Source organism: Mercenaria mercenaria, chromosome 18 (assembly GCF_021730395.1).
Source record: "Mercenaria mercenaria strain notata chromosome 18, MADL_Memer_1, whole genome shotgun sequence".
NCBI classification, from domain to species: Eukaryota; Metazoa; Mollusca; class Bivalvia; order Venerida; family Veneridae; genus Mercenaria; species Mercenaria mercenaria.
Genome location: NC_069378.1, coordinates 55,648,165 through 55,788,928, shown reverse-complemented (window position 1 = coordinate 55,788,928; position 140,764 = coordinate 55,648,165). Strand labels below are relative to the sequence as shown.

The window sequence follows — 140,764 nt, the reverse complement described above, 5'->3', positions numbered from 1 at the left end:
CATATATGCATGTTATCAAAATCAAAACAGTTATTTATGTTTTTAAAGATTTTTTTAAATTTATTTCTTGCTAGTTGCCGCATACCAGCTTGGCTTATACCTCTCCTGCATTGCCCTTTAATTCGATCTTTAGACGTCTGAACTTTTTCTGTCCCCATGTTGCAATTTATCTGCTTATACCACTCCTTATTTGTTTCTTATTTGCGGTGTTTTAACGAATCAGTGAAAAGTCTCTTTTCCAAATTGTAAGATAGCAAGGTTGAGAAAATCTCAAATGTTAAAATTAAAGCAATGCAATAACTCTTTTGTTCTTTAGGTTCTGGCCTATCTTGAATTTCTGACAAACATTGTTAAGTGTGCTCACTTCTCAAGGGGAATAACTACACGTGGACTGTCATTTGATTTAATAGATATTTGAATGCTTCCCTGTCAGACAAAGGTTATAAATTTGACTTTGATAAAGTATTACCGTGACATGTTCATTCCAAACATGGAATGGAATCGTAGTTTTCTCCATTAAGATTCGGTGTACGGCACATACATTATGTTTAATTTACATTTCTCTTGAAGGAATGATTTAGATTTGTGAAAAATGGCATATAGGTTTCACAGTTTTCTTTGTAAGTACTCGTTTTCTATAAATAATATTCTATATCTGATTGAATTTACATGTAAACATATATACATATTTTGTGCTTTTTCTGACAATTTGAATAGGCGTTGGCAGGCAATTTTTTTTTCAAAGGTAATCAAGCGTTTCAGCAGCCACCAACTTAGAATCACTGCAGAATAGCGCTACGGGCGGCCGCCAACTTAAAATCACGTGCACTGCAGAACATCGCTATGAGCGGTCACCAACTTGGAATCACTACGAAACATCACTACGGGCGGCCGCCAACTACGAATCACTGCGGAATGTCGCTACGGGCGGCCGCTCACTTAGAATCACTGCGGAACATCGCTTCGGGTGTAGAATCTATTCATTTAAAAAAGCATCAAGTTGGATTACGGAATATCATTGGTTCTACTCAGGTGCACTCCTGTGCCTAAAATAATATTATGGAGGACTCATTGGTCTTCCTGCAACATAAAACAAGCACAGTAACCATGTGACAAACACTTACCTTGGTGTGACTTTCAATAAAAAGCAAAGCAAAGCAAAGCAAAGAAAAATAAGTATTATTCTGTATCCAGCAAAACGGCGAAAGGGAAATATTACAATTGTAACAATAAAGTCTAGTATGTTTACAGAACAAGTCATAAAACATATGAGCCGTGCCATGAGAAAACCAACATAGTGGCTTTGCGACCAGCACGGATCCATGCTGTTCGCTAACAATTTCTCTAATTGCAATAGGCTTTGAAAGCGAACAGCATGGATCCTGACCAGTCTGCATGCTTGTTGCAAAGCCACTATGTTGGTTTTCTCTTGGCATGGCTCATATGGTAAATCAGACTAAAGAATGATTATTGGCAAATTACCTATAGTGGCAGACATGTTTAGAAATTGTTCTCAACAAGGCTCAATTTCAATAACATTATAAGTAGAAAACAGTAGCCAATGTAAAAATTAACTCAGATAATTATTTTGTCTTTAAGATACCTAAGGAATATATGAGCATCAAATGACGTCACTGCCCAGATTTTATAAATGCACAGTAGACATACAGTATCAGAAAATAAGTGAAGTAAAATTAAATACGCCTACAGCTGTAATTATATACATATTGAATTACTCACCGGTCAGTAGTAAAAACTTTCGGTCCGATGGATCGAAGGCCTATAGTTTTGACTATTGACCTCGAAGCCATTCAGAAAGTGTTTTATAACATGACATCAGAATTTTAATTTTGATAGTGTCAAGTTCAAAGTTTTGACTTATTAGGCCCAGGATACATGTGTTGTCTATGAACCGGTCATATAGCACTAAATATGGTTCTCCGATTTACATAAGAAGTCAAGTAATGATAGGAATTATTAAACAAATGTTTAAGTATGATTTCAGTGTGTTTGGTATGTGCATCAGTGCTGAGAAAGGAACATGTGTCTGCATTTCTCTGTAAGTAGCACAGTTTGTTTTCGTATCGCCTTAATTTTTTAATAAAAAAACGATTACCAGTCATCCAGCTTATGTCTTGGGATATATCTATGCTTAAGTTAAGACGCAAAAGTTAACTTAAGGAAAACCTTAATTACAAGAAGCATTTATTTGGAAAACCCGTTCCTAGTCAATAATATTGTTAAAGTTGTCTTTTTCTCAAACACAAGGAAACGGGATATAAACATTATAATGTTTAGAGCAAATGTGATGGAGGATATAGTATATATGTTTAGAGGAAACATGATAGAGAATATAGTAATATATTTGTAGGAAATGTAAAAGAGGCAACAGTATAATGTTTACAGAAAACAGAAGAGGAAATAGTATACTGAGTCATCTAGAAACGCAACACTTGGTCTACAGGCAATATTTTCTAACCTGATAATTGACAAGAAAACTTTTTTGTGGGAGATTGGGTTTTAGATAATGGTCAGGTTTCGATTTTACAATACTACGACACAAACTTCAAATATACATGTACAAGGAAAGTATAAAAAGATCGAGGGGAAAACCGTTGCGTTTCTAGATGTACAGAGCATATAATGTGTAGAGGAGTAGCAATATAAAATAATAACATGTTAAGAGGAATTGTGATAGGAAAAATAGTCTAATTTAATTTCAAGTACAGTGGATTATTTTTTCTCTAGGCTAAAACGTTTAAAGCCCTGCTCCCGTCCTACCTTTTAACCTTGAATTGTAACTGAAAAAGCATGAAAATCCTGACTATGAACAGTAAGAGTCTATTTTATATATAATTCTATATCTGTGGTTTTGCGTGCTACAGTGTGGCACGTGGCCGTTAACTGTTATCTATTGTAATCATGGGTTGCATACACACAAAAGAATTTGAATAGCTGCGGAGCAGGGCTTTAAATTTATGATTTATACCTAGTAAATAAATGTATATACATTTGTATCCATTTAGATGTTTTAAAGATTTAAAAGGTTTAAAGATAATTAAATTCGACATTTGTTTCACGTTACCATGCAGTCAATATAACAATTTATTTTAGTCAAAATGTTTTAACTTTCCAAACTTTCATAGAACAATTACGATATTGAAAATTAGTTTATAATATTTTACATAGAACGGTGATCAGTAAAGCACGCAATGTTAGCATGGTAACCGTTGCTGTTTTCTGGTGAATACCCATGCAGTTGTAATCGTACGCCTTAAACAAATACGGTGAAATCATTAATATTCATGGGGACTATTTTTCGTGGATTCTGTGGTTTAGTCAATCCACGAAATTTAATCTCAACGAACAAGTAAAATTCCCATTCATTTTATGTTCAAAAGTTTGAAATACACGAATTCATATCCCCACAAAAATACCATTTTGACCAAAACCACGAAATGTCACGCCAACGAAATTAAATGATTTCACAGTAGACGTTCGTTTTCTGGTGGATACGTTCGGACCATGAAATTACATGGAATAAATTCGACCTGCAAGTTATCGAGTGATAATATGACTTTCTAACCGTTACTTGTACTTACAAGTATCAGCCAACACTGCATTTTTAATGATTTTAAGAAAACCAACTACTTTGTTTATGTAATTTTTTTCCTGATGATAGAAAGATAGTCAATACTGTACCAAAATTAAGAATTACCTTACCAGTTTTAAATGTAGAACTTTATTTCTGTATTTTATGGGCAACAGTCATGTGACCAAATATACGAATACAAAGGTATGTATATTTAAAACAAATGATTTGTGATTTTTTTGTGTTTTCAAAATGACACATTCCATGTTCAGTGAATGATGTGGCATGCTCATTTACATCAATAAAGAGAAAAAATGATTAACGTAACTTGTTCATGTACATAAAATTCGTCCATTATAGTTAAATCCATAAACGGTACATTAAGTACTTGAATTTTATCTGTGCGATGGTTGGCAGTACATTTCGCTTAAGGGTTTATAGCTCCAAATTAATGAGACGAATCTTTATTATATATATATATATATATGATACAAATATCGATTATTTGAATAATTAATACACATATTTTGACAATAAATAACACTTTATGTATTTTAAACTTCATTTTGTCTGCTCCAAATAATAATAAAAATAATAATAATAATAATAATCTTTTTTTTTCAGCTCTGTTGACAAATCTCCGAAAATACCCATGTATCAGTGATACACAGAGTATCTATGTTTAAGTAGTGTTTTGTTTATTTTTTGTACTTATGAATAAAGTATTACGAGTACTCCCGCACGGTATTTGTAACGATAACATGTTTATGTTATTATTGAGAAAAGGGAATCGGGTAGTGAAACCATTATCCGTGACAAAATAGTTGTACTACTTTTGAATCGTTTTGACTATAAAAAATCTTGATTTAATACTCTCGCACGGTATTTGTAACAATAACATGTTAAATGTCACTACTGAGAAAAGAGGAATCGGGTAGTGAAACCATTATCCGTGACAAAATAGTTGTACTTCTTTTGAATCGTATTAACTATAAAACATACCCTGATTTAATACTCTCGCACGGTATTTGTAACAGTAACATGTTACATTTTTGTAAATGTCACTATTGAGAAAAGAGAAATCGGGTAGTGAAACCATTATCCGTGACAAAATAATTGTACTTCTTTTGAATCGTATTAACTATAAATAAAATCCTGATTTACCATGAAGTAAACCCTGAATTACCAATAAAGACATAATCGACTTTTCCGATAATGTTTTCGTTATCGTTCTTTAATTATACATTGAAGTAAACGCTAAATTACCAATTAAAACGTTATAGATTTTTCCGATAACGTTTTCGTTGTCATTTTCTATTTATATTGACACACGGTATTTTTTCTATCTATTCAAGGTGACATACGCAAATGGTTAGTCTTATTTGCTTTTTCTCATAGCATATCGATAAAAGATTAAAACAAAATAAAAGTAAAGGAAAGCTAAATATATCAAATATTACTATCGTTGAATCACTTTGAGGATGTTTCACATATGCAACTACTAAGGCAAATGTGCTTCGTGAATTTGGAAACTTAAACCCCAAGAAATACCCAGCCACTCAGATGACAATATGGCTGACTACAAACACTTCAAGATGACCTCACCTTTTAGAAAATTGATGTACATATTTCATGTAACAAAAAGGGGAAAAAAACGAAACAAAAGTTAATATAAAATAAAATTAATAAAAAAAAAAAAAAAAAAAAAAAAACATTGAGCTACGAAACAAGCTAATGATGTAGATAGTGACTCTTGATGTTATAATCGACATGGTATATCTCAAACATTTATTTTGACAGTTGATGTGCAACAGAGTATCGCTTAAGCTGATGCATTTTTCATCACCTCTCATGAACAGACTCAGTCAAACCGAATCCGCTATTATTCTGCTTGATTACATTCTTTGCTTTCAAAGGATCTTTGTACAGATTTTATTGGGAAAAAATCGTTGTTTTTCGTTCAGATGCGTATTACTATAGTATTTTTTCTTAGACAAAATCACATCACCATATTACCTCTAAAACAAACAAATTTCATTACATTATTCTTTATTTTATAGTTTGGAACATGTTACTACCCTTAACGTCTATAAGTGATACCTGTCTACGACAGCTGATTAGAAACTACGCTGGTAAGATTGATAAACTCCACTTTTATAATTTTATGTTATATTTAACAGCGTGTGGCGGCCGTATATTTTCTCCGTATATTGTTGTCATATTTTCTGGTCTTTTGGGATCATGCAGTTCCCTCAATGTTCATGGGTTATAGAGTTCCACTTAAGACGTTGCTAGGGGCATGAGGGATGTTGCTCTTTCCACTACAGTTCATGAACAGATTGAATTAAACCAAGTCTGCTATTATTTTTTCTGTGTTGCAACTATACTTCTAGGGTATCTTCTGATAGATTTTATCAAAATATTATAAATGCAGTATAACTTATAAAATGTCAGCTACAAGTTTGAAATTGCACTTTTGTATTGCTGAAACGACCTGTCTGCCACTGCGTGTAGTGGAAAGGGATGGGGTGATGGTGGGTGCGTAGGGGGTCGGGGTATAGGTTGTGGACTTTAACACAATAGCTTTAAACTTGATATGAGTTCAAAAATGTGAGTAAATACAATTATAAAAAATGATAAAATAACCAGCATAATCGTGAATTGATAGTATAATTGTTATATGGTGAACGTCGTATTTGCAACACTATTATAATAAATATAATAAACATGAATAAAGTTTTGTAGAGAATAACAGCATGGTAATGTTGTTATTTCTGCTTTTTTGTTCTTGTTACTGCTGTTGCTAATAATAATAATAATGATTATAATAATAACGATGAAAATAATAACGATTTATAATGATAAAAATAACAAGATTGGTCAAATGATAAGTAATATTAGTACATGGTATCTATATGTATATATCTGTTTGATTATATTGGTAGTGATAAAAGTAATACTGATAAAAAAAATAAGATTAGATTAAAGTTGAATAATTGAGAAGTGTTGCTGTTTTATTCCTATATTATAGCATACACGCAATCTCACAGGGACGCTGGAAAGAACTGTCGATGCACCCATGACTTTTCTCGTGAGGTGGCGCGTCCGTTAGGAAGTATAAGCATTTCATCAGTTTTAAAGGGATATATTTGTTTGTTTGTTTTGTGTTTAACGCCGTTTTTTCAACAGTATTTCAGCCAGGTAACGGTGTACAGTTAACCTAACCAGTGTTCATGGATTCTGTACCAGTACAAACTTGTTATCCGCAAGTAACTGTCAACTCCCCCGCATGAATTATCAGAGGTGGAGGACGAATGATTTCAGACACAATGTCCTTTATCAAATCGTCAAGGAAAACATACGCCCCACCTGGGGATCGAACTCGCGACCTCGCGATCCGTAGCTCTACCTTCTGAGCTAAGCGGGTGGACTTTGAATTAATACATAAACGACGCTCACCATTTGAAATTTCGTGATATTTCATTCCCCGTATTACAATTAAATTGTATAAATCTTTTTCTGGTCTCCTAGAACAAATATAAGCCTTTTCCGAGCGAATTGTCTGCACTTTGACACGTTGCAATCCAGATCTTTTGAAAATGTAACATGCCGTGGACGCTAATACGTTTTGCCTTGACGATTTGGCCAGTGACGAGAACACAACATTATACCAGGTTGACTGCATATTTTTTCTGTTTGATGATGCAGACATAGCAATAAGTTCTAATATAGTCTAGTTGTTTTCGGTCTTGACGAGCTGGCCAATGACCTGAACATGACATCACAACAAATTGACTGTATTTGTTTTACCGTTTGATGACGCTTACAAATCATGCTCTTAAATATAGAAGCTGTTTTCTGCCGTGACGAGATGGCTTATGACGAGAACACATCATAGTAACAGGTTTACAGTATTTGCTTTCTACTGTTTGAATACCTTGACAAACCAACATGTTTTAACATACTAGCTCATGTCTTCCTCGGCAAATTAGCAATTGACGAGTACACGACATGGTCACTGATCGAAAGTGTTTAGTTGTGCGTGGCTCAAGAAACAACTTTTTAATCGATTTGTCATGCTGAGGAACTGACTTGAACTAGGAACACAAAATATTAACAAATAGAAGGCATGTGAATAAAAGATTCGTATCCGCCAATACGAAAACTCAGTGATGGATCTGCCAGGTTAATGACCTTAATATGGCGTTTTGAATTGTCGACCTACCGGGCTTAACGTAAATGACTCACTAGCACACTAACATGTATACATTCAGTTTCGATGATAATATTGTGTAGGCCGATATTATCTATTTTTAATCATGTATGTATTAATTATTGAATACAATAATTTGTGGGCTTGATATCAAAACATATATATTTTTTAAAAATTAAAAGCAACAATGTATAGGTCATTATGTCTCTGCCCCCATACCTTTCTCTGGGGAAGACACATTGTTTTTGCCCTGTCCGTCCGTCCGTCCGTACGTCACACTTCATTTCCGATCAATAACTAGAGAACCATTTGATATAGAACCTTCAAACTTCAGAGGGTTGTAGGGCTGCTGAAGTAGACGACCTCTATTGTTTTTGGTGTCACTCCGTTAAAGGCCAAGGTCACAGGGGCCTGAAAATTGAAAACCATTTCCGATCAATAACTTGAGAACCACATGACCAAGAATATTGAAACTTAATAGGATGATTGTACATGCCAAGTAGATGACCCTTATTGATTTCGGGGTCATCCGTTAAAGGTAAAGGACACAGGAGCCTGAACATTAAAAACCATTTCCGGTCAGTAAGTATTAAACCACTTGACCAAAATGTTGAATATTAATTGGATGATTGGTCATGCAGAGTGGATGGCTCTATCAATTTTGGGGTCACTCTGTTAAAGGTCAAGGTCACAGGGGCCAGAACATGGAAAACCGTTTCCGATCAATAACTTGAGAACCTCTTGACCCAGAATGTTAAAACTTTATATGATAATTGGAAATGCAGAGTAAATGACCCAAATCAATTTTGGGGTCACACTATTAATGGTCAAGGTCACAGGGGCCTGAACATGGAAAACAGTTTTTGGTCAGTAACTTGAGGACCACTCGACCCAGAATGTTGAAACTTCATAAAGATGATTGGTCATGCAAAGTAAATAACCCTTATTGTTTTTGGGGTCACTCTGTTTAAGGTCAATATCACAGGGGCCTGAACATTGATAACCATTTCCGATCAATAACTTGAGAATTTTTTATCCAGACTGTTGAAACTTTATAGGATGATTGAACATGCAGAGTAGATGACCCTGTCGATTTTGGGGTCACTCTGTTAAAGGTCAAGGTCACAGGAGCCTGAACATTGAAAACAATTTCCAGTCAATAACTTGAGAACCACTTGACCAAGAATGTTGAAACTTCATAGAATGATTGAACATGCAAAGTACATGACCCCTATTGATTTTTGGGTCAGTTTATTAAAGGTCAAGGTCACAGGGACCTGGTCATGTAAAATCATTTCCGGAAAATAACTTGAGAACCACTTGACCTAAAATGTTTAAACTTTTGGACGATTGGACATGCAGTGTAGATGACCCCATTTATTCTGGGGTTACTTGATCAAAGGTCAAAGTCACAGGATCTTGAATAGTGACTTGAGAACCACTAGGCCAAGAGATGTGAAACTTAGCGGGATGACTGAACATGCCAAGTAGATGATCCCTACTGCAGCCAACCATCAGTGTCTCTTTGACTTAGCTCCTGACCCCTATTGACTTCTTGCCTTTACTACTTTGCATTAGGGGAGACATGCTGTTTTTTACAAAAGCATTTTCTAGTTATACTTTTATCATGTATACATTTATTATTGAATACTTTACGGTGTAACCTGATTTTGTCGCTTTTTAAATAATGTATATAATCATTATTGCATACTGATATTATCGATTTTAAATAACTTGTGCAATTTTCATTGCATACTTTAGTGTGTAGCCTGATATAATCGATTTAAAAATGTATGCAATAATTATTAAATACTACAATGTGTAACTTATTGTTGTAGGCTGTTTTGTCATATATACATTTATTATTGCATACTCTAGTGTGTAGCTTAACATTGTCAATTTTTCAGATAATCTTGACCATAAATGGGAATGTGTTACCTTAAATCCAAATTGTAAATGTAAGTTGAAAATATAAAAGCATTATAACTTCCCTCTTGTCTGAAACAGTTCGTAAGATTTTGTTTAGGTTTAATTTCTATGTAGTAATACACAATGCAAAAAAAGACAATAAATATTAATCATTGTTAAGAGTTACCATGGTAACAACAGGATATTTCTGGTTAGAAGTGTATTGACAATAGCAGTTGGAAAGAATAGTCATAGTAGCAACATTCTACCATTTTGCAACGATAGAAATCTATTTTTTTTTTCAGATTTGTTTAATTACTTCTATTTACGAGGAGGCCAAACACACGAGGTTTCAAGATGCCAGCCTCATTACCACGGTATTGAAAGTTTAGTTAAATGCTATCATACAGATGTTTTTTCCAAAAGTCCTTTCACAAGACCTTATCATTGTTAAAAATTAGAGATATATTATATACTGACGCCTTCTATGAACAAACACAACTTTGGCAATGCTTATTTAGTGGTTTCTTGAGTATCATATTTAAGGGGTTGCGTCTAGTATCGTTAGAGGCGCGACAATTACTTCGTTTGTTAATGACACCAACACCCCTTCAGCATTACTCGCGCCTTATATCATATAAGTCGCGAATAGGTTTTGTTTATTTATGACTGCAATCAGCAACATTCATTCGTATACAACACATCTTTAGCATTACTCGCGTCTTGTATTACAAGAGACGCGACTATAGTTGTGTTTATTAACTTATATTTTCCGGCATTTTTAATCACCAAAACAATAGAAAATGTGTTTACTGAGACATTCTATCATTACACCCAGGTCTACGTGCATTTATTAACACTTTACATGATATAATTTTCAGTTTGGACACATCTAAGGGACATTAAAAACCATCCCGGATCAGACCAACAATCGGAATTGATATTTCACCTCAGCCGTATGCATCTTATTATGCATAACTATTTATCTAACTTATAATCTCTGTTTTAGTCCGCAGAGCATTTCCCAAATAATGCTCACAATTTAAAAACGAGTAATTTCACAATATTTTATTGATGAAAAGGGACTTCATCTGGTAATTATGAAAAACCAAAATGTTTTATGACTTATTAGAATGCATTACAAAATACTGTCATAAATTAAAGCTAAATCTCGTAATGTATATAAGGCTAGTCCCTATTATTAGTAATCTGGGTAATTATGTTTTTGAAATTTAACACAATCTTTATCTTTATTAATATTGCTCTAAATAATGTTATATCTTATTTCAGAAACATATTCAAACGGACACGAAAATGTTTGTAAATGCCTCAGAGGTACGAATATAGTTATTTGCAATACATCTACATATCCTTGCTTACAGTGTTTTACATTATGTTATATAAGATACCTGTATGTGCATTTTTCATATAAAAAAACCTATAACATACGCAGTTCTTATGCATAAACGTATAGAAAAAATGGCTTTTACAGTTCATACGACTGTAGATGTTAAAACAACAACAACAACAGAACGTTCACTGGCCAAGATGAGTACAGATCCTCCAAAAGTAACAGAAAGACATCTAGTCACTACCAATCTCACAAATCCTTCAACAAGAGAACCTGTTGTCCAAACGTCATTACCAGTTGTCAAAACAGACAGATATAACGCCGATTCAAGTACAACCGTAACTCATGCTGACAAAAGTACAACTAAAACATCAATACCATTTAGAACAACTCCTACTGCGACACAAGGACCTGCAACTAATTCCTCCAAAGCGATTCAGTCCACTCAGTTGCCATTAAACGTCACGTCGAATTGTCAGAAGTACATGTCAGTGTCAAACATAGCTGTTGGAAAGATTTCATCACACCCGTTTGCGTATCTTTGCCCCTCTGGGAACCGAACTTCAAACGAGGCGTTTGTGTTAGCGAATTGCAACGTGGATTCACCTGCACACTGGATAGAAGGACCATACGTAAGCTTAAATCAGCTAAGAATTAAGACTACAGACTTTTATTTGCGATATACTGTAAAATCATTTAATTTCGTGGGCATGAAATTTCGTGGTTTTGGTCAAAACGGCAATTTCGTGGGGATAAAAATTCGTGGATTTCAACTTTAGAACATAAAATGAATGGGAATTTTACTTGTTCGTTGGGATTAAATTTCGTGGATTGACTCAACCACGAAATCCACGAAAATTAGCCCCCCACGAATATTAATGATTCCACAGTATTGATTGACTGCATGTCTAAGTAAGGATTTTTCAAAATTACGCCGCGCCCAAATCACGAGCGTGTGCCACAATTTGAAATAAACATAATCTATTTGATAAAACGAAATGTACTTACGTAATCAGTAAATCTATCTATACTGATTTTTTTTTCCAAAAATATAAAGAGATGTTATTTTAATTTGCAATTCACTGAGCAGTTAATCAACAAATCGGGATATTCTAAAAGTAAGGTTTCGTGTTGTTTCATTATGACTAGTTATCACCAAATACATTATACATGCATAAACTTTGTCTAGGAGTATGCTTTTTAGTACCGTTTATAAAACTGTCAGGGCGACATTATGTGACATTTCAAGGCAGGTGGCTGCATAAGCCTCGGTTCTGTTAAATACAGGTGGCCCCTACGGCATGTTTAATTGTATTATGAAAAACATGTAAATACCGCCTTTTGATCACTAATATTGTGTTTAAAAGGTGATGAAAAATTGTGACCGGATACCAACCTACACTCCATTAGCAACATTTGGAACAGAATACCTCGGCATTCAAGAACATGAGGGCCTATCAGGGATTTTTCCAGGATGTATACCAGGCGGTTTTAAGGTAAGTTTATTGTAAGTTTATTAAATTGATTTTTTGTACTTTTAACATGTGTTAGTGTTGAGTTCTGCTCAACCCGGGGTAAGAGGGCGTGGACAGTAGCATGCATTTCCACTACGATCCATGAACAAGCTCAATCAAACCGAGCCTGCAACATTTTCGTTTTTGTTGTGTTGAGCGACCTGTGGAGTTTCCAATTTTTCTATTTTAGTCCATTTAGGTACAATATGACAGGAACAAAAATAGTAAATATGGACATATTCCGTAAATTTTTGAAAGTATTTCCGTAAAGGAAAACCTTTAAAAGGTGAAATTTAATCAAATTCATACTAAACTCTGCATGACTGAGTTTCTTTATTGGAGATACGTACCTCACATCATTTCTCTGGTAAGGCATTTAATAAAACTATATCAATATGTGATGCATTATTACATACACGTTTCTATTCGCCGTTAAGTTACACTGGTACCGGAAACGTCAATATGTTTCCATACACTGACGCCTGAGTTTCATATCGGGTGCGTGACGTAATTCAGTGTTTGTTCTTGCACTATTTTTTCTATTTAGTTCAGTATTGTCAATCCTATTCAGGCTATTGAACACATTTATGATATCTACATTATATGTATGTATGTATGTATGTATGTAATGAAAGGTTATTATCTTTGCATCGGGAAATATGCACTCGTTTTTCAGCGGAAGAATATTGCGCTCCTAAAGTCGCGCTATATTTCTGCTGAGAACTCGTGCATATTTCCCGATACAAAGCTAATAACCTATAGATATCAGCTGATCTAACAGCTTAGCTCTTACATAATATAGAGTTGTATCGCATATGGTGTGCATTTGTCACCTAGGGAACTCATTAGATATATTCAAAAGGCACTAAACATTCCTTTAACGAAAGAAAATGTTACACGAAATAAAGCGACACTTCTATGTTTCATTCTAATACCGAAGTCAAATTACTGTCTTGTGAATATGTTTTGCATTACATTATATATTTTATGTAGCAACGGAACATGAAAAACTGTATGTTCTTTGTTTCAGATGGCATACCAAGACTGTGACACTAGCGCCACGATCAAACACATCGAGAACGGAAACGGGTCTGGAATTGATGATCCTAACAACTATTTTGTCATTGTTTAGACATCTCTGTCACAAATTGACATACGGGCCTTATTTTATCTGTAGTGTAAATGCAGGTATTGCATCATCTTTTTGTAAATTTTTGAGTTATTGAGGTAAATGTCAGATTTCACGCATGAAATACCTCTCATGTTTTTCTGTATTTCATAACTTAAATTTCCATGTAAATTTCATTAAATTCTGTTCAGTAATAAGAAAGTTGATATTTTATAAACTTCAGTAATTTATGTTTTTATCCCCAAAACCACTATAATGGGCCTCAAATTGTCAATTTAAATTCGCGCCAAAGTAGTTAGATTCCCCGGCTATATCGTGAATCCCGTGAAAATAGAAATAGTAAGAGTCCACGGCTTAGCCGTGAATCCCATGAAATTTAGTATTTGGCGGGACATTATCCTTTAAATAGACTGGACTAGATATGCCTTGCGCACACCACCTTACGACTTTATAGACGAATCTATGTCTGAATTATTTTCTTGCTAGAAATTTATGCTCGATCGAGGTAAGAAATTTATTTGTTAGATTTTTGTATGATTTTTGCATTACGATTTTTATTTGGTAAATTTTTGTTCATTCTACAGAATTTTGTAACATTTACTTTTCGGCATGTGATTTTGGCTAGTTTCGGTATATCAGGATAATTTATTAAATTTTTCAGACTTCTGTAAATTATTTAGAAAGAGGAGTCTAAATGTTTCATTTATATAAGATGTTAGATTTATACTGAAATTTGTAACATGATATTTATAAAGTACTTTGTTTCAAAACTTATGTCAAACATTTTTGTTAATTATGGAACGCCATTACTGCATTGTATGGTTATGTATAAATCTATATGGCAAGTCTAGTGCCATGTTTGTAATATATTATTGTAATTTGTAATTGTGTGCCAGTCTATAGCACATCTAATTAATGTCCGTTGTAGTGTATGGCATTAGATATTATATGGATGCCAACTATCATATAACGTTTGATTTATATTGAATTTTGTTAATTTGTAGTTGTAAATAATAGCTGCAGTTTATCATTTCCATTACTATAATGTTTCATCATATACTTTTCATATCTTTTTCATACTTTAACTTTAGTCTTTTAAGTAAGTAATCTTTGTAATAATGGAAGTAATAAGTGACGTATTTTAATCATGTGACGTATGAACTTAGTAGCACATATGTTTTGTATAAGTAGCACGTATTATTTATGGGAGCCTACGGAGGTATGGTGTACCCAAAGGAGCAGTTTTATGCCCTGACTTATTTGTTTTGCTATGGTGCTTACCATATGTTATATATTTTAGCTTCTTCCGCCAGACGATTTTTCCTGGTGATGTCCTAACCCGGAAGTACAATGCCCGAGGTTCACTTGTCTTCACTCGCCTGGATGTGATATTCCCAGCGCAGAGCTTTCGTCCCATGGTTGTGCCGTAAACCGCAAAGACGATGATTTTTGTTATCCTCTGAAGTCAGCTCAGGGATGCAATCACCTACCACCATAGGGAGCCAACACGGAATCAACGTATTCACGGTTTAAAGGGACTGTATTTTGAATTTAGAAGCTATGTTTTGTTTGTGCTACTTAAAGTTCACAATTACATTAAAGACCTGTGTCACGTCAGATTAGAATGGACTATAAGAACTTTTGTATCTAGAGATACTGAACTTTCTTTTTTTCTTTCTTATAATCAGTTTTTTTTTCTTTTCATATCTATTCATTGTTAATAATCATCTTATGTAAATAAATTTGTAAATATTGTAAAGGGTGTTGATTTGTTCTGATGGTTACTGTCGCCGGTACGGCCTTTCCTGTCACAATCTCATTGTTTAGTAAAAAATCAACGTCTCAAGAATAAAATTTAATCAGTAATATATTGATTTCTTATTTTGTCACATGCCTTTTTAGGAAGACATTAGACACTACAAGGCACAACGACTGTTTCTAGAAATAAAGAAATGCAGGTCAAAGAACAAGGAAACCGTTCAAGTGTTTAAAAGTTTAAACAGGGGACTTGGCCAATTGCAATTTGTCCTATTGTGGATAAACAATTGCATGCCTATTTACATGAATATTTCTGCCTAGTCAGTTAGTCAGTGAGTCAGTCAGTGGGTCCTCTTTAATATTTTTGGTAAAACCACCGTTTGAATTAATTATCTGTTTAATTTAACTATGGCAACAGAGATGTTAGAAATATCTTCGTCTGACAATTTTATGCAAAAAATAATTGTGATTGGAATTATTAATCTGGAATATATTAGATAGTGTTGAAATACAGACAGAGAGCTGAAGCCGTTATCCTTAAATGGACCAGTGACGACGCCTTTGAATTACCCATTTAGATACATAGGTTACAGGATTCGTTTCCATTATAACATTAGTTTAATTCATGAAATCACTTTTTTTTCTTCTGAAATGACATTTTTAGTAGATATCAAGTACCAAATTATGAATAGAAATAAAAAAAAAAGAAACTAAAGTCATATTGGCATTTTTTTATCTGAAACTGGCTGTAACCTTAAACCAAGCTATATTCCCAAATGACATCAGTTATCATCAGCCATTTTTATTACATTCCGATAACACTTTAATAGCCTATCAAACCAGAGTTGCGGTGTTCAAATTTCGGTCTAGGCAATTTAAATTTTAAAAAAGCTTTTGAGTGGCCGAACTGATAAACCAGTACTGGTTCTTTCCAGGAAAGACGACTTAGCATGATAATACACCGCGATCAGCAGTGTACACCGGACACGTCGAAAACCATACCGTCTATTCGCAAAAAGCTAGGCTAAGTTAGCAGGACAGACCTGTATCCTATTAAGTTTGTGCGGAAACTGACATGTATGACAATGATGTCATTTTAAAGCAACAATGTTTTGTAGCGTTTCAGCGATTATTAAATCATTATTTGATATTTTCAAACCATTCAACATCAGATCAGATACGTGTTAATGATTCTTTTCAAACGCTTGTCGTAAACATTGTCGTAAATCGTCATGTCAGCTTCCGGTTGGGCATGCGCACCTACATATATTAGGTAACTTACCTCATTAATGATTTTCAGGTAATTTCAAGTTCGAAGTGCGGTTGCTATGCCGCATCTTACATCAGTTGCAACATTTAGTCATGGACTTTACCCGCCCGTTGAAGGTTTGTCCGGAATCTTTCTTAGATGCACCAATAATACATTCGGAGTATACATAAATAAACAATGTTCTTTGAAGCGTTTGGGTAAATTAGACATTTGTGATACCATTGTATATCTATAGCAAATATGGAATAAAGTCAGTATCTGTCTTACTAATGCAGTCGGATTCATCGCCTGGTTTCGTGAAAGTCAGAGAAAGTAATGTATGCATGAATTAAATTATCTTAATTTTCAGAGAGTAACCCCTATCTTATTTTCCAGACAGTATCTTTGTAATTGTTGAAGAAACATTTTGACTATTAATTTTACAAATCTGGATATTCTGGATATCTGCATTAGGACAATCATTAGATTACAACATCTGATTGCCTCTTGAATAAATGCCACGTTGTTGTTCTTTCTAGATTGCTCTCAAGACATGTGGCCTCCCGCCACATATCGCTGAGTTGTAGCTTGGTGGTAACAACACACAGAATCCAAACGTGTATTACACTCTATCATGCACTGTAATGTATTACATGCAAACAGATAATAAAGAAAACCAAGATAGACTTCTATTATTTTTCGTTTCTTTTTCTTTTTTGTATTTTATACATTTTTATACACATCTATTTGATGTTATATATTACTTTTCAGGTACTTTACACTCAAAGCCACAAACTGCTGTACGTACTATTATATAGACTCCAGTTCAATCTTTAGTAAATGATTTAGATAAATTGATACAACTTTCCAGACTGCCTCAGTCGGCAGTAATAGTACTCCGTGAACACAATCATACCTGATGATAACACCTGCGGAAGGATACACACTTGCAGATGCTGAATCCTTATAAGATCAATAGGGACAGACTTTTATAAAGTAGTTTGCCTGTTTGGATCAACATTTTTGTTCTGCTATGTAGACTGTAAATGTGAAAAATTGTGCCCTGACTCGTTATTTTTTGTCGATTAATATAATGTAGATTTTAAGATTTTATTTACAATTTCATATCATCATATATATGCAGGGTCAAATACAATGTGTAGGTCCGTGTATCTTTTTCTGAATATTTGCCATTTAAGTGGATTTAAAGACATTAGTTGAAAATGATTCCTATGTTGACATGGTTGTTGTCTTTTTATCTTAGAAAATAAAGTGATGTTGCAATTTTTATACGTATGTACAAATGACCGACATTTATTAGCGGGTAGATTTTCCTTTCCATAGTTAGGGTACAGGCTTTTTTTTCTATAATATCGATATAAATGTCGTTATGACTTGACTTTGTCAATTTATCTATAGAAAACAAGGGCAAAATTCAAAGGTAAAAACCACATTTAAATGTTTTTGATTCCATTTTCTTAGTAATACAAAATGCATAGACACAAGTCAAAATAGAAGAGTCACATTCAAATGTCCCACAGTAAAAGCCACATTGGAAGGTTTCTTTGTCTTTTTACAGTCATAATAATAAGTTAAGGTAGTTCTGCACGTTTGATAAACCGGAAGTGATGGCATAACGTCATTCATCCGGAAAACGTAGAATAAAGCCTGGATTTGGCGTAAGGAAATTAAAATCATTTTATGAATAAATTGAAATTTGTGAGTAAAATTTATTACAATGGCACTGTTGCTGTATTTCTAAAGTCAAAATATGATACATTTGTATTAAAACATACGACCCGTTAAAATAATTAAAATGTTTTCTTAAAATTAGCATGAAATGTTTGATTCACTTTAATCATGCTCAAATATCTCAAAAATAAGCACACGGACCTATACATTTTATTTATCTAAATCATAGGCCATTTATTTATTACCAGCTGTGAGAAGTTTCATCAAAATCTACATTGTAGAAAAAATTCTATCCGCGAAAATGTTATGAAAGTAATGATTTCCCTATCTTTTTTATTTGCTGAATTTACTAGGTATATTCTGAAGTTTTGAAAAATCAAAGTTTAATCCAATTCTACACTGTAGAAAAAATTTCTATCCAAACGTGTAGAACTACTTTAAGGACAGACGTCCCACAGTAAAAGCAACATTCAACGGTTAGTTAGTCCATTTTTCTACAGAAACCAAGGACAAATGTTCCACATTAAATGCCGCATTCAAATGTCTCTTTGTCCATTAATCTAATAACAGTTTAATGAAAGAATTCCCACAATAAAAGTCCCATTCAAAGGTTACTTAGTCCATTTACCTACAAAAGTCAAGGGCAAATGTCCCAATGTAAATGTCTCATTCAAACGTTTCTTTTTCCATTTACCTTATAGTACTTGGAGGACATTAGTCCAATAGTTAGTCACATTCAAAGATTTTTTGTCCATCATGTATCTGCTAAAAGCAATGAAAAATAACCCACAAGAAGAGTCACATTAAAATGTTTCTTTGTCTATTAAAAGTACATTGGTAATAGCAACAGTTTAAAGTTATCGGGTACATTGACCTAAATTGAAGAACAGAAGTCTGTTTGTAAAAACCACATTCAAATTTTACCTATTGCCTTGTTTAAATAACATTGATTTGCAGTTTGTACTATCATATAATTTGTCCTTCAGCTAAGTGGCACACGCCTGAGATATTTCACGTTTTGAATGAATGGCGTATTCTTCGTTTGTAGAGGTATAAGGAAATTTGTATGACTTCACATATCAGTTACAAATACAAGTCTGGGTTCCAACAAACTTTCCGACATTCAGGGCATATGTAAGTTAAAAAAAACCCCATCAAAATGTGTTATTTTTTAAAAGAAGTTTTTAAAGTTTTTTTCTTGCTAGTTGTAGCTTACCCGCTCAATTTATACCTTTCTTACAGTGTCCTTTAACTCGGTCTTTGTTTTCTCGTAAAGGGCAGGACAAGCATTTTTGTAACTGGGGACCATACGCCGCTTTCCATGGAATTATCATTGAACGTTCCATGTCCTCCGCCGTATGAACACATCTGCGGATGTATCTGATTTTTTTGTAACTGTAGCTTCTGCCTTTCTTTCTTTATTCGTTTTGTCTTTGTGTACTTGTTTTGAATGTGTGTTGAGAGAGTGTGTGTTGGTCGTGTGCGCGTTCACATGCTTAGGGAAACTGTGTGTTTTAACGTGTTTTTTCCTGTTGGATATTTATCCTTAGTCTGTGAAAGAATCCGATGAAACACTCTTGTTCACATTGCAAGACAACATGGTTAAGAAAGATACTCGTCATTAGGTTTCTCCCACGCAACTTCCCTTATTATTCATTAGGTTCTGGCTTCTTGAATTTGTCACTCATTTTAACAAACATTACCTCAATTTATAAAAGGCAAAACATCTTTATTCTGGTTTTAGAAGAGAATATATAATGGATAGAATAACAGTGTATTTATCTGAAAATTCTGACAAATACAAAATAAATGTCTATAAATCTTATAAAAGGGAATAAGTACGCACCGACTTCACATAATATATCCCCCACCAAAGGTGAAGGGGATATTAGAAATGCTCTCCGTCCGTGCGTCCGTCCGTCCGTGCGTCCGTGCGTCCGCAACGATATTTGTCCGGAGCATAACTCCAAAAGTACTTGAGGGATTTTCTTCAAACTTCATACACTGATAGAACACATTAGGAGGAAGTGCAGCGTGCAAGAACAATAACTCTACCTTGCCTATTTTTTGAGTTATTCCCCTTTATCTTATTTTCTTAAAAAAATTTGTCCGGAGCATAACTCCAAAAGTACTGGAGGGATTTTCTTCAAACTTCATACACTGATAGAACACATTGGGAGGAAGTGCAGTGTGCAAGAACAATAACTCTACCTTGCCTATTTTTTGAGTTATTCCCCTTTATCATATTTTCTTAAAACATTTTGTCCGGAGCATAACCCCAAAAGTACTGGAGGGATTTTCTTCAAACTTCACACACTGATAGAACATATTGGGAGAAAGTGCAATGTGCAAGAACAATAACTCTACCTTGCCTATTTTTTGAGTTATTCCCCTTTATCATTTTTTCTTAAAGAAATTTGCCCGGAGCATATCTTCTTCATGCATGGAGGGATTTTGATATATCATGGCACAAATGTTTACCACCACGATGCGGAGTGTCATACGCAAGAACTAGGTCCCTAGGTCTAAGGTCAAGGTCACACTTAGAGGTCAAAGGATACAAGAATAAAAACCTTGTCCGGAGCATTTCTTCTTCATGCATTGAGAGATTTTGGCACAAATGTTTACCACCACGAGACGGAGTGTCATGCGCAAGATCCAGGTCACTAGGCCTAAGGTCAAGGTCACACTTAGAGGCCAAAGGTCAGATACAAGAATGACTTTGTCCGAAGCATTTCTTCTTCATGCATGGAGGGATTTTGATGTAACTTGGCACAATTATACACCATCATGAGACGAAGTGTCATGCGCAGTTCCCTTCTTTAGAATTACTTCCCTTTGTTGCTACTTTAAATAGCTTTTATTGTAACTTTTTCATTACTAGTCGTAGGGAAAAATCGAGACCACTTTTCTGTAGTACAACAAACATGCTAAATCCAATTTTGAGGTGTATTTTGACCAGTCTCTTCCTGATAAAGATTTTTGTGCGGACTTGCAATTTTTTTTTTTTTTTTTTTTTTTTTTTTAAAGATTAACTTCCCTTAGTTGTTACTATAAATAACTTATATTGTAACATTTTTATAATTGACCCTAGGGAAAAAACAAGACCACTTTTCTGTAGTACAGCATAGATGTTACTCTCCAGTTTTAGGTGTATTTTATTAATTTTATTATATATAAGGTATCTCTACCTAGTAAGGAGTTTTTTTGTGGACTTTAAAGAACAAAAGACTTACAATGATTACTAAACAACCACAAAATTAACATTCCATTTGCAAATACAGCTGCTAGAGTAAAGAAATTTGCTTTGACGGGCATATATTGTGACATTCTGGCACTCTTGTTCCCTGTTAGCTTTCCATTCCTTCTTTTTACAGTAGCCATATAGAAAAACATCATAGTTATACTCTTCATGAAAATTAATAAAATTTAGCAGTAAACCACCTCACTACTGACTTATTCTTTCTTCCACATCTTAAAACCCCTGATGCGGACCACATCCTTCAATTATGATATGCCCGGTGGGGGGATTAGCCGTGTCTGACATGGCTCTTGTTTAATATTATAGCTGTGCGCTCCCCTCCCTCTAAGATATAGGTTATAATTTCATTTTGATAAAGTATGACCGTGACATGTTCGTTCCAAATATAGAATCAAATCGCAGTGTGTCCTATCAAGATTCTACGTAGGGCGCATTCCTTATGTCTAATTTAGATTGAAGGGAACATTTATATTTGTGTACAATGGCATATACATTGTACAGGTTTCTCTGTAAGTACTCTATAATATAATATAAATATCTTTTAGAACATACATGTAAACATATCTAAGCGTATTGTGTTTTTAAGACAACTTAAATATTTTCGTTATCAGGCAATAACTATTTAAAATGGAAATCAAGAGTCCTCAGAATAACAAGAGTCCTCAGAATTACAAGAGTCCTCAGAATTACTGTAGAACATCGCTTGGGGTGTAGAATTCTTAGTTTTGAAGAAGCCATCCAGCTGGATTACGAAAGCTCGATAGTTCTACTCTTGTGCCTAAAATAATGTTGTGAGGGCATGTAGGCCTTTCCCCAACATAAAAAAGTCTCCATGTAAACTTCATATGTCTTAGTGTGACTTTTAATAATAGCAAAGCGAATCAAAGGAAAAAAAGATCGGCTTATCCAGTATTGTGCAATACGGCAGGTATATTTGAAAAATTACAATTAAGACAACATAGCCAGGGTCATGTAACGTGCAGTAAACCATGTCTAACTATTGGCGAATTACCCGTGGCAGGTATATTTAGTGATTGTTGTGAAAATTTTAAACGCAACTGTTTTTTTTAGAAAATCACAATTTCAATAACATTAAAAAGGAATATGATAAGCAATATAAAGTCAACTGAGCTAACTCTCTTTTTCTTAAACAATAAATAAAGTTAACTTATAATCACATACAGCTGTAATTATACACCTATTGGAGGCTTGCTAGTCAATAGTAAAAACTATTGCCCTGGATCCGAAAAATCAAGGGCAGATAGTTTCGACCATTGACCGGTAAGCCATTTAAAAAGTGTTTTATTACATGACATTCGCAGTTTCATGTTCAAATCTTTGTTTTATTAGCTCCGAAAACATGTGTTGATTATAGACCGGTCATATAGCATACACTATTTACACAAGGAATCAAGTAATATCATGAATTATTAAACAAATGTTAAAGTATGATTTCAGTGTGTTTGGTATGTGCATCAGTGCTGAGAAAGGAATATGTGTCTGCATTTCTCTGTAAGTAACACATTTTTTTGGACAATTTTTCACTTGGTTAAAAAGTTTAAAATATAATTTTAACCTGGTAAATAAATATGTATACATGTTATATGTATGTAAGATAATTAATTCCGACATTTGTTTTACGAAAACATGGGATTAGTATAACTATTCATTTTGGTCATTGACAAATGTTGTTTTTTTTTCAAACTTTTTGAAATTATTAATGATGTTGAAAGTAAGTTTATAACATTTCACAATGAACGATGGTATGCAAAACTACATTTTAGCAAGGTGGATACTCATGGTGTTGATAACAAATCGACGTTGGGATCATGTAATTTATGGTGGCATTTTTCTGCCACGAGATAGCAAAGTAGCTAGCGCGATACTTTAAAAGATATTGTGATAGAGATTTCTGAAAAGATTATCTAAATAGTTGAAGGTTTCATTGAAATATTATTTTGATAATTTACATTATTATCTCGATACATTTTGCGTAAGTGCCAACGGCTGCCATTTCTTAGCCAGATGATGGCTATCTAGATACTTTCAGAATTTATTTTAATATTTCTGAATTTTCTGATAAGTTTATCTCAATACCCAAACGTTTCCTGGAAATAAAAATTATATCAAGAAAACAACTTACTGCGATAACGTTTGAGAAAAGTGCATAACTTTACTGGAAAGTTTAAAATATTATTGTGGTAGCTACCCACCATCTCGTGGCAGTTCAAAAGCATTAACAAGAAATTTAGGCTAAAACGTTTTCAGGAAATAGAAACATATTATTATTCTTATGAAAATATTATTTATTGCTGAAATGATTTCAGGAAAATGCGGACATTTGTTGAAAAGATTACATTATTATCGTGTAATCTACCTAGCTATCTCGTGGCAGAAAAATTCCACTATAGTAATTACTGTGAATAATTTTCTTGTTTGGGGTAGAGAAGTCTCTCCAGTCATAATATGATTTTCTGAGCGTTATCTGTACATAGCAAGTATTAGCAACCAGTATAGATTCTATGTGTTAAGAATACCAGTTTATCAACTTTGTTTATATAATACTCATTTTTTTGTAGAAAGAAAGTCAATACGTACACATGATATATACAAAAAATATATAAATTGTCATTCCCAGTTTTGCATGTAGAACTTTATTTCTATACTTTAAGGGCACCATTCACACCAGTCATGTGACCAAATACACGAATACAATGGTATGTATATTTTCGACAAAATCGGATATGACAGTGGTTTTAAACAATACATATACGTTCAGTAGATGATGTTGAATATTCATTTGCATCAATAAAGAGAAAAATGGTTAACGTAAACAAATTTTGTTTCAGGTATATAAAACACGTCGGTAATTTTTAAATTCATTAATGTTACATCAAGTACTTGAATTTCAACAGTGCGATGATTGAAAATACAAAGGATTCATAGCTCTGAACTAAAATGATTAATTTTCACTAATGCCATTTTTTTAAAAGCAACACGCAGATTTGGACAATAAAAAGCGCTTTATATATCTTTTAATTTCATTTTGTCTACTCCGCTTGAATTGTAAATCATTATGTTTTTCAGTTCTATTGACAAAGCTCCAAAATCATCCATGTATCAGTGATACACAGAGTACGTATGCTCAAAGAAGTGCTTAATGTATCCAGTATAACTATCTTTGTATGAGGAAATTCACATTTTAGAATGTATCATATATGCAAGTACCAAAGCAAATATGCTTCATGATTTTGTAAATTTAAACCCCAAGAAATATCCAGCCAATTAAATAACAGTACAATACATAGATGACCCATACTTTGACTTTACCTTTTATAAAATGGATGCACAGTATATTTCTTATGAAAACAAAATGAATAAATAAATAAAGAAACTTTTGAAGAAAGAATAAAAAAAGCATTAAGATATGAAACAGATACATTGCAAGTTTTGAACGATGATTTAATTAAATATGACCATAGAAATGCATGTCACAGTATAGCATATTAAAATTAAAGAGAGTAAATTATGTCCCTCTGTCTATTATGTTGTGCAGCACTTGTGTTATACCCAATACAGTTTGTTTCCACATCACTGGAAATACTTGATCTCAATTCTACTCGACATGATTTCTTTTTCTGTTAAACAAAGAAGAATATTGTTTGTTCGTCACAGTTACTACGACATTACGTCAAACGGGCATGGAGCAGAATACACACAAAACAGAAAATAATTAATAGTAGTCGTCAAGGATATGGATAGGATAGTAATCTTTAGTAACGTGTTAGTATCGTAATGATATATCTCAGACATTGATTTTTTTTTCTGGAATTATCATTGTATGTCGTTCAGATGGGTATTATTACAGCATTTTTCCGAGGCAAAGTCACTGTATGGGACATATTTTTTTTCTAAAATAGACACATTTTATTATAATATTCTTGGTTTTATAGTATGGCACATGTTAGAACCTTTGCAGTCTAAAAGTCATACTTGTCTACGAGAACTGATAAACAATATGGCTGGTAAGTTGGATAAATTCACGTTTATAATTTTATGACACATTTATGGTTAAATATAAAGTTTAATTCCAAGGAGGTAGAACGTACAAAAATATCAGTAATCGGTTGGTAATAAACCTTTTGTATTACTGAAACGACATGTCGCAGCCTTTTCTAGTGGAGGGAGCTTTTTTTTTCTTTTCTGGATTTAACGTCGCACCCAAACATGATAGGTCATATGGCGACTTTCCAGCTTTTTAATGGTACAGGAAGACCCCAGGTGCCCCTCCGTGCATTATTTCATCACGAGCGGGCACCTGGGTAGAACCACCGACCTACTTTAAGCCAGCTGGAGGGCTTCCTCACATGAAGAATTCAACGCCCCGAGTGAGGCTCGAACCCACATCGACATGGGGCAAGTGATTTGAAGTCAGCGACCTTAATCACTCGGCCACGGAGGCTCCTCAGTGGAGGGAGCTGGAGGTGGGGGATTGAGTTGGGGCATTTGAAAGAAATAGTAAGAAAAAGAGAATTATACCAAAAAATATATATAATTATGTTTAGATACAATGATAACAAATAGTAAAAATACTGGTGATGATAATAAATTTATAATAAAACCGATAATAAAGCAGTGAAAAGCAGTGTTTTTCTTTTTTCTTTTTGTAGCATACATACAATCCCACAATTCCGCTGGAAAGGACTGCCGGTGCTCACATGACTTTGCTCGAGATGTGGTACATCCTTTAGGAAGTAAAAATATTTTATCCTTTTTTAATCACCCATAAAAAAAATACCATTTGAAATTTCTGAACATTGTCGATATTTAAACATGTTAACATCAATTTTTGAATTTTACCCTGTGTAGCCTGATATTATCGATTTTTAATCGGGTATATATTTATTATTACATACTAGACTGTTAAGTCTGATATTGTTGTTATTAAAACATTTATTAATTAATTATTGAGTATAAAACTGTGTAGCCTGATATTGTCGCTAATGAATACTGTATAAATTTATTATTGCATACTTAACTGTGCATGTAGCCTGATATTGTCGATTTTGAATAATACATACACTTATCATTAAATACTTAACTGTATAGCCTGCAACTGTCGATCGTGTATCATGCATACATTTATGATTTTATACTATACTCTTAACCATGATATTCTCTATTTTACAGATAACCATGACCATTACTTGGAATGTCTTGCCTATAATTCCAACTGCGAATGTAAGTTGAAAATACAAAAACTTTAACACTTCAATGGATTACCTTTAGATTGATACAAACCGCACAATTGTGTATTACGTTTACTTCTGTATAGAGATAAGACACTACCTTAAATATATAATACTTCAATTAAAAGTTACCAGGGTGGTAATAGGAAAGTTCTGATCTTTGCAATATTTAGAGATATTGAATTGGTCGACAATTACAGTTTTGATAGAATGGTCTTAATAGCAACATTTCACGTGTTTGCAATGATAGAGAATCTTATTTTTCAGATTTGTTTAATTACTTCTATCTACGACTACACCAAACACACGAGGTTTCCAGATGCCAACCTCATTACCACGGTATTGAAAGTTTAGTTAAATGTTATAGTACAGACCGTTTTCACTAAGCCTGATCATTGTTAATAATTAGAGACACAAGTATTACTGAAATCTTCTATAATAAACACAACTTTGGTTGTGTATATTTACTGATTCCTTGAGTAATATAATATTACTTTTTTTTGAGTCTAGTATTATAAGAGGTGCGACTACGGCTGTGATTAGTTATTACACCAACACAAGCTTCAGTATTATTTGTGTTTATAACATAGCAAGCGTGACTTCGGTTGTGTTCGTTATGTGTGTGTGTGTGTGTGTGTATTTACTGATTACTTGAGTAATATAATATTACTTTTTTTGAGTCTAGTATTATAAGAGGTGCGACTACGGCTGTGATTAGTTATTACACCAACACAAGCTTCAGTATTATTTGTGCTTATAACATAGCAAGCATGGCTTCGGTTGTGTTCGTATATGTGTGTGTGTGTGTGTGCGTGCGTGCGTGCGTGCGTGCGTGCGTGTGTGTGTGTGTGTGTGTTCATTATGACAACAATCAGCAACATTCATTATACAGCACAACTTCAGCATTACTCTCGCCTACTCTAATAAGATGCGTGACTACGTCTTTGTTTATTAATGACACAAGTCAGCAACATTCATTATACAGCACAGCTTAAGCATTACTTGCGCAGATTGCTCTATAAGTTATAAGAGACCATGGTTGTGTTTATTAACTTACATTTTCCGAAATCTTTAATAATTAAAACAATTAATTGTGTTTTCTAAGAACTCTCATTATAATACCAAGTTCTGCTTGCGATTACTAACGCTTTTCAATGTGTAATTTTCAGTTTGGACACATCTAAGAGACATCAGAAACCGTTTAGGATTAGACCAGCAATCGGAAATGATATTACACCTCATCCGTATGCATATGATTATGTGTTATTATTGTATCCGATTTTTGAATACTGTTATAGAATAGAAAAAAGTGGAAACTTCACAGGTCGCCCAATACGACAAAAACGAAAATGTTGCAGGCTCGGTTTGATTGAGCCTGTTCATAGACGGTAGTGGAAATGCATGCTACCGTCCACGCCCTCTAGCCCCGGGTTGAGCAGAACTCAACTTTTACACATGTTAAAAGTACAAAAAAGCAATTTTGAGACATCCGCAGATGTATTCAAACGGCGGTGAACATGGAACCTTCAATGATACACGTGTTGAGGCGTGTAATTCCATGAAGAGCGGCGTTTGGTCCCCAGATAAAGTATTTGCACCAAACGAGAAAACAATGGGCAGAACTAAACAAACTGGAATTTAGATAGGGGATCTGAGGTTATGGAGCTTGCGTATCACAGGAACTGTCAAAAGACAAAATTAAAAAGCAAGCACCATATCCAAGGGGTGATTATACAATACTCAAGGCTATGAAAGCGGGAGTATATAGTCCAATCCACAAGAGCCTTTCTCATTTAATTCTCACTACTAAAAAGGAAACCTTTAGATTCAGGCAGTTTATTGCATGTAAAACCAAAATATAATATATAGGAATGCATAACTTAAATACTGTTGTAAATGGCTGGGCGTAAATTAAAGCAGCATGCCTCTAGATTTGGCTAAAAATCATCTTTCTTTCAAATTGAAGTTTTGGTCATATTATGAACATTAGAATATGAATTTTTGTTTCTAAAATACTTTAAGAATTCGAAATAAATAAAGAAAAAAAGATGACCGCGTCGGAAATCGAACCCTGGATCGCCGCGGCAATAAAAACATTTTTCCGTCGTCGTAACCAATAACACTATAGCTGAAGTAGTGAATGATGACTTCAAAATATAGATATATTTAATCGAGACAGTTTACCTGGAGTAAAAGTTCGAGACAGTTTACCTGGAGTAAAAGTGTGACAAACGCTTTTCGATTTTCATCGTAAAAAGTAGTAAAAACAGCAAATTATCATATGTTTCCGTAACATACAGTTTGTCAGTAATTAAGTGTTTTTAAAGCCTTCTTAAGAAATATAGCATTTATTTCAAGATGTATCTAAATTAAATATTTTTTTGTTGTTGAATGATCTGGAGGCATGCCGCTTTAAAGCTTATTCAAATATAAGCTAGTTCCTATAAATGGTAATTTGAATGATTTTGATTTGAGATTTAACACAATTTGTATTGCTTTTAAATTAAATCTCACAGATATTATGTCTTGTTTTCAGAAACATATTCAAACGGTCACGAAAATGTTTGTAAATGTCACCAAGGTATGTATATATTAACAGACTCGTCTACCGTTAAGAGAAATCAGCATGATTTACATTGCCGTATTAAAGTAAGAACCACTGTCGTACTTAAATACAGTACCTAAATAACGGAACATTCCATTACTAAAAGTACGAAAACAAAACATCATTAATCTCGAAACCGAACTATATATAAACCTTCCTATTGATATTTCAATAATGAGACAGAAGAAAAGGTATCGCCTTCAGTATATTTCAACACCGCTATTATAGTATAATGTATAAGTTAAATAATGTATGCAACACCGACATCTTTTTAAGATTCCTGTTTACTGCTTGCTTACAATGTTTTCCATTATTTTATATACTGAGTTTCTATGCATAAGAGAATGAAAAATGGCTTTTACAATCCATATGACTGTAGATGCTAAAACAACAACAACAGAACGTTCACTTGTCAAAAGTACACTTCCTTTGAGGGTAACAGAAATACACCAAGTCACTACCAATCTAACAAATCCTACAACGATAGAACCTGTAGTCCAAACGATTCCGTCTACACAGTCCTCGGTAAAGATCACGTCGACTTGTCAGAAATACAGATCAGTGTCGAACATAGCTGTTGGAGAGATTTCATCTCATCCGTTGGCATATCTTTGCCCTTCTGGGAACCGAACTTCAAACGAGGCGTTTGTGTTAGTAAATTGCAACGTAGGTTCACCTGCTAACTGGATCAAAGGATTAAACGTAAGCTTAAATCAACAAACACGTAAGATAATAGAATAATTACTACATTATAAAACATGGATAGATTTATGAAATTGATGAGTACTAGTATGTGATGCCATCTAGACAATCGGTCTGTTTACCTAATGTATACTGTTAAGATTATTTAAGTAGATGATATTAAGATGATTAAAATGTGATGAGGAATTGACTGAGCAGTTTATCTTGAAATCGGGACATTCTTAGAGTCAGTTTCGCGTTGTTTCTTCCTGATTAGTCTAGAAGTAGGCTGATAGATATGAGCGATAACAAATTTTAATGAAAGTGAAAAAATATGTCATACCGTTTAAAAGTATCCCATTAAAATGACTAAATATGAAGACAACCATATATGTGACTGATTAAGTCAGGTGGGTGCTAAATTCGGATAGAAATTAGACCAAAACAATAAAGGAAGTTAAGTGGCTATTAAATACAGGTGACCCCTAAGACAAGTTTATTTGTACTTGAAATGCATGTATATATCGCCTTTCACTTATCTAGGTTTACGTTATATCTCACTTTAAAGGTGATGGAAAACTGTGACCGGATACCAACCTATACTCCAATAGCAACATTTGGAGCAGAGTACCTAGGCATTCATGAACATAAAGGCCTGTCAGGGATTTTTCTCGGATGTATACCAGGCGGCTTTAAGGTAAATTTTTTCCGTTTAAGTGCAATATGAGATTAACAAAAATAGTAAATACATGTACAGACATATCCCGTAACTGTTCGAAATTGTTCCCATGAAGGCAGAGCTCACAAAAGCATGGAACAAAAACAGTGCAATTTAAACAAACATCCCAGATAATCATTTTGAAGCATACTAAGCAGAAAAAAATCTAATTCTGTTTGACTGAATCTCTTTTTTTGAGGGAATGAAATGTACTACACCTCTTACGCCTATGCACCAGTCTTTAACGGATCTTTATTTTGCAAAAGTTTTAAGAACTATATGATTGTCAGGATATGCGTTATATTACCCAGGGAAGTGCCTACGCCTTTAGTTTCTTGAACAATGAAATGGGTCCAATCGTAAAGGTGACTATGCCTAAGACTAGCTAAAAACGATATAAAATGTCCTTTGTTAAAACGTACAGCTGGTGAGACCAAACATAACATACATGAACTTTCGTCTGGCTACCTTGCCTAAATGATGTGTGTACCAATGAGTAGTAAATGTTTTTTAAATTATGAGCTAGATAATTTCAGGAATCAGGCAAATCACTAAATGTTTCAAACTAGCAATCTTCAATTAATAATAATTAGCTCAAACCCCTGTAGGCAGGAGATTCTATAACTGTTTTTTGTTCAAGTTCCCGCCAGACAATGTCTTTAAATCAACACCATACGAGTCCTCTGTCCTCTTAATTGAAGTTGCAACTCTATATGATTGCCCTGACTCCTGAATGCTCAGCGCTTATATGCTATCATATGTAGCATTCAACTACCATATGGGTATAATCCGATACTTTGCCAATAACGCTGAACCGTCTACAAGCTGGAACTCTCCTAATCCTACTATCTCAGTAGATTACCAAACTCTGGGTCTCTGTCACAGCTTTCCGATGCTCAGCTTATATTTGCTTTTGTCTATAGCATTTAACTATCCTTAAGGTTAAACTTCTATGTGCTGGCCCTATAGCTCGAAACCTTGTTCAAATTCTGCAATTCATCTTTATTCTATGAACTTCAGTCGTCTTCTTTTTAATGCTTTAACCGCCCTGACAGTGTAGTTGCAATAACTTCCTTATCAAGGTACTGGGATAAATTATTAGTTGGAATCCTCGATGTGTCTTCTTCTATTGCTGGATACCGAATGATCTCTATGCCATCCGTCTACATATTTATACTTTAGCAGAGGTGAGCTTTGGTTGGTGCTATTTATAGAACTTGTTTCTGATTGGTCCAAAATCGAACATAGCATTTTACAAGGTGTACTTGCTCTAACAAATATCTGGTCCCTTTAACTATTGTATTTATCATAATTTGTGATGCTGGAATTCAGCTTTTAACATAATGAACCCAAATCAGCCACAAATGACCCAAATCGTATTATTAAAAGCAATTCAACAATAATTTTAGCAATGATAGCATGAACACGGAGTGATAATCTGTCTGTGCTTATGTGTAACGTAATCAATATATGATATACAAAAATTATTCTGACAAGGATATTGAGCAAAAGTTTTAAGGTACATATCTGATTCAATTTCAACTGATCTTACTTTTAGGGTTGGATTGCAAATAGTGTACATTTATCATCAAGGGAACTTATCCTATATTTTCAAAAGGCACTAAACATATCTTTAACACTTTCAAAAGAAATGATAAGCCAATGTTACACAAAATGAAGTTAGATTGCTAAGTTTTATCCCAATATCGTATTTCTTCATAATCGCCTACTGTATTTATAACAAAATAGCGTTTTATCACTATTTATACACGATGTGCGCTTATACGTCGGGCGTAATAATTTCACAAGGGCGCAGTATTACTTTATAAATTTCTATGCAAGGCTGATTCAGATCTAGTTGGTGGCAAATTTAGAATTTTCATATAAGAATGATGTTTGATCAGATGGTTAAGATCGTCTACGAAAATATAAATGTCTCGGCAGAGCCTCGACTTTTATATTCTCTTCGACTCACTTAACAAAATTATATTTATAAGACAGTAACCTAATATTCTCTGTTTATTTCAGAACACCGCATGACAAACTGTATGTTCTTTGTTTCAGATGGCATATCAAGACTGTGACACAAGCGCCACTATTAAACATATCGAGAACGGAAACGGATCTGGAATTGATGATCCTAATACTTATTTTGTTATTGTTTAGTCATCTCTTCAACTGATTAAAATTCAACGTGTCGAGAATAAAATCTAATCAAGACTTAATAAACTTTTCGTTTTCTCTATATTTGAGTATCTCACAATCCTTTGTACGGGCAGACATTTGACTCTTCAAGGCACAACGACTGTCAGTAGAAATTAGAGAGGTTCAGGTGAAGAAAAAGGAAAATAAAAAGTTTAGTGTTTGAAAGGTCAGACAATGGGGTTACACAATTGCAAGTTTTGCCCTTATGGATCGTTGTCATTCAATATCCCTACTATTACAGAAGTAAATTAGCGACAGTCTTTACAAAAACATTAATTAAAACTACTAATATTAGTTCTAGTGAAAAAATGATAGTACGAACAGTCTATCACTATCTCATTTGTTATACTAAATAAAAAAATAATTACATTTGTTTCATACGACATATATCTTATTGATCTAGAATAAACATCTATTTGAATTCATTTGAACGATTTCATTTGCTTACTCATTATGCTTCTTTGATACTATTGACTACTGCATTTGATCTGCATTTGACATACTTGCAATGACATACTGTATTTTGACATACTGCATTTTGACATCCTGCATTTTGACATACTGCATTGACATACTGAATCGACATACTGCATTTTGACATCCTGCTTTTGACAAACTGCATTTTGACATCCTGCATTTTGACATACTGCATTTTGACATACTGCTGTTTGACATACTGCATTTTGACATACTGCATTGACATACTGCATTTTGACATACTGCATTGACATACTGCATTTTGACATCCTGCATTTTGACATACTGCATTGACATCATATCCTGCATTTTGACATCCTGCATTGACATACTGCATTTTGACAAACTGCATTGACATACTGGTCGGCATTAATTCTCCCGCATTAAGTGTACGCATGCATTGAATTGTACACTATGTTAAACCTAACTATAACCTTTAGTCATATATTGTACACTCAAACGTGTAACATCTAATAGGCGATGCAGTGTTGATTGACATACTGATTTTGACATATGCATTATTCGATTTCTGATCACAGGTCACTTTATTTTGATACCTGTTACAAAGTCTATATATAGGCTGATGAATAAACATACTCTTGACATAACTGGCATTATAAAAATTTGAGTATGCATTTGTTATATCCTATCATTTCAGTGGATTTGATTTACAAATGTTTCGGAAGGATTACGTATGCATTTATAATATTTAATATAATTATTTCTTGGTATCCTTTTTGTTTAGACACTCGGTCTATTGGCCTAAATACCATAAGGTCACAGTTTCAGATAATATTCCTATTTATGCATGCCGTCTCGATATCCTGGTGTAACTGCTTGACATCTGATGATCCCTGTATAAAATACCTGCATGTACATACTATTTGCATGCGCGCAGTTAGATGCTCTACTGCATTTGCATCCTAATGATGACCAGATGATTGTATGATTTGATATACATCGCAATGGAATACGTAATATTCATGCATTAATACGGGCTTTTATTACTCATTTGACAGATACGCAGTGAGTCCAAATGTTGTATAAGTAGAAACTTGCATTTTACAATGCATTAGAATATAATAATATTTATGAATCTACTTAATTGTTTATGTAAATACTAATTAAATACTGCGTTCCAAGTTTAATGGAATGATTATTATCTCACCGCATTGAGTGTAATTGATCAATACATTGCATGTACTATTCTAAAAATGTATAACTTAAATAAAATATTGCTTTAAGAGCTATATTGGTAGTTATTGTTATCCAACCCAGGTTTTGTGTAACGGTTGAATGCATACCTGCATTACATTTTCTAAAGAATGTTTCACTTACAAAGACCCAGATTTCGCTTATCACAGACAATTCATCATCATTGGTATATTATAGTCTTGTTTTCTTTTTTCAGTAGTTATTGGAGTTTTGTCCAGTCTGCAGACGTCATTGGCATTTTTTCTCTGGCGTAAGATAACATTAATATTCTACAGAAATTACCAACAACAAGTACGAAGACAATAAACTGAATATATGTCCTCTAATTTTCAATTTATTGTCAATTAACGAGTTCAAGCCAGCAGATGATTTAACTTTCTTTTTATCAGAGTCATGAATTAATTCGAGCAAACGTATTGATTTGCTCGCTGTTAGCCTAAAAAGCGCAAAAGGAAAATCATATAAAACAAAGCTCTTGGCGATGTGAATAATTTATAGCAAATATGCTTGTTTTTATAATGTTTAAAGACGATACTGCATTATATCAGATCAGATATTGATAGAATTTCTTTCGCCATTAGATTTGTAATATTATTATGTGCGACCATTGGCAGTTTCATTCGATAACTACAGTAATATACTGCATAAAACATAATTCGCTTATAACAATTAACTAACACTGGAAATAAAATGTTACCACACATTTCGTTGATTTTGTGCTCACTGTTTTCATCAAGTTGAAAACTGAATCATGCGGTTTATAAACGGAAATGTTTATGTATACGATCCATAACGTTTACTGTTATCATATTTTTCTGTTATACTTTAAGATAAGATAATACATGTTTTTGTTGTTTTTTTTTTGTTTTTGTTTTTTGCATAATTATAATGATTTTAATATTTCAGGACAATCACCACGCCATGCAATAAATCATACCTGCGTTCCTAATAAAACAAAACCACGTCAAATAATCTCACATACAGGTCCATCGCTAGATATAAGGCTCTTCATACATTATATGCTATATAACAAGACAGCGTGTTACACCTTCATACAAAATAACAAGTTATACGTTTATGATGTACGATATAAAATAAGATGTAATGTTACAAATTGTTGCTATATTGCAAGACAAGAGGTTAAAAATTTAAGCTATAACTATAATACCTTTCAGCCGATCCTACCAGACCTCCAACCGTTTTTCAACCACCATGTGACCTGATAAAAGAGTATTTAGGTGAGCTAATTACTGAAGTACAAATATACGATATCCGAATTAAATATTACATTGATCCAACTTTGTGTTATGTATGTTTGTGAACAGAGGCTGTCATGCGTTGGCATTCTGTTATAAAAGTTATCAAAGACTGCTGTTGTGCTAGTTAATAAAATTTGTAAGTAAGAAAACTAATGTTTATAGTGTTTATGTAGTACATGTATTTTCATGTGTTTGTGTTTATTTTTTTTATTTTTCAGTGTTGAGACAAGCAATCAGCAGCCAACCTTGCATAAGCAACACACAAAGTAAAACTTTCTGAAACATCTAAACACACTTTCCCATAGGAAATAATAATATAATCTGTGTAGCAGTTTGTTTTAACAATGCCATTTGAAATAGTGGGAGACATTTCTAGCAAAAGGAAATCGTACATTTGTGGATATTGTTGTCACTTCCACAGCCCGCTAATGTAGTATCTAAAAACTTTGCTTATCTGGTTATCGATTTCATACGATAAAATTTCAGGATGGAACATGTTCGAACAGGGCCACATGACAAATTATATCACTTAATAACGATGCATTTGATTCCAAAAATATATATACACGCATGATCTTTTTCGTGTTTTATTAACTTAAAGACTTATTTTAGGTTACTTTTACAGTTTGGTCTTTGCTGGAGCCGGTAGCCATTCACCAACGTGCATGCTTAGGGAGAGCTATTTTAGAAATAACAGGTATTGTAGCCTACTACATTGTATTCAGTTGCAAAAGAGAACAAAATGTGCAGAAGATATACCGTAGGTTGATCACGTATCTAATCTACAATAAAATTCCTTTGTTGTAAACAAAATCAGATAGACTAAGAGGAGACCACCGATTTTCAAGTAATACATACGAAAAAGTATGTTCTGACATCTTCCCAAATTTTAGTGCATCTTCTGGGACAAAATGAGTCATTACATTATTTTTTAAAACATGTGTTAAAAGATATATATATATATATATATATATATATATATATATATATATATATATATATATTTTTTTTTTGCTTAATAAGTTTATTTTTAGACGTAACCAGTATCCCATTTTGGCGACTCCTCCAGACGATTGTTTGTAATATTAATTTGAAGATAGTGCAAGCAGACACACCAATTCCAGCCTGGTGGCTTAGCGTGTCCTGTGTAAATGTACCCATAATTCAGATTACTGTATCACTGTCTTTTTTGTGAATTCATTTTTTGCAGCTTATCTCACTGCCGCCGTGGATCACGGTGAAAACTGTCAATGTAATGGTGAATTTTATAAGAACCCGATGAACCCAGTTGGTGGTAAGAGAATTTACTTGACTGACATATGAAAAAAGTCATGCATGATGCTAGAAAAGAAAAAGATAATTTAGAAAGGTATTTACTAAATTACATAGATTGCCTACGTTCCTAGCACTTGTCAGAAATATTAAACTTGTGCTTAAAAATCCTCTGCATGGATACATTCAAACATGGCCGAATTTGATTTTCTATTGAACAAAGAGGACTGAAATGCGTGACGTTTTTTGGCAATAAAATCCCAGTTTGTACGTCATTATTATAACGTTATAGAGTCAAACGTCACAGCGGCGAGTTGAAAGTCAAAAGAATACAAAATGTTTCTAAACAACAAAATGAAATTATCAAAATAGTGATGTAAACAAGTGGTCGTTATTATGAGGTGGTATATAACTGTAGTTTGATTGTTTGTGTTTCATATTTTTGAAATTGATTATACATGATTATTTTACACTTCAGGCGGACACGACCATTACGGAGAGTGTCTGTTCGGCAATTCCAACTGTCAGTGTAAGAGTTTTTATGTATGTTTTTGCACGCGCTTGTGTACGTTCGCGCCGCGCATGCGTGCGTTGCGACATCTTTGATCTGGTAGGCATCGAAAGCTTAAAGAGATACAATATGACTCTTTCGATAACCACATTTATAGCACATCATTACTGTGACTTACATGTTTAAAAGACTAAAAAAATAGTTTTCATCCATTTATATCTGGTGGCATATTTCTTGTTCTGGGTTATATTCATTATCTAATAAATGATATTGAATTACGACCTGATGATTACATTTAGCAGCAGACCTCTAGTAAAAACATGAAAATGAAATATTGTATGTTACGAACACAGCGTAATAGACACGTGGCTATTTTGAAAAAGCATAAAATTATGCATTAAAGAACTATAATTTATGGAAAAGTATATATATAATAGCTTTATTGTGTTAAAATATTCTGAAACAATAATCATATAAATGCTATTTTCAGACCTGTGGGACTATTTTTACCTGCGTTATGGACATTATAATGAAAAGTCACAGTGTCAAACGCATCACCATGGTAACTTATCGTTTATTTTTTAAGTTGCATTATACACAACAAATTTTCCAACACCACTTTCAATATTTTTACGTGTTATAAATTACTAACAGTACATTTTATTATATTTCTCGAACGTTTAGGACAATAGAGTTGTAACTCGATACATCGATTTTGCTTACCTCAAAATTCCGGCTGTCTCGAAGACATTTTATTCCGTCCCAAAACATAATAGATAACTGACAAATTTTATTCTTAAAAGTGACTTACAGGCCCATGGGGCCGGGTGCAATATGTATTTACTAATTGTAAAACGCATAAAGGACAGCCAAGCAGTCTAAGGAGGTTCGTATCGAGATCATCTCTATTGCAATACACTCTGCACTAGTTTTAATATGAAAGTTATTGCGAAAAATTATCTGAGCTTTTTAAGTATACTGTATCATTTTTGTACTTCTTTTGATAAATTGTATAACAGAATTCCAGCTGATAAAATATGCATTATTTACTACCCTTTTGTTATTATACTTAGTCATACGGTCAAACAACGGCTTGTATTTTACAAGTAAATACGGACAGGCAGAAAATATATTTCGTAATGTACCTTTTGTATCGTATGTTGACGGACTACTTTCATTAAATATGCAAAACCCTAAACAGTTCTATAAATAGCGCACACAAAAACTACACTCAGTTTGGTTTAAACATCGGTACACTGTTAAAACATTGAAGATTTCGTTCGATAATAGAATGGCAAACAAAAAAGCGGAGGTTTGTAATAAAAAGATCATCATAATAATTACTGGATCTGGGACTATGTATTCGTATCTCGTGGAATTAGCCAGGGTGGATCACACTCGACGTTCAAGCCGAATGCAGGATCCCTGATCAAGCTACTATCATCATAACCTTATTGTATTACTGTGTATGGAGACAATCAATAAATTACCATTTTAGACACACAATTGTGGCTGTTTTGTTCCCCACATGAAAATACACATTTATTAAGACTGAATGTAAGACCTTGCTTCTTTTTTTCTATTTCAGTTTGGAAACATCTCAGGGATATTCACAACGTTGGTGGTGATCTTCAAGGCGACATGGTTCTACATTTAAGCCGTGCGTATTAATACGCTGTGTATTCTATTTTTGTTGCAAATGGCATTGGTCTAAACCACTACTTTCCAAAATACAATAATAACCAAAACGCAAACAGCATTAGCTTCGTACTCTTTTTTAACAAACAACTACAACTAAACATGTTATTAGATTAAAGTCTTAATCTATAGATATTAGAATTTTAATACACTTTTGTAGAAGTTCTTAACATGTTAAGAAAAACCAAATAATTCTCTAGCGTTAGAATAATTCATGCATCGTGATATTTTCCTTGATATTACACTACTTTTTCATTTGTTAATTTTATTCCTTATATATGTTGATTCTAAAGAACGCACTATAGAATGTTTCTAACGTTTCTGTCTTCAGTTACTTGATTTGTTTTGTCTATTTTTTCTACAGTAACGTATTCATATGGACTAAAGGATACATGTGTTTGCAAAGTATGTGAGTAAACACAGAACTTAGTAATAATATTTGCATATTTTGCTAAACTGTATTTGTAACGATTTACACCCTTATAAGCTTACCATAGAAAAACTTAACTTAGGTTAATACTTGCCAACGTTGATACATTCAGAATTTTAACAAACATTACTGCTTGCAAAAATGTATATATAAGCCATGCCATGGGAAACCAACATAGTGGCTTTGCGACCAGCATGGATCCAGACAAGCCTGCGCATCCGCGCAGTCTGGTCAGCATCCATGCTGTTCGCTTTCAAAGCCTATTGCATTTTAGAGAAACCATTAGCCAACAGCATGGATCCTGACCAGACTGCGTGGATGCACAGGCTGGTCTGGTTCCATGCTGGTCACAGAGCTACTATGTTGGTTTTTCCATGGCATGGCTCATATAACGTTTAACAGTATAGTAACATATCCTTTTCCATTTATTTTGCCTTCTGTGTAAAGTTTCTAACTAAATGATCTAACTGTTAATTCAGTAATTACCTGTACGTAATAACAGAATAAAGATACATACTTTTATATAAGCTGAACCAGCCATCGACACCAGAGTCAACCATCTCTTCAGCAACGACTACCATCAACGCAAATTTCCCATCTAAAACTACTCTACAGAGTAGACCAACAGCTGTAATCACGCAGCCAAGCACAACAATGTCCACTGTATCACTGGGTAAGAGCCTCCTTACAGCGGTTAAGTGTTGGCACTTAGCTTTGACTGTCACTTTTATATCAATCATGTAAAACAAATTACTCAGTGATTATACATTGGGTAATGGGAGTTATGACATCAAAGTTACTACGTACGGCGTAATATGTCAAGCAATACTGATTTCGTTATCAATACTAGGTAAGAAGTTAGAAGAAGAGTATTGCTTGGGTAGGTTCGTTTCTGGATATTCGTCAATGCTGTTTTAGCACGGTCAAAAATCCTGGATAAACAAGTTTTCTGCTATTCTAAATTGTAGGTTTTCCAACATGCAAGAAGTATGACATTGTTTCTGACATTGCAAAAGGTAAATTTGAATCTCATCCCGCGGCTAGACAATGTACTTCTGGGAACAAAACTTCTCACGAGGCCTTCATATTGGTGAATTGTGATGCTGTATCTCCACAACTTTGGAAGAAAGGAGCAAGTGTAAATATTATTTTTAAAATTGTTCAAATACCAAAAAAGAAAATACAAAAAGAAAAAAGAAAACACACACACACACACACATACAGAACAATCAAGTACATATATTACAGCTGTTGAATTTTTTTGTCTTTCGGGATCATGGAGTTAATTTATTATTATGTATAAAAGAGTTTTGACAAAAATTACGACAGTTCCTTCTTTTTATATAACTAAACGTTTTTGATAGAAGAGGTTATGACTGTACTGTTCTGAAACATACCTCAAGTTTAAATGCTCAGCACTTTTTAATTTTTGCTTTGCTTTCTTCTTAAATTTTAAACATTAAAAAAAAAGAACAAAAAAAAAAAAAAAAAAAAACACAAACAAACGGGACATGTTAGGGCCTGTGCTCACCCCACAGTGCACGTGTCTACATCTACACGTATACGCTCTTTCCAGGAGTGCTTCAAGGGCGGCTGCGTTTTTTGAATGTGGGCTTTCTTGTTGGCATTTGGTGCCTTCGCTTGGGAAACTATTGCATGTGTTATAATCGCTTACGGACAGATTCAGCCAAACCAAACCAACTACCATTTTACTTTGATGCATACAACGTCTGTCTTCATTATTCCTTCTCTTGAGAAGGAATATCTTAATTCAATAAGTCACACTTGACTGAGCTACTGATGTCGAAAGCTGTTGTAATTACAAGTTGGCCAATTAAACTCCGTGACCTTAGAAATAACCTCTGACGTTAAACAATTCTTTCTCAATTGAGGCGACTCATTGATTACTTAATACTTAACCCGAAGATGATTAATTGATACTTTTATTTCCTCCTGAACATATCATATGTACATTCACCAGATAGACATATATCAGCAAATTTAAATGTAAACAACCAAATATTATCGTTACCTTCAAATGCATGGTTAATACATGAAAACAACCCCCATTGTGACCCTCTAATTATTATGTGCAATTAATTCACACATCGAATCAGGTCAATGTCTTATTGCCGTATTTACTCTACTGAAAGAGGTAACAGATTTAATTAGTTGTTGGATTTAACAATTTATGTTAAATAACTAGTGTAAATACTTACCTGATAATTTTTTGGCAGTATCAAACAGACATTGCAACCAAAATTTTACAAGATGGTCATTTTGTATTTATATAGATGTGCCCTATAAGGAACTTTTGGTTGCTTTAACTTGTATCGTAAATAAACATTTAAAGAATGCATCTATTAAAAATCCTCAATTATCTAATTAATGTTTTCTCGATATGCCAATGCTATGCGTCTTTCGCTCATTGCATAGCGTTTGTACATGTTTTAAAAACTTGTGTAAATATACTCATACTTTATGTTGTGCTATTCATTTTGTTCATTTTTAGAAACATCAAAATATTCCAAAGCATTGGAAGTTGTTCTAACAAGGCAGCGGTCTCAACCACGCGTGAACACAATTGTATTGTCATTTTAATAATACTTTCACAGGTGATGTCTAGTTGTGATACACTACCATCTTACACTCCTATAGCTGCAATCAAAAACGTCAGTACAGAAGCGCAGAGAGAATGGGAATTGTCTGGAATTTTCATAGGCTGTGTCAGTGGTGGTTTTAAGGTAGTGCGTCATATTTGATTTTAAATACAGTCGAATTTCGTTTTCTCGAACTCGACGGGAACGGCAAAATGTATTCGAATTATATGAAGTTCAAAATATTGATAATTATACATTATGTATGGATTTTGTCGACACATGTCGATGAATTCAAGTGAAGGGTAGCGTTTGAATTATCCGAGTTCATACGAACGACGAACAAAGTATGTAGTATGTGAAATTCTTGGTGTGATCTTTATTTCAGAAAAAAAACTATAAATCTACATGTACAGTTATTCATGCATTTAACAATAATTTAAAAAAAAAAAATTCGTACACTCTTATCTTGAAGGCATACTTCAGCACTTTTCCGAAAACACGTGGACTGCATAAAATATCATTATAAGTCGAATTTCGGTTATCTCGCAGTAAAACGCTCGATTCCTTGTCATCGAAACTCCGATATTTAAGTATAATACTTACATAGATATCAAATATGTCTGTATGTTTTTTTTTAGATGTCGTACCAAGACTGTGACACTAAACCGACAATTGTTCACATAGAAAGCGGAAATGGCACCGGCATACATGATCCTTACAATTACTTTGTCATCGTCAATTCGATATAATAATGCGAAAGATATAATAAATCTTTGACTTATTGTTCACATTTCTTGTAATGTAGCTTCTCAAACATTTTTCATCGCTCTAGATTTCATGTACATTTTCTTTAGAGTATGAACTGCCTTGAAATATAATGAAATATAATGAACAATGAGCATTTTTGCTTTCGCAGACAGTGACCGCTATCATTTTTCAACATGGGATTATAAGAAGAGTAGACTAGTTACAAACTACATGTATATACCTGTTTGTATCATGAAAATATGAATTTGGCGGGTCATTTTTGATGAAAAAAATATCAGTCAAACAAACACACTGAAAAAACGGCTAAAATGTTATTCCGGATTGTAATGATGATTTTATGACAAATTCTTTAACGCTATTATTTCATTATGAAAATGATAGCTCAATGTCCAGCTAAGGTCTACCAGGTGATTTCAGCGAAATATTCAATGAAAAGTGGGAAAAAGTCTATTCAGTGCAAAACAAATGAATGAATAAATAAAAAATAGATAACACTAAAAATAAAGTTATAAATGTAGGAGATCTGTTTGAATCCGCCATTTTGCGTCTACCCTTTCCTATTTAGTGTATATGTCCATACACAGTAAATGATTACATGTACTTAAAAACCCTCTGAGCTGGATACCTCTTTTATAGTTTGCAAAGGTTACTGGCGCAAATGAACAAATTTTGTTAAGTCAGATTCTACTGCTATTTCTCTATTTAGTTTTCCGCTCAATTCAAGGTAATAAAATGTCAATATCGAGTATAAGCTTTAATGTTTGTACAGATTTTAAAGTAGTAAATACAGATCTTAAAAAAAAACTTCCGCTTGTTTAAAACTAAAGTATCCCCTTCAGTTGCGGCTTTGATTCCAAGCGAAACCAATCGTCTTTTGTGATTGCTTAAATTTTAATATGCCTAAATGCTAAAAAAACCGAAACAAAACAAAAAAAAACAAACAAACAAAAAAAAAAAAAAAAAAAAAAAAAAAAAACGCCACGAACTGGTTCTGCCTTTGCGACCAGTGTAGATCAATATTAAGATCACTATCTTCGTGGTAAGCACCCTTTTAAACAATTAACCGTACTGTCCAAATTGAAAGATTAACAAGGCCATTACAGAAATGTAGCAATTTTTCATGATACGGTAATTTTAAGACATGGTAATGTTTTTAGTCACTTTATATAGTAAAGTTTTGTTTACATTTAATTTGGTATCCAAACTATAATTCTAAATTAAAGCAAAGTTTGTACATTTTTGACAGCACTATTAATTCAAGGCTTTTGAGAGGTGTTGCACATTTCATTACCTCTCATGAACAGACTCAATCAAACCGAGTCTGCTATTGTTTTTCTTGGTTGCTTTCTTTGCTTCCAAAGGATCTTTTTACAAATTTTATTAACTATCACAACAGCAATCTTTAAGTGCCGTGTGGCGGCTGTAAAAAGTCTCCCCGTACTTGGATTCAGTGTTGTTATATTTTCTGGTCCTTTGGGATCATGGAGTCCATTTAACATATGTGTAATAGGGTTCCGCTTAAGCCGGTGCTAGGATGCGTGAGAGGTGTTGCACATTTCATTACCTCTCATGAACAGACTCAATCAAATCGAGTCTACTATTATTCTTCTTGGTTGCATTCTTTGCTTCCAAAGGATCTTTTTACAGATTTTATTAACTATCACAACAGCAATCTTTAAGTGCCGTGTGGCGGCTGTAAAAAGTCTCCCCGTACTTGGATTCAGTGTTGTTATATTTTCTGGTTCTTTGGGATCATGGAGTCCATTCAACATATGTGTAATAGAGTTCCGCTTAAGCCGGTGCTAGGGGGCGTGAGAGGTGTTGCACATTTCATTACCTCTCATGAACAGACTCAATCAAACCGAGTCTGCTATTATTCTTCTTGGTTTCATTCTTTGCTTCCAAAGGATCTTTTTACAGATTTTATTATTTATTTCAAACAATAATCAGTTTTATTCAATCATATGAGTCTTATAAATACATCTACGGATATCTCTGAATTATTTTCATGTACGAATATCATGTGTAAATGTTGAGTTCTGCTTAACCCGCGGCTAGAAATTATTAATAGGCTCAGTCAAACAGAACCTGCAACATTTACGTTCATGTTGTGCTGGGCGACCTGTGGTATTCGACTTTTTATTAATTTTTTATATACTTCATCAACTATGTAATGTTTTTCTGTTCTGATTGTCCAGTCAAACATTGGTTATTATGGAGGCAATTTTACAGTCTTTTGCTTAATAATTTAACAATGCGCAGATCCTGATCAGGTCAGTAATTCAAATCCTTTGTTTTATACAAAAACATGACAACTTCATATCGTATTTACGTATCTTGATTGAACATTACTTTTTTCTACAACTATTTTTTATGAAAGTTCTACCATAAAGTAACGACAAATTTAAAAAGAAAATAGCGAGTTGACTTGTTATTGAAATGCCAGTCAGTTGTGGTCTGCTACCTAAATGGCGCATATTTGCTCTTGGCCACACAATCAACCCCTACTTTTGATGCAAAACATGTCATATGGAGTGTATAGATGTAAAACCTGTCTCATTTTACGCAGAATGTATTCTGGCAGTGGATAAGTGTTATTAAAGCGCTCGTTCTACATGAATTCGAGCTACAATAGAGAAAACTTGGATCTTTTTACATTGGATTTCTCACGAAAGCACTTTTTCTGCCTAATAACTGACCCTTCCTTAATAAATAGTTTAAAAGGTAAATGTTTGGATTTGATAAAACTCTTTATTTCAGTAAGCGTCTGGTATTGCATTTCAACACGTTACATTTACTTGTAAATACTTAATTTGAAGTTAATGTTTAGGATTACATTAGGCAAGCAAATAGATTATATATATTCCGCAAAAAATCGGCTGACCAGATATTATCTTTGCACTAATAGAATTTTAGTACATGGAACACTTATGCGTACTGACTTCCCGAACTCCTTAATATCACATTGTGTCAGACAGGACTGGTGCAGGACTCCGTAATAGACCGTTCTTAACTGTTTCTCTGAATGTCCAGCACTTATCTTTACAATATAGTCAGTTGGGGACATAATGCTACCCAAGCAATGTGACGTCATAAAATATTGGTCATATTAAGTAAATTACTTTCAATGGCATATCGAAAAGGTCTTACATCTACTCTTTTGTCTTCACCGGTTTTAAGACAACCGTTCAACTAAATGACAAAAGTTTAACAATAGGTGCATTTTGGTACATGCAATATTAAAAAAAAAGAATTGTATTTTATGATATAATGTATTTGTTATAAATCCAGATAAAATATTCCTGTACGAATATATGAAGAATTAGAAAGAATGAGCTGACTCCTTGAAAACATTGAGAAAAGCAAACACAGTAAAACCTGAAGGAACGCTTATAATGAAATGCCAGCAATAACATTTCAAACGTACACACAAATTCAGAGTATTTAAATCAAAGTATTTAGGTTGGCATTTAAAATTTCTGCGCATCAATATTGAAATTTTATTTTTGATCTGTTTCATTAAAACTTCTTTCCATATTTATTTTGCTTCTAATGTTGAACTGTTGATTCGCGACTTAACATAAAACTTAAAATTACTTCTAATAGTTTTGATCTTGATAACTTGTCCCCCAAGACTAAACGCTTTTTACACCATTGACTCCCCAAATGGCTTAGTATAATGGTATATTTGTGTCACGTTGAAGACTTTTGCTGTAACTGAGCATTTTGTTTGTCATTATCATCTGGTAGCTCAATTAGTTTTAATTCTAACAGGTGCACACAATACGATGCAGTAACACAAGCCGTCCGTTATGGATTTGGATAAACTTGTGCGAGACATGCATACCTTGACTATTTCATTCTGAATACTGAATACATTTACGCCACGCTATGAGAAACCAACATCTGCGTCAGCGACCAGCAAACATCAAGACTAGACTGCGCGGATGGATGCACAATCTGGGCAGGATCTATATTGTTCGCTAACGGTTTCTCTAGTTGCAATAGGCTTTGAAAGCGAAAGAATGGATCCTGACCAGACTGCGCGGATGCGCGGGCTGGTCTGGATCCATGCTGGTCGCAAATGCACTTTGTTAGTTTTCTCATGGCGCGGCTCATTTGAACTAAAATCGCTAACATATAGATGGGTGAATTTGCACAGGCGTTGTTTTTTTTAAAATAAATAATGATTTAGGATGCTGACACTGACATACATTCTTCTGAGGTACAGCGCACTCATCATCGTTCCATTTATAGTTCCAGTTTGATAATACTATTAGACAATGCTCGCCCACGTAGGTGTTGACAATTGTCCCGGAAATCCTGTAAGTTTTTATTTATTTGAACAATTTTGTTGCATGTGCATCTTTGTTCAAAAAAATAATGTTGATACTGGATACTGGCAAACACTCCCCATACGACTATTGCAAGGAACATCGTTCCATTTAAAGTTATGGATAAGCACCATAACGCAATCTTCTTCATTGTTAGAATTGTCAGGTTGTCTAACGTTCCAGTTGATATAACCGTCGGATAAAAGGGTGTCATCAGTCCAAAGGAAAGTACCTTCAGTTTCAGTGTCACGGGATCCAATCCAGACTATCAATAGATATTAAGATATTAAGTATTTGAAAATAAACGTTGTATACACCACTCTACCTTTCTCATACCTTTTTCAGGGTGGGGGGTGGGGGGTTAACGCCGTTTTTTTTCAACAGCATTTCGGTCATGTAACGGCGGACAGTTAGCTTAACTAGTGTTCCTAGAATTTATACCTGTGCTAGCCTGTTCTCCGCAAGTAACAGACAATTTCTCAAGATGAATTATCAGAGATGGGAAACGAATGATTCCAGACACAACGTCTTTTATCAACTCGTCACTGAGAACATACGCCCCGTCCGAGAATCGAACCTGCGACCCTGTGATTTGTCGATCAACGCTCTCGCTACAAAGCTAAGCTTGTCTAAAGCAGATCTCCAGAATATGTAAAATATTATCACAATACTTACTTTAACATAGAAATGTTCCTGCAGTAATAATATTTATGTAGCTGAGAGATAACTAATAACGATACAAATAATCCCAAAATTATTTGCTATAAAATTTAGGGACACTAAAATGGGATGTTTAATTTTTATTTCGTTTCGAATGGTTGGGAAGAAGTTTAAAAACAAATGAGAATTCAGTACGTCAAACTACAGACGCACTCCTTATCTGTATTTGCTTGCATATAACAAAATATTTATTTTGGTTACAGTGATATAGAATAGTTGATACAACAGAAATGCCATGGAAACGCCTGAGATGAAGATTTCAGCAATATGAATGTTTATTACAAGTGGGAAATATTAAGATACGTACCATAGTCTGCAATTACAGTACTCAAGAGCATCTGGTCACTCTCAGTTTTAATATGAGCAAGATGTCCACCAGCATGTTGTGCTTTACAATAATCCTGAAAGATATTTGAGCCGCGCCATGAGAAAACCAAAATAGCATCCGCGCAGTCTGCTCAGGATCCATGCAGTTCGCTTTCAAAGCCTATAGGAATTATAAAAACTGTTAGCGAACAGCATGGATCCTGACCAGACTGCGCAGATGCACAGGCTGGTCTTGATCCATGCTGGTCGCAAACGCACTATGTATATTTTCTCATGGCGCGGCACATTTAAAGGTATTGGACGCGTAATTATAATTGGCGATTTCCGGCTGATTATGCAGTTTCTGGTTGCATTCCGGCATTATTCGGCCATAACAGAAACAGTTTTTTTCCTAACAGCAGGAGCACACCAAAATCTGTCTCGGGGAATACTTAAACTAACGGAAAATGCCGATATTTGGTACGGGTTTACAACTGAAGTAGAAACTCCATTATGCTGCTTTTTAAAATAAACCACCAACGTCAGGAATATCATTCGATTACAAGTACGAAACCTCAAAGCTTCTACAATTTTGAATGGTTCACTTACATTAGCTTCATTCCATGTCAGTTTTGCAGTATTCAGTTCAAAGCATGAACCCGGTCTGCATATCGGTAAATCTGAAAAATAATAACTGCTTTTCTTTGGTGTTGAAACGAAAAATAAAGAGAGAAAACAGAAGAAAAAAAAATGAAAAAAGAAGTTCATAACATATATATATATATATATATATATATATATATATATATATATATATATATATATCGTAAAATTATACAATGACTTCACACGCTCGCTTAGTTTTTCTTAAATTTTAATATAAAAGTCACAAACTAGTTTCGCCGTGAAGGTCTTGTTGTTATATGTTTGGACACACTGATGAGCCATTCACGGCGAAACTAGTTTGTGACTTTTATATTAAAATTTAAGAAAAACTAAGCGAGCGTGTGAAGTCATTGTATAATTTTACGATATTTTGTTCCCGTTCCGGGTTCTTTTTTATTTGTGTTATATATATATATATATATATATATATATTGGCTGTGTTAAACATTTTATTCATTTGGTTAGCGTACAAAAATGCTGCCAAAGATGTAGCAAGTGTGCATGGATAAACTAAATGATTTTCAAACCGATCTAAATGTAGCTTATGCATCAAGATGTAAATGTAAGTTTTCATTTTTGAATGTTAATGCTTTCAAACAATCATGATCTATATATTTTACTTTCCTGTTTGGATATATAGATATCTAATAAGGACCTCGTCATAATTGTTTCTGGTTTGTAAGTAAAATATTTACGTACATATCCTGTACAGGAGCTCCCACTCTGGGCTGGCAACTATCGATTCAGTATCAATCCATGCAGATCCCAGCTCGCATTTATTATGTTCCCAATTAAAGCTTACAGAAGAGCAGTATGGCGTAATCGAACAGAAATGAACGCATTGCGCTTCGAACGTGACTTGTAACGTACCAAGCTCTGACGTATAACGTGATCCTGATATACGTTGAAATGAAACGAATGAACTTTGAATCTTTGTCCATGTTAATGTTATCAGACAAAACAGGAAAACTGAAGCTAAAAAATTCTTTTGTCGATGACACCTCATGTCTGTTTCTTTTCCGATCAACTTATGGTACAAAAATATTCTTAAATCCTTTTATTATAATGAAGCTATTACATAAACTAGTTATAGCATAAATGCATTATATCTATTTAACAGTCCAGCGATGTAATACACGTTAAGGTATAAAAGGTTTATAACGTACATTTGAAAACAAAGGTAAGCACTAGAGACAGATAACCCTGTTTAGAAGTCGTAGAGTTTCCTTTCTAAATGACCGCATCTCAGTATTAAAAGCTTTATATTTACTTACTTAAAATTGGTAATTTTTACTTGACAATGTCCTTTATTTAACCAGGCATTAAATTTGATAGCAGTTTTACACGAAGTTAATTGAAGCCGCTTGGAACGGTGATTACACTAGAAAAAAAATGGCCCAGTTTAGTTTCATGTTGTTTAGATATCACAGCGTTTTAGTTAATGGATATAATTATGCTAGTATCGGATAGTACTGTGAATGGGTATTTCCGCCTTTTAAGTGCTTCTTTCAGCGGAGTACGTAGATGATACTACAAAGCCTCGCATTTTATAATTTTATTCCACTCGTTTAATAAAATCAATATCAAAAGGCACAAATGTAACATTTTTTGCTTTTTCTGCCGAAACATTGGTAATTCTTCTTTCTTTAGTTATCATAAACAAGTCAACTTAACCAACGTCTCTTATACCTAAATCGACGCCGGCTCAATGGTTACTTACACAAGCGTATTATCATTTTTATGTAATGGCTTCATTACACTCCCGCGACGTCAAACATGTGATAAATGTATAAAAACAATTCGCTTTTGCCACTCGAGACTTATAATTGCTTTTCTTTCAGAAATATTCCTTCCGTCCTTCGAGATGTGTGAGGTGTATGGTTGAAGTTTCTTTCAAGTTCAGAGAACAGCTTCTTGGCGATCTCCGACCCTTGACACAATAATTAACAAACGGATTGGCAGGGATTGGAATTGCATTCTTAAAAATATGTACTGCTTAATAATGATTCGTATTTATATTTCCGTCTTGTAAAGTGTAGAAGCTACACTTGGTAAAATAGGGATAGACTTTCAATGAGAGTAAGTGTACTTTAATATAGCTATTATTCAATGCTTTTAACCAGTCCCTTATGTATATAATAATTACAAATGAACATTATTTTTGAACACAGTGTTATAGATACGCTGGTTATTTTGAAAATGAATAAAATTATGTATTAAAGAACTATAATTTAAGGAAAAGTTTTAAAGATTATAGCTTTATCGTTTGAAAAGTATTCCAATACAATAATCATATAAATGTTATTTTCAGACTTGTGGGGTTATTTCTTCCAGCGTTTTGGACATTATAATGAAAGGTCACAGTGCCAAACGCATCACCATTGTAACTTAACGTTAAACGTTTCAGTTGCATTATACACAACAAAGTGGGGGTCCCAGTTAGGCGTCTGCGCAAAATGTTTTTTGATTTTATTTATACTTTGTGGTAATATACCTACATGTATTAAGTTTCATTAACAAGTATTGTTGTTACTAGTTTTGACTTACTTTTATAGATATTCACATTTAAAGTGGGCGGGGTAATTTGACATGTGACCAGCCAGGAACACAATTTTTGTTATTTTTTTTTAAAATGGTTCTAACTTTTTACCTGAAACTTTCATGATAAAATAACTATGCAATGGACATTCACACAACATGTTGCATTTTAAATTGTACTGAATACTTTTTTCATTACAGAGCTACAAAGTGGTCTAATCAAATTTACTGATTTTCAATGGACGAACTTTACCAAAAAGCTAAAACATTTTTCATTAGTTGAGATATTAAGGTGTTATTTTCAGCAGATATTGTAAACTAAATAAACATTGAAATGACAGTATATCAGTATACTCTGATTAATATTGGAAGAGTGGTACACTCTCAAACTGGGAAAAAGTGGGTGGGGTAAATAAATATTCGAAGCAACACTACAAAATTGTGCAGTTGTTAAGAAATGGCCTCAGATTGTCTATTACTATCTTAATTTTATTAAATACAGCATTGATTGATAAATTTTAACAAAAAAATCCCATTTTATACATGTGTGTCATGGAAAAAGCATGGACCTTGAACATGGCATGTAGACAAACCAAATTAACCCTGAAAGCTCAAAGTATTTAACAAAATGTTTTGCCTGAGGCAGTATAATCTGAGGAAAGCTACTGTTTAAATTAACAGTAAATTTTCTGCATTGATTTTTCCATGGCACACATGTATAAAGTCTTATTAAAGTGAAAAAAAAATTGTTAAAATTTATCAACCAAGTCTGTATTAAATAAAACTAGAATGTGTCTGTAGGACACAGGGCGTGTCCCCCTCCCCACCCCCCTACCCCTCGCATGGTACATTTGTCACAAATAAGGGGAAATAATTCAAATGTTTGCAGTCTTAATGGGGTATAGCCTCAAAAAACTATGAAAAGGATTCATTATTCTATACCATATACTTTATGAGCATCACAAACAAAAAATCCACTATTTTAGCTATTTCAAGGGCCATAACTCTGTAATAAATGCTAAAATTCTCAAGAAGTGCCATGTGTGCAAAGGTCATATTATGATAAAGACTCAAGCAAGGTTTCATGAATTTACATTTAAATACTTCTGAGTAAGGCACCGAGAATACTTCTGAGTAAGGCACATAATTAGGTAAAAATGTGCATTTATCAGTTACTATTTCAGGGGCCATAACTCTGGAAATAGGGGGCAAACCCAGATAAAAATAGTATATGCGCAAGTTCATATCATGATAAACACTCATCAAATTATATCAAATACTTTTTGAGCTAGGCATGTCACAAGGTGAAAATGTGCATTTTTGACTATTTCAGGGACCATAACTCTAGAAATAGGGCGCGGACCCAGATTAAAAATAGGAGATGCGCAAGTTCATATCATGATTAAGACTAATGCAAGGTTTTATGAATCTGTATCAAATACTTTTTGAGCTAGGCGTGTCACTAGGTGAAAATGTGCAATTTTTACTATTTCAGGGGCCATAACTCTAGAAATAGTGGCGGGGCCAGACGAAAAATAGAAAATATGCAAGTTCATATCATTATAAAGACTCATGCAAGATTTCATCAATTTATATCAAATACTTTTGAAGCCAGGCGTGTCACAAGGTGAAAATGTGCATTTTTTACTATTCCAGGGGCAGTAACTCTAAAATTAGGGGGCGGAACCAGACGAAAAATAGAAGGTGTGCAAGTTCATATCATGATAAAGACTCTTGCAAGGTTTCATCAATTTATATCAAATGCTTTTTTATCTAAGCGCGTCACAAACTTCGGACGGACGCACAGACGGATTGACGGACGGACGTACGGACAAATGCAAATCTATATGCCCCCACCACTCATGATGGCACAATTAAGATAGTAATAGACAATATGAGGCCATTTCGTAACAACTGCACAATTTTTGTAGTGTTGCTTCGAATATTTATTTACCCCACCCACTTTTTCCCAGTTTGAGAGTGTACCACTCTTCCAATATTAATCAGAATATACTGATATACTGTCATTTTAATGTTTATTTAGTTTACAATATCTGCTGAAAATAACACCTTAATATCTCAACTAATGAAAAATGTTTTAGCTTTTTGGTAAAGTTCGTCCATTGAAAATCAGTAAATTTGATTAGACCACTTTGTAGCTCTGTGATTAGAAAAGTATTCAGTACAATTTAAAATGCAACATGTTGTGTGAATGTCCATTGCATAGTTATTTTATCATGAAAGTTTCAGGTAAAAAGTTAGAACTATTTTTAAAAGAATAACAGAAATTGTGTTCCTGGCTGGTCACATGTCAGATTACCCCACCCACTTTAAATGTGAATATCTATAGAAGTAAGTAAAAACTGGTAACAATAACACTTGTTAATGAAACTTAATACATGTAGGTATATTACCACAAAATATTAATAAAATCAAAAAACATTTTGCGCAGACACCTAACTGGGACCCCCCCACCCCCCCCCCCCTTTTCTAACGCTCCTTTGAATAATTTTGAAACGTTTATCAAATTACTAAGGGTAGATTTTATTATATTTCTCGAACGTTTAGAACAATACACATGTAACTTGATATCTCGATTTCGCTTACCTCAAAATTCCGGCTATCTCGAAGACATTTTTATTCCGTCCCAAAACATAAAACAACTTAGGTAGTTATAAATTGACACCCGGCCGGATGGGCCTAAAAGTCACTTTTAAGAATTAAATATGTTTGTTATCTATACGTTATAAATTAGATACTGATATTATCTAAATAATTGGTCAAAGTACATGATTGACGAAGAATTAAGCAAATGTGATACACGTGAAGGCCAAGCAGCCTAGGGAGGTTCGTATCGAGATCGTCTCCAATGCAATATTGCGAAAAATTATCTAAGCTTTCTAAGTATCCTGTCTCATTTTTGTACTTCTTTTGATAAATTGTACAGAAGGATTCCAGCTGACAGAATATCCATCATTTATTACCGTTTTTCACTGTACTTTATTACACTGTCAAAGAACGGCTCGTAAGTAAATACCGACAGGTAGGAAAAATAATCCGTATTGTACCTTTTGTATCGTATGTTGCCGGACAACTTTTATTTAATATGCACAACCTGACACAGTTCTATGAATAGCGCACACAAAAACTACACTGAGTTTGATTTAAACATCGGTACTCTGTTAAAGCATTGAAGATTTCGTTCGATAATAGAATGGCAAACAAAAATGCGGAGGTACGTAATAAAAAGATCCTAATAATAATAACTGGATCTGGGACTACGATGTATTCGGCTCTCGTAGAATTTGCCAGGGCGGATCACACTCGGCACTCAAGCCGAATACAGGAACCCTGATCAAGCTACTATCACCATAACCCTATTGTATTACTGTGTATGGAGACAATTAATAAATTACCATTTTAGTCACGCAATTGTGGCTGTGTTTTTTTCAACGTTTCAAACAATGATGAAAAGAAAAATTAATTAAGACTAAATGTAAGACCTTGCTTCTTCTTTTTCGATTTAAGTTTGGAAACATCTGAGAGATATTCACAACGTTGGTGGTGACCTTCAAGGCGACATGGTTTATTAGGTCGTGCGTATTAATATGCTGTGTATTCTATTTTTGTTGCAAATGGCATTGGTCTAAACCACTACTTTTCAAAGTATAATAACAATCAAAACACAAACAACATTAGTTTCGTACTCTTTATTACTTTATTAACAAATAACTACAACTAAACATGTTATTATAATAGATTAAAGTCAGCTGTAGATATAAGGATTTTAACACCGTTTTGTAGAAGTTCTTAACATGTGAAGAGAAAGCTAACAATCCTCTAGCGTGAGAATAATTCATGCATCGTGATATTTTCCTTGATATTACACTATTTCTTAATGTGTTAATTTATTCCTTATATATGTTGATTCTAAAGAACGCACTGTAGAATGCTTCTAACGTTTTTGTCTTCAGTTACTTAATATTGATTTGTTTTGTTTAATTTTTTCCACAGTAACGTATTCATATGGACTAAAGGATACATGTGTTTGCAAAGTATGTGAGTAAACAGAGAACTAAAAGTATTAATGTTTGCATTTTTGCTATACTGTATTTGTAACGATTCACAACCTTATTTAATAATAAGCTTACCAAAGAAAAACTTAACATAGGTTAATACTTGTTAATGTTGATACATTCAGAAATTTAACAAACTGTACTGCTCGCAAAAATGTACATATAACGTTTAATAGTATAGTAATATATCATTTTACATTTATTTTGCCTTCCGTGTAAAGTTTCTTACTAAATGATCTAACTCTTAATTAAATATTCACCTGTACGTAATAACAGAATAAATACACATATTTTTATGTAAGCTGAACCAGCCATCGACACCAGAGCCAACGATCTCTTCAGCAACGACTACCATCAGCTCAAATTTCCCATCTAAATCCACGCTACGGAGTAGACCAACCACTGTAATCACGCAGCCAAGCACAATAATGCCCGCTGTATCTCTGTGTAAGAAGACTTAGCTTTAACTGTCACTTTAATGTCAATCGTGTAATACAAATTACTCAGTGATTATACATTGGGTAATGGGAGTTATGACATTAAAATAACTACATATTGCGTATATTTCAAGCAATATTGATTTCTTTATCAATACTAGGTAATACATAACATATACACGAGAAGTTAGAAGTAGAGTATTGCTTGGGTAGGTTCGTTTCTGGATATTCGTCAATGCTGTTTTAGCACAGTCAAAAATCTTGGATAAACATGTTTTCTGCTATTCTAAGTTACAGGTTTTCCAACATGCAAGAAGTACGAAATTGTTTCTGACATTGCGAAAGGTCAATTTGAATCTCATCCAGAGGCCAGACAATGTACTTCTGGGAACAAAACTTCTCACGAGGCCTTCATATTGGTGAATTGTGATGCTGGATCCCCACAATTTTGGAAAAAAGGAGCAAGTGTAAATATTATTTTGAAATTGTTCAAATAAAAAAAAAACAAAAAAAAAAAAAAAAAAAAAAACGAAAAAAAAAAGCACACACACAAAAAAAACAGGACATATATCACAGCTGTTGTATTTTCTGGTCTTTCGGGATCATGGAGTTAATTTATTATAATGTATAATAGAATTCTGACAAAAAATACGACAGTTCCTTTTTTTATATTACCAAACGTTTTTGATAGATGAGGTTATGACTGTACTGTTCTGAAACATACCTCAAGATTAAATGTTCAGCACTTTTACATTTTTGCTTTCTTTTTAAATTTTAAACATTGCAATGACGGGACATGTTCAACCCTCAGTGCACGTGTCTACATCTACACGTATACGCTCTTTCCATGAGTGCTTCATGGGCGGCTGCGAATTTTGAATGCGGGCTTTCTTGTTGGTATTTGGTGCCTTCGCTTGGGAAAATATTGCATATGTTATAACCGCTTACGGACAGATTCAGTCAAACCAAACCAACTACCATTTTACTTTGATGCGTACAATGTCTGTCTTCATATCGTAAATAAACATTCAAAGAATGCATCTATTAAAAATCCTCAATTATCTAATTAATTAATGTTTTCTCGATATGCCAATGCTATGCATCTTTCGCTCATAGCATAGCTTTTGTGCATGTTTTAAAAACTTGTGTAGATATACTCATACTTTATGTTGTGCTATTTATTTTGTTAATTTTTAGGAACATCAAAATATTCCAAAGCATTGAAGTTATTCTAACAAGGCAGCGGTCTCAACCACGCGTAAACACAATTGTATTGTCATTTTAATAATACTTTCACAGGTGATGTCTAGTTGTGATACATTACCATCTTACACTCCAATAGCTGCAATCAAAAACGGCAGTACAGAAGCGCAGACAGAATGGGAATTGTCTGGAATTTTCATAGGATGTGTCAGTGGTGGTTTTAAGGTAGTGCATCATATTTTAAATACAGTCGAATTTCGTCCTCTCGAACTCGACGGGAACGGCAAAATGTATTCGAATTATTTGAAGTTCAAACTATTGATAATCATACATTATGTATGGATTTTGCCGACACCTGACGATGAATTCAAGTGAAGGGTAGCGTTTGAATTATTTGAGTTCATACGAACGACGAACGAAGTATGTAGAAAGTGAAAATTCTTGGCGTGATCTTTTTTTCAGAACAAATAAATCTACATGTACAATTATTCATGCATTTAACAATAAATTAAAAAAAATATCTCGAACACTCTTATCTCGAAGACATACTTCAGCTCTTTTCCGAAAACACGTGGACTGCATAAAATATCATTATAAGTCGAATTTCGGTTATCTCGCAGTGAAACGCTCGATTCCTTGTCATCGAAATTCCGAGATTTAAGTATAATACTTACATATATATCAAATATGTCTGTATGTTTTATTGTAGATGTCGTACCAAAACTGTGACACTAAACCGACAATTGTTCACATAGAAAGCGGAAATGGCACCGGCATACATGATCCTTACAATTACTTTGTCATCGTGAGTTGGATATTATACATAAGATATAATAAATCACTCAAAACAGATTTTTGACTTATTGTTCATTTATTGTAGCTTCTCCAACATTTTTCATCAATAAAAAATTCTCTGACATGTTCTTCAGAGTATCAGCTTCCTTGAAAAATTAATATAATTAACAACGTAACTTTTATATCAGCATGTTTGCTTACGTAGACAACGACCGCTATTCTTTTTCAACATGTGATTAAAAGAAGAGTAAAATAGTTACAAACTATATACCTGTTTCTATCATGAAAATATGAATTTGGAGGTCATGTTTGATGCAAGAAAAATATTTTCATTTAAACAAACACACTGTAAAATCAGCTAAAAATGAAAATTCCTAATTGTAGTGGTGGTGTTTTTGCCTAAATTATCATGATAAATATATCATTACGAAGATGGTAGCTAAATGTCTAGCATAGAACTGTCATGTAATTTTAGCAAAGTTTCCAAGTTTATTATTAAATTCTCAGTATGTACAAAGCATAAACATGAGATTCACATTCTAATAAATAACAATAATAATAAAGACACATGGTCAATAGAGGACAACTCTTATTCAAAAAAATTGAAGGAATCATAATTAAGGTTGTATTCAAAATCAATACAGTAATTTATTACATCTTATCAAATTTAGTAATTAAGATGCAACATCTGGTTCTAATTTTAGTGCCTCGTTACCTATTCTATAATTAGAAATTTTAATTACCTCATCATCAATGTTAAAATGCAATGAAAATAAGGAAAAGGTCCCCACAGAGCGAAACATGTGAATGAATAAACGAAAATCTAAAAAATCTAAAACCAAAAATGTAAAAGTAGGGGTCTGTTTGAATCCGCCATTTTGTGTCTAGATTTTCTTCGTGCCATTTTCCTATTTAGTGTATATGTTCATATACAGTTGAATGTTTATTTATAAAAGCTTTGAGCTGGACACCTCTTTGAAAGTTTACAAAGGTTACTGGCGCACATGAAAGAATTCTGTTAAATTCAGATTTAGCTTCTATTTATCTATTTAGTTTTCTGTTCCATTTAATGTACTACAAATGACAATAGCGTGTATAAGCTTTAATGTTTGTACAGATTTTAAGTACTAAGTAAATAAAAACCTTAAAAAAACTTCCGCTTGTTTAAAACTAAACTCTCCATTATTGGCGGCTTAGATTCCAAAAATAATCCTCCGTCTTTTGTGTTTGCTTAAAATTTAATATGCAAAAAAAGGAAAAATAAGCAACAGTAAAAGCTCAAACAACAACTTGAAATACAATTGGTAATACAACCACTCACATAATTCCATGAATGGCTAATAAATTCAGTTAAAAACATATTATGCATTCACAAAATGGTAGAAAAAGTGTGCTGATACAAAAAAAAAAAAAAGAAATAAAGTCACTGGAAAAGGTAACTAAGTATTGATAAATTGATTGTTTGAAACAAAATAACGATTTGATAGACATAAGTTTTTTTTTCCGTTTGATTATTAACATTGACAAAGAGTCAAAGTAGGTACCTCTCAATCAACGGATATCGGAGGTCCAGTATACGTCAAAATGTGTGTTGATACAAGTAAACAACGAAGCGTAGTGCGTTCGTTCCTTTTTCATAAAGTCAGACTGTTCTTTTGCGAACTTGAAATAAAAATTGAAAAATCAAACAGGGATTTGCGTAGGCAGAACAGTCAGTTGCTAATTCGTATTCGAAAATCTCTTATATCATATTGTGGTCTTGCTAATGATTTTCGACACTGTCTCCGAGCGCAGAAAAAAAAAACTAATACACATGATATCTTTCATGTTACGGTAACTTTAGAACATGGCACTTATTTCTAGTCACTTGTAGCTGATGTTTTATTTACATTTCATTTGGTATCCCAACTATAGTTGTACATTATTTGTAAATGCACCTTATGCAAATGTTCGACAGCACTAATTTTATATCAAACAATAATCAGTTTTATATCATCATGTAAGTCTTATGAATACATGTGCGGATGTCTTTTAGTTATATTTGAGTACTTATAACATGTATTAACGTCCAAGAAAAGGTTCAGTCAAACCGAGCCTGCAACATTTTTGTTTATGTCGTGTTGAGCGACCTGTGTTTTTCTCCAGTTTTTATTTATTTTGATATACTTCGTCAATTCCTTAATTTTTTTTATCTAATTGTCCTACGAAACCATGGTAATTACGGTTATAAGTTTACAGTCTTTACAATACATGATCCTGATCAAATATAGTTATGAAAACAAATATGTTACTAGTCTTGGTAAGAAATGATACTATTTCTTTTAATAAAATGCTTATATGCACTCGTATGATATCTTAGAAAGCACGTTCATATTCACTACATGTACAATTCATATTCTCTCCTATGACAGGCACAATTTGACCGTGAAGAGAAAATTACATTATAATATCGTCAAAATCCGTTTTAAAGCAGCTTGAAAATAAATACTATTCACATTCGTATAACAAAACAAAATTTCAACATCCCTATTTTTGAATGGTACATTCACGTTGGCATCCTTACACGTCATTCGAGTAGTATTCATTTTGAAGCCCGATATCTACATGTCGAAAAATCTTAAAATAAAAAGTGACAAATGATAACTTTAACTGGAAAAGAAACAAGAAATTTAAAAACTTTTAAGGCATGAGCCGATAATTAATATGAAGATATACATAATTACGTTAATATGTATACTTTGACTAGAATATAATAGCGTTATTGTAACAGAAGCTAGATTTTGGATCCTGTATCCGGCTCGATTGTACTTTTGCGAAATCGAATCTCACGAGGCGCGCAAGCGCGGTGTGTGATCCGACCTTGCAAAATCCACAAGAGCTAACTACTAAAGCCCTCATCTAGCTACTGTTATAATGACCCTTTTATTACATACATCTACCTTTGTGTTTGTTATTTTGTTATTGAACGAAATCTTCAATGATAATCAATATTAAAATGGAACTAAGTAAAACTTTTATTGAGCTATATGCACATTAATAAAAGTAGTCCGGCAGCTTACAATACGGAAGGTACAAAACGGAATGTTAAAGGTACAAAAGGGATTTTTTCTGCCTGTTTATATTTGATTGTGAAATACAAGCCGACTTTTACAGAATGTATATAGGTACATAATAAATATTTTTATTGTTTGACACCAAAATTAAATAATTAAATCAACACGTCACAAATTTGTACGAAGGAACATTGACAAACGTGATGATAGATTTGTATGTAACAAACATGATTGGAAGAAGAATTTGTCATTTTCAAATTACGAAACTTTTAATATACGCGCTTAGTTTTCAGTTTTCCAGTATGACAGATAGTAGGTGTGGTAGATGATACACATAAACCTCTCATAATCAAGTTGATCAAACCGAATCTTCCTATATTTTGTCAGTTGTGTTCTTAGCATATGAAGCATTCTATTATAAATTTGATTACTTAGTTTTGCTTGTAAAACAGTTTATTATAGATTCGATTAATATATAGCTTTGCTAGTGAAGCATCTTATTATAGGTTTAATAATATAGCTTTTCTTGTGAAGCATCTTGTGAAATATATATATAGGTAAAGCTAAATAGAAATTTCTTATTTCCTACCATAATGTCTTAATGTGTTATTATTATAAAGTTCACTATAAAGCGAAGAGGACTTGCTCCCAGCACATATAAAACAATATGGAAAAAGGTCAGTTCATTTTGGAGCGGTCAGCAACCAATTTAAAATTAAAAAAGGTCACTGAAAAGCCAAAATAAACATACCTTTCCTGAATATGACTGCCCAGTCTAGACTGACAACTGTTTGCTCAGTATCTATCCATGCAGATCCTAGATGATACTATTCATTTTTTCCAATTATAACTCACAGAAGAGCAGTTAAGTGTACCTGAGCAAGAATGGAAACATTGCTATTCGTACTTTACCTGTCACGCATCCAGCTCTGACGTTAAAATTGCTCTTGATATTCGTTGAAATAAGATAAATGTACTTTGAACCACTGTCCGTGTTATTTATTACATTCAGAAAAAAATCGGAAAAGTGAAGCAGAAAACTTAATCTGCCAATTACATACCATCGTTATTTTATTTTTAATGGTAAGATAATTATAACCTAGTTTTAAATCTTTTAAATTTTATTTCATTTCAAAAAGTGTACTCTTTTTATCTAGTAAAAGTACCTTTTTTAAGTCGCGTGCCTTTCCTTAAGATTCTGATAGTTGCCCGTACAGATTGTCATATTTAAACGACGTGGTCTAAATATTTATATTTATTTGTTCGTAAAAGCAAATACGAGAGAAAAATGATTGCGTCACAAAATGATTACGTAATCGGTAATGAACACTTTTACTTTCAAAATTACAGGAAATGTAAGTTGACGAGTATTTATTGTCTACCACACAGTAGAAACACAAGTCCAATTATACTCCTTTAATGAACAGATACAGGTGGGCATATAAATGTTCTCTTGAAAGAGAAAAATAAGACCTCATGTTGCCAAACTAGATTTAATTTGGTTTTCATAAAGTATGATTGACAACATTCCAATATATGATTGTCGAGAAGTATACATGCTCAACACTAAGATAGAATGGTATCAACGTGCCCTAAATATTTCATTTTCTTATTCGTGTCATAACTTTGCTAACGTTATTCCGACTTTAATTAAGAACTCGGTACTAAGTATTACCACGTTTTTCACTCCTGCAAATTGCAATTTTTTCCGTTTTTTTTATAGTAGGTCTTACCAGGTTTCTCGTACATGCAAGGTTTCCCAGTCGCCCGATCTGACACGCGACCGGTCGGTTCAAGCGAATCAATAACGCTTTTATACCACAGTCACACATACGGCGCGGATAGCTACGTTTAGCTACGGATAGAAACGTAGTAATTCGTATCGGTCCGTACCTGAGCCGTATGGACCGGTACGGATTGATACGGGTTACTACTTTAAGGTACGACTCAGGTACGGGCTGTTCAAAAGTTCGAACAAGTAAGTCCAAACTGCAAAAGTAACTTGAATTCATCTTTTGTCTATGACTCAAGGCCTGGGATTCAAGTCATGCTATCTGCCCTGCCAAATTTGACATGGAATATATTCTGGGGACATTGCTGGCAGGTCTGGAATTAGTTTATGATCTTTTTTAAAGTAAATCCACTATTTTGTATTGAAGGAATAATAAAAGCTTGTCAAATAAAATCTGAAAATTGTTTCCAATTAGAAAAAAAGTGGGTGGGGTACCTTCGTTAATGTTCGCTTTAAAGCATATTTTGCAAACAGCTCTAGCAATATCAAGGTTTTCCTTAAAATGAGCCAACCCCCTGCATTCAGGCTTTATGCAGAACCCAAAATATTTCAAGGCGTCTGATTTTTTACTGCCAGGGCAACAAAATTTTTATTATTGTTACTGACAGCGTTCTCCATTTTAAAGAGCAGATATTTTGTAATACTAACCCAAAGATTATAAAAGAGCAAAAGTATTTAAGCTAAACAGCGAGAACTATCTGAAAAAGTCCGGAAAGCGGGATTTTAATGTTTTAACAAAATCAGCGACTAGAATCGATTCTTTTTGGTCAGAATCGATGTCGGCGACTTTGAAACTTTGGCGATGATTAATCGAACATCGGCGACAATCGGAACATCACTAGAAACTGAAATAAAGCGATACTGACCAAAACCGCATAGAACCTAGTTTAAGACATTTAAAAGCTAAGAAAACATGTAGAAGTACATAGTTGGCTAACAGGTCGTTTGGTTAAATACTTAATGGTAATTATTTTAAATGTTTCTACTGACTTGTAGTACATTTAAATACGTTTTTGTCGCGCCCAGTTTGCGGTGAACTCAACTTGTCGTCAGTTATGATGGGTCGGTGTATGTGCCTGTATCCGTGCGTGCGTGCATCCGTGCGTCCGTGCGTGTGTCTGTTCGATTTTGATCGGATCATAAATAAATTTAACATACATTGACCAATCTTGTTTATACTTAGCATGAATGCTTACTCAGTGAGACGGAGTGTCATAAACCCAATATGTTCCTATCTCAAAGGTCAAGGTCACAGCTGGAGGTCAAAGGTCAAACTGAAGTTTGTCCGGAGCATTTCTTCTTCTTGCAAGGTTCGGATTTTGATGTAACGTGGCATGAATGTTCAACATTATAAGACGCAGTGTCATGCGCAAGAACCAGGTACCTAGGTCTAAGGTCAAGGTCACACTTTATAGCTGTCGGACTCGCCATTCTGCCCGTAGGCATACTTGTACTAAATCTGTAGGTACTTGCTACGAAAGCCCACGTTTATTTAGAAAATATCGAAAGCAAAGCGTTCTGGAGCAATTATCATGCAAATAGCTGTGTGTTTTTCTATATATACTACCGTTTAACTAGGTTTTAATAAAGCAGTAATACGTAGCTTTTTAAACCCGATTATATGACTAGGGCTGAATGTAACTGAATATTCTTTACACCAAATCAGTCAGTGGTACCTTTATTCGTTAAGTATATTAGTATGAGATGTAAATATTACTGAAATGATGTGAATGTTACGATAAGTGTTATCAGTCGTATATTGTATTTTATTTTGACATCTTACATTTGTATATGAAAAGGATACTTGTTGGAAACAAATAGCCCTTTTACTGTTACATGCATTACAAACGGAAATATTTTGTTAAAAATATCTTTTCCACATGCCTATACCGTAAGGTTTTGATTGTCTATTTGAAGGTCCGGGTTCGAATACAAGTTAAAGCACTGGAAATATCTGAAATGCTTAGGTGTGTCTACCACTTAAGAAGGCCTGTACTAGTTCTTTTAAGGTAAGATGGCTTCGTGTGCTTCACATCGGACACGTTAATCAGTCATTCTATCACGAGATACGCTACGTTATCCGGACAAGCCTTATTCAATTGAATTTTCTTCTATATCTCTCCCTTTCTTCTTCTTTTCTAAGGACATCTTTCTTGCTGTAACCCTCTGTCAGCCGTGTCTGTCCAGGTGATGAATTTTGGGCATTGAATAAATGCCTATGTTTGTTAATGGACTTTGAGCATGTTTAGCATAAAAATAACGCTATACTAATCTGGTATCATTCGAAAAAAACATAAATTGAATTGCCTTAATAATTTATTGTCAGATGATATTAAAGTTTACATAAAATAATAACTCTTATCGATACGTTTAATTGTTATTTCACAGTCAGATCCTGTCGATCCATATACTTGCTGCTTTTTATAAATTCTGATGCTACGTATAATCATAGTGTTTATTCTTGTCTAAACAAATCTGTTGAGCGCATTATATTATTTTTAAATCCTGTTTATTTAAAACCGCACAGAATTCAGTAAATCAAGTTGTGTTGTATGTGCAATCTTTCTTCGAACAAATCATGTTAATACTGGATACTGGCAAACACTCCTCAAACGATTACTGCAAGAAGCATCGTTCCATTTAAAGTTATGGATAAGGACCATAACGCAATCTTCATTGTTGGCGTTGTCAGGTTGTCTAACATCTCATGTAACGATGCGCAGGTAACCTAACCAGTGTTCCTGAATTTTATACCAGTACTAACCTGTTCTCCGCAAGTAACTGGCAACTTCTCCACATGAATAATCAGAGGTGTAGGACGAATGAGTTCTGACACAATGTCATTTATCATATCGTCTAGGAGAACATACACCCCACCCGGGGATCGAACTCGTGATCCTGTGATCTGTAGAACAACACTCTCCCTACTGAACTAAGCTTGCCCATAGCAACTCGCCAGAATATGTTGAATATTTTCACAAAAATTTACTTTAACATAGAAATTTTCCTGCAGCAATAATATCTATGTAGTTGAGAGATTATTTCTAACGATTAACATAAATCCGAAATTATTTGCTATAAAATTCGGGGACACTTAAAAGAGATGTTTAATTTCTATGTCGCTTCGAATAGTTGGGAAGAAATTTAAAAACAAATGTGAATTCAGTAATTCAAAGTACAGACGCACCCCTTTTTTATTTGCTTGGATATAACAAAATACACAACATGTATGTATTTGGGTTGCAGTGAAAAGTTGATATCACAGAAGTGCTACGAAAACGCATTATGTGAAGATTTCAACAATATGATTGTTTATCAAAAGAGGCAAATATTAAGATACGTACCATAGTCTGAAATTACACTATTCAAAAGTATCTGGTCACTCTCAGTTTTAATATGCGCAAGATGTCCACCAGCATATTGTGCTTTACAATAATTCTGAAAGATATTTGATCCGCGCCATGAGAAAACCAACATAGTGCGTTTGTGACTATTGGATCCAGACCAGCCAGCGTATCCGTGCAGACTGGTCAGCTTCCATGTAGTTCGCTTTCAAAACCTATAGAAATTAGAGAAACTGTTGCACAGGCTGGTCTGGATACATGCTGGTCGCAAAAGCACATTGTCGGTTTTCTCACAGCGCGGCACATTTAAAGGTACTGGACCTGTAATTACAACCGGCGATTTCCGGTTGATTACGTAGTTTCCGTTTGCAAATTAGACATTATTCGACCATAACATAAGTATCTTCTTTTCCTAATAACAGAAGAATACCGAAATCTGAAACGGGGAGTTCTAAAACTTTCAGAAAATACCGATTTTCATTATGGGTTAACAATTTAAGTAGAAACTCATATTTTTTTAGTTTTTGAAAAGAACCATCAACGATTAAAGTATGGAATAACATTTCTAAAAAATATAAAATGACAAAATTGTTTTCAGTTATAGGGTATCAATTTGTTAAGAATAATGTGTCTAAACAAGTTTCTGAATACACGTACATGTAAGCGAAACAAAAATGCTTGTAAAGTAAGCAAAACTACATGTACTAAAGTTATCTTATAACATCTAAACAGCAGAACGGTTTGGGTTTATAAGTACACTGTGATTGTTAAAACTGCAATGGTTTTTGACTCATCGGCTTATTTAAATTTAAAGATGAAAAATAAAATTTCTTCGTTTTGTACAAGTATGAAATCTCAAAATATCTACATTTCAGAATGGTTCACTTACATTAGCTTCATTCCATGTCAGTTTTTCAGTATTCAGTTCAAAGCATGGACCCGGTCTGCATATCGATAAATCTGAAAAATGATAACTGCTTTTCTTTTGTGGTGAAACGAAAAAAAAAAAAGAAAAAAGAAAAAAAGAAAAAAGAAAATTGAAATTTCCTAACCAATATTAGATTGATAGACAAAAATATAGTTTGGCCATTTTAAATAAGTATTCAATTTGTTAGCTTACAAAAATGCTACCAAAGATGTATCAAATGTACATGGATAAATTAAATGAATCTCAAACCAATCCAAATGTATCTTACGCACCAAGTTGTAAATATAGGTTTTCATTTTTGAAGGTTAATGTTTTTAAACAATCTATGTATTTTACTTTCATGTTTGGATATACACGTATCAAATAAGGACCTCGCCATATATGATACTTTGGGTTTAAAACACGTTTCTGGTTGGTAAGTAAAATATTTACATACCTTTCCTGTAGAAGAGATCCCAATCTGGGCTGGCAACTATCAATTCAGTGTCAATCCATGCAGATCCCAGCTCGCATTTATTATGTTCCCAATTAAAGCTTACAGAAGAGCAGTTTGGCGTAATGGAACAGAATTGAACGCATTGCGCTTCGAACGTGACTTGTAACGTACCAAGCTCTGACGTATAACGTGATCCTGATATACGTTGAAATGAAACAAATGAACTTTGCATCTTTGTCCATGTTAATGTCATCAGATACAACAGCAAAACTGAAGTTAAAAAATTCTTTTTTCGGTGACACCTCATGCCTGTTTCTTTTCCGATCAACTTGTGGTACAAAAATATTCTTAAATCCTTTTATTCAGATGAAGAAGATATTTCATACACTTGTTATACCATAAATGCATTACATCGTTTTTACGGTCCAGCCATAAGGTATAAAATGTATATTACGTACATTTGGAAACAAAAGAAGCACAAGAGACAAACAATCCTGTTGTTTAAAAGCCGGATATTATTAGAGTTTCAAAATGGCCGAATGGTAGAGTTAAAAGCTTTATATTTACTTACTTAAAACTGGTCGTTTTTTATAATACTCGTCTTTTATTTAACCAGGAATTAGTGTTGAGAGCAGGTCCACACAAAGTAAATTAAAGTCATTTGAAACGGTATTTACACTAGAAAAAAAGTGTGGCCAAATTTAAGAGATTCATGTTGCTTACATATCACAGCGTTTTAGTTACTGGACATAATTATTTTAGTATCGGATAGCAATGTGAATAGGTATTTCCTCCTTTTAAGTACTTATTTTAATGGAGTACATTTATATAATCAATTTTCGTTTCCAACCCCCACCCCCCTCCCCCACCCACGAGACTTGTGATTGTTGTTTTGTTAGAAATATTCCTTCCGTTGTCCACCGAGATGTGTCCACCGTTTTACGCATTGGCATCAGAGCGGTTGAATGGTTTTTTTTCAAGTTCAGGGATCAGTTTCTTGGTGATCTCCAGTCTTTGACACAATTATTAACAAACAGATAACAAACAAACAGAATTGCATTCTGAAAAATTCGTATTTCTGTATTGATAGGATTTGCTACAGTAAGTAAGATAAGAGCTTTTATTCAATGTTTTGACATTTCCTTTCAGTTTACCTAGCAAGTTTGAGAAAGTTTATCCACTCCGAGACTCTGCCGAAACCTGGAAGAAATTCTTGGAGACGAGCTGGATAAATTTAAGCCTGCAACATTTTCGTTTTTGTTGTGTTGAGCGACCTGTGGAGTTTCCACTTTTTCTATTTATTATCACAGCAGCGTTGTTTGTGCCGTATGGCGGCCGTAAAAAGTCTCCCCGTACATTCAATCAGGGCTGTTATATTTCGATCTTCTCAGATCGTTCAGCACGACTTTTATGTCATGTTATTGGTACTGTTTAGTTTCTGAACATGAGCATTTCGGCCTGGGTGGTTCCAATACTCCCGCTTTTATAGCTTTGGGTATAGTATAATCACCCCTTGGATATGGCGCCTGCTTTTTAATTTTGTCTTTTGGCATTTCCTGTGATATGCAGGCTCCATAACCTCAGATCCCCTTTCTAAATTCCAGTTTGTTTAGTTCTGCTCATTGTTTTCTCGTTTAGGGCAAACCCAATATTTTAACTGGGGACCATACGCCGCTTTTCATGGAATTACACACTAGTGTAGCATTGAAGGTTCCATGTGCACCGCCGTATGAACACATCTGCGGATGTCTCTAAATTGTTTTTTGTACTTTTAACATGTGTAAATGTTGAGTTCTGCTCAACCCGGGGCTAGAGGGCGTGGGCGGTAGCATACATTTCCACTACCGTCCATGAACAGGCTCAATCAAACCGAGCCTGCAACATTTTCGTTTTTGTTGTGTTGAGCGACCTGTAGAGTTTCCACTTTTTCTATTTATTATCACAGCAGCGTTGTTTGTGCCGTGTGGCGGCCGTAAAAAGTCTCCCCGTACATTCAATCAGGGCTGTTATATTTCGATCTTCTCAGATCGTTCAGCACGACTTTTATGTCGTGTTATTGGTACCGTTTAGTTTCTGAACATGAGCATTTCGGCCTGGGTGGTTCCAATACTCCCACTTTTATAGCTTTGGGTATTGTATAATCACCCCTTGGATATGGCGCCTGCTTTTTAATTTTGTCTTTTGGCAGTTCCTGTGATATACAGGCTCCATAACCTCAGATCCCCTTTCTAAATTCCAGTTTGTTTAGTTCTGCTCATTGTTTACTCGTTTAGGGCAAACCCAATATTTTAACTGGGGACCATACGCCGCTTTTCATGGAATTACACACTAGTGTAGCATTGAAGGTTCCATGTGCACCACCGTATGAACACATCTGCGGATGTCTCTAAATTGTATTTTGTACTTTTAACATGTGTAAATGTTGAGTTCTGCTCAACCCGGGGCTAGAGGGCGTGGACGGTAGCATGCATTTCCACTACCGTCCATGAACAGGCTCAATCAAACCGAGCCTGCAACATTTTCGTTTTTGTTGTGTTGAGCGACCTGTGGAGTTTCCACTTTTTCTATTTAAGTTCAGAAAAATCAGTACCCTGATATTATCTTTATCCTGCAATAAAATTAACCTGCTTAGAGTAAACTATTCTTATTAACATTGATTTTTGGTAAAAATAAATCCATTTGCATATTTACTCCACTGTCTGAACTGTATTTATTTTGTCCTCTGCGTACAAATATTTAACTAAATGATCTTATTGTTAGTTAAGTAACTATTTACCGGTTTGTAATAACAGAGGGCCTCCTAAGCCGAGTGGTTAAGATCGCTGACATCAAATGACTTGCCCCTGTTCAATCTGGGTTCGAGCCTCACCGGGAGCGTTGAATTCTCCATGTGGGGAAGCCATTTAGCTGGTTTGTATAAGGTAGATGGTTCTACCAAGGTACCTGCTCGTGAAGAAATAATGCACAAAGGGAAATCTTCATACCATCGTCACTCTCAGTTTTAACATGCGCACAAGTTGAGCTTTACAATAATCCTGAAAGATATAAGAGCCGCGCCATGAGAAAACCAACATAGTGCGTTTGCGACAAGTATGAATCCAGGCCAGCCTGCGTATCCTCACAGTCTAGTCAGGATTAATGCTGTATTCTTTCAAAGCCTATTTAATTAGAGAAACTGTTAATGAACAGCATGGGTCCTGACAAGTCTCCGCGGATGCGCAGGCTTGTCTTGACCATGCTGGTCGCAAAAGAGCTATGTTAGTTTTCTCACGGCGCGGCACATTTAGAGGTACTGGACGTCTAACTACAATCAGCGATTTCCGGGTGATTATATATTTTCCGTTCGCAAATTCGGCATCATTCGGTCATAACAGAAATATCTACTTTTCCTAACTATCGGAGATTACCGAAATCTGTGTCGGCGGGTACTTGAACTAACGGAAAATTCCGATTTTTAGTACGGGTTTACAACTGAAGCAGAAACTCCATCTTGTTTGGTTTTAGAGTAAACCACCAACGTCAAGAATATCAATTCTAAATAGTTCTTAAGAACAAAATTGATGTCAATCGTTAGATATCAATTTTTACGAATAATGTTTTTCACAAAATGTTTCATATTTGACTAAATTGTTTTTTTGTTCTCAAACGCTTTATATTAACAAACTTGAGATAAATTAGGTAAAATGTGTATTTACTTACTTTCATTTTCGCTGATTTCCGCCATTTTCTTTTAACTTACCTTTTCTCTCTCCTTTAAAATTTTAACGAGCCCAAAAAGGTCCGTTCTCCTGACATTACTATCTTTTATTAACAGCAAAGTTTGGGTTTATAAGTACACTGTGGTTATTTTAACTGCAATTTTTTCTGCCAGGACGGCTTTTTTTTTTAAATGAAGAATAAAATGTATTCGTTTTGTACAAATACGAAACCTCAAAGCATCTACATTTTTAGAATGGTTAACGAACATTAGCTTTATTCCATGTCAGTTCTGCAGTATTCAGTTCAAAGCATGAACCCGATCTGCATATCGGTAAATCTGAAATGATAACATGGTAACTGCTTTTGTTAGATGATGAAACAAAGCATAACAATCTTAAAAATGACGTCCCCAACCTGTTACAGTATAAGATTGAAATAATAGAAATATAAGTAGAAATATATATATCTATGTTGGCTATTTTAAACATTTTTTCAATTGGTTAGCGTACAATAATGCTGCCAAAGGTGAATTAATTGTAAATGGAGAAAGTAAACGAATTTCAAAACAATCTACATTTAGCTTACACATCAAACTGTAAATGTAGGTTTTAAGCATCTTATTATAGATTTGATTTTTCCCCATTGTGTTAAATTCTTTTACATCTAGAGCACACCAATGTGCATATACAACATTCAAATATACTACATTCATAGCAAAATCAATGGAATTTCACTACGTTTCGCATACAAATGTATGCATATACTATATTTCTAGATCAAATCTATGGGCATAAACTACATTTCTAGATCGATTGTTTTCACTTGTATCAGCTTTTTATTTATCCTTACCTAAAAACCGAAATAGAAATATTTTATTCCCTACCATACTTAATGTCTTATCATATAAAGTGTAGTGCAAACGAAAGATGATTTGCTCCAAGAATATACAAGACAATAGGGAAAAACTCAGTTCAAAGTAGGTAACCATGTTTGAGCGGTCAGCAACCGACTATAACTGAAAAAGATGATTGGCTATAGCCAAAAATAACATACCTTTCCCAGTCTGGACTGGCAAATGTTTGCTCGATTCATTTTTCCAATTATCTCACAGAAACAGTAAAGTGTGTAACTGAGCAGGAATGGATTTATTTCTCTTCGTACTGTACCTGAACAGTACCCAGCTCTGACGTATAGCTTGCTCCTGATATTCGTTGAAATTAGATAAATGTACTTTGAACCTTTGTATAGTTATAACAGTCAGAAAAAATCGGAATATTGAAGTAGAAAATGTAATATGTCTACTATACGCCGTCGTTATTCTATTTTCAACTGTGAGATATTATAACCTAGTTAAGTTATCAATCCTTTAGATTTCATTTCATTTCAAACAGTTTACAATTTTGGCCAGATAAAGTATCTTTGTTAAGTCGCGTGCCATTCCTAAAAATCCTGATATTCGCCCGTACAAATTGTCATAATTAAACAACCTTGTCTAAATATTGACATTTATTTGCACGAAAGACAAGTAATTGCCTCACCTTTAATCGCGTCACAAAATGATTGCGTCACCTGTAATCAAAATAACAGGAAATGTTATTTGACGAGTATCCATTTTCTACCAGAAAATAGGCAAACTTGTCCCATTTATACTCCTTTAATGTACAGGTATGGGTGGCATATAAATGTTCTTTTGAAAGAGAAAAATAAAGATAAAACCTCATGTTGACAAACTAGATTTGATTAAGTTTTCATACCTGTATGGATGTCAACATTCCAATGTATAATTGTTGAGCAGTATGCATGTTCAAGGTCAAAGTAAAGGTTACAATGCGTGCGTAGAATATTTCATTTTCTTATTCCTGTCATTACTTTGCTATCTTCATCCCGACTTTAATGATTGCAGACATTTGCTTGCCTCAAATTGTGGAAAGGAGGTCTTAACAGGTTTCTAGTGCACGTTAATTTCCACTATCGCCCGATCTGATAGGTCGGTTATCAAACTATCAGATCGGTTCAGTATCACACTTTTACTACATTTGACATGGTACATTCTACATACGTTTCACCAGTTGTCTGTTACGTTTCACTACACCACGAATTACTTACACCCAAGTCAAAGTGTCATGTTTTATCTCCACGTATAGCTATGTTGATAAACGTAGCTATAACTTGAGCCATATAGAACAATGTGACTGAAACGTTGTGACTGAAACGTGATGAAACGCTAGAAAGCGTGATTTTTGGTGCCGTTTCCCAACAATTTATTATTATTATTATTATATCAGATTTATATAGCGCCCTTTTCATGTTAAACACGTTCAAAGGCGCTTTACATTATAGCAAACGCAGCCACACAGGGCGCGAAATTCATCCACTGCTAGTACAGACACAGAGCCATCTGACCAAAGAACCAGAGAAAGCCCACAGAACAGACAGAGAAAACTTTTTAGATACCGACGTGTCCGGCTCACTTAGCCTAGCTCTTTGCGAATAGACAGTCTGTTTTTTTAACGTGCCCGGTTGATAGCACCGATACACATGAAGCGGTCTTTCCTGGGAAGAACAATTACAGGCCTCTTGTTAGGTGCGAGACACTCCAGAGCATCTCAGAAATTTCCAGTGCCTGGACCGGGATTCGAACCCCGGACCTCTGGATTGACAGTCAAGCATGTTACCACTAGACCACCGGCCCGCCTAATTTTGGACTTTGAGTGAACGCCTTTGTTTATTATTTGCCTTTGAACGAGTTGAACTTACTACAACATATCATGAAAACTACGTAGCCAGAACGTAGTACAAAGCTGTATATTGCAGAAAAAATGTAACAGAACGTGAACATTGCGCATCCGGGCGATTGATATTGGTAAAGTAAAAATTTCACGTTTTGGCCGCCGCATATAGTTATGTTGGTAATACTGGCCAGCCAGCCTGCCAATGCGTGACGAGTTTTAGCTGCACATACTTGCAATGTGGCAGCAGAGAGGTATAACGAAGCACAGCGTAAAAACATTGTGGTGACTAAGGGCAACAGACGGCGCGGCAGCACGGTGGAAAAGCCGACTTCTGCATTCTCAATCTTGTCACAACGTGACTTTAAAGAGAAAACAACGTGGCTAGCACGTAGCGACAACTTGGCACATTGTGGCTACCGACTGAAGTTCAACTGTTGTGACACAAGATTGGGATATAAAACCAGAAACATAGTCAAACGTAGGCAGTCGAAGAAAAACGTACTAATACAATAAGATCACTAGCAATACTGACCAAAACCTAATAGAACTTAGAGTTAGACTTTATTGGACTTTAATAGCCCATTTAACTGTTACATGTACATGTTACATGCATTAAAAACGGATATATTTTGTTACAATAACTTTAACACATGTCTATAGCGAGAAAAGTGACTGTTCATCTAGAGGTCTGAAATGCTCTAAGCTTAGTGTTTCCTACTTAAGTAAGAGGCCATACTAGTATTTTTTCTTGAATGTCGGTTCGGCGAGCATTGGTGCTACATGTCCGACACCTTCTCAAGACTGACTATCTACAAAAAGCCAAACCGGACAAACTGCATCACATTGACATATCTCTCTCTTTCTTTCTCGCTCGCGCTCTCTCGGGGCTTTCTGTATCCCTATGGTCAGATCGCCATGTCTATACATATATTGAATAAATTTTGGACTTTGAGTAAATGCCTTTGTTTATAATTTGCCTTTGAATGCGTTGAACATGAGGAAGACGCCATACAAATCAGGTATGATAATGTTAAGCCAGAAAACCATAAATGAATTGAAACCACCTGCCCTAAATGACATTTATTGTCAGATAAAATTAAAGTTTACTTATAATAGTAACTCTTTTGATGCGCATGATATTTATTTTATAATCACTTCCTGTTAATGATTGTATGTTTTCTGTGAATACTTGTTGCTTTATTTAAATCCACATGATACATATAATCGTAGTTAAAACAAATCACGATGATTTTTACCTGAAAAAAAAGAACCTTTTAAGCGTTTTATATTAAAAAAAATCAAATTCTGTTCGTTTTTGAAGAAATTTTGTTGATGTGTTAAGCCTTTATTGAAGCAAATCATGTTGATACTGGATACTGGCAAACACTCATCAATAAACCACCGCAAAATTCATCGTTCCATTTAAGGTCTCGGAACGCCCAGACCATAACGCAATCTTCGACACCGTTGTAATTGTCGGGCTGTCCCGCATCCCAATTGTTATAACCTTCAGATATAAGGGTGCCATCAGTCCAAAGGAAGACACCTTCAGTCTCAATATCTCGGGATCCAATCCAAACTAAAAATAAACATTTCGTTATAAAGTAGAAAAAATAAATAATACAGTCTGTAAAACATAATGTTTGATTTGTTTTTGGTGGGAAGAATTTACAAACCAATTCAAATTAAGTGAATTTGCTAGGATATTACAAAATATTTATTTTAGTTCCAGCAAAATTGCAAAATGGCAACGGAAATGATATGGAAACACCTGAGGTGAAGATTTAAGCACTATGAATGTTTATCAAAAGCGGTAAATATTAAGATACGTACCATCGCCTGCAATTACAGTATTCAGGAGTATCTGGTCACTCTCAGTTTTAATATGCGCAAGATGTCCACCAGCATGTTGTGCTTTACAATAATCCTGAAAGATATTTATAGATATAGATCAACGTTATGCATCGAGGTGTGTCTGCAGTTTTAGCTCATAAGAATACTGCGGTAAACGCAGAGAATAACGGATATGTCACGCCTCACTTATTATCGTTGAATTATATTGGGCGCGTAATTACAATCGGCAATTTCAGGGTGATTCTATATTATCGTTTGCAAATATGGCATTATCCTGCCATAACAGAAATATTTTTTTCTCCTTACAACCAGAGAATACCGAAATCTGTCTCAACAAGTAATTACACTAACAGAAAATGCCGATTTCTAGTACGGGTTCACAACTGAAGTAGAAACTCCATTTTTTTTAAATAAACCACCAACGTCAGGAATATCAATTCTAGATAATTCTTAAGGACATAATTATTATCAGTTATAGGGTATTATTTTTTTACGAATAATGCATTTTACAACATGTTTCGTATTTAACTAAATTGTGTTTTCTCAGACGCTTTATAATAGCAGGGGGCCTCCGTGGCCGAGTGGTTACGGTCGCTGACTTCAAATCACTTGCCCCTCATCGATGTGGGTTCGAGCCTCACTCGGGGCGTTGAATTCTTCATGTGAGGAAGCCATCCAGCTGGCTTACGGAAGGTCGGTGGTTCTACCCTGGGGTCTTCCTCCACCATTAAAGCTGGAAAGGCGCCATATGACCTATCATGTGTCGGTGCGACGTTAAATCCAAAAAAAAAAAAAAAAGAAAAAAAAATTATAATAGCAGACTTGAGATAAGTTAGTAAAATGTGTACTTCCGCTAATTTCCGCTATTTTATTTTAATTTAACTAACCTTTTGCTCTCGCTTAATATTTTAACGAGCCCAAAACATCCGTTCTCCTGACATTACAATCTTTTCTTAACAGCAAAGTTTGGGTTATGAGTATACTGTGGTTATTTAAACTGTAATGTTTTGTGCCTTTACGGCTTTTGTAAATGAAGAATGAAATCTATTCGTTTTGTACAAGTACGAAACTTCAAAGCATCTACATATTTAGAATGGTTAACATACATTAGCTTCGTTCCATGTCAGTTTTGCAGTATTCAGTTCAAAGCATGAACCCGATCTGCATACCGGTAAATCTGAAATGATAACACGGTAACTGCTTTCGTTAGATGGTGAAACAAAAACAAATACCTTAAAATTAAAGTTCCAAAATTGTTATAGTATTAGATTGAAGTAATATAAATAATGATAGAAATATGTATATTTATTTTGGCTATTTTAGACAATTTTTCAATCGGTTACCGTACACAAATGCTGCCCAAGGTGTTTCAAGTGTAAATGGAAAACGTAAATGAGTAAATGGAAAAAGTAAATGAATTTCAAATCAATCTACACTTTTTTATTTTCTAAGGTAAATGTTTTGAAGCAATCATGATTTATATATTTTCCTTTCATATTTGCAAATAAAGAACGCATCATATATGATACTTTGGGTTTATAACACATTTGTGGCTAGTAAAATGCTTACATACTTTCCCTGTAGAGCAGCTCCCAATCTTGGCTTGCAACTATCAATTCAATAACCATCCATGCAGATCCCAGCTCGCATTTATTATGTTCCCAATTAAAGCTTACAGAAGAGCAGTGTGGCGTTATGGAACAGAAATGAACGCACTGTGCTTCGAACATGACTTGTAACGTACCAAGCTCTGACGTAAAACGTGATCCTGATATACGTTGAAATGAAACAAATGAACTTTGAATCATTGTCCATGTTAATGTTGACAGATAAAACAGGAAAACTGAAGCTAAAAAATTCTTTTGTCGTTGACACCTCATGCTTGTTTCTTTTCCGATCCACTTGTGGTACAAAAATATTCTTAAATCCTTTTATTCAGATAAAGAAGCTATTTCAAAAACTAGTTGTACTATAAATGCAGTGTATCTTTTAAACGGTTCAGCGGTGTATTACACGTTAAGGTATAAAAGTTTAAAGCTTTCATCACAATCAAACTAAAACAAATTAGTATAAACTAAGGTATAAAAGGTTTATTACGTATATTTGAAAACAAAGGTAAGCACAAGAGACAAATAATCTTGTTAAGAAGCCGTACTGTATATCTTTATTTATTCTGAAAGTTTCCTTTCAAAATTGCCGGATGGAAGAGTTAAAACGTTAATATTTGCTCAATTAAAATTGTTGATTTCTACTCGTCCTTTATTTAAACAGGCATTAATGTTAAAAGCAGGTATATACAAAGTCAATGGCAGTCGTTTGGAACGCTGATTACACTAGAAACAAAATGGCGCAATTTAAGATATTCATGTTGTTTACATAAATATCACAGCGTTTTAGTTATTGGGCATAATATGATAGTATCGGATAGCAATGTAAATGGGTATTTCCGCCTTTTAAGTACTTATTTAAGCGGAGTATATGTATATTATCAATTCTCGTTTGCCACTTGAGTCTTATGATTGTTGTCTTGTTAGAAATACTCTTTCCAGAAATATTCCTTCCGTCCGCCGAGATGTGTCCACCGTTTTACGTATTGGCATCAGTGCGGTTTAACCCTTTTTTTAAGTTCATGGATCGGTTTCTTGGTGATCTCCAGTACTTGACACAATTATTAACAAACAGATTGACTGGAATTGCATTCTTAAAAATGTACTGCTAAATTATGGTTTTTATTCATATTTCTGTATTGTATAGGTTTTGTTACAGTAGGTAAGATAAGAGCTTTTATTCAATGTTTTGACATATCTTTTCAGTTTATCTAGCAAATCGGAGAAAGTTTATCCACCCCGAGGCTCTGTCGAGACCTGGAAGAACTTCTCGGAGACGAGCTGGATAAACTAAAGTTATAGAAGTCAGAAACCTAATATTATCTTTATCCTGCCACAAAAAAACCTGCTAAGAGCAAACTATTTTTATTAACATTGATTTTTGGTTTTAAAAAATCCATTTGCATATTTTGTCTACCTGTCTGAAATGTATAAACCTCAGCCCACTGCTCGCAACAAAAGATAATAGGTAAAGATAGATTTCTCTACATATTACAATTAAATGAATTATCATAGTATGTAGTATTTTGTTTGGATATTCTATGCCTATAATTTTTTACACGTTTTTAAGAGGTTGGTTAGTTTGTATACCACACTCCGATCAGTGAAAAAGAAAACGTCAAGTAAAAGGTAAATAGCTATTCAAGATAGAAGAAATTAGATGATGAAAATTGCTTCGTGAATGTAAAAACAAAAAAAAACAATAAAAAAAAACAAAAAAACCTTTACTTCATTCTACCACTTTTGAGCAATATAGTAGTGTTGAAATTCAGAAAAGCATTGATTTTGATTGTTTTCAGACATAAAATGAAAACAATTACTGTACTTAAAATAGTTTGTTTTAAAGGCACTGGCCTCCTGACTTTGGCTAAAAGTGATCTATGAAAATTAGAATATGAGTGTTTGTTTCTCAGCTATCTTTAAAACTAATACTCCTGTGTTTCCATATATTCTGTCAGTAATTAAGTTTAAAACGTTTCTTAAGAAATGGGGAATTATTTTCCCGCTACCTTAACTATTCTCTTTTTGTCTTCGTACGATCTAGAGGCCAGTGTCTTTATCACGATTTTAGTTGACAGATGCACACAAAAGAAAAGTATAATCGACACTGTCGAAAGAACGGCTCCAAATACGGTCTAAAGAACGCATCTTAACAACTGTTCTTTATTTGAAACAAATATTTTGAAGCAGTGATCTTACACACCCTACTATTTTGAGCACTTGCAAATTATTCTCTGACCACTAGGCTACGTGAGATAGAAAGTCTTATTGTTTGACAAAGACGTCAGTTCTTTCCCTTCCCTTCCTCTTAAATTCATGTAGATAAGAGATGGCCTATTTATTACTTTCTTAATGATAAGGCACATTGATCAAACTAAGCGCTTTGGAAGCGTTATTTGGTGTTTGCCTGTTGACAAAAGATGAAAGCTACAATACTCTGCGTGGTTCTTGTAATATTTGTTGGTAAGTAAAAATGCATTCCTTTCATTTATTTAGTTTAATTAAGAATAAAGTCACTGCTTAGAGTAAATGTACGAAGGATTTATATCACGAGGGCACAGCCCTAGAGATGTGATAATACGCATCTAAACGACAAACAATAATTTTATTCACTGTTTAAATCACTGTTTGAGATATGTTATTTCGTTTCTAACACGTTTTCAATGATTATTATTAGTGATGTTCCGATTGTCGCCGATGTTCGATTAATCATCGCCAAAGTTTCAAAGTCGACGACATCGATTCTGACCAAAAAGAATCGATTCTTGTCGCTGATTTTGTTACAAAATTAAAATCCCGCTTTCAGGTCTTTTTCAGATACTTCTCGCTGTTAAGCTTAAATACTTTTGCTCTTTTATAATATCTGGGTTAGTATTTCAAAATAGCTGCTCTTTAAATTGGAGAACGCTGTCAGGCCAGCTGTCATGATCGTAACAATAATAAACAATTTGTTGCCCTGGCAGTAAAAAATCAGACGCCTTGAAATATTTTGGGTTCTGCATAAAGCCTGAATGCCGGGTGTTGGCTCCTTTTAAGGAAAACCTTGATACTACTAGAGCTGTTTGCAATATATGCTTTAAAGCGTACATTAACGAAGGTACCCCACCCACTTTTTTCTAATTGGAAACAATTTTCAGATTTTATTTGACAAGCTTTTTTATTCATTCAATACAAAATAGTGGATTTACTTTAAAAAAAGATGATAAACTAATTCCAGACCTGCCAGCAATGTCCCCAGCATATATTCCATGTCAAATTTGGCAGTGCATCTAGCATGACTTGAATCCCAGGCCTTGAGTCATAGAGAAAAGATGAATTCTAGTTACTTTTGCATTTGGTCCAATAGTTCCTCCCAGATCGCAGTTTGGACTTATTTGTTCGAACCTTTGAACAGCCGGTTAAGCTATCGGTTGGTTAACTTTTAAGGCTATATGTCGACATTTTAGAAGAATTTGTAAAACAAATCTTTTAGTTAAGGACTGCCTTTATAGTGAAATAAAAAAATCCCATCAACACAAATATTTTGAATCAAGATCTAACCAGCAGCACCCAATTGTATAAAGCTTGGTTAAATTTAACCAGTGGGTTAACTGCTGGTTAAATTATCATTTTGGTAAAAGTTCCGGTTATCCTATTGTACAAAACTTTGGTTAAATTTAACCAAAGCAAGTTTCTGGTTAAATTTAACCAACCTCTCTGATACTGGTTAAAAGTTAACCAATATACAAAATGGCTGCCTTTATACCAAACGCCAGACGACCTAGACAGTTTAGACGAGTAAACAGACAAACTGACGACTTGGACAACGAGGAACTTCGACGACGCTACAGATTTGGATCTGAAAATTTGGACAGACTAGAGGACCTCATTGGGGATCGACTTCGACATGGGACGAACCGTAATTTTTCTTTGACTGCACGACAGCAAATACTGATAGCACTCAGATTTTTTGCATCTGGGTGCTTTCTTCAGTTAATCGGGGACACATTTGGTGTCGACATTGCCACTGTGTCCCGGACTATTACCAGGGTGACGGACGTTTTATTTTCACTGAAGGACGAATACATACGATTTCCAACGACGGATGACGAAAGACGGACTGTTCAACAGGGATTTTATAAAATAAGACAATTTCCCGGCGTTGTTGGTTGTATAGATGGCACACATGTTAGAATAATTTCTCCGCCGAAAGATCAAGAGGCAGCTTATGTAAACAGAAAACGGTATCACTCCATAAATGTCCAGGCCACTTGTAATCATCGCGGTATGTATACTGTTGTATCTCACAATGGTTGCCTCCCTTCCTACCAGGGGTTCCCTATGGGGTTTTAAGTGTTGACAGAAATATTTTATTAATACAACTTCATTTCATTTATGACTGTGTGCAAATGTTGTTGCTGAGTGATATTGTTTGTAGTGTAATTATTTTTAAAACAATTGTTGTCAAATGGGAAAATTCACATCTATCTATGATGCAGTTATTAAAATGGGCCGCGCCAACAAAGTGGTTTTGCGACCAGCATGGTCTTTGCTGTTCGATAACGTTTTCTCTAAGGCTTAAAAAAATGTTTGTTTCCGGTATCCCGATCTACCTGAAATTTTTGGCCCGACCCTAAATGTTTTTATGGCCTTGGAAAATTTTTTTTCAACTTTTTTAACAAGTAGTTGCAAAACTGCACTTAAATGTATGCTTTAAACATGGCCCTTTTTATGCTTTAAACATGGCCAGTGATGTTAGAAATCATCTAACCGATGCTCTAAAGGCATAACCCCCTTATGTGTGTCCATTTTTTTGACATAAAAATAATTTCCGAACAGTCTGCCTTAAAAGCATGTTACCGGAAACAATTTTTTAGGCCTAATTGAAATCACCTTTGAAGAACCGCAATACTGAATTGTGATAACTGTAGCCTTTTATTTTTTATTCATGATGGTAACTGATTTACACAAAAAAGTACTAGTAAACAGTTTCAAATTCACAGTGACATAATATATATAAGGTCAGGACACATTGTGTTGAATGTCTTTAAATGCATTATAATTGAAATAATATCCGCCGCACCATGAGTAAACCAACGTAGGCCTACTAGAAATGCGACTGCGTCCAACATGCGCGCAGTCTGGTCAGCATTCATGTTGTTCGCTAACGGTTTCTCTGATTGCAATAGGCTTTGAAAGGGAACAACTGGGATCCTGACCAGACTGCACGGAGGCTGGTCTGGATCCATGCTGTCGCAAATGCATTATGGTGGTTTTCTCATGGTGCGGCTCAAACTGAAAGCAATAAATACAGGGCTGAGTTTAGACCGCATTTCGTTTCTACGCTATTTAGCTACGCTTTAATAGCCTATGGCGCTATACTGAAAAAAATTGACTGAAGAAGTTTGCAGATTAATTCATGCAGTGCCTTACTTTTCTACATATCATCTTAAAAAAAAACAACAGTATTATACCAATCATGATTATCAGAATGATTTTCACGCAGTTCATGTGGGACAGAAAAGTACGTCACTAGGTTGTGTTGGGTCTTAATGAACATATGTATATGTCCAAAATATTTTTAATTGTCTGGACTTGAAATCAAACTTTTTTATTGTTGTGGAACAATTTGGAGCACTTAAGAATACGATAGCCACAAATATGCTGATCGTCCCCAATTTAAAAAAGAAAAAGAAACATCAGTGACAGTGTTAAAAATGATAGTTTTCATTAAAATAACCATTTAGCTACCAACCAAGTCGTTTTCAATATTAACACATTCTCACACAATACTAATGAGTTCAAAGTATCAACGGTACAGGCATTTCTTTCTGAAAATGCTGAATTCGGCCATTTCAGACTGAAAATTTGCTGACTAGCAACCCTTACTTTGATTTGCAGTTCTCCGCGGTACGTATTATAGCGGAGAACATATGTCTTAACACGGCGTAGCACAAAATCACTGAACCATTTTGTGCACGGGATTTTTCGCGGGTATTTGGTAGCGAAGAAATCAGTTCTACGCAAGTTTCTGTACTAGTTACATCTACTTTATGCTATTCAAATTCACACATTGTTGTATTTGTGTATAAATAAGGCCGAAAAAGATGTAAATACGCTCATTATATCAAGTAAAAATGAAACAATAATCTTAAGGTATGAACATGCTTCTGAACATATACCGTCGTTTCAGTATTTAGAGAAATAATCTGAGGAGTTGAAAAACTCCGCGCATGTTACGGATCCACGTTTCCTCAATAGAGGGTTGTTCCTGTATGGCCAGTATTTCTTTGACGAATGAAGCTTTAACTCTGGTAAAGCATGTTGTGATGGGAGACTGATATTGTAGAATAACAAATATGTACTACGGTTAGTTTCCGATATATACATGTATCTTACGTCCTCCGTGTATTATACACTTTAAAGCTGTTTGTAAGGTACATGAAATTATATAAATAATTTATTTATATAACCATTATGCATCAAATACAATTGCATTTGTTTATATTGTGAGATCAATATACATGTTTGAAATTGTTATGTGTTGTCTCCCCTCTTACTTGTCGCACAATAAAGTGTACATCTTGCCATTGCAATAGGTGTTTGTTATTTTGTGGGTAGTCTAGTTAAGTCTAACAATTTACAACACCTACTATAAATAATATTTTCCGAACAAGATATCAATGTAAGAGTTGCTAAAAAATAAGTTTCTGAAAAAAAAAAATACTTTTTCGACTCGTAAATATTCGGCCAACCACTTTAAAGCTCTTTTTTTCCGAGCCAGATGCTTGAAAATGCATCTGTGTCATCACAAGCACTTGCGTTAGCAACAAAGACGGCAAAAAAAATACAACAACAAAAAACAAGTTGAGGTAGAAAAAAAGTTGCCATAAAGTTGTGTACTCTTAACAGCAAATATTTCATATGTCTGGCGGGTCGCGTGACGTCAACGCACGTGCTCGTTTATGCTGAGACCCGGCTAGGGTTAATTCAAATCTAAACTTTATGACACGAAAAGAACGTGCGCTAATTAGCATAAAACGCGTTAAACCAAGTAAATGAATGCATTATCCCTCAACACAATTGCATTTCTATGTCTACGTTGTTTTTTTCACGTTGACGTCATTTCCCTTTGCATTATCCATTTTGGGACCGTATTACGTTTATACTTTGCCATGGAACGCGCATATATAAAAATATCTTCTAACAGCACGTGAGCGCGAGAATCTCTGTTAACACACGTTTACTCTCCTGTTAAAACACCCCCGAAAAGTGACAATAAAAGCAGCTTTATGCTAGAATGTGTAGTAAACACTGACGTAAAATTTAAATACGTCATACCGGTGTGAGAAGAATGACGGGCGCTTTGTCTTTCTTACGTGTAGCTGGTGGTGTGGATGTGAAAACAAACGCGGAATTATTACAATAGTTTAACATTCTACGTGGAATTTATTTATAAGGTATGTAGATTTTTAAAAATGTCATTTGTTCTATTATATAAGATAGGAGTCTCTTTTCAATGGAAATCGAGCAGAATCATTGACGCACAACGGTAATATGTGACAGCGACACAGTATGTCAGTAGGGGGATAGATGTATTCACACAATTTCTGTATTTTTCAGCACTTGTCTAGTAAATTTAATGTAAGTGGAGTTTCAGAGGACGATGTTTTAAGAAGTCAACAACCCCTCAAAACGCACTGAAAATAAAGCATTGAACGCACATAAATCAGGCCCAGTCAAGGGCCAGGCTGAAGGGAACCGTGTCCCGCCCCTAAATGAGATGAGAAGTGACCTGATATTTCTTTATTGTTGTCTGAGATTATTTTCTAAATGTAACTTAACTAATGTCTGAAGTACGTCTGAATAATTCTGAATTCATGTCTGAACATTTAACCATGTCTGAACATTTCTGAATTGATCTAAATGTTTCTGAATAATGTCTGAATATTACTGAATTTATGTCTGAACATGTCTGAATTTCCGAAATTAGCACAGAGCGGATTTTCAGCCAAATTCAGAAATGTTCAGCAATGACTCAGATAAAAATTCAGAAATATTCAGATATTTTTTCATGTGGGTTAAACAGTGTTTGTTTTATATTACTGCATATTTTAGGTTATGGTACAAATTGAGATGGTTAGTTACCTGAAAGTGACCAATGGCCAGTAAGGTATGTCTTTTTGATAATTGTAAACTTTTCCTTACACACTTTAAAAAAAAAAATAATTACATATTAGAATTTTATTTAGTTGCTGAATGTATTACAGTACAGGTCAGAGTATATACAGCCTCCCTAAATGTTTAGTCATGCAGGATTGAATATTTCATTTAAATTAGTGATAACATTTTTTCAGTAGTTTGCATCTACTTTTCAACAAGTTTACATTTGAAAGCAAAATAGAGATTTATCTCTTTTAATTTAACACTTCACATTTTTACATGGAAAGCAAAGATATAATTTTATTTTTTATTCTAGGTACATGTACACTAACTAGGTTGAAGACAGCCAAGGACAATGAATGATACAGTAACAAAAGTGCATGCTGGAGCATCAGAAATTACAGACTTGGGAATAAATATTTGCATAATACACATTTAGTGAAAGCATATATTGAAATTGTTAAAATACATTACCAGTGTTGTGTTTGGATATAAGTTACAAAATGGGTATTGATTCTAAATTATTTTTTTTATTTCATAACTTATGGATAATAAGTCATCAGACTGTTTAATTTATCACTATTCTACATCATTATTTTATGTAAAATGGTTTTGGTTGTATCATATGTGTATATAATATTATAGCAATAAAAGTTTATTTTTGTGTAAATATCTTGTTTCTTTTTCTTTCTTAAATGGAACATTTTGTGACCACAATCTGTCAACAAGTTAATATAAATGCATCAAAACCACTGAAAAGTTATGAAGTTACTTTTCACATGTTCCTTGAATAGCAGAACCCACGTTTAGTGTTTCTAACTTGTATCTGAGGCCATTTTATATCAATTACTAGCATAATGGTAAATTTTCTTCACAAGGGGTAGGCAAAAATGTATGTTATTTTTATTTCAAAGGCAGATATTTTACTTTATCTTTATTAGAAGGTGCCAACTTAAGGTTTAAAGAGAAAAAAATGACATGTGCTAGATAATTTTGTCAAATTATTTATTTTTAAACAATAAGAATTGAAAGAAAATGATTTATTACATTGTTTATAGAAATATCCCATAGATGATCTTAGAAAATGGGGCTGGTAATATAAGGCTTAAAAATAGTGACTGGGAGTTAATTGATAATCAAGCAATTACTGTAGTATGGCCTAACATACACTTCAATACATATTTACTGGCAATGAGATGCAGCTATATGATAAATATACCATAGCCAAACCTGTGCTAAAGACCACCTCTGAACAGAGACCACCTGGCTCTAAAGACCACATGTTTTGTTTCCCATTTTAACATTTACAATGTATTTTAACCTGTGAATAAAGACCACCTCTCAATAGAGACCACATTTTGGCTCTTCCAAGGGTGGTCTATCTAGACATGTTTGACTGTATACAGTTTTTGTAAATGGTGATTTGTTATGAGAAAAAAAAACTGTAAATATATATACAGTGTAGTGTCTTCCAGGCAGCTGCAAATGTTTATGGAATCAGCTCCATATTTCATTTCTGTTGAAGTCATAACTTTATTTCACACAAAGTAGCTAATATATTGCAATTATATGAATTCTAATGTTTATTGTGTATGCATTGCATTCATTTTCTAAATTAATAATTAACATTTGGTTATTAATCATATTTTCAAAATTCATAACAGATAGTAGATGATCTCTTTCTTTAAGGTGACAGTATGTTAAATGTCAAAAGCACATGTCTATGTACATTAGGTGATTAAACTGGGTCAGGAGGTCAATATTTTATGTCAAAGTTTAAATTCAAACCATACTGAAAAAATGTAAGTTACATCCCCAGTCACCACTGTAATGGATGTTATCACAATATAACATAATTCTATGATTATGATACTACTTAAACATTATGTATTTTTCTGTTGTATTTTGATCAGGGCTATTCACCAGTATAAATGCTTCATGGCCTGGCAGTTCCCATGACAGCCATATATTTAGAATTTCCAATGTGTGCAGATACCTAGAGGCTAGGCACCAAGGTATTTTTACTACCAAAACCAATTATAATCTTACAAAAAATCAAACATTCAGTATAGTTATGAACACAGATAAATGTTTGCAAATTTAAAGCAGTGCCTTTTTTGCTGGAAAGCAAACTTAATAGGTGTAAATACTCTACAACAAGCACCTGTCTGTTTTGATTAGATTTAATGTAGCAGAACAGTAAATTTAGTTTGTTTTCATTTAGTTGCTCAGTACAATACTGTTAAATACACTGAAATATTTTTCATCATAGACCATCATTCACACTGAAATGATTATGATTACAAATACATGTTTTCTATAGGTTTTGAAAAAGGTGTTCTGCTAGGGGATAGTGGATATCCATGTAGGCCATTTCTGCTGACACCCTATCTCAACCCAACCAGTGAGAGAGAAGAGAGGTATTTTGTTTTCCTTTTTTGTATTTTCATTTCAGTAAAGACAGACACATAACTTCTGTTAAATATCTGCCATTTTTACAAATGTGTCTTTGTATACTGTAGCCACAATATTGTATTTAATCAAGTATTTTGTGAACTCACAGGTACAACAGGGCACACACATCTACAAGAAATGCTATAGAGAGGACTTTTGGAGTGTGGAAAAGGAAATTTCATGTTTTGCATTCTGAGGTATTTTATATCAAGCATCCTTGATTCTATTGTTTTATTGCAAATGCTAACCTTATGTCAGCATGTATGATATTAAGGTGCATTTTAGCATACATTTTTACTGAAAGAAATGAATAATTAACATTTCTATAAAGGTAATGTGAAAATGAGTCCTCAGTCTACTCAATGTTCGAGTCATGACTTTTTTTTCAGGAGAAATGCTAAACAACATTATCATTATTTTGTGGTTTAGAATATTTTCTTTAAAAAAATGTATTTATCTTTGAACTACTTGTTAGGGTTAAACTTTCAGAACTTTCTGCCTGCCTGCTTATAACGCAATACTATAGATTTGTGTTTTAAGATCAGAATAATGATAAATGAACAATTGAAACTGTACATTTAGGTTCGAATGAAAGCAGCAAAGGTCAGTAAAGTGATTGTGGCCTGTGCAGTCCTCCATAACCTGGCCATACTTTGGAATGAACCTGAGCCACAGGAGCCTCAAGATGATGATGAGCAGCCTCAGCCAGACCAATACCAGGGACCTCAGGATGGCCGTGGAGTCAGAAATTATGTGACCAACACCTTTTTTTAACATGTTCTGGAGTGACTGTGATTTCTGCTGTGCATACAGCATATTGCATTACAAGGAAATAAAATTTGAAAATTGTTTCATTGCTTGTTTCTTTCTCTTATTCAATTCTAAACTAACTCACTGAATAGTTTTGACAAACACAAAAGTATCTGATTACAGCAGATTTTTATTTATGTTGAGCACTTCAGCTTATACTGAAACAAGTACAGATAAAATTTAAATTGTCAAACAAGTAAACAATGTATTCAAGTCAATATAAAAGTCACTCTTCATCTTTTTTTGTACACAATGCATCCAAGACTAAGGACAACTTCGGAATGTTCTCTCTAAGTTCTCTGCATAAGGCTGTCTGTTCTTGTATGAGTTTGAACTTTTCCCTCTCATTTTGTATAGAGACTGTGTAGAACTCCATTTGTAGCTCTTTAAGACTTTTCTGTGGCCTGTTACAATAAATGAATATACATGTATTTATGCAGTGTTCATGTTAAGATTGTGTTTTCTACACTTGAATGGCACATAACAATCATGCATGACCCTCAGAATTGAAATGAATTGAAGGTTTCCTTCACTCCTTCCTTCAAAGTAAGCTGTCTATCTCCAGATATGAATGACACCTGATATTTAGAGGCTGGCAGAATCACTCAGTTTTGTGACTTTAAAATGGAGTTACATACATTATTCACTTGGTGAAATTTCTGCTAAGAAAATATTTAAATAAAACCATACTAAAGTTTAATCTAGGGGACTTCTGTTTTACCTAAATTCCACATTCTTGGGTATTCTAAATTCCACATTCTTGGGTATTATTCATGGATTATCAATGTGATTTAGGAGAACTTACAAAACAGTAAGAAATTTGAAGAATTATATATACAATTGCAAATCTGCAAATATTTGAATGTGTTACCTACATTTTTGTGAAATGGTTGACTAGTTCATTTTGAGGTTTTGAAGACTTGTCACAAACAAGGGGCTCTGAAATAAGGAAGAAGACATATTATAGGCTGTTTAAAATACATACATTTTACTTGACATAGTAAAAACTGTCAGCTGGAATCAAACCTTTTTTTTCCATTGATTTGATTAATTAGCTACCAAATTGTATACACCCAGAATATAGATTTGTACTGGTCAACATCTATTAAAGAGTATTGACAGTTATATTATGCTTACCATATCACATAGGTTACATATATATGGACTACATATACACACATTCCAGATATAAATTTATGCAATATGAAAATTGAAATTTGGAAACTCATTTCTGATTATCAAATAGGCAAAATAATTTTTGTTTCAAGATATCATATTTAAAATTAATGAGAAGCAATGTTCCTTACAGCCTGATTCATTAATGGACTTGCCTTTAAACTGAAATTCTTACAGGAAACCACAAGGAGAGTGGTTTCAAAGATGTATACACTATATATAATGGATGCAAGACTGGAAATAAATACTTTGTATTCTTAAAATAAGCTTTATTTTGTACATAATTATGTAAAATATATTTTCATCATCAAGTTTCAGTACATGTGTTGCATATAAAATTCAATATCTGCTTTTATAAGTTCTCATCATGGCATCTGAAGGTGCAAAAAAAATGAATTGCAATTGAAGTTCAAAATTTTTTTATTAAAATTACCTCTATCTGAAGTACTGCTGCTTGGACATGGTGCTGCTGAAGCCCTGCTGCCTTGAATTGGTGCTGCTGATGATACTGAAATATTCAATGGTTGATTCAAAACAAACATCATTATTCAAAGGATTGCTCAAGAAAAATGAAAACCTTATATATTGAACATACTAACTTTTGTAAATGATATTAAAACAGGAAAATATATTTTGCTCTTTGATCCATTGCAAATACTTTGAAGGGAAACAAAGGTTATTAAAGTTTCTCACTCAGAATATAGATTTGTACTGGTCAACATGTATTAAAGAGTATTGGCAGTTTTGTTATGCTTACCATATCACATAGGTCACATATATATGGACTACATATACACACATTCCAGATTGTAAATTTATGCAATATGAAAATTGAAATTTGGAAACTGATTATGATTATCAAATAGGCAAATTAACTTTTGTTTCAAGATATCATATTGAAATTAATGAGAAGAAATATTCCTTACAGCCTCAATCATTAATGGACTTGCCTTTAAACTGAAATTCTTACAGGAAACCACAAGGAGAGTGGTTTCAAAGATGTATACACTATATATAATGGATGCAAGACTGAAAATAAATACTTTGTATTCTTAAAATAAGCTTTATTTTGTACATAATTATGTAAAATATATTTTCATCATCAAGTTTCAGTACATGTGTCGCTCATAAAATTCAAAATCTGCTTTTATAAGTTCTCATCATGGCATCTGAAGGTGCAAAAAAATGAATTGCAATTGAAGTTCAAATTTTTTTTATTAAAATTACCTCTTTCTGAAGTACTGCTGCTTGGACATGGTGCTGCTGAAGCCCTGCTGCCTTGAATTGGTGCTGCTGAATTTGCTGCTGATGATACTGAAAGATTCAATGGTTGATTCAAAACAAACATCAGTATTCAAAGGATTGCTCAAGAAAAATGAAAACCTTATATATTGAACTTACTAACTTTTGTAAATGATATTAAAACAGGAAAATATATTTTGCTCTTTGATCCATTGCAAATATTTTGAAGGGAAACAAAGGTTATTAAAGTTTCAAGTTTCAAGTTGTTTAACTGTAATGTATAGTCTAGATATATTGATACCAACATTGTAATGAAAGTTTAATTACATTTAAGAAATTGATCTAGATTCTACAGGTACTTACTTTCATCTACTTTCTGCAACTCTCCAGCATTAATAACCATACTAGGAATTTCATCTGCATATGCATCCTCTTCATCTAGACCTGGTATTAAGATGTAAAAGTAATTAAGGAACTTAACAGTTTAGAAAAATATCATTACTGCAGCATACAGTATAGAAAATATTATGGTGACAAGGATGTCCCGTGATAATTTTTTGTATTAATATATAAATAATTTCGGTTCATTTAGATTTCTTTCTCATCATTCATGGTAGCAATAATGCTTTAATTTAATTAGCAAGATCAGCTGTTTTAAAAACCCCACTGGTAGCCTCAAGTACAAGGGAGATAACCTTGCCATGTTCAATTTGATTGGCTGTTGCTATAGTGCGTGTAAATAATATTTGTTTATAGATGATGGTGCCAGCATCAGTTAACATTTGACACTATTAAAGTTTAAATTGTTAAATAACATTAGATTCTATACCTGTTTACATTTACACATCGATTTTCTTTAGAATTGTAGACGGAAATCTACATAATTTGAACATATACATAGCCTTTTGTCAATACTCACGTAAACTTATCGTGACAGTTTCACAGTCAGTAGCTCCAGGTATCCCGTGAAAGGAGGCTGAAGAACAGAACAATCCAGCAATATCATCCAGGAGTGGATCAGGCAATGGTGCTGGTGGTCCACCCCCGGTTTTCTGCATGGACACTTTCTGCATGGTGGTCTCAGTTTTTGCCTTTTTAGTGAGGTTACGCCACTTTTCCTTCACTTCAGCGACGGACCGCTTCGCATTTCCGACACTGTTTACCTTTTCACAGATGGTCGCCCAGGCCTGAAATTTTAAGATACAAATCTTTATATTACGTCGAATAAATTTTAACAAAAAACATTTGCTCATGAGCTATTTTCCGACAAACAAAGAATACAGAAAATAACAAAAATAAAGCGGCTAAAAAGTAAGATATTAAAGCGAAAGTTAGGCATATTATAGGGTATAAAACAACATGCATACACTTTCATGAGATTAGAAATCTATTAAAACTAATAAACTAAGTAAAATAACATTGGTCTACATTTTGAAAAAGAATTAAAGGACATTTCGTATGCTAGATTACGGAGATGAACCTGTGTAAATATACAGTACATCTCGGGATCATGGGGTATTAAATTGGTCAATTGCATTTTGAAACTTACTTTGTCTTGAATTTTCTTTGTGATTCCACCTGTTCCATTGCAGTGTTTTGCTGAAATTGTACTGAAGTTATCTGTAACTGCGGTCTTTAACACCTCCACCTCCGACATAGAAAAGTTTTTGGCCCTGACTCTAGGTTTCTTGGAGGCTGGAGGTTCAATGTTTTTGTTTTGTCTTCTGCTTTGACAAATTCCGCGAAAATAACGTCACCGGAACCACCAAAATACCGCATGACGGGACGGATTGGTTAAAATTAACCAGTGGTTAATTTTAACCAATTTGGTTAACTAACCATTTGGTTATCTTGGTTTATACAATTGGTTAACCAAACTGGTTAGCTAACCAGATTTGGTTAAAGATAACCAAAGGTTAGAGTTTAACCCAGGGTTAATTTAACCAAGCTTTATACAATTGGGTGCAGATAGGTTAACAGCCGGTTAAAGATTCGAACAACTGGGCCATAATTGCCCAGCAGTTGCTATAGGCTGTACAGTACAGCAGCTGTGTCATAGAATTCTTCATAAAAAGTAATAAAAGTAGTCATACAATAATCTGAAAGTCTTGAGAAAGGTTTGCTGTTACTACCATATTGCCACATTACAAAAGTCTGTATTGATCTTTCGGTTCCGATTCTTTCGATTAATCGAATCGGAGAGAGATCAGAATCGGACCGATTAATCGATTCTGCTTCAGCTGTCCGATTCTCATCACTAATTATTATCTAACGTCCTTGACGATATTCATCAAATATTTGCCTGATTTCTGTTAATTTCTTTTCTAGCGCTCCGCTATTCCGTCTAACTCTATGACGTAATAGCTGTGACGTCAGAAAATGAATTGTAGAATAATATCACACAGTTTTTATCTTTTTTTGTTCAATAGGAAACGAAACAAATCGGGTCGTGTTAGAATGCCAGTTTTTAAACGGTAATTACCCAGTGATGGCCGATAAACAACTAACATATTATAATGTTAAACCGTAATTATTTTTGTCTAAATTTTGACTGATCTGATCAGATTAAAAACTAAGGTGAAACATTCATGTAGATTTGACATGATTATTTCTGTGTTAAGGTAGTTGACTTGTAATACAAACCTTGGCCATTTCCGTGTGTTTAAATGTTTTCTTTTAGCAATAAGACATCCATCGGGCGTAAATATAGTCTGGCTTTCCGTACAAAACTGGCAAATGCTGAAATTGCGTACAGAAAATACATAGATTGTTGATTTTTGTAACGGATCTACTAATTAATTACGTCCTTAAGTAGTTCTTTTTGTAGAAGATAGAAAATATCAAATAATGAAAGTTGTCCATTTTATGCCTTAGGCTATAAAAAGGATACATGTTGTTTGAACTACTTTACAATTAGCCATTTGATTCATTTGAATAAGTCTCTTCATTTGTTTTTCAGGATGTGAGGGTTTGTTCCTGGACTGCAATCCAGCTCTCATAGATTGTTTCAGGGATCCCTGTACAGGAGCAATATGCCCGTCTGATACTTCAGCTACCTGCAGGTAATGTTAGCTACTCAAAAATGTAGTCAAAGTACTTATAACTGTAGGGTAGATGTTATTTCCGTAGTTTGTAATGTCTGCACCTAAAATGAATATTTTCAGTATATATAATAGGACTTTTTCAGATTATTTAGAAACAATACCATAGCAACATATTTTACAACTAGGTATTGCACTCATCATCTCCTCCATTTGAGATAACCATTCGATGTAAAGGTATTGGAATGAGTGTTTTCGTCTGGCACGATAAAAGAACCAAGCTTGGACGTCTCAGCTTATTGTATTTTTCTTCAACGTTCTTCACTCGGAGTCGCCCAGAACTGGGAAACCAGTGACAACTTAAATGAAGTTTTGAACTCATTTTTAACAGCTTGAATTTTTCAAGAGACTTTGCCAGTCGTTGTAATTTGAATGTTTAGATGTTTAGAAAAGTTAAGTTAAATACAATAATCGCTAATGTTATTCGATTTATAGATTCGTTTACACTCGGGAAATGGCTCGTCGGTCAATAGATGATAATTTTTCCCGATATCCGGACAATACTACAAACTGCTTTGAATGGCCTTCCATAAGAAGGGAATGTTAAATCAAGAATACATAAACACCTCTTTACTAATAATTTGTTTTTCAGCTTGAAAAGAAATTTCTGCACTTAATTTCCATATGAATCTTTTACTGATATTCCTTGTTTACATGTTGTATTGTATAAATATAAGTATTGTATATTATCACTAGATAACTAAAAAGACTGTTTTGTATAAGAAGTAATGATAAGACATATTTTCATTTGTATAGCTGTCATAGTTTTTCATTAAGAAGTAAACTGTTAATTTATGTTACATTTCACAGGACAGGTTGCCAATGTCAGGCAGAATGGTATGATATCAGTGGTCAGAAAATTACAGGATGTTTTAACAAAGGCTAGCCAACAACCATCTTAATATGTATAAAATTAGTGGAAAAATAAAGTCATAACACCATATCATTCATTTCATTTCGTTTATTACAGTTAGCACCTGAATTTGATATTTCAACAATGTTCTTGATTTATAAAACAAATATTTACAATCGCCCCATTCTTTCCTAATTATGACGTTCATCTTGTATGAACAGCAAAGTTACGTTAACGCTGCTTAGTGATAACGGGCTGCTGTTTTGAGGCCGTCCGCGTATAAGTATAGATGACGTCGCTGTAGCTCCGTCTGGTGGACAGAGTGGCTGGGAAGCTGATTTTAATGTTAAATGCAATGTATGATATAATCTTATTTTCTAATGGAAATGAAATATAATAGAAGTATAAGAAATGAATTATTATTTAGAGTTCATGCGAAATGAACGACAGAATGTGTTCGCCAAATTAAACATGAACCGCGCGCTTATCAATCCTATTATGTCGCTCACTCTGTTCCTATATACGCTGTGATAATATTTAACTTTGAAAACAATGTGAGTGTTTCTTATATTATTTTCTTGTCACCGAATATTCCAGTTTAAAGTCCCACTCCTTTAATTGATATTGTTTATTTCCTATCTAAATGTTTGTTTTGCTTGTGTACCTTTGTGCAAATTCTAATAATTTATATATTCATACTGCTGAAGGGTTTCTTAGCATTTCTGGCACGTGGCAATTCACATTGGCTCTTTGTCCTTATTTTACTTCAATAAGCACGCAGGGTGAGGCTGCATCTGTACCTTTTATACTGAAGCATTTAAATTTTGAATTTTTTTATAAGAAAAACTGAAATCCTGCCCTGCTTGAATTGACAACTACTAGACGGAATTGACTAAAATAAATGTAGATTAGAGGGAACGCCCCTTTTACGGTCAGTTCTCTTTGCTTTGTCATTTGTTATATAATATATGTGCCAAATATTTAAAGTATTTCATCCGCTATCGGTATTTACAAACAGAATTACCAAAAGATAGCCTAGATGTAAAGCGTCCGCTTCGAGTGCAGTGGTCGTGGATTCGACCTCCGGCCGCGTCATATCAAAGACGTGGAAAATGGTACCAGTAGCTCCCTTTCTTGGTACTAAAAATAAAAAAGGACACAAACTTCTCTTCCCTCGTACACTCATAGAGATATGTCGAGATTGCTTAACTGAGTTGTATTACTTGCTATACAATCGACCTAAATATATATCAGTATATTACACAAACAGAAGATAAGATAAAGAAGTTCATTTCATACATATATATTTAAACCAGTTGTAAGTTTTTACATATACAACAGAAGAAATTATTGTACTCTGTGACACAGTTTCTTAAATGATAAAGAAACAAAAAAACTCCATTTTATTTTGTATTGGACTCTAGTCCAAAATCCATTTTTCTTTCATATTGGACGAGATGAATCTTCCTATCCATTATAATGTTACTTATTTGAAATTACTTCCCTTGTATATAGCGTTCAGTAAATTTTGCAAAAAAAAAAGCCACTGCGACACCTTTCTTGCTTTCGATGAAACATATAATTATGACAAAAATTATTTAGTTAGAACTTATCGGATGGGTTTGGCTCAAAATTTGATAAAATGCAGTTTTCGACCTGATCCTTTGGCACTGCTATAACTAGTACAATTATAGATCTATCTATGATATGCTGTTAAAGGGAGGTAGGATGTCCAACCAGAGTGGAAGGTTCAGAATTTTTCACAAGGACCCCATTTCTTGTTTGGGGTTAGAATACCCCGTTAATATTAATGTTGTTTTTTTTTACAGCAAAACGACAGTTAAGTGTCTTTGGGCTGTTTTTACTCCAAAACTCGCTGCTTTACAGACACTTTGCTTAGCAGGGCTTTGTACCCTAAGGGTTGATTTATACGAAGACCTGGTCTAATTATTTTAAAGTACACAAAGGAGTGTATGTCATGTGTTGCAATAAGGCCAAACTGTCCAAATGTTATTGACTTCATGATAGATAAGTGTTAGGCTTTCATGTCTACTCGTTTAAATGTGACTACATAGGTCAAAATTAATGCTGTCATTTTAAAGCTTACAATAATGCCATTTCACAGTATACAGCAAAACTACTGCTTTGTTTGTAGTTATGAACTATATAGAAAAAAACAGCTTATTAATTCGTTAACTTCTTTAAAATCAAACAAAAACCCTCCTCTGCCACCTATGAAGGTGATACAAAGCTCTTTGAAAATGAAATTTTATCAAACTTATGTTAACGTTTATTGGCTGTGCGTTAATTTCGCACCGGCTAGCGTTGTACACAGATAATTCAAGCATTTTAAAAGATTGTACAACCGCCCTCGCAGAGCATAAAAGTTATGTATAGGTTCTATCTTCATCCTTCAAAATGAATCCCACTTAGCAAGCAGCAGAAATGGTGCCGCTGCAAAAATGTCACAAAACGATATCACGAAAAGCGATAAATTAAACTTGGTTAATACGGTATACAGTGCATGTCACAGTAAATATATCATATTGGTCGTATATTACCATTGGTTTATACCGCGTTTAAGCTATTTCCAAATAGATCTAAGCCATGGTAATACTTTTTCGATAACCAATTTTTTTTACATAAGTCAGTTTGTGTACAGTTTCCAGGAAACTTAAATTAAGACAGTCCCTAAAGAAGAATTTGTAAGAGTGCGGCAGTCGAGCAAGAGACAATTTTCGTCATTATTAAATACACGTCAAAACCGATATATGTGTTTATGAAACTTCCAGTTCAATATTCCTTTTAAGTTGGAATGAAACACTTTACATTCATTCAATGATCATTATTCTTAAGTAAGCTTATGTGATCAGGTTTTAATCTGGTTCAGCAGTTATTTTATGAAAATAAAGTACGTCTTTTCAGCACTCTAGTTGCTATAGGAAACAGACGGAATGTTTGAAACAATTTTCTGCTCATCAACAAGTATAAGAATGTCTTTGAAGACGTCAAAATCATCCTAAGCAGCAGGTAATGAAAAGAATTTTGAAATTTTGTAACAGTTAAGTTTGAAATAATATTATTGTCAAACTTGTTGATTCAGCAGCTTGGACATTATGTCTTATTCATGTGCCTTGATTTTGAACTTTACATGAACAATGCCACATCACTCGTACAAACTTTAAATAATTTCAGTGAACGATACAGAAATCTATACAGTTTCATCGTAGCCCAGTGATTTTGAGATCCAGATAGTTACACTAAAACTAAAGAATTAATATTATTTTATTTCTTAACGCATTTGGGGTAAATGGATAACATAAGGGTCCTACAGGTATTAAAGTAAAGTAAAATATAATTTCATTGATAACCGTAACGCGCATATGTCACGGTATGGGGCTATAATTATTACTAAAATTCGAGTTAATGTGTAAGTGGCTCTAGTTTTCAAAGACCCTTGATTCGGGTATGATTGTATATTTATCGCCAAACGTAACGGTATAATACTGATTAGCTAAATACATGTATATAGTCTCTGGTAATTCTTTAACTTTGAAAGTACTCTCTGAAAGTCGAGAACAAACAGAACAAATTTAAATATGGTTGGGAAATATGTCGCAATAGAATTCTAAATTTACACGGACAATAATTTGTGTACGCAACCCGGTAACAAAGTCGGTGGCACATCCGAACGGTATTCGAGGGCCCTGTGTTCGAATCCCGGTCTGGCGGCACATTTTACTCAAACACGTCCGTGAATTACTGCGATTTAGATACTCGCGTACATTTTTCGTACTTCACTGATAGAATTATTTAGTAAACTGTTTTCAATTTCAAATGTATGTTGACTAGTGGCATGTGCACAATTATTCAGGCTCAAAATCCAACAATACGGGTAAATTTAGTCCACCCGCTAAGCGCAATTGGGAAAGCGCTGATCTACGGATCTCAGGGTCGCGAGTTTGAACACACGGGTGAGGCGTATGTTCTCCGTGATGATTTGATTAAAGACATTGCGTCAGTCGTCCTCCACTTCTGATTAATGTGGAGGAGTTGGAAGTTACTTGCGGAGAACAGGTTTGTATTGGCTCAGAATCCAGGAACTGGTTAGGTTAACTTAACTAAAATACTGTTAAAAAGGGTGTTAAACCAAAAACAAACAAACGAAACAATGGGTTAATTTTTGTATTAATAAAAGCTGTTTGGTTTGCACAAATCCTTGTTGAACTTATGAAAAGTAAAAATATTCAGCATCTGTGAAGATTTTTATTCAGTGCTTATATAATAAGTTTTAAGTCGTTGTTTTGTAGTAATGTAGCATTTGTAGATTTCTTAAATTTTGTAATTGTTTAAACATCTGACTACATGTTATCTCATAACGCTTTATTTGTATCTAGAAGCAAGCTTGTATAAAACGAACGTAATAAAGCCATTTAGATTATACGTAACATTAGAAATGATTCTATATTAAAAAAGATAATAGGTAAGGGTAGATTTCTTGGAAGCACAGAGCACCAAAAACACAGCCCCAGAGCCACGCATTTACATAGTAGGCCCACAACAAAAAGAAGCTGTAATGGAAAAATATTTCAGACGGGTTGCTTCAAACATCCAACAAGTACATATTAATATAAGCTAAATATTGATAAAGGGGAAGGAAATGGTAAGGGGCGAAATGGGGTCGGGGGTTGGGGAGGATTCCGAAGGGGACAGTTGAACAAGGACAAATATACAAGGGAATGCCATGTTCTTTTAAATTAAAAACACTCGCACTACAACATTAACCACAATAGCGCAGACACTCATGTACAAAAGACAATCAAACAACGACGACCAACTGAAGAACATATTAGAAAAACGAACAAGCAACACGTAAGAAAACAGTAGGGCACCGTTATAGACCCACAAGCTTACAAACGCACCCACACAAGTAGGAAAAAACAATCAAGTACCGTCCCGGGATTCGGTTGCCAAAATAAAGAGGAGCCACGAAACCTTAATAAAAGTAAAGGGGATGGGATGCAAAAAGTAGCGTAAATGCAAGGGAAAGGAGAGGGCAAAAGGGGGAGTGGGGCGGAGGAAAAACGCTTACAACAAACAAGAAAACATACGCAACACATATTAAAACGACAAGAAGACAAAAGCGATTAAAAGACAAATGAAATGGAGATATAAATATTATAAATCAATAAAATCAATGTTTTCATTTTGTGGGCCTATTCTGAATTAAATAACCCGATGAAATTGTTCGTTTAACTTATTCACTGTACTAAGCTTATACTAATTTAATCATTCTGTATAGTCAGTGCTTATTTAATTAATTTTAGAATGTTGCTTCAGGTATTGTACTAGTAAATTGCTTTGAATAAAGTTTGTTATTGTTTAAAGTTTGTTGATCTGTTTTTTTTCTAGTAATACCTTTAACAACAACCGAACAAAATAATACTAGACTCGGCTGGTGTGAGTCTGTTCACCAGAGGCAAACAAATATATGCAACACCCACACGAACCTAGCTCCGACGTCAGCGGAATACTTTAATGCAGAAGGAATTCCTTGATCGAAAAGGATAAAAAAAGTCTATATAACCTCTATATACAATGCTATCAGATAAATGTAAATGCTTTGTTTATACCCGGAATCCTATATCAGTTAGACGTAAAAACCATTCGAATATACAAAGCTTGAAACATGAACTAAAATTAAAGAATAAAAGCATGAAGACAAAAAGCGAACCTAAAAAAACATATAATTATAGAAAGAGCATAACTGTCGAATGTTTTCATGCCCCGTGCGCACTTTGAATCATCAAACTATGTTTAAAACTTGCGTCTTATACTAAAACACAATCAAATTGTTTCTTGAACTGCAAACTGTATTAAACTCATACTAATTGTTTATGATTCTATATTTAGATATTGCTGATATTGCAGTATGTGTTTGTGTCTGGCATCTCAAACATTTCTTGAATACAGTTGTAACAGAACTGTAGCTGTTCCTGAAAGTATTATATTTGAAAATTATAACTTTACGAAGTCTCTGTCCTGTAAGGATTTTTACTTGTACTGCTACTAAAAGTAATTTTGCGCGGACAAAAGTGCGAGGTAGACCGCTTTTATAACTAGTACATAATGATGCAATGTTAGATATATTTAGGATAATATCAACAATTAAGAGGTGAAAAGTTATATTTTGAACAAAGGAAACAATGTATCACATGTTTGACGTTGCGGGAGTGTAAAAAAGCCATTAGATAAAAATGATAATAAACTAGTGTAATAAAGCTTTGACGTGGACGTCATTTATAGTATATGAGACGTTGGTCAAATTGACTTCTTTATATAGTAAAAGAAAATAGAATTTTGAATGTTTCGACAGGCAAGATTAACATGTGATAAAAAGAATACTACATTTGTGACTTTCGACATTCAATGTATTAAACGAGTTGAATAAAATTGAATTCAATTTATTAAACGAGTTGAATAAAATTGATTAAATGCTCGGCAGAGCCTCGCCTTTTATTATTTCATTCAACTCGTTTAATAAATTTAATATGAAAAAACACACATGTAATATCCTCTACATATAAAACGATATGTAAATCACTTTCACAGTGACATTTTTGTGAGTAAACTACTAATGTACGAAAATAGGTTATCTTATTTTCGCTGTAATAAATTTGAAGTCCTAAATATTTTCATTGCGCTGAATTTGACATGGCATATTTTTCATATATTGCGAATAAAGTATACGGTAATTCTGACATCCTGTGATTTAATATAGTGAATTCAGAGGCCTCCGTTGCCGAGTGTTTAATGTCACCGACTTTGAATTATTTTTCGATGGGGGTTCGAGCCTCCCTCGGGGCACTGCGGTCTGCATGTAAGGAAGCCATCAAGCTGGCTTACGGAAGGTCAATTGTTCTACCAAGGTGCCCTCCATTGATGAAATAATACACAGAACATGTGGATTCCGCCACCATCAGAGCTTGATAGCTTATTTTAATGGTATGAATAATCTATATGGTAAAAACTTATCTTACTTATGTCTTTTTATATTTAATATATGATAAATAACCTTATTGTTTTTTACTCAAAATATCAGAAAGCACTCACAATTGCCTGAATAGCAGACCTCCTTCTTGAGCGAACTTGACATATTGTGTTGAGCACACTCAGTTCGTCCTCAATAGCCATCTTTTCTAGCAGTACTGACACTACACAGAAAAGGCCACTTCTGTCAGACCCAGTCCTAGAAAATAATGCCTTTGTAAAATAGTAAAACTGCATAAATATTATCATTCCAACAAAAATTTTACGTACATTATAGGAGATATACACGAATTATTTGTCAGTGTGTGTGTGTGTGTGTGTGTGTGCGTGTGCGTGTGCGTGTGCGTGTGCGTGTGTGTATTTCTTTACCAGCACGCCACTACGGCAATAATTGTGACATACAAACAGTGAACTGTTGCATAAAATGTCTCCTTGCATATGTACAAGTGACGTAAGCTGTATGAATGCCGAACAAATTCGCCAAAAAAATGTGCATACTACCGCACTAACAATCCATGTATCATTTTGCATTCAGTAGTCAGTGAACAATATCATTCTAAAATGTTTAAATTATCTCTTCTTCTAAAATACTACAAAATACGTACAAGCAATGCACTACAATAGGTTGTTGTGAGTGTGAACCTTTTCTTGCTTTTTCAACGTCTATGACTGTATTCAAGAATGAAGATATTTTCTTTGGAACAATGTCTGAGCTTTTCCAACCTTTAAACTGGTAGTGTCGTACACTAAAATCTTTTGCAGGCGGCTGTAATCCCGGAAAAATAACAAACACAATACAAAAGCTGGTTATTACGTGGCAAATATAAGTGTCTTCTTTGTAGAAGAAATATTGAACTGTGGGTTGTTACGATTTAACTATTGAATGAAAGAATTATAAAATGCTTCGACAATTATAATTTTCATACAACATCAACTGCACCTTGTTTACACATTATTATAATTATATGAATATGAGATACTGCATTGCATTACAATACGTACCGAACCAATTTGCGAGATTTTCAACTCTCGAATAGTGAAATCTTCCCTTGGATCACTTCTTGTGCATGATACTTGAAAATGGCCAAATGTTGACACTTTGTTGGCCGGAGGAATATACTGGACAACTGTCTAAAAATAATTATAACAAAAAACTATATATTTTCAGCTCCAGTATTATATCTTAATCATTAAGATACGCTGAACGTCTAGTACGTGTATTTGAAAGAAATATTTAGCTGTTTACATACACCTTTCAATGGCACATGACACTTAATCCCGGATGTTTATAAGAATGCTCCGATGATTATATATAATTAGAGACATACACGCAAGCAAAACAATCTTTTTACATACAGTCCATAAAATAAACAAAAGTGTTTTTAAATATGGACGGATCCAAACGGAAGGAGATGAAGCATTTTATAGAACTATTTCGATGGCAAAAAACAATACATATCGTAGTCCTGACCAACCTATAAAGCGGGCCAGTCTATTTTATAAGTACAAAAGCATGGTTGACCCATTTAAACGAGTTGTAGGTACTTTCTCGTGCAAAGTAAATACAATATACCCTGGCCGAAGGCAAATAAAGCTGAGAATAATATAGAAAGTTATGTTTTATCACTGTGTGAAATATAGCGTAATACCAATTTAATCTCAGTGTTGTTTGCTCACTATCAATACAAAAAGTAAGCATCAATTAGACGTTATTTCTCAATAGTTATAACTACATCTTGTTTACCGTGTAAGCTGAATTCATTTCTGAATCTTTCTTTATTTATAGAAGTGCCTTTATATATTCATTCCATAAAATCAAATGTATGCTATAAAGAGGGAGAAGAATAATTTTATTATTACTTTATCCTTTATATTTTCCTCGTCCAGACAGACAATACTGGAACACCTTTCTTGGTATAACATGGACACGAAATCTTCAACTGTGTTAGGCAAAGGTGTCTGTGCGAGGATAAACTTGTCCATTTTTTCATATCCCTAAATTATATATAAAACAACTGGTTAAATTGACACAAAATGATATATCATTTCCTTATTACTTTATCCTTTATATTTTCCTCGTCCAGACAGACAATACTTGAACACCTTTCTTGATATAACATAGACACGAAATCTTCAACTGTGTTAGGCAAAGGTGTCTGTGCGAGGATAAACTTGTCCATTTTTTCATATCCCTAAATTATATATAAAATAACTGGTTAAGTTGACACAAAATGATATTTGCACTTAGCAATAATAACATCAAGTACGATAAATAAAACTGATTTTGAACTTGAATAAAAGAAAGAAATAGATCGTCTTAACTGAAACATATATCTTAACTTCAAAACAGTCAGAAGTACCTTAACAAAATTTTCAACATTCTTTAAAAGCAAAATATTGCAAATACAAAAAATAAGAGTCAACGGAACAAAACAAAATAGGAAGTTTAAGAACGTTAGAACTTTATTGGATGGATTATTGCGAACAAAATTGTACATCAACAGAAACTGTTTCGTAATGTGAGAAATGGTTCGGTTATTTTATACATGTTACGTTTCGTATAGTCCTAAGCTCATCATAGTTGAATAAAACATGAAAACACGATTATCAGACAAATATGTGGAAACTATCCGACTTGTAAACCTCTCCAAAATCACTTAACCGTGCTTCTTTGTAGAGTTGGATTGATGGTCATACGGTGGCTTCCTTTTAACGTATAAACAGTACTATCACTTACATACAGTTGAGATAATTTTTTCTGAAGTAAATTCATTTGTTTTACTTTTCATATAGCGATGATATATATTTTACTTACATTAACGTAGACAGCATTTATGTAGTCATGTTTGGTCAATGTCAGCCGAACTCGATGTTCATCATCTGGAAAGATAAAAATATTTGATTTTCAAACCGAACTGTAAAACGAAAACAGTTTTGTTAAGTTTCATTATAAATTTTCCGTTGGCTACGAAGGTAAAAGAAAACTGAATCTGAAAGACTTTTGAAGCCCATTGTTTTCTCGTTTAGGGCAAACTCATTATTTTAACTGTGGACCATACGCCGCTTTTCATGGAATTACACACTTGTGTAGCATTGAAGGTTCCATGTGCACCGCCGTATGAACACATTTGCGGATGTCTCTAAATTGGTTTTTTTTGTACTTTTAACATGTGTAAATGTTGAGTACTGCTCAACCCGGGGCTAGAGGGCGTGGACGGTAGCATGCATTTCCACTACCGTCCATGAACAGGCTCAATCAAACCGAGCCTGCAACATTTTCGTTTTTGTTGTGTTGAGCGACCTGTGGAGTTTCCACTTTTTCTATTTTTTTTTTTGCATAAAGCAAAGCTCTTATTATGACTTGAACGACGACCGCTACCTTGATCTCCTGTTTCAATTACATCTGTTTTAATCATAAAAATTCTGATTTTCAATACGACCACATAGACATGACTGTCGTCCTTATTTCACTGATAACCAGACTATGACCGTCTACTTTATTTCACTAATAACAAGACAATGACAGTCTACCTTATTTCACTGATAACCAGATTATGACTGTCTATTCTATTTAACTGATAACCAGACTATGACTGTTAACTTTATTTCATTTTTGGAACCAGATTACTACTGTCAACATTATTTCGTTTTTGGAACCCTTATTTCACTGGTAACGAGAAAGACAGTCTACCCTATTCCTCTGATAACCGGACTATGACTGTTTACCTTATTTCACTGTTAACAATATTATGACTGTCTATTCTATTTCACTGATAACCAGACTATGACTGTTTACTTTATTTCATTTTGGAACCAGATTACTACTGTCTACTTTAATTCATTTTTGGAACCAAACTATTACTGTCAACTTTATTTCATTTTTGGAACCCTTATTTCACTGGTAACGAGAAAGACAGTCTACCCTATTCCTCTGATAACCGGACTATGACTGTCTACCTTATTTCACTGTTTACAATATTATGACTGTCTATTCTATTTCACTGATAACCAGACTATGACTGTTTACTTTATTTCATTTTGGAACCAGATTAGTACTGTCTACTTTATTTCATTTTTGGAACCAGACTTTGACTGTTTACAATATTTCACTGATAACCAGACTATAATTGTCTACCATATTTCACTGATAACCAGACTATGACTATCTACCTTATTTCACTGATAATCAGAAAGACTGGTCTACCTTACTTTACTGATAACCAACTATGACTGCTTACTTTATTTCACTAATAGCCAGACTATGGTGGTCTACCTTAAAGCACTGATAACAAGACTATCACTGTCTACTTTATTTCATTGATAACCAGATTATGACCGTTTACCATATTTCATTGATAACCAGAGCACAATTGTCTACTTTTTTCATTGATAATCAGATTATGACCGTTAACCTTATTTCATTGATAATCAGACTATGACTGTCAACCGTATTTCAATGATAACCAGACTACGACTGTCTACTTTATTTCATTCAGAACTAGATTGTGACTGTCTATTTTATTTCATTCAGAACGAGACTATGACTGTCTACTTTATTTCATAGAGAACCAGACTATGACTGTCTACTTTACATCACTGACATTCTGACTGTGACTGGCTACTTTATTTCACTGATAACCAGACTATGACAGTCTACTTTGTTTCTCTGTTAATAAGACTACGACTGTCTACCTTATTTTATTGGAAACGAGAAAGACAGTCTACCAAATTCCACTGATAACCAGACTATGACTGTCTACCTTATTTCACTGATGGCAAGACTATGACTGTCTACTTTATTACACTGATAATCAGACAATGATTGTTGACTTTATTTCATTTTTAGAACCAGACTACTACTGTCTACTTTATTTCGTTTTTGGAACCTAACTATTACTGTCCACTTATTTCATTTTTGGAACCAGACTGACTGTCTACCATATTTCACTGATAACCAGAAAGACCGTCTACCTTACTTCACGATAACGAAACTATGACTGTTTACTTAATTTCTCTGATAGCTAGACTATGGTGATCTAGTTTATGCATTGATGACCAGACAATCACTGTCCGCTTTATTTCATTGATAAGGAGATTACGACCGTTTACCATATTTCATTGATAACCAGACTACAGCTGTCTGCTTAACTTCATTGATAACCAGGTTTCGACCGTTTACCTTTTTTTCAGTGATAACCAGGCTATGACTGTCAACCTTATTTCAACGATAACCAGACTAGGATTGTGTATCTTTTTCACTATGATCAACTGCAGATAAATAATCTTCAGGTTAAGAACAGACTATTTGAAGAACGCATCTTTTTCACAATAAAAGATAAAAATGCAGACGAAATCACCTTCAAAACTTTCTTCCTGTTACGTTTGAGTTAATAATATGGATAATAGATCCCCACTTTAAAATGTAAATTCAGTAGGCGAAATTTTAATGTAAAGAAAAATTATACAAAGACGGTACTGACATCTGCACATGTAACTAGATCTTTTGAGATCGTATCATTTTATTAATGTCGGTCGTTTTAAACGCATAGTTAACTTTACTTCCTTTATTAGATTTCTGCCAATAAAATTAACAAGGAAGTTAAAGGTGTACAAAATACTTTAAATGAATGCAACAACACCATAATATTTATAATACAAATTCCGAACCAATAAACGCATGTTTAAATGTAAACTAGGAACATTTTTGGTTGCGGGTTTATCCCTCTACCAAAGTTAAAGTGTATTTCTGACAATCATAGCATCTTTATTTTCACTTTTACTGATAGACGATTATAATAATTAAAGGTATATTTCTAAATTCTACGTGTACTAGAACTGTTCGGTATCATTAGACATTTTCACAACGTATTGTAGAAAAACGACAATTTATTAAAAACACGTTTTAATGGAGCTTTCCTGATTTCTTCTGTGTCACGGATCAGGCAAATCACTCATGTTTTAAACTTTCAACCTTCAACAAAATATTTAATGTCAGTCAGCTTAAACTATAGGCTGGATATATTATACTTGACTGGTCCTTTGTTGAAATTACCTTATACGATGTCTTTGAATCAACAACTTACGGGTGTTCAGCCTGTCTTCTGAATGAAACGTTCGACTCAATATGTTTGCCCCGATTCTTGGATGCTCAGCGCCTATAAGCTATTACATATAGCATTCAACTACCATATAGATATAACCCTGATGCCTTAACTGTAATGTGCTAATAACGCTGAAACTCGTTTGTAAGGTGCAACTCACCTAATGTCTTAGTAGAAAACTATACTCTGTGTCTCTGCCTCAACTTTCCGATGTTCAGCCTATATATTCTATCGTCTACAGCTATAAACGACCCCCTAAACGTATTACTTCTATGTGCTGGCTCTAAACCTAATTACAATACTGCAACTCTCATTTAGTCTATGAACATCAAACTTCTTCTTTTAAAACATGTTTCCGCCCTGAGAGCGTAGCTGCAATAGCTTTCTAATCAAGGTACTGGAATAAATAATTATTTGAATCTTCGATGTATCTACATCAATTGCTGGATACAAAATGAACTTACTGTCATCAGTCTACCTAATAAATCCCAGCAGAAATGTACTTTAAATTTTGCCATTTATAGAACTAGATTCTGGATGGTACAAATCCGTACATTTTACCTCGTGAACTTGCTCTAACAAATAGTATGTTTTCTTCAACTCTTGTATATAACACTATGTGCCATGCTACCAAATTTTAGTATTTACAACAAATCAACTATATTTATAGCAATAATAGAATGCAGATTGGGTCATACACTATCTGTGCTAATGTGTCACGTTTTCAATATATTAAAATACAAACTATTCTAACAGTGACCTAGTTTAATGGTCTATTACTTATGAAAGGAATGTTCTGATAGAATTATATGTAGAAAAAAGAATGTAAAGAATATTTTTCAATGTTCAAAGTTTTAATGTAGAAAATAGAGTGTAAATATGTTTTTCTAAGATTTTACTGACCTACTTCTTAACGCTAGATGACAAACTTCAAAACTTTAACTAGACTTGATTAGGACAAACATTATGTCTATGTTTCATGTAGATCAGATAAACAATTGGTCTTCCGCGTGGTAAAAAGGGTTTCTATTATTCTTTAGTAACAAAGTTTTGTAACCTGTTTCAAAGGTAACCTGCACAGATAAAAGCAAACATTCTGACCCAGTTTAAAAACATTGCCTATAGATTGCTGACAATGATTTTGTTCTACGATAAAGCCTCATGGCCAAATTTTTATCCTAGGTTTAAACTAGCGACAAATATTCTACACGGGTTTAATAAAGTTCGACAAACATCTTGACCATATATATACAGTAGGAGATATGGAATCTAGAGTGGTAACACACTTTAACTATAATTTGACCTAGTTTCCTAGTATTTGACGTGAGGTGACAAAATTTCAAACTTTGCTGAGATTTTCTAACACAACATTTCGAATTAGTATCATTATGACTGGACTAGACTTGAGTGTCAAAAGAGAAATTGTGAACAATTGTGACGACGGACGAAGACGGACGACGAACACGATGCTATCACATTAGTTTACTTTGAGCACTATGCTCAGATGGGATGAAACGCGGGTGCGCAACTCCTAATGTTGAATAACATTCCTTTACAATTTTGTGACGGTATTTCAATACTTTTAGCGATATTTCTGACAGACAGAAGGACTGAGGATCGAACAGACAAAGCTCAATACTCTTCCCACATTATAGTGGTATAATAAATAAGCAAGGACTTATCACTACCTATTTCTCCTACTGTCAAATTATATTGAGATGATCCCCTTGTTCATACTTAATTCGCAAATGTCTAATATTACTTTGTCAATAAATAAATATTTTAGTTAAACTGCTATTAAAACGCTATTAAGTCAGTAGATTTTGAAACTGTTCTTCCTGGTCGTTTTATAAAACTTTAACTGCGCACAAATGTTTTTATTTTCGTATTTAACATTTATGGTTATTTTGTGAAAAGGCGGTATTGGCAAGCGTGTACGTAAGAATATAATTAGCCAAGTCGTGATGTTATCTAAGTAAACTGCTGTAGTCTGATAGAGTATATTTCTTCCTTAAATACATTCTTCACTAAAATGAAATAGCGTGAAGAAGAGATTGAAGAAGATAATATTGACATAAGATATCATGTCCAGTCATTATAGTTATAATGTAAAACTGGTATTTTCCATTTCAGTTATTAGACATTTTGCGATTTTTCAACAATTAAAGGGAAGCTCCTTGATACAAATACGTTGTATTATTTATTTGTAATATGAAATTCATGGCCCATGAGCAAAGCACCCATATACAAGGTACTCAAAACACTTGTACTGTAGCAATTTACATTATGCAACACAAAATGTAGCATTAGTGGGAGAGATAAATTGTCACATGAATTAACATGTATAAGCCTATGCACGACATATGTTCTAATTCTGTATGCGAGTCTATTATAAACACGTTATAAAGGGATGGTAAAACGCAAACAGGAAAATATACCATGGATGTCCGCCCCTTTTCTGTTTTCTTTTCTGCTTTTGAGTTGCATCCTCAGCAATTTATTTTTGTTTGTTAATGTCTGCACATTCTGAAACGACTACAATGGAAACAAAATGTAAAATATAAATAAATAGTTGCCATAACGATCAAAATTGAAGGAAATTATTCACCTCTTTAGATAATAATCGTGTTATAAATCTTAAAACTTAAACTACATTTAGACAAATCTATTGTGAAATGATAAGCTTCACATATATATGTCAGTTTTCATATTTTCAATTTATACAGACCGCATCAGAGGTTTAAAAAATATTTAAAAACCTTATTACCTGATGTTGTGTCGATTTTTTCTCATCTGTAAAGGCATGTGGAATCGCAGTGACAGGAAATATGTCAGTCTCACATGTCAGAGCATACAGAACACAATGATGAAGAAAAATGTATTGTTCCTGCAATTGCATACCATTATCAACAATATACAGTCAATATAAACACTTGCAACCCCTAGTGATAATACATGGACAAACTGATAATCAAAACAATGTCAGTTCTGTTGTGACATGTGTATCAACAAAATTTGTTAAACTTAACATTGCTCACGAAAATATTTTATGCTTTGATACTTACTTCAAAAGTAGGAAACTCTCATCAGATACATTAAGTTTTACCATTACCAAATACGTAAATCAGTTTTGTAAAAAGAGCTACTTTCAAGATTAAATGTCATGCAGCAAAAGTCGATTGGTCTAAAACATTTTCAGTTGTTTTTTTTTGTAGTACACATGTATTATGTGTTGCGCTATACTTGCATACAGCGTGTACTAGTTTTGATCGGCTGTTTATACATATATACTTGTTAATTCTATGTTAAAATAAACTACATATAGTATTTTTTCATGTTTTCAAATTTGAAATTTGGGTCTACTATAACTTTGAGCAATCACAAAATGTTTACGAATCAACAAATGAGAAAAATATTCTGCTTTTACATGACATACTTACTACATTCTGCACAAGGTTAACTCTTTGTCCACGTAGAGCTATCACACATCCGAAAATATCAACAAAGTCTTCTTCCTTGCCTTCTCTAATCAAAATGTCAAGAGCCATGTATGTCCCCGTACGTCCAATACCAGCACTGCAATATACAAATTCATATTTTGTAATTAGTTTAAGTATGAAAATTTGAAAGTTTTTTGACAGTAAGGAATGTATTAATGAAAAAGATTTCATTCAATGCATGACACCAGTATTTATAAAGTTTGTGTACTTATTTTGCCTACATCAAGAAATAATAGAAAGTAAACCCTGTCGGAACTATTTAATACAATATTGCTTGTTGTTAAATGTCTCCAGGCGTGATTAAAATTCAAGGGATGGGACAAGGTTGGTTTTGTTTCTTCTGACAGTAAACAGAAAAACTGCGCACCTGCAATGTACTATCATTCGGCCCGTTAGTGGTAGTTGTCCCTGTTCTACTTTGTCTCTGAATTCTATCAATGATGCGACAGTATGTGGAACAGATTTGTCTGGCCACGCTGTGTAATGATATTGTGTTACTTTTCGTGTTTCGGAATTCTGAAAATAATTTCTGCATTCTAGGGTCAATTTATCTCAGCTTTAAAACTGTGTAGAAAGAAATAAAAGATTTTAACGCACAAAACTTATGAATTAAGCATTGTTTAGACTATAACGAGAAGTACAAGATTCTTTGGGTTTAAACGCTTAATAGTATTATTTGAAAACGTCTGGAGATTGTACAGACATTTATAATCACTTTACATCACCTGATCTACGGTAAACTCTCGAACGACAAAGTCCGAAAACACCTTCTCAGCAATGGAAGTCACTGTAATATCTCCATAGATATTGCGTCTTCTTCTGTTTGGCCAGTATTGTTCGCACTTCATTTTCTAAAAATAGAAACTTCAACAATATATGTTAAATATCTAAATGTCGGCACTTATACTATAATTGCAATTCAAATGTTATCAATAATAAGAACCCACAAAATTGCCTAAAGTTGTTGGAAATTGAACCAGTATTTATAGTAGTGAGATTTAGTGAATATGTTTCAAGAGACAGCCAGCAAGCAAGCCTACTACGGGAGAGGCGAAATAAGTAATCTATTTACAAGTTAGTACTGTCACAGAATCCAAGAAAGGTTGGTTAGATTTAAAAGCTGTTTTGAAAAATAACTATCTGCACGTATAAAACACCCTTCTAAAATTGTACTGCTAAAACCATGCATGTATACAACTATGAATTACATCGGTTACCTTAGACTCCTCCAAATTCGTCAACATAACAATTTTATTTGAATTCTCTTGCCAAACCATCTCCCAAAATGTTTCAAAATGATTCATAGTGGTTGCCGTAGGACCTGATGATATTTAAAACAATATCATCTGTTATATTTACAGTTAAATAAAGCAATAAATGTAAAACATTAGAGCGGATGAACATAAATGTTGTTCATAGTGAACAACTACATGATTATTATCTAAATTTTATATTATGAGCAATAGTTGAAATTTGTACATTTTCTTAATTAATTGAAAGATACAAGGACAGTGAACTAACTAAAATGAGATAAAAATAAGTATTATTTAAACAAGCATTGTACAATAAGCAGTTCGTTTGCAGTGTAAATAATACAATGATTTGAGAGCGTATCAAAAGTTCACAATAAAAAATATAAAAATGTAATACTTGTTCAAGGACATATGCTGCAGTTTTGGGTAAAAATTCCCAACAATAGAATTTGTTCAAACATTGTATATGAACACGGTGTCATTTTAGAAACAGAATTATGAAAAACAATTGAAGGTCATCATGCTTGTTCAGGGGTTATCTGCCCTTGAATATCCAAATTTGCAGTTTATAGGCAGATAACTCCTAAACAAGCACAATGACCTATGATTGGTTTTTAGCATTTTCCTGTTTCTAACACGAAATTATGTTCATATAAAAAGTTTGAACAATTTCTATTCTATGGAAATATTTGCCCCATCTCTCATACAATAAACTGCAGCAAGTGTCTTTAATGTACACATCACAAACTTACCAAGAGATGCAACGTAAGAGATGTGTGACTGACCTTGACCCTGAAAATATACATATCATCAACGATCTAAAGTAACAGTTTGCAATTAAAAATGTAGGTATTGCGAAATAAACTATTTCCACCCGACCTACACAGATAAAAAGCTATCGTTGAATGACAGAATCGCATTTCGCGCCGATGAACAAAATTCAGAAAAAATAAAATTGTCTCGCTTTATATTTGTTCGTTTAACAACTGAAAACATCTACTTACGTCAACATAATTCGCGTTGATAAAATCCTTACTGCATAGAACAACACGTGTGGCATCATCTAAAAACAAATAAGGCGACTTTAGTCTGAAGTCAAGTCAACAACTGTTTATAGGTTATGTTTATTTTAAAATATAGACTGGCTACGGACAAATATATATAAATGAACATTTACAAAAAAAACAGGAAATTTATATGTAACCTAATTCAATTTTTGTTCTGGCAGGAAATAAATAATATATAAACTTACATGCATATATGCCGTTGTATCTATTTTTGATCAGGTTATAAGGTTTCAGTGCTTCATTGCAAGTTCTTGTCAAACCTTTTGGCAATTTCTGTAAACAGCATTATGATAGCAATGAAAACACGTATTACAAAGAACTTTTAACAAAGTCTTTACCATATTCTAGTCTTACAAAAGTTTACCAGATATGAACAAAAAGGTGTCTAAATATTTAAAGGCATACGCTAAAATCTCTGTATATGAGAAGGGCAAAATACTTCCCAGTAATAGTCATAGGTCACCAGTATTGAAAAAGGGTTATCAAAATGCCGTCTTCAAGGGCAGAAAACTCTTTTCCAATGCTGGTGACCGTTGACTTTTATTGCATATCACTGTTTTAGATGATTGTCCTCCAATATCCAAAGTTTGAAGAAATTCTATCATTTGGAAGAATTTTGCTTTTGACTTTAAAACAATTAAGAGATTAACTAGTCTTCAGTGAACTCTTGAATAGTCAATTTCAATAACCTTACATTTTGTAACAGCTTGCACAAAACACGTGTGTGGAATAGCGGTCGTATATTCTATTAGAAGTATAAGTCCAATAAATTATTTCCATTTTCCAATTTTCACTTGACAAATGGCAAAGACAAAGTAGAGACGTTCTGAGAACAAATGACTTGAAACAAAAACTTATCTGCCAAAAAGAAGTTACCTCAAATTCATTTTCAAAATCCGTTTTGTTCTTCGTGTACTCAAATAGTTTTGAGATTAGAACTCGACTCCTCATTAAGCCGGCCATATTGTAATACGTATCCGAATCAGGAATGTTCACATCTGTAGGAAAAGTAAAGGTAGAAGTCATGCATTTTTCTGCAAAACATGTCAATTCATAATAACATGTGTTAAAATAAAGGAAATGAGGAAAATTCGCCCAACACGAAAAACACGAAATTGTTGCAGGCTTGGCTTATTCATGGCAGGTAACAAACTATGTGCTCCCATCCACGACCCCAAGCTCCGGGTTGAGCCAAACTCAACATGTGAGCATGCTCAAGTACCAAAAAAGAATTAAGAAGCATCCGCAGATATTGTAGAGTAGGGTCCCATGTTGGTATTTATTTATATTTGAATGAATATTTGTGTTTCCAGTTTAAAAAGAAGAAATAACCGAAAACATGGATAGTGTTAGGTGAGAGAGTTGTTACCTGTTACTACGATGCTTTTAGGCTCATCATCAATATTTTCCAGCAAAACTGCATCTACATCAGTTTCCTCTGAATCTGCTTCATCTGCAGCAATATGATAACCATCTCTGCCTTCATTTCTAACTCCTTCGGTATCAAGATCAATTACAACATTGTCATACGCCTTTTGTGGTACACTGATTTCTTCCTTCTTATGGTGTATGCTCTTCTTTGGTTTGTTTGGCTGAGCGTAAATGTAATCTTCACTTTGTTCTTTTCTTGATTTGTTTGGTTGTGCATACAAGTTGTCTGAGGAGAAAATCACAAAACTCCAGTGTTTACCGCTTGTTTCACTCGTTCAAATTATTTCATTTTGTAAAATTTCAGAAGTCACAGAAGTTAAAACTTTATTTTTACCTGAATCGGTCCACGGGTGTTGTCTGTTGACCTGGCTATTATCGCCGCCATGTGAATCATTGCCTTTCTTTCCTTGTCTAAAATTATCAAACTTCATATGAAAAAGATCTTGATGTAAAATGGTTTAAATTTCTAGTGTAATAACAAGACTGGGGTGATATACTGGGTGACTTTTACGGCCACCACACTATACATATGAATGTTGTTTGATACAAAGAACGCAACCAAGCAAAATAATTCACACACAGACACACTTTGTAGTATCTATAAATAAGAGGTAATAAAACATGCAACGGCGGGGCACTGTAGCATCTACAACAAGAGCTCCGCCTTGCGGGTGCAGACTCTCATCTGATTTTTTTGTCTCTGTATAATAGACATATTTCCTACCCATGTTTTTCTAAGTCCAAAAAGGGCCACAGTTCTTGCAAAAAGCAGGATGGAGTTATGTTTCTTGCTGTACAGAGTCAGCTTATAATGGTAAACAAGTGTTGCAAGTTTCAAAGCAAAAGCTTTGATAATGTAGGAGAATAGTTTACCTAAACATAAAACTTAACCAATAAATCTGATATTTTCTAAGTCCAAAAGGGGCCATAATTCTTGCAAAAAGCAGTTACGTTTCTTGCTGTACAGGGTTAGCTTATGATAGTGAACAAGAGTTGTGAGTTTCAAAGCAATACCTTTGATAGTTTAGGAGAAAAGCTGACCTAAACACAAAACTTAACCAAGAAATCTGATTTTCTACGTCCAAAAGAGGCCATAATTCTAGCATAAGGCAGGATGGAGTTATGTTTCTTGCTGCAAAGGGTTAGCTATTGATGGTGAACAAGTGTTCCGAGTTTCAAAGCAATACCTTTAGTTTAGGAGAAAAGCTGACCTAAACATAAAACTTAACCAGGCAACGCTAACGCCAACGCCAACGCCAACGCCGATCAAGTGATGACAATTATAACTCATCATTTTTTTTCAAAAATCAGATGAGCTAAAAACCAAGAAGGAATTAAAAAAAAACGAATTGCCAAACGAACAAAAAACATAACAATTTCTATTTATATGAAACAAACATATATCAATTGCTAAAAATGGAATATTTTAACATATTAATATTTAAATTATCTTAAAATGCAAACAAACACAATGTAACATTTATTTTATCGCGTTTCTACATTGTATTTTCTGCTACAATGCAAACATAACTATGCTCAACATATAAACTGATCTTACTTATACTTTCGTTCAAAATATTGATTGGATATAAAATAATATTTGATCATTTTTCTTTATGTAAATATCAGTTTACCTTCTAACTACGCACACCACTATAACGACTAAAATAATTATGACAAGCAGTCCTCCACTTGCTCCAGCCCCGATTACTATTATATCACGTTGCTGCTCAGTGATCCCCGTTATTTCAGTTTTTGCTGTTGTCGAAGAAGTTTGCCCTGAATTATTAATAGAATGGAAACGATCACCATTAGAGGTATGTGTGCAGGGAGTAAAACTGAATACTCTCAATAAAATAAATATGACGATCCAAAATAATTTAAGTAAAATAATAGCGAATTCGGCTTGATTAAGTAAGTTCATAAAGTCTTATGAAATATGTATAACTCCTCAAGACCCTAAGCATCTGCCTAAGTGGAAATCTTATATACTTCATGAACTCATGATTCTAATCGACCAAGAATAATTACAACAAAAAACTGCGTTGTGAATGTAAATAAAGTCTGAAAATACTATGTTGATGCATCGAATGCAATGTGGAAGGTAAGGATTATGCTTCATCAATATTTGGTGTCTCCTCAGTTATCAACGGATAATAGCGTTAAACTGCTATTCACTATGTTATAAAACAGTCTTTGATCTCAAGACAGCTTTCCATGCAAGTTTCAACAGTATTTCAGTGCAGTTCAGAAAGGTAGTTGAATTGGCCAGTGTTCCTAAATTCTGCACAAGTTATAAACATTTTATATGTAAAGAGCTGCCAACCACTCCACATGAATTAGAGGATGAATGATTTCAGGCACAATGTCTCCTACTTGTCCGCAGCAGATAACATACGCCGTAACCTGGGTATGGATCTGTACATCTGGATCTCCTGAGCGGGAGCCACTGAGTAGCCGAAAGAATAATATTCTACTGGTATAAAGTAGCAAGAAGCCAAACACTAGCTTTTCTTCACGTCGTGTGGAAAATCAACGCTTATATTCAGGATTTTCTCTTTAACCGATGACCTTCAAATTTCCGAAATGAAATAATAGTGACATTGGCCGGATTAACCTCAAATAGCTCGTTTGATATAACAAAACATAATTCATCTGGGGATGAACCATTTAAAGTTCCTACATTCAGAAGGGTAACATTTACGATTCGAATACAATGAACCTTTGATTGATCGTTTTCATATTTCAAAATTAGGTAATGCTTTGTCTTTATGATATAGATATTCCTACAAGGCATTCTGTTGTTTTCTTTGAGAAATATTGAATTGAAGATCCGTAAATTTCTGTTATACTATAAGTAGCAATGTTATTCAACATTAGAAGTTGCACATCTGCGTGTCTGTTTTTAGCTAACTGGAGCATAAAAAGCTCAAGGTGACAGATTTGTGTCCGTCGTCAATCGTCGTCCGTTGATCATAATTCCACTTTCACCATTCTAGAGGTCACATTTTAGCAAAATCGAATGAATTATAGCCAGAAAGTCTGTCTCAATAAAATCTTGGTAGAGTTTGAAACAAGGTTATCTCTGTATACTAGCTATAATGAGGCGGCCGGTGATCATTTACCTTTACATTCAGATAATTCTAGGAGAACTATAAAAACACTAAACTTCTTAACAATAATTTAAAAGTACTGATTTCACCAATTAAATCGCATACTCTTAGAAAATACAACATAAAGCAGCTGTTACTGAACATGTTAGGTTTCATTCAGTCTCAAAGTGCTATTCTAATAGGTGCATGTGCTGTCCTCATCTTAAATGTAACTCGAAAATATGCTCTACTGTTAATAATAGAAATTTCCGTATAAATATTCATTCAGACATTTCTTCAAATTCCTCTGATGTTATCTATGCTCTGACATGAAATGCCTTTAATTGTGGTATACAGTATGTTGGGCAAACGAAACGACCTCTTAAAACCAGATTTCGGGAACACTGTTTTAAAATTCGTGATAATGATATATTTTGAAACTTCTTACACAATCATTTTCGTAAAACTGGACATTCGAATAAAGATGTTTCATTTCAAGCTGTTGAACAATTAAAGTATGGCGTTAACATGACTTCTGGCTTCAAGGCTAAACTCAGACATGTCTCTGAACTTAAATGGATTAAATTTCTACAAACACCCTTTCCATTAGGTTTAAACGATAACATTTATCAAAAGGGGAATATTTCAAGACATTTCGGAATCGATATATTCTCTATCTATTCCCTAAGAAGACGCAAAACTCGTTCTCATGGTGTTCGACGAAATGAGAATATCAAACGGAAACTTCGCAAATGAATGACTGTTGCTGATTACCATATGATACTAAAACGCTCTAGTAGACATGCTATGTTATCATGTTTACCAAAAAAAAAAAAAATCTGTTTTGGTCCACCAAGAACACTGGAGATAATATAAAAAAGCTAAAAAACAAACACTTAAATGTTCGAGTATAAGTACCTATGACTTTTCTATCCTTTATACGAATTTACCACATAATCTTATTAAAGGAAAACTAGTAGCTTTAATTGAGAAAACATTAGCAAGAGAAAACGTTAATTATCTGGTTTGTAATGAAACTAGAGCATTCTTTTCTAACAGTACATTTAAGAGATACAAACTATGGAGTTGTGATCAGGTTTGTGAAGCTCTCGGATTTCTACTAGATAACATATTTATCAAATTTGGCAATAAAACTTTCAGAAAAGTAATTGCTTTCCCGATGGGATACAACTGCGCCCCACTCAATGCTGATTTATTCTTATACTGTTATGAACGAGATTTCATGCTAAGTTTATCCACTGAGACACAACTTAAAATTATTGAAGCTTTTAATGGAATCTTAAGGTATCTTGATGATATTTCAAATATGGACAACCAATATTTTTCAGAAATGGTGGAACATATTTACCCTAAAAAGTTACAGCTTAGTAAGGATAATACTTCAGATTTAGAAGCGTCATTTTTGGATTTAAATTAAAGAATTATGAATAATAATCTAGAAACGAAAATATATGATAATAGGGGCGATTTTAATTTTGAAATTGTCATCTTTCCCCACCTTGATGGAGAAGTCCCACGAGCACATCATACGGTGTCTATATTCGTTTTGCAAGGGCTTGCTCAAATATAGAGGATTTTAATGATAGAAATCTTCATATCACCAAGAAATTATTACAACAGTGTTACCGTTATCATAAGCTGCTAAAAGTTTTAAGTAAATTTAACTACAGGTCGTCGAAACTGTTAGAAAATTACACTACTAACCTAAAAACTACTTTTAAAACTTGGACTTACACACCTGGAATACTATGTAGATGTAGTTTATAAAAATTCGGAAAAGTAAACATAGTCCTTATTGTTCCTTCTCTTGAGAAGGAATATTATAGTTTGGTAAGTCACACTTGACTGAGCAACTGATATCGAAAGCTGTTGTTGTTCCTTCTCTTGAGAAGGAATACTTAGGGCCGGTAAGTCACACTTGACTGAGCAAGTGACCTCGTAATCTGTTGTCATTACGAGCTGGCCAATCAACGTGACCTTAGAAATATTCTCTCACGTTAAACATATTATTTCCTAATTGAGGCGACTCTGACTGAACGCGTTCCACGGATAACATAGGATGATTGATTGATTCTTTTATTTCCTCCATTCTTTAAGAGCATAACATGTGTACAAACAGATAGACATATATCATCAAATTTACACGTAAACAACAAAATAAATATTATCGTTTCCTTCGAATGCATGGGCCGATATGTGAAAACAAATCCCATTGCGACCCTCTAATTATATGTAACAAATTCACGCAACATGTGGCATTGGATTGGCCGGGTCAAATGTGTATAGCCATGTATTCTTATTGCAGTATTTACTCCACTGAAGGTGGTAACGTATTTACTTAAGTCAGAAATTAAAAAGCAGCCACTCAGCGACAGTAAGCTTGTCTACATAAATACCTACTTGACATTTTAGGCAGTATAAAACAACATAGTTCTTTTTTTAAATTTTAGTGTTTTTTTTTTTTGGGGGGGGGGGGGGGGTTGGGGGGGGGGCGGGTGTTTTTTTTTTGTATTTTGGTACAGAAAAAATAAACGCACTCTTGGTGCAAAATGTAACGAACGCTCCAGGTGCGCTTAAAAAGTAAGTAAAGTTTCTTCTTGACGAAAGTCCTCACCTGATGAAACAATTTATTGGCATGTTCTAATCTCTGGCCTGGCCTGGCCTGGCCCGATGAGCCCAATTTTCGACTGGGCCGGGCCAGGCCAGGCCATAGATTTCAATTTTGTTAAAAGTGAAAGTGATTTCTACAGCATCTTTAAAATCTGACTTTTGAACTTGTTAATTGAAGAATATGTTTGGATATTTCAGTCTGAGACATTATATAAATACATTTTGATTCCTACTCAGCAAAATTATACACCTGGGAATAAGCCTGTAGCTAACAAAACTATTAAGTCTAATTTAAAGGTGATGCCTGGATTAAATGTTATGACTATTATCAGGGGATCTCCACTTCAATTCACTCTTCACTGGTGCCTTGGTTTTACCCCAATTGAATAACCTATCTTCATGTATTTTTATATCTATTGAGGATTATTTAGTATTGTCCGAAACTATTGAACTGTCACTCAAGAATATTCCGTAAGCTTCCGTAAATACATTTTCGGTGCACAAACTTAAATAAAAATATAAATATTGAAAACCAAATAAAATATAAACATTTCTTTATCACCAGGTCGTACATGCAGATTATAGTTGTGCTGACAAAACGTTCAGCTACCAATCTCGGGGATGTGAGTTCGAGACACCTGTTTGACCATTTTCTTGTTTTTTTTAAATTTCATCTATAAACTTAGAATGCGGGAAAACTGTCACACTTATCGTGATTTATTGTTCATTTATTGAAAGAAATACACAAGTTTTTGACATTCTTCTACGTACAATTTATTACCAAGAGTGTTAGATATATTTGATAAAATGTTGTAAGAATAAAAACAGTATCGATGCAATGACATTATATCAAATTAATGAAAACAGTCTGAATTGAAATCAAACCCATGGTAACGTGCGTGAAAGTCGGAGAACTTATCACTACGCCACTGTGCCACTGGTAAACTATGCAGGTTATTTTGGTCAATTTAGATATTTTTAGGTTACAAATATGGTGTAAAATAAAGAAAACGTCCGAAAACATTGGTGAAGATTAATGAGTGCCACCTGTCAATACTTACGAACAAACTGTTATCCCCATTCCGGGATCTGGGATAATATGATGTGGGGAAGTTATAAATAAATTTTGTAGTTTAGGTTACATACATACTGAATATTTTTATAAGACTGCTTTTATATTGTTCTAAGTATGTGAAAAAAAATCCTACAAAGTTTTATGAAACAGGCTGAAGAGCATCTTTTAGCGTTTAAATATATCAATTAGAAATAACATAAACGCAATGATAAATATTTTTGTAATATATAACATAACAACATATTACATGCTAAAAATCATGTACATGCATATACTAATCAAGAATAAAGATTACGTTGCTTCAAATATCAACCACTACTTCTCTTTCATAATTTGCAATAGCTATAACAAATAAGTTCTCCATTGGCAATAAAGATGGGCCACAAAGATGAAAAGACTCTGAATGGCAGTTATTGGGGATGTGTTGTGGATGAAGTCCTGATGAGTAAGAAACAATACTGAGAGTCGAGTAAAAGTAAAAACTGTCAAAGTAAAAATATAAAACAGGACTCATCTCAAAAAAACTTTAATAACTGAAACAAAGATGGGAGGGAGTTGTGAAGGGACATTTAGAGACTAAGTGAAAACCATTACTTCCTTCCGGCAAGACAGATAAACAGACAAATGCCGGCGCCGGTGGTGGGGTGAGGGAGGGTTTCAGCTCTGTAATAGCTCTCGTGACTTTATCACAGGAAGTGAAAAGAAAACTTAGATGCACCATTAATTTTTGTGTTAGAAAACTATCAAATAATCTCAAATGCCAACACCTTGACCACTTAAAAGAGGCCCCACAATGAATATTATTTTTATTACTCATCCATAAATTGAACATCAGCTTGATTAAACCAAACACTCATTAACAGTTCAACTGAACAGTTAAGAGGTCAGCTAAGGATAGTAGGAACACAACCTGTAATTACAATTCCCAAAGAGATGCATTCACTGCATGCAAATATTCAGCTATATTGCAACAGGTAAACTTATTAATGTAATTATCCATTAGTTTTAAAACTAAGTGTTATAGTTGACTTTAAATAATTTGATTACAGAAAAAAACCTGGTAGTTATCATTTAGTTACACCATTTTCTTCAGTGCAAATCCGTATTTCAAATAAGATGAATGATGGCTAATTAATGATTCTCCAGAGGACTGGTTTCTCATTCTGTTTGACCTGCAGCAAGTAAACAATACAGGTTAATACTGCCTGCTATTGTAATTGTATATTTAGATTTTATGCCATTCATTTCTATATGTACAATAAAATCTAGCCTGGCCTGGCCTGGCCTGGCCCGGCCTGGCCCAGTCGAAAATTTGGCTCATCGGGCCAGGCCAGGCCCGGCCAGAGATTAGAACATGCCCAATTTATTTGCAGCCGAGCTCACGACAGGCGTCATTTACCTCCCCAGCATCCAGTCTAGACCGATACTGTTGGAAACAGTACCAAATTAAAGTAAATCACCCAGTCCTGAACACTAGTCGGGATATCAGCCGCAACCTGGAATCGATCCGGGTCCGGTAATCGAACGCTGGCGTAGTCCAAATTGCTAACCACTGCGCCACTGACTCCCTGATTAAACGGAAGGATACGGAATGTCAATATGGTAGAATAGTCTTGTCCTTGTGTCCGATTCTGGGGTTCCGCACACTGATGACCAATATTTTAAACAGACATTTCAACCCAAATTTTACAAGATGATCATTATAGATTTATATAGATGTGCCCTAGAAGGAACTTTTGATATGCTTTAACTTGTTTTAATCAAGTATTTGTAAAATGGGTTAAAATAATTATCAAAAGAGGATACGATGCGAAAATTGTGAAGCACAGTGCATGTTTAGTGATCGACCCTTCTAAAGCTAACCGCTACGCTTTCCTATTTTATGGTACGATGACTAATAAAGTGACTCCGTGATGCTTTTTTGCTAAATCCTACATACAACGGACGGAGATAGTTGAATTTGTCTTGCAGTTTTCTTAGTCGTGCCCTTAAAAGTTAGGCTCTTGGTGCTCTGACTTCAGACAAGTTGTTGAGTACATTAGTGTAATTATACATTAGATTTACTTTAATTTTATGTTTTACTTAATTAATCTGGTACATTTGCGCTAATGTAAAAGCCTTTCTAAGCGGTTTTTTATTTACATTGTGTTGTCTAACTTGTTGAAAATAGGGTATGTTGGAGGTTGGCATGCCCTAGACGCGTTTAAACCCCCAGTTTCCATTACATAGATTACTGACTGTCCCAAGGCGGTGCCCCTATTTTCATCTGATTTTCTTTCTGTCTTGTAATGTCTGTTGCGTATGTTGTCTTGTTTGTTGTAAGCGGTTTTCCTCCTCCTAACTCCTCCTATCGCCCCTCCTTTCCCCTTGCATTTGCACTCATTTTTGCATCCACTCCCCCTTTACTTTGAGTTAGTTTTCGTGGCTCCGCTTTATTTTGGCTGCCGGTGTAACTGTAACATTAAATTTTGACCCGTTGAAAATTGACCCCATGGGTCATTTTTCAACGTTGAGAATTGACCCTGCCAACATTTCAACATTAAATTTTGATCAAAAAGTCGTTGAGACCTGATCAGCTGTTAAATTTTGATCAGTAATGAGGTCATTTTTCAATGGTTAGTTAAACGTCGGAGATCGTCTGTTTGTAGTAGAGAAACACAGAATTAATCGCAAGCATGCTGGTTAGCTTCTTTAAGAATAATTTCACAAACAGAAAACTAGAAATGTGTCCATGGGACACAGATGCCCCCACTACATGACATTAAAATGACAATTTTTTCCCAGGTCAGGGGCCATAACTCCTACAATACTGAATGAATCCGGACGCTAAACCCCAGGTGCACAACTGCACATGCTGTCCAACATTCCTGTAAACTTTGGTGACTCTAGGTCAAATACTTTTGGAGCTACGCACGACACAACTTTAAAATGACCAATTTTTAACTAAGTCAGGGGCTATAACTCCTACAAGACTGAATGAATCCGGATGCGAAGCCCCAGGTGCACAACTGCACATGCTGACCAACATTCCTGTAAACTTTGGTGACTCTAGGTCAAATACTTTTGGAGCTATGCGCGACACAACATTAAAATGACAAATTTTTTACTAAGTCAGGGACCATAACTCCTACATGACTGGATGAATCCGGACGCGAAACCCCAGGTGCACAACTACACATGCAGACCAACATTCCTGTAAAGTTTTGTGACTCTAAGTCATATACTTTTGGAGCTAGGCGCGACACAACACTAAAATGACCAATTTTTACAAAGTCAGGGGCCATAACTTCTACATCACTGAATGAATCCGGACGCGAAACCCCAGGTGCACAACTACATATGCTGACCAACATTCCTGTAAAGTTTTGTGACTCTACATCAAATACTTTTGGAGCTAGGCGCGACACAACATTCTCGGAAGGACGGACGGACAGACAGACGGACGGAAGGACGGAAGGACGGACAAGGGCAAATCTGTATGCCCCCCCCCCCCCCACCAAAGTGGGGGCATAAAAATTTAATAACTATAAAACGGTAGCATTTTTAAAACATAGAGTAAGCAGTGTTGTCAAACAAAAATAACTTCTGTTTAATTACATATAGCTGCATTGTACTTAGTTTATAAATTTCAAATAAATGTTTGTTCTAATTCTTATTATGTTGTTTTAGTAATAAAAGGCAGAGCATAGACAGTATGTGGAAGTGGCAGTTGTTCCCTTGGATGTTTTGAGTGTGTCAGGAAGGGAAACAGCTCGTATCCTTGTGGATGAATATGTAAAATAATGATATCGGTTGCTTTCATATAGTTTTGCTTAAAATTCTGATAATATTATATCAAAATTGCTATAGAATTCGAGCTATGTTTATATGCTAGCGGTGCTGAAAGTTTCAGCTTGTAATATTACATGATGAATGTACTACGCACGTTTTCTTGTGTACGTAACGCCTAAATTTCGCGGTGTTTTGATTACCTAATTCGTTGTACTTTATTTACCTTCTTCCTGTCGTCGTCTGGTTTTATATTGTACATCATCACTACTGAACTTTCTTATGGTGGCCTTTTCATATACCTGCGCTGTACGCCACCATAGGTCCCTAACACATATATAAAAGAATGTTGGCCTAACTTTAAATGTTTATTTTTGAATGTTTTTGATGTGTCCTCTGTAAAGTTTTTTTGAGGCCATTTCTATTAGTTTTTTTTTAGATTAAAGTTTATATCAATAAAAATTTGCCGTCTGGCTCCCCTACCAGGGATCTGCCCTGGACGCTAACGTCTCCATACCCCTCGCCTATTTGGTGAAGCCTACCTGCGTACCTGGATAGAGTCCATTATCTTCAAGGTGTCTGGTGATGAGTCATTTTCAATGTGATTGAAGAGTTTAACATGTATCTGTAAAATCAGGCCGAGTGTGTCGGTAGGGCGGATCCCATGACCAATCCCCTCTCAGCTTGGGGTTCCGTGTCAGCTAGACACTTACGGAATATGTTTTGATGAAGGTCGAATTCTCGTCTGGTTCTCACTAGGAAGAACCACCGATCTTCCGTAAGCCAGGTGGAAGAATTCAACGTCCCGAATGAGGCTCGAATCAACATCGATGAGGGGCAAGTGATTTGAAGTCATTGATCTTAACCATTCGGCCACGGAGGTCCCACTTATTAATTTATCAGGATTGTAACTGTGCCCAGTTGGATATGACATTCTTTTTTCAATACATGCAGATTTTCATGGGTTTATAATGTTATGGCTGTGTAACGTTGCAATAACCCAGGAGGTCAATTTTCAACGTTGTAAAATGACCCCTATGTAAATTACCGACGGAGTCTAAATATAACAACCCCTTTACATGACCGAAAGCTAAACACCAACTGATACGAATGCCTAATATAATATGGATTATGTCAAAACACTCTGTGAAATGAGATAGTATTGCGCTAATTCCGAAACTTGATGCGGAAATCGTGTTGCCATACTAAACAATCAGGCTATCCGGTTACCAATAACTACGCCTTTTTCTAGCGAGATCTCTTTGTCACAGAACGCTTAAAAGGCTTAAAGCGATAAAGTGTCCTACTTTCCACTGAAAACATGGAACTAAAGGTGCCTGATCGGATAATTTCTTCATATTTTGAAAAATTCTGAGAAGGCTTTTTATGTTTCGTTTGTCCTAATTAGAGAAATGTTTTTCCAAATAATTTGCCAAATTGCTAACCAAAAACTGAAACAGTGTCTTATCTTACGCTAGGCAATTTCTCTCGAAAACAAATACTTTCTTTTTGTCTGATACACAAGTGATACAATTATGTGTAATTAATAAATAATCCGGTAAGTACTGTCACTCGAACCAACGGCCCCAACTCGATGAGAGCTTTTGTATTTAACATTGAGATATGACCAGACTGTAGGGGCGTCCTTGGGTGCTTCGTTCTTTTCTTTTCTTCTATGTCCGACCCGAGATAGAATCGCCCTAATGACACGAACAAGACCCAAGAACATGGTTCTCGAGTCAAAATTTCATACACTTTCTAATTGGGAGGACCGCGAACAATGCGAGAACAATACTGTGGAATGAGACGGTACAACTTCAGTGTCAAAGAAACATTGTAGCGAAATACCCATAAGATAAATTTATGACCAAAGACCAAATAAGATATTATTTGAATGAAGAAATTACACTACTTTGGTAGAAATGTTGGTTTACCCCCGTCGATAATGTAAACAAGCGCCGTAAACAAGGTTGTAAAACTCCACTTCTGGTTCCGAGTGTTAGAGCGTTTCAGTTCATTAATAAGCATCCAAAGATGTATAGCTGGGTTTTAACTTCTGTTTCTGGCCAGTATCTGCACAGTCAGAGTTATTGCCGATGACTAGGGCATAATGTAGTATTATCCTGTGGAGCGCTAGAATATATAACTAAACGTTTATTACTTAAAAGTTCTGAAAAAAATACAGCAATATTAATCTTTCATCTGTATGGTAAAAGGCATACTGCGTAAGATTATTTGGATTAGTTTTCAACGTTGAAATATGACCTGCCTATAGTTGATCATTTTTCAACGTTGAAAATTGATCATTAATCCGTTGAAAAATTACCCATGGGGTCAATTTTCAACGGGGTCAAAATTAAATGTTACACCGGAATCCTAAGGCGGTACCTGATTGTTTTTTTCTCAGCTTAAAGGGTTGCGTTTGTATGCTTGCGAGTCTAAAGCGGTGTCCTACTGTGTTCTTGTATCTTACTTGTCTATTTTTCTATGTTAGTTAGTTGGGTGTGGTTGTGTGTTTATTTTTGGTACATGAATGTCTGTGCTATTGTGGATTACGTTGTAGTGTAACTTTGATTAAGGAACGTAGCATTCCCATTGTAAATTCATCCTTGTTCTACTTTCCCCTTGAACTTCCTCCCCCATCCCCATCCCCACTTCCTCCTCCTCTATCTCTATTTGGCATAAATTTATATGTACTTGACAGATTTTTGAAGCAACCCGTCTGTAATATTTTTCCATTACAGGTTCTTTTTGTTGTGGGCCTACTTTGCAAATGCGTGGCTATGAGGCTGTGACTGTGGTGTTCTGTGCTTCCGAGAAATCTACCCTTACCTATTATCTTTTGGTCAAACCTAGAACTTCTTTTAAACTGAATTATGTAGAGTTTCTGACACCAGGCGACCTTGTTTTCTGTGTGTTATAATGATAAACATTCTGCTGAGACTTCATGAATTCATGTAGATCCAGTAGAAAATATTGATTCTAGCGTGTTAAAAAAGTTTGTCTATGTACTGATCTCATGTTATTTTTTGACACCAGATAGTCAAGTTTCATATCTGCCCTAAATCTCATATAGGCAAGTATTCTGGTTAGATTTCATATTAATCTAGTAGAAAATATTGCCTCCAGGGTGTTGAAAAGATTGTTCTATGAACAGACCAAGTGACATAGGTATTGACCTAATTACTATCTCGTATATCAGTTTGTTAGGAGAAACACTTTAACCAAGTCGCATTACGACTGGGTCAGCCTAGTGAGCTCTAGAATGTTAAAAGTAAAAATTTTTATGATAAACGATGACGAAAAATAGACATTGTGATCTTGAATACATTGTCGTAGGGTACAACAGATATAAATAACATTCCAGTAAAGTACAATGACGGTAGGTCAAATACTTTTCGAGACGAGTATCAAACAAAATTTCTCTGACGGACGGATAGACGGACAGACAAACAAAGGCAAATCTATATGCTCCAGAGCAAAGTGATGTCAAAATATTCCCAACATTATCACCGTGCTTACCTCGTTTTCCCTACCGTAAAATATTACCAAATCTATGTAATATACCTTTTGATATATCTATCTTCTTAAGAGTTCGCATTTAACTTTGTCTTATTGATGTATGAGCGTTTTCTTTCAGGACATCCGTCATTTTGAAAAAAATTTCTTTGTAAATTATTATCAAACAAAACTTATGCCTAAAATAAATGCTAAATCATCAAAATATGGCTAATAATGTTCCATTTAACCAAACAGAAACACTTGTTGCGAAAACAATCACCCTAACTTTTGTCCGGCATTTGCCTCAAATCAGATGTAGGATGCACAAGTAGACCATGTTTGATTCTGATATTTTTGTGTCTGATTTATATAGTGATAAGCTTCAACGGAAATCAAACAAAAATCAACATAACAATTTAAATCATCTAGGAAGTATAAATCAAAACAAAAAGACCTGAAATTATCAAAATTCAGTAGTTTTAAAACATTTTCCTAAATATATCTCTAAGATGCATGGTGACCCCAGCCTTTTCTCTCCATTTTGAAGCATTTTTGTGTGTTTTGAAAGCAGCGAAATAATTTTGATATCACACTTCTTTTTGTAGATTAGCCCGCCCGTTTAACTTAACAGGTAGAGCGTTGGTCTACGGATCGCGGGGTCGTGAGTTCGATCCTTTCTCGGTCGTGGCGTATGTTCTCCGTGATAAACGTCACTGTGTTTGAAATCAATAGTTCTCCACCACTGATTCATGTTGGGAGGTTGATAGGTATTTGCAGAGAACAGGTTTGTACTGGCACAGAATCCAGGAACACTGGTTAGGTTAACTGCCCGCCCTTAAATGACTGAAATACTTTTGAAAAATCCAAATTAAACAAACAAACGAACTTTTTGTAGATTTAAACACGTTTTTCCATTGGAAAGTTGGTGAGATAATAATGTCAACATGTAAAAATGAAAGTTTTGTTAGTGAAATTTAGGCTTATTTAATACTGATATCATCTTGTATTCGTAGTAACCTGTAAGACATGTTATCCCTATCATATTAAGTAGGACATTTTATGTTTTATAAAGTACCCGCATTTGTTAAATCATACTAAATTTCAGACATGCAGTTGGTGAAGAAAATGCCTTATTAAATAAAAGGGAGTTCAGTGACTCGTGCTTTTCTCTGGTTTTTTTTTTAAACCTAATGTTCTTCAAGCTCAAAGAGTATGAAAACTTCTTAATTGTAGAAAGATATGCTCATTCAACCGGCAAAATGGAAGGGAATATGCATCAAATACGTCGAAAACACAATTTTCACCTAAAAAACACATTTTTTTTTGTCATATTTGTCTTTGTTTTTTAAGACTATATCTGATTTATTTTTGAGCTCGTTATTAACGTATATTCGGTATTTGTATTGAACTTACCTGTTGTTGATGATACCGTCATACTGACTGTCTGTTGATCTTCACATATATCGCTTCCGCTGTACCCGTCTTTACATCCATGCAAACATGTCCCGTTCGTTTTATAGCAAATTGTAGATGAGACATCGTTATCAATACAAAATTCACTACATTTATTTTGACAAGCGTTTCCGTAATGCTTTCGATTACATGTTTCACAGAAACCGTCTGACTGGTTACATGAGCCTGAGTTGCAACCTTCATAACAGTTTTTGTCACATTTATCACCCCAGTATCCTTTATAACATCCTTTCATACATGTTCCGTTATTCATATTGCATTTCGACAAGCCTGGCAAAGCCAAACAATGTAAACTACAATTGAGAGTGCATGTTGCTGTATAGAAATCTCCTTTGCATATTTTACAGTTCTTTCTGTCATTCTGGTCGCATTTTCTGCATTGGTCAGCACATCTTTTTGTACACTTCTGACCTGTCCAACCATCGTGACAACCACCGAAACAATTTTGGTTGCCATCACAACCATAAGAACAATACTTTGAACAAAGATTTGTTCTAGGAATACAATTTCCGTCCCGTAATGTGTATCCGCTTATACATTCTGTACAATTTACAACTCTGTCAACATCGATGCAACTCTTGCAGTTTGAAATATTGCATTCTTTTCTGCAAGTAGGTCCATATTTTCCCGATTTACAGACACATTCTGTAGGGCTTATGCATTCTTCACATGGCGGACTGCACGGTGAACAAAAAATATCATCAGAGTTTTCATAGCTATATAAGAAGTGGCCACTTTCACACTTTGTACAATTGGTCCTACTTTCGCATGACAAGCAGTGACCATAACATTTTTTGCATTTAAAACCGCTGCCGTCTGTATTCCCATAATATCCATCAATGCATCCAATAGTACATTGCTGACGATTGCACGATTCATTAATACAAAGATCACAGCTACGATCGCAGTGAGCCCCATAAAAACCTGGATGACACCCCAAACAATACCCTGTTGTATCATTGCATCCACTGACAGTACAGTTATCATCACAAGGAGCGCCACATATTATGTTAAGCCGAATATCCCAGAATGCTAACTTGCATTTTGTACATTGTAACCCGCTTATACATTGTTCACAATTATCAGGACAAGGCTGACAGTAGCCATCCGCGTTTAACCAATGCCCGTTATTACACCTGTCACACTTGTTTAAATCATTGTTTTTAGAGCATTCTGCACAGTTTGATTGGCATGATCCTAAAACTAAATTGGAAACAAAATGAACAACTTCCGCTGTTAAATCTTCAAAAGTTAAAACAAACACCAAAGAGAAAAAAACTAGTAACAACATGTTTTCCTCTTATATAACTTTATCTAATATTTTCTTTTGATGCCACATATGTGCAAACAATCAAATTGTAATGATATTTGGATCCATTGTATAATTTCTGGAAATGGATCCATGATTCAATTATTCTATCTTATTCAGTTAATCAAAGTAACAGAAAGATGTTGTTTTTTTAATCAAACCAGTGTGGTAGATGATATAAGTCGCGAAAGCACATAACCGTCAAGTCAAAAATCTGACTTTCTATACCAAATATCATATATTGTCCGTTGTAAAAATGAGTAAAATGGAAAAGCAGTGGAATGTTACATTTTTTAGCAATCTTCAGGTGTGATCCTCAATTGGCAAACGTAAGTTGGGTAAGCAAAAATCACGAAGGTTTTAATTAGCACCCACAATGTCAAAGTAAGGAATGTTTTATCTATTTCAACCGAGCATGTCAGTAAAATATGAGATGTCTTCTTCCATACTCTACAGTCTGTCACATATAAACTAACAATTTTATGACTTTTAAGTACATATGGAATAGCCCCGAAATAAAATGCAAAGTCAATGTGTTATGATATAAACGTCCTGACTTTAAGGTCCAATCCAATACATTTAAAAGAAATTCACATATCATACGATCATCCATTCTGTATACGCGATATGTAGCGATATGTAGCCATGTTCAATATCTGCTCATGACATAAAAATATAACCTTTGTGCCAGTTACATACAGTTACTTACAATCAAAATCATCTTTGGAGTCAACTCAAATTGTTCATATCTTTGTTTTTTATTTAAACAAAATGTATTTTCCTATTTATTATAAAAAATAGTGACTACCTTTGATACCTTTATATTCACATAGACTAAGAAACTATGCGATAAAACACGCATTTATTACATGATAGTATTACATCAACCCAAATACATGAATTTTGATTTGTTCTTTGTCCGATCTGCATTGCTGATGACTGTTAGCTCCCTACTATATGTACGTTTAAGATGAAATCAGCAATTATCAGAATACTTAACTTGGAGCTTCATCAAACATCTTTTTCATTTTGAGAACTTTCACATATAACTGAGACTTCGTAGCTTTCGTCTGTGTCAGAAAGTTTCTGTTTGTTATGATGATATGTTGAAATGAACAAATGCAGGTGTCTTAGAAAATAACATTAAAGACTTGGATAATGAATATGTCTAGTACATGAAATAAGAGGGGTAATTTATCTTTTCTTTAAAGAAAGCACTCTACTTTCAAAGCAACCTGATTTATGGAGAACGGATTAAAATTTTCGGATTGTATTTTTCTATTGATGGTACTGTTTGAAAATTAAAATATAAATTAGTTCTGATCAATACGTTGCAAACCCTCAAAATTATATATTATGGAATGGCATATTTGCCTAAATAAAGCATGGTACCGTCTAAATGTAAGAACTTTACAACATATTTGCGGATTCAACTGGACAAAAGTAAAACTGAAATGATTATGATATGAATCATTAAATATTTTTATATGAATATGCGGAATTAACCATCTGGCCATTAAATATACCCGAGAAAATAAGTGTCCTTGAGTAAGACGCATAATTCTATGAAAAATGTTTTATGACGTATAAACAGTAGTCAATAAATATCACTAACACTGCTCATTTGGTTAAATTATCTACATAATAATTATGGTACTGTTATGTGAACATTTCGATCGTTTGAACAAGATCGCGACAAAATAATGAAACATTTATATGTACATTTACGTTCAGTGATGTTTTGATAGTACAACAAACCACGGCGTATTCCTGCTGCAGAGCGTCGTAGGTTCAAATCAAGCTGGAAATAAAATATCCCCACTGTGCCCTTACCACCATATTTAAACGTGAGATTAAAATGAAAACGTTTAAGCTTAAAGAGGGTGCAAATAATGCCGCAACAAGGCAAAGCAATACGTTTTAATCACCAACCTTGTTTGTGGAATATATAAAAAGCAACGAAAAATGAAATATATCCAGTACACAACATCTTTTAGCAACGAAAATCCATACGAATTTTCACAAATGAATAAAATGAATGTTAATCTTGCAAACAAAATATGTATTTTCTTTTGAATGAATGATTCTACCTTAACTTTAAACTAGGAAGTGAATATCACGGTAGAATTTAACGCGTGCCGATTTGAAATGCTGCCACACTTAATTCACTTAATTACGATAATTTACTTGATACGAGTATAACTACATGACGCTTTATTTCAAAAAGTACAATTCAATTACACGGATGTTAACTGGTTACAACACAATATATTTTCCCTGCCATTGTCAATAATATTTAGAGATATTTTAGACATTATATAAGGACGATTTATTCTTTGATATAATTAATGTGAAGGAGTGTAACTAAAATGATGCAAGAGTTGAGGGGTTTGCATTTGACATTTTCCTTAATAAAACAAATTATACTATTTGATAGATAATAAAATGTTTTGGGGGAATTTACGGACAATGCTAGGCGAGATCAACTTTATTCACCACAGAAAAAAACAACACATCACTGCTTTTACACTCCAACCGATGATATCATACTGTAAAATCATTTAATTTCGTGGGCATGAAATTCCGTGGTTTTCCTAAGACGACCATTTCGTGGGGGGGATATTAATTCGTGGATTTCAACTTTTGAACATAAAATGAATGGGGAATTTTACTTGTTGGATGGGAATAAATTTCGTGTTTGACTTAACAACAAATTCCACAAAAATTAATCCCCCAAGAATATTTCTGATTTCACAGTATCCCTTATTCAAGTAGTTTTCTCCATAAACTTGATGGGACATGGATCCATGGGTGCCCCAATGAAACCACTCATACAACCCAGAACAAAATATGTCATGCACATTTACACTTTGCGGTGATCCTCTGTATGATGTTTAAACTGAGGAAAAACATCGTTTAGTGGGTTTGGGTTCGTGAAGATGGGCACTTGTGCCAAACTTCAGTCCATTTTTTAAGAAATATGTAAGAAACCCTTGAAATGGGTAAAAATAAAAATAAGAAAAAGAGGAGTAAGAAAATACATTTTTTACAGGAGAGACAGCAGAAGTAAGATTTACGAAGCGTGATATTTCATGATCTTAAGCAGTTATAACAGTGTTAAACAAAATACATAGAGGATATTTGTTTGTTTTGAGTGAATATGGAATAAAGTGAGAAAATTTCAAATATATTCACGAAAATCTAACAAATTTTCTTTTTATTTTATGCTCAATTACGTTGAGATGTGCATTTTGCAACCCTTTTTAATCTCAGCGCGGGAAACAGACGCGTGTAAACAGACATGACGCCAGACGTGTTGTGACGTTATAAAGACGCACGCAACATAAAGTTCCATTTCACTTTATTTTTTCCGCATAACGTTATGAAATTCTCATTAAAAAAATAATTTGAATCGAGAAATATACTATAAGGAACAAAGTGCGACTACAATTTTCATCCTGTTTTAAGCAAATAATTTGAAATTCATACACAAGGTATAAAGGGTTGGGGGCGGATCTATATCTCTCACAGTGTGAAAATATCAGTTTCATATTTTCACAGTGTGAGTGGTGAGATATGAAAATATTTAACTGATAGAATATAGTATTTCATAAGTAAGCATAAAATAAAACATGAGTCTTACAATTATCTTTCATAAAATATATAAAACGGAGAAAAGGCCAAACAGTTACAATAGTATTAAGGCAGCCGTACTTACAGCTTGAAAGTTTATTTATTTGACTACAAATAAGCTTATAGTTTGTTTCTATCACTACCTGATAATTATTCAAACATATGAAACTTTTCAAGGTTTCATGTATAGAAAAGCATTTCAACTGAATAATATATAAAGAAATTCATTTTGTCAGTAATGGAAATACGCGCAAATATCTGTACAGGAACCACAGAGAAAAGACGTGCATTTACAGCGCCGTTGTCATTGAAGGTACATTTTAGATTACTTTGGGATATCAGAGAAGAACCATATTTCATTTCAGTTACTAATACAAATCTAGCACCTCTTTATGCACAACGTAATAAACAATAGATAATGGTCACTTACAAGTCCTTGATCCGGCTCCAGCTGATATGCTTCTGTAATCTAGAATCTATATACCTATACAAATCTTTGTACGAAAGCTGGCTATATAAGGGGCGTTCGGAAAATATCTGGACTCTTTGCTTCACTTTGATATTTTCGAAACTTCATTTTTATTCCTTTTTCAAAGTATTCCTCACCTACGTCCATACGCTTTTGCTATCTTCCTTCCCCTCCTCTGCAAAGCTTTAAGTAGACCTACTACTGAGTAACCGATTTACAGCTGAAATCAAAGCCAACCTGGTCTCACAGCTCTGGAAACAAATAAAAGCCAAATGGACAAGGTCTAAGCTGTACGGAGGGTTGGAAAACTATAGCCATATGAAGGAGTTATAAGTTCTACATTAGATGAAGCAGTATGTAAGGGGAACATTTTCCTGGACTAGCCTGGTGCTCACCTTTCTCATTTTTAACAGTTTCTCTTTTGTTTTTTTTAAATTGCTTTTTAGTAGTATTTAGCAGTCACAGTTTGACCTTTTGGCATTACATGGGCCAGTATTGTCTCACGTAAATCCCTGCCAACACCCGCAAAATAAACCACCAGTATAACCTTGCCAGCAGATGAAGAGAGCTTAAACGTCTTAAGTGGAAGAGGGAAACTAGCACGTTGCCACAACTTTGATGGAGCTTTTATAATGTTTAAAGTATTCTTCATGCTCAGTGACAAACTTATATTTAGCACGATTAAAACGCACCGAGCGTTCTTTTCCTATGGTTACCCTGCGCTTTGGTCTTCTGTCTGCTGTTTCGTAAAACCTGTAAAACCTGATGTAACCACATTTACCGATCGAATATTACAATAATTTAATCGAATAAACTGATACTGCCTGGGTAGGTACTCCTTCTATGTGGTAGGGAGACTAGTAGTCAAATCGGTGTCTGTGTCAGAGAAAATGTTCTTCCGATGTTCCGTTAAATTACAAGCAACTTGCGTTTAAACTTCGGAATTCCCTTTTTTCGTTCCTACTGATTTCGACCCAGCGCAAAAAAAATACGCCAGGTGCTGGCGGTCAAAAAAAATAAAATATTTTTTTCTTTTCCCGTCAAATTGGTGCGGAAAATCCGACGAACAGGTAATCAGTTTGGTGTGGCCTAAGATATCAAAAGGTAAAAGATATTTACATTCTGAGGTCCATGAGGTATCTTATACATGTATAATTTACTTAATATACATAAATAATCCGCTTCACAATTTTTGAATATTCAATTTTTAATCCTGTTCTGTACTAGTTTCATTCTAACATCCATTTGAAAATAGTAACGCTGTATTTGGTTTAATTTGAAGTATAAACTGTTATACATGTAATTATTAGGGCAATAGATTTATTTTAAAAAGAGAAGCCTCTCAACAAATCATTTTGTATATTTGTAAGGAGCATCAAAATTAAATACCGTAGTCTTTAGTCTGTTATATTACGGTACTAATATATGACATAATCATGTTTTCAAATCAAATTACTCATCTAAAACCCATAAAATAAAAGAAACTGATATTTGCACCACTTCAATAGATATCTAAAAACCAGTGTTTCTCTTATACATTTGCTTGGCAAATTTACTTTCCCTATACATGACTGTGTTATTGCACTGTCATTAATTGATTCTATAAACTGTACACCATAATGGAACTGAAGTGTTATTACTTGTCCATCCAGAATCCACAGGATAAAGCAATATAAAGGTCCAAATTAATGTATACAAACACTAAATAGGAAACTGGCGCAAAAATATATATATATTGTACCCCTTTTTCGCTTTGTAGAGCTATTTTCCTTTCTTTCTTTGCAATTACTTTACTGAAATCACAAACAAATCTTTCCTTGACATTTAAGAGGCATTTTTATAATTCAATGATAGCATGACAGAATTTATCATAGAAACATAGGTCATACACCACTACTACAATTTTGGGAATCAATTTAGCTGATTTTGCAGTTTTGTTTTTTGTTTTTTTTTTTTTTTTTTTTTTTTGTTTTTTCTTGTTTTTTTGTTTTTTGTTGTTTTTTTACTGAAAAACACGACCCCCATTTTTTATTTTGTTTCAGCTCTGACAATATTCTTCAAGAAAATGTAAGTTACAGACATTTAAAATGGGCCTTGCTGTGTGCTGCAACCATTTGAAATGTAAATGTTTATGCAGAATAAAGAAGGCCGACTATTTTTTTCTTATTTTCATGTCTTAATGTCTTTCTCCAAACATGGCCTCGAATAGTGATTACGGACATAACAACGTTTGTCGATGATATATATGAATTATGTTAAATATCGTGTATGTTTAACTAAATTTAAAAAGATTAATACAACCATGTCATATGATCTTGATTACATATGTGTATATTACGCATTTCTTGGTTAACTTTTCTATAGAAGGGATTTCTGATAGATACGTCCTACAAGAACCAAAGTGACAAACTTAAGTAGAAACATTCGAGCAATGAAATAGATAGATAGATAGATTTATTCAGGTATAAGATCATATATATAATTTAAAATTACAAATATCGCATTAAGTAAGATAAGCTTTGTAAGATATTTAAAACTAAGCGAACAAATTCTAAAACTAACATGTGACTTACATTCACATAATATTGCTTAAACATAGATAAAAAATACGAATAGATAGTTTTATAAAAGGTATAAAAAAGACAATGATTTAATAATAATAAAAATCATAAAAAAGTTATTTCAAGTTTAGTCGTGCTTCCTAAATTATTCTCCACTGATCTTATACCAAGGATAACCCATGAAAGTAGCTTAAAGAGCACTTATTTCCAATGGGGTCCTCGACTCATTACGGCTTCGATTTAGTTATATGTTAAGTAAAAAGAAAAAAAAAACATCAATGAAAAACTAATACACGAAAGAAGAATAAAATAACAAGAGGGCCAAGATGGCCCTAGGTCGCTCACCTGAGAAACACACCATAACAGTGTAAACATGACTGACCTAGTGATTTCATGGAAAAAATATTCTGACCAATTATCATTAAAATTGGAGCAAAAACAAGTATTTCCTTTGATTTGACCTAGTGACCTAGTTTTTTACCCCAGATGACCCATATTTCAACTTGACCTAGATTTCATCAAGGCTATCATTCTGACCAAATTTCATGAAGATCAATTTGAAAAAAACAGCCTCTATCGCATACACAAGGTTTTTCTTTGATTTGACCTAGTGACCTAGTTTTTGACTACAGATGACCCATATTCAAATTCTACCTAGCTTTTATCAAGGCAATCATTCTGGGTTACTTTCAGGAAGATCAATTGAAAAAAAACAAACAGCCTCCATCGCATACACAAGGTTTTCCTTTGATTTGACCTAGTGACCTACCTTTTGACCCCTGATGACCCATATTCGAACTTGACCTAATTTTATCAAGGCTATCATTCTGACAAAATTTCATGAAAATCAGTTGAAAAATACAGCCTCTATCACATACACGAGGTTTTTCTTTGATTTGACCTAGTGACCTAGTTTTTGACTACAGATGACCCATATTCAAATTCTACCTAGATTTCATCAGGGCAATCATTCTGAGTTACTTCCAGGAAGATGAATTGAAAAAAACAAACAGCCTCCATCGCATAAACAAGGTTTTCCTTTGATTTGACCTAGTGACCTAGTTTTTGACTTCAGATGACCCATATGCAAACTTGACCTAGATTTTATCAAGGCAATCATTCTGACTAAATTTCATGAAGATCAATTGAAAAATACAGCCTCTATTGTATATACAAGGTTTTTCTTTGATTTGACC

General features: G+C 34.1%; 9 protein-coding genes and 1 long non-coding RNA gene across 13 annotated transcripts; 6 read left to right on the top strand and 4 right to left on the bottom strand.

Annotated features, from left to right (window-relative positions):
• The first annotated feature begins 476 nt into the window (after positions 1 to 476).
• Positions 477 to 13,755, top strand: LOC123539422 (uncharacterized). Its single transcript, XM_053530240.1, has 13 exons — positions 477 to 620; positions 2,006 to 2,060; positions 3,762 to 3,796; positions 4,217 to 4,264; positions 5,653 to 5,724; positions 6,624 to 6,707; positions 9,713 to 9,763; positions 10,019 to 10,090; positions 10,595 to 10,669; positions 11,004 to 11,048; positions 11,206 to 11,696; positions 12,432 to 12,560; positions 13,609 to 13,755. Exons 1-13 carry the CDS (start codon positions 593 to 595, stop codon positions 13,708 to 13,710), a joined length of 1,287 nt encoding a protein of 428 aa, XP_053386215.1. The 5' UTR covers positions 477 to 592; the 3' UTR covers positions 13,711 to 13,755.
• An 8,290-nt stretch (positions 13,756 to 22,045) lies between these two features.
• LOC123539423 (uncharacterized) lies at positions 22,046 to 33,150 on the top strand. The gene is made up of 13 exons (XM_045324005.2): positions 22,046 to 22,177; positions 23,127 to 23,180; positions 24,341 to 24,385; positions 24,756 to 24,803; positions 25,622 to 25,693; positions 26,339 to 26,422; positions 26,859 to 26,909; positions 27,185 to 27,256; positions 28,087 to 28,161; positions 29,454 to 29,498; positions 29,902 to 30,224; positions 30,772 to 30,900; positions 32,986 to 33,150. The coding sequence occupies exons 1-13, from the start codon at positions 22,150 to 22,152 to the stop codon at positions 33,085 to 33,087; spliced, it is 1,128 nt and encodes a 375-aa protein (XP_045179940.2). The 5' UTR covers positions 22,046 to 22,149; the 3' UTR covers positions 33,088 to 33,150.
• A 484-nt stretch (positions 33,151 to 33,634) lies between these two features.
• Positions 33,635 to 43,344, top strand: LOC123539216 (uncharacterized). The gene is made up of 14 exons (XM_053529873.1): positions 33,635 to 33,644; positions 35,015 to 35,068; positions 35,994 to 36,056; positions 36,296 to 36,343; positions 36,703 to 36,774; positions 37,288 to 37,371; positions 37,828 to 37,914; positions 38,351 to 38,422; positions 39,449 to 39,520; positions 39,923 to 39,963; positions 40,517 to 40,661; positions 40,957 to 41,126; positions 42,604 to 42,732; positions 43,227 to 43,344. Exons 1-14 carry the CDS (start codon positions 33,635 to 33,637, stop codon positions 43,335 to 43,337), a joined length of 1,158 nt encoding a protein of 385 aa, XP_053385848.1. The 3' UTR covers positions 43,338 to 43,344.
• Positions 43,345 to 55,940: 12,596 nt separating this feature from the next.
• Positions 55,941 to 58,495, top strand: LOC128550594 (uncharacterized). Its single transcript, XM_053529872.1, has 5 exons — positions 55,941 to 55,975; positions 56,299 to 56,443; positions 56,731 to 56,900; positions 57,733 to 57,861; positions 58,346 to 58,495. Exons 2-5 carry the CDS (start codon positions 56,425 to 56,427, stop codon positions 58,493 to 58,495), a joined length of 468 nt encoding a protein of 155 aa, XP_053385847.1. The 5' UTR covers positions 55,941 to 55,975; positions 56,299 to 56,424.
• Positions 58,496 to 75,521: 17,026 nt separating this feature from the next.
• LOC123539162 (C-type lectin lectoxin-Enh6-like) lies at positions 75,522 to 79,319 on the bottom strand. 2 transcript variants are annotated; one of them, XR_008368384.1, is made up of 4 exons: positions 77,839 to 79,319; positions 77,376 to 77,446; positions 76,249 to 76,342; positions 75,522 to 75,994 (listed from the first exon to the last, which is right to left on the bottom strand). XR_008368384.1 is itself a non-coding variant. In XM_053530297.1 (4 exons), the coding sequence occupies exons 1-4, from the start codon at positions 78,147 to 78,149 to the stop codon at positions 75,774 to 75,776; spliced, it is 693 nt and encodes a 230-aa protein (XP_053386272.1). In that variant the 5' UTR covers positions 78,150 to 79,319; the 3' UTR covers positions 75,523 to 75,773. The 2 variants fall into 2 exon arrangements, 1 of the variants encoding a protein (XP_053386272.1); XM_053530297.1 differs by having other exon boundaries at positions 75,523 to 75,994; positions 77,843 to 79,319.
• Positions 79,320 to 80,183: 864 nt separating this feature from the next.
• LOC128550661 (uncharacterized) lies at positions 80,184 to 95,744 on the top strand. Its single transcript, XR_008368367.1, has 3 exons — positions 80,184 to 80,339; positions 94,660 to 94,762; positions 95,612 to 95,744. It is a non-coding gene; the product is annotated as an uncharacterized LOC128550661 (long non-coding RNA).
• On the top strand, positions 81,451 to 89,321 carry LOC123565676 (putative nuclease HARBI1). The gene is made up of 5 exons (XM_053530151.1): positions 81,451 to 82,140; positions 87,932 to 88,033; positions 88,342 to 88,438; positions 88,582 to 88,669; positions 89,055 to 89,321. Exons 1-5 carry the CDS (start codon positions 81,606 to 81,608, stop codon positions 89,244 to 89,246), a joined length of 1,014 nt encoding a protein of 337 aa, XP_053386126.1. The 5' UTR covers positions 81,451 to 81,605; the 3' UTR covers positions 89,247 to 89,321.
• LOC123551958 (uncharacterized) lies at positions 89,393 to 93,665 on the bottom strand. 3 transcript variants are annotated; one of them, XM_053530148.1, is made up of 7 exons: positions 93,250 to 93,665; positions 92,620 to 92,887; positions 92,064 to 92,144; positions 91,686 to 91,772; positions 90,892 to 90,966; positions 90,158 to 90,221; positions 89,393 to 89,686 (listed from the first exon to the last, which is right to left on the bottom strand). In XM_053530148.1, exons 1-7 carry the CDS (start codon positions 93,355 to 93,357, stop codon positions 89,509 to 89,511), a joined length of 861 nt encoding a protein of 286 aa, XP_053386123.1. In that variant the 5' UTR covers positions 93,358 to 93,665; the 3' UTR covers positions 89,393 to 89,508. The 3 variants fall into 3 exon arrangements, with proteins under 3 accessions (XP_053386123.1, XP_053386124.1, XP_053386125.1); XM_053530149.1 differs by lacking the exon at positions 90,892 to 90,966; XM_053530150.1 differs by lacking the exon at positions 91,686 to 91,772.
• Positions 95,745 to 99,823: 4,079 nt separating the features above from the next.
• Positions 99,824 to 114,393, bottom strand: LOC128550660 (receptor-type tyrosine-protein phosphatase kappa-like). The gene is made up of 13 exons (XM_053530147.1): positions 114,311 to 114,393; positions 113,523 to 113,626; positions 113,031 to 113,156; positions 112,673 to 112,821; positions 112,246 to 112,381; positions 111,573 to 111,692; positions 111,244 to 111,340; positions 105,520 to 105,584; positions 104,565 to 104,699; positions 103,707 to 103,835; positions 103,310 to 103,470; positions 102,768 to 102,903; positions 99,824 to 101,650 (listed from the first exon to the last, which is right to left on the bottom strand). The coding sequence occupies exons 2-13, from the start codon at positions 113,607 to 113,609 to the stop codon at positions 101,564 to 101,566; spliced, it is 1,428 nt and encodes a 475-aa protein (XP_053386122.1). The 5' UTR covers positions 113,610 to 113,626; positions 114,311 to 114,393; the 3' UTR covers positions 99,824 to 101,563.
• On the bottom strand, positions 114,077 to 131,849 carry LOC128550593 (receptor-type tyrosine-protein phosphatase kappa-like). Its single transcript, XM_053529871.1, has 9 exons — positions 131,537 to 131,849; positions 117,691 to 117,835; positions 116,391 to 116,467; positions 115,995 to 116,282; positions 115,502 to 115,623; positions 114,811 to 114,898; positions 114,563 to 114,621; positions 114,311 to 114,350; positions 114,077 to 114,102 (listed from the first exon to the last, which is right to left on the bottom strand). The coding sequence occupies exons 1-9, from the start codon at positions 131,847 to 131,849 to the stop codon at positions 114,077 to 114,079; spliced, it is 1,158 nt and encodes a 385-aa protein (XP_053385846.1).
• Positions 131,850 to 140,764: the final 8,915 nt, after the last annotated feature.

Bases quoted from the DNA above. Each gene is read 5' to 3' on its own strand.
- LOC123539422 (XM_053530240.1), top strand. From the start codon at position 593: ATGGCATATAGGTTTCACAGTTTTCTTT. The intron at 3,797-4,216 runs GTATGTATATTT...TTTTTTTTTCAG, and splicing joins CCAAATATACGAATACAAAG to CTCTGTTGACAAATCTCCGA. The intron at 11,049-11,205 runs GTACGAATATAG...TGGCTTTTACAG, and splicing joins TGTTTGTAAATGCCTCAGAG to TTCATACGACTGTAGATGTT.
- LOC123539423 (XM_045324005.2), top strand. From the start codon at position 22,150: ATGGCATATACATTGTACAGGTTTCTCT. The intron at 27,257-28,086 runs GTATTGAAAGTT...TGTAATTTTCAG, and splicing joins ATGCCAACCTCATTACCACG to TTTGGACACATCTAAGAGAC. The intron at 28,162-29,453 runs GTATGCATATGA...TCTTGTTTTCAG, and splicing joins AATGATATTACACCTCATCC to AAACATATTCAAACGGTCAC.
- LOC123539216 (XM_053529873.1), top strand. The intron at 38,423-39,448 runs GTAACTTATCGT...TTTCTATTTCAG, and splicing joins GTGTCAAACGCATCACCATG to TTTGGAAACATCTCAGGGAT. The intron at 39,521-39,922 runs GTGCGTATTAAT...TTTTTTCTACAG, and splicing joins CATGGTTCTACATTTAAGCC to TAACGTATTCATATGGACTA.
- LOC128550594 (XM_053529872.1), top strand. The intron at 56,901-57,732 runs GTAAATATTATT...ATACTTTCACAG, and splicing joins TTTGGAAAAAAGGAGCAAGT to GTGATGTCTAGTTGTGATAC. The intron at 57,862-58,345 runs GTAGTGCATCAT...GTTTTATTGTAG, and splicing joins GTGTCAGTGGTGGTTTTAAG to ATGTCGTACCAAAACTGTGA.
- LOC123539162 (XM_053530297.1), bottom strand. From the start codon at position 78,149: ATGAGGTGTCAACGACAAAAGAATTTTTTAGCTTCAGTTTTCCTGTTT. The intron at 77,447-77,842 runs GTATGTAAGCAT...TTATCATTTCAG, and splicing joins GGAGCTGCTCTACAGGGAAA to ATTTACCGGTATGCAGATCG. The intron at 75,995-76,248 runs GTACGTATCTTA...GTTTATTTTTAG, and splicing joins TACTGTAATTGCAGGCGATG to TTTGGATTGGATCCCGAGAT.
- LOC123565676 (XM_053530151.1), top strand. From the start codon at position 81,606: ATGGCTGCCTTTATACCAAACGCCAGACGACCTAGACAGTTTAGACGA. The intron at 82,141-87,931 runs GTATGTATACTG...TATTTTGATCAG, and splicing joins GGCCACTTGTAATCATCGCG to GGCTATTCACCAGTATAAAT. The intron at 88,670-89,054 runs GTATTTTATATC...CTGTACATTTAG, and splicing joins TTCATGTTTTGCATTCTGAG to GTTCGAATGAAAGCAGCAAA.
- LOC123551958 (XM_053530148.1), bottom strand. From the start codon at position 93,357: ATGTCGGAGGTGGAGGTGTTAAAGACCGCAGTTACAGATAACTTCAGT. The intron at 92,145-92,619 runs GTGAGTATTGAC...TCTTAATACCAG, and splicing joins AACTGTCACGATAAGTTTAC to GTCTAGATGAAGAGGATGCA. The intron at 91,773-92,063 runs GTAAGTACCTGT...TGAATCTTTCAG, and splicing joins GTTGCAGAAAGTAGATGAAA to TATCATCAGCAGCAAATTCA.
- LOC128550660 (XM_053530147.1), bottom strand. From the start codon at position 113,609: ATGAATCATTTTGAAACATTTTGGGAGATGGTTTGGCAAGAGAATTCA. The intron at 111,341-111,572 runs GTAATAAGGTTT...TTTCCATTGTAG, and splicing joins AAAAATCGACACAACATCAG to TCGTTTCAGAATGTGCAGAC. The intron at 101,651-102,767 runs GTGAGTGCTTTC...TAATACTTTCAG, and splicing joins GGTCTGCTATTCAGGCAATT to GAACAGCTACAGTTCTGTTA.
- LOC128550593 (XM_053529871.1), bottom strand. From the start codon at position 131,849: ATGAATAACGGAACATGTATGAAAGGATGTTATAAAGGATACTGGGGT. The intron at 114,899-115,501 runs GTAACTTCTTTT...TGCTGTTTACAG, and splicing joins ATTTTGAAAATGAATTTGAG to AAATTGCCAAAAGGTTTGAC. The intron at 114,103-114,310 runs GTAAGTTTGTGA...TGGATATTCAAG, and splicing joins CTCTTACGTTGCATCTCTTG to GGCAGATAACCCCTGAACAA.